We start from the raw sequence: 138162 nt of genomic DNA, 5'->3' as shown, positions 1-138162 counted from the left end.
GTTTCTCATTCCTTGCCTAAATAAAGGCTACTGATATTCGCAGTACCATGATTTGATAATTTCACTAACTCAACTTGTCTTTTATTAATTAACCAGCTGTCAGAGGGTTATTACATTTCCCAACAAGCTCTTAGAAGCCGATTAAAAAAAAAAAGACAATGTGAATTAGTGCATTTATCAAAGCATGGTAGTGCCAATACGATTAGCCTTAATTTAACGGGAAATTAAATCCACCGGAGATCAGTTCCATCTTATGGAGATGATTTACGGGATAAAGCCCATTTACACGGTGGCCCAACAAATGAACGGTTTGGATCATTCTACGAAGTTGGCCCCACACAACTTTTTGAAAAATACTGGACTTGACTTCATGCACACCACAGCATAGAAAATCTCCGATAACGCAAGAGTATATCTTTGTCTTGAAACTCCGGCCAATTCAAAATTGCATTGAGTTCCCTTGAGGAGGAATTCAGAAGCCCACAACTGCATACGCATATATGTTGAAGAAGGATAACTGGATAAGAATCATAAGATGACGAGAACAAAGCAGAAGAAATTTTATTGAAAAATCTTATAAGCAATATGATATCTGCACTCCCTTGTTTCAACAGTGGCACTCGTCTCCTCGGGTAGAAAGGCATTTTTGCGGCTGGCTGCAGTTGCATGAGAGATCATTAACCTTTTACAAATTAAATGAATGAGACAAAATTTCTTGAAAAGTGAGCCTATGTGGCTGCTCTCTCATGCAACTACCAGCCTTGAAATGCCCCTTGCAAATCCCATTTTAATCTATTCTAATAATTGTCACAAGGGCAGTGATAAATTGACCCCAAATATCTTAAATCAACCCCCTATGCGCAGAGAAAAAGACACATAGGGGTCGATTTAAGATATTTGGGGGTCGCGGAGAGAAAGACACATAGGGGTCGATTTATCATTGCCCTTGTCACAATTCACAAAGGTTAATTGTCAACCAATCTGGCAAGTGTAAAATGAAGAGAGGAGTGCCATTATCAGAGCAGGGGAATACAGATAGCATCTCCCAATTCGAAACATCCAAGTTTTCTTATTTATATAGACCTCATAAAGAGAGTTTTTATAGACCGTTAAGTACCGTGATATCGGTACCACCCTTGATGTTTGATCCAACAGCAGAGCACCCTGACAATTTTGATTCATCACCACTCACGACTAGCAATCTTGTGTATATATCACTTCACCTAGCAAGTCTTTGATGATTCTCAGCATGCAGAACACATGAGAAGGCCTATTCTTATCTTGCCTACAAATTAACATATTGAAAGAAAATAGAGGAAAGTTCTCTATTTACAGCTCAAATCGTCAAGAAAGGAAAGGGCAGTGATAAATCAACCCCTTAATCTCTCTCTCTCTCTCTCAGCACTGCCCTATATGGGGTCTATTTATCACTTCCCGAAAGGAAATTACTGGCCCTTATGTAGCTATGAGTCTATGACCACCACTAATCATGGCTTACTTGCCTGGAAATTACCACATTGAAAGATCACATTTACTAAGTGAGAGCCAAATGCAGATATTAATATACTCGTTAGTGGATAGAGCAAAGAATGTGGAAAAAAATCGAGACACGGGATGGGAAGACCAAAGGAACAAGGACACAGACTTTGTCACTTTTAGAGGACAGAGTTCTGAGGGATCGGTGAGATTGTAGCCTTACAAGAGAACGCAGACTTTTTCCAGAGACGCATGGTTCGCAGTGGCATCAGTTGAGTCAGAGCAGGATCATTCCTCAGTCCATACTGGCATGTGGTGTTTGTGGAGGATTTCATAGGACAGAGTTATGTAGGTGGACCATGGGCGCGTGCTTCAGATGTGGCAAGCAGGGCCACAGGATAGCAGAGTGTCCTTAGATGGAGTAAGAATCTCGATCAGTTCAGGGATCTCAGATGACCAGGCCGGTGCAGTGAGCTCCACCAGTTCCGAGTCAAAGGACCCGGCCAGTTCAGCCTCAGAGATACTAATCAGTGCCAACTCAGTCAGCTCATGCATCTATACCGCAGCAACAGACTAGCTGTGGACCTACAGCGGGCCGGCTGTTTACTATGACTAGCAGGAGATGCTAGTATCTGGAGCAGTAAAGCCAGTGTTTGTTGCTCATATGTGCTTAGCCTTGGTTCTCTCTCTCTCACATGTTCCAAGTTAGGGACGGTTTTTGTGCCTATTATTGTACCATCTTTCTCTCTATCAAATAACCCGGTAGGGGTCCCCGCCAAACCCTAGCTTGCCCATTAAAAAAATGATCAAATCCCCAATAAATACCATATGCTAATTATCTAGCACATTATATCTTTTGGTAATCACAAATATGAAAAGGGAACACACTCAATTTTTAGATAATTGTACTACTCTTATGGGAAAATGATAGCTTGGGGGAAGCTTGTTCTCTGTAACTGTTCTTTATTCTTTATTCCAATGGCTTCATTAGCATGTGTTACTTACAGTCCAACCTCTTTCTAACTGGGATCAGTCCATGTGTTCGAACAGGGCAGATGCTCCAATAGGTGGAACGTTCAAACAGTGCACGAATCTTTATGAAGATTTTTAATTAAAAGGGCTTGCGATTTGGGCTTTCTAATAGCACATGTGCCTCAGAATATTTTCCATTCGAACGACTCCTGTTAGACCAAAAATCGGTAACAGGTACAGCAGTGGCGTAAGAGCTGAGAGCGAGTGACGAGGGAGGTTGAGTATGAGTCCTGTGGTGAGTGCTTAGTCCTGCACAAGGCAAACGAGGTCAGAAGACCAGACCGGATTTTACTCCGGACAGGTCCTTCGACACTCAAGTCAGTATGAGCAAGAGTGAAGGGAAATGTCAGAGTTTTTAGGGAGAAGAGGGTTTTTAGCATTACCCATTAGTCTGAGCTTTAGTCCCCTATTTATAAGGAAAATCTGTTGAGGTGTCCTGGACAGGTGTCCAGGACAGGTGGCGGCCTGTGAGAGGCTGGATCTCACCTACTCTGAACAGGTGGCAGCCTGTGAGAGGCTGAGTCTCACCTACTCTGGGACAGGTGGCAGCCTGTGAGAGGCTGGGTCTCACCTACTCTGGGACAGGTGGCAGCCTGTGAGAGGCTGGGTCTCACCTACCCTGGGACAGGTGGCAGCCTGTGAAAGGCTGGTGTTTTCACACCCCATCAGTTGCCCCCCAGTTTTCCAAGTCATTGAAGGACTTGGGAAAGTGTGATCACTCGTTTTTCTGGATGGGGAGACGTTGTTCGGGGGTGAATCGAAGAATTTAGCACGGAGTCCGGAGTTCGCAGTCCGGATTTCGGAGTTCGCAGTCCGGAGTACGGAGTTCGGAGTTCGGAGTTCGCAGTCCGGAGTACGGCTTCAACCGGACTGGCTCCTGGCGCATTACAGAATACATTATATCCAGTCCGGAGTTCGCAGTCCGGAGTACGGCTTCAACCGGACTGGCTCCTGGCGCATTACAGAATACATTATATCCAGTCCGGAGTTCGCAGTCCGGCGTTCGGAGTTCGCAGTCCGGAGTACGGCTTCAACCGGACTGGCTCCTGGCGCTTTACAGAATACATTATATTCAGTCCGGAGTTCGCAGTTCGGAGTCCGGAGTTGGGAGTCCGGAGTACGGCTTCAACCGGACTGGCTCCTGGCGCATTACAGAATACATTATATCCAGTCCGGAGTTCGCAGTCCGGCGTTCGGAGTTCGCAGTCCGGAGTACGGCTTCAACCGGACTGGGTTCTGCTTCATAGAACGCGTTATATCCAGTACGGTTTTTTCCGGACTGAGTTTTGTCTTCTAGCGGCCAGTTCGGTGCGGACCGGACTGATTTTTGTCGTCTTGTGAGAACGCGTTATATCCAGTACGGTTTTTTCCGGACTGAATTTTGTCTTCTAGCGGCCAGTTCGGTGCGGACCGACCTGATTTTTGTCGTCTTGTGAGAACGCGTTATATCCAGTACGGTTTTTTCCGGACTGAGTTTTGTCTTCTAGCGGCCAGTTCGGTGCGGACCGGACTGATTTTTGTCGTCTTGTGAGAACGCGTTATATCCAGTACGGTTTTTTCCGGACTGAATTTTGTCTTCTAGCGGCCAGTTTGGTGCGGACCGAACTGATTTTTGTCGTCTTGTGAGAACGCGTTATATCCAGTACGGTTTTTTCCGGACTGAATGCGGAGTGCGGAGTGCGGAGTGCGGAGATCCATCCTTGGGACGTGAATGTTTACGCGCGTGCTTGATCGTATTGATGGTGGGAGAATGTGTCCGTCAAAAATTGGGGACACGTGGCGCAATCCGGATGGCCTCGAGATGCGTGCATCGCATTTATTGCCCCACCGCCTCTGAAAAACTATATAAGGAGGTTTACCCCCCTTCACTTTTTACTTTTTACTTTTCATCTTTTTCCTCTTCTTGCTCTGGGAGTTTCCACTTCTCAGTTCGCAGCTCGCAGTCCACAGATTGCAGATCACAGTTCGCAGCTCGTAGCTCGCAGTCGCGTTCCAAGATCTGTTAAGAGCTCCACTCACCGGTATTCCTCTCAGCCCTTCCTTTTACTATGTCTGGTAGTACTTCCAATTCCGAGTCCGGTACGGGGTCCTCCACTAGCAGTATTTCGGAGTTTAGGATGCCTCAGGAGCCTGTAGTGGCTAGTCCGTCTGATAGGATAGACCTTGTAGATAGTGACGACGGAGGGGATAGGGATGAAGTGTTCTTAGATCTGAATGCCACTCCACCCTTGACTGGCAGTCTCCCGCAAGCAGGAGGGAGTGTTGAGAGCGACGTTAATGAAGCGTCCACAACATTCCTTCCTGGCCGGGCGGTGGAGGTGATCGCTAGAGCGCGGATGGATGCCGATCCAAAATACAACTTGCGAGCTCTAGTCGAGGAGAACTACCTCACCAGGTCTATGCTGGGAGATATCAGGGATAAATACTGTGTGCCCCCGAGATTTGAACTGAGGGCAGCTATAGAGGGAGACAGAGCCTGCAACGAGAGCCAGGATCTCTGTATTTATGAGGAGTCACTGAGGGCAGGACTCCGATTTCCGTTGCACCCCTTTTTCTCAGCGGTGCTACGTTACTACGGACTAGCCCCGGCCCAGGTAGCTCCGAACTCATGGAGATTATTAGTTGGGTTTTTATACCTCGTCCACGGTCGGTTAGAGAGGAGGGTGACTTTGTCACTGTTCCGTGCTTGTGCACACCTGAAGAAGCATAAAGAAGGGGGCTAGATCTACATTAGCCAGCGCCCTGAACGGAAGATAATCACTGGCATTCCTTCGTCGATTCACTCGTGGAAGAATAGATTCTTCTATGTTGTGGATCAGGAGGCCAGTGAGCCCTGGTCCGTCCCTCTAGTGTGGGACACTCCAGATACCTCAAAACTGAGTCGAAAGCCGCTCCTCGAAGGTGAGGACAGGATAACATTCGCCTTGATGCGGAAGGAGATCGAGCAATCGGGCCTCATCCGTTGTAAGGAGTTTTCTGAAGAGGCGATTCTGGTCGGGCTGGGCGTGAGTGCCGCGACTCCAGAACGTATGTAGCTAGACTTGTCTATGCAATCTGTTTTTTTTTTATATACTTGCTTCTGACCGTTGGCTGCTCATTTGTCTTGCAGAGATGAAGAAACAATCAACCGTCGAGAAAATCAGGCAGGGAGCTCAATCGCGGGCACAAGAAGGTGCTCAACAGGCGCAGCAGGAGCGCCAGAAGAGAAAGGCGACTGTGCTGGGGAGTCCGGCCCCGTCACAGGGCACTCCTCCCCCATCCCAGAGGCCGAAGACTAAGGTGAAGCTAATAGGCCCCTTTGCTCAGGGCGGTGGCTCTTCTAAGTCCGGTGGTGCTTCTACCGGAGCCGGTTCTGGGGCTCGTCCTCCTACGGGGATTAGTGAGCACGTCTTTCGACCCAATTGGGCCGTTCTGAAGGATGACACTGCCCTAGGCGAGAGCCGGGTAGCAGCAGAGCTCATGAGCAAGTGTTTGCTGCAGAAGGACAAGCAACAGGTCCTTTACGAGCCGCCAGCTACAGGAGTCCGGCCCCGTCACAGGGCACTCCTCCCCCATCCCAGAGGCCGAAGACTAAGGTGAAGCTAATAGGCCCCTTTGCTCAGGGCGGTGGCTCTTCTAAGTCCGGTGGTGCTTCTACCGGAGCCGGTTCTGGGGCTCGTCCTCCTACGGGGATTAGTGAGCACGTCTTTCGACCCAATTGGGCCGTTCTGAAGGATGACACTGCCCTAGGCGAGAGCCGGGTAGCAGCAGAGCTCATGAGCAAGTGTTTGCTGCAGAAGGACAAGCAACAGGTCCTTTACGAGCCGCCAGCTACAGGAGAGGAGGCTGTGTTGTCCTCAGCTTACCAGGTAAGGAAGTGGTGCTTCGATTTGCTAACTTTCTGCCCATTTCTTCCTTTCACCATACTGATGCCTGTTTCTTTCTGTTCTTTCTTCAGATCTTGCTCTACTATAATGACCTCAAGGAGAAGAGTAAGAGTTTCTCCCAAGCCATTACTGCATCTGAAGAGGTGAACGGAAAGTTGGCCGCTAAGGTGCAGGAGCTTCAAACGAGCATCGGGCGAATAGAGGAGGAGAGGAGGTTGTTAAAAGAGGATCTGGCCGCAGAGAAGAGGAAACTGGCCAAGGCTGCTGAAGCCATGGAGGCTCAAAGAGGAAGAGCTACTGACAGGCAGGAGAAGGCAGTGAAAGAGGCCACAGAGGCAAAGGAGGCTGAACTTTTCAGCCTGTCGAGCGAGGCTTATAGTCTTGGATACTACGACTGCCTCCAGGAGCTCCAGGCCTGCAATCCAAACCTATTGATGCAGAACATGACTCTCCCTGCCAGGCCGAAGATTACTGATGAGGAGCCAGATACTCCTGCTGATGCTCCTGCTGACATCACCTCTCTTCCAGATGCTTAGATTTTTTTTTTTTTTTTTTTTTTTGTTTTGACCTCTTTTTGTAATGGTCCTTGAGACCCTACAGCTCTTACCAGCATTTTTAAAGTGAATTTTGTAATGGCCCTCGAGGCCCCACATATTCTGATCAATGGAATCACATTTGTCTGTCTCTGATACTTCTCAACTGAGTGATTTGCTTGACTTTGTCTTTTTAATTTTGATAACCTGTGAATGAGGCCGTTGATGGTCGAATTGTGACGAACTGGTCTTTTAACAAGTACCCAAGTTTTGTGAACTGGGTTTCCAGTGAGTACCCAAGTTTTGTGAACTGGGTTTCCAATGAGTACCCAAGTTTTGTGAACTGGGTTTCCAGTGAGTACCCAAGTTTAAGAACTGGGTTTCCAGTGAGTACCCAAGTTTTGTGAACTGGGTTTCCAGTGAGTACCCAAGTTTAAGAACTGGGTTTCCAGTGCGTACCCAAGTTTAAGAACTGGGTTTCCAGTGAGTACCCAAGTTTTGTGAACTGGGTTTCCAGTGAGTACCCAAGTTTAAGAACTGGGTTTCCAGTGAGTACCCAAGTTTAAGAACTGGGTTTCCAGTGAGTACCCAAGTTTAAGAACTGGGTTTCCAGTGCGTACCCAAGTTTAAGAACTGGGTTTCCATTGAGTACCCAAGTTTTGTGAACTGGGTTTCCAGTGAGTACCCAAGTTTAAGAACTGGGTTTCCAGTGAGTACCCAAGTTTTGTGAACTGGGTTTCCAGTGAGTACCCAAGTTTAAGAACTGGGTTTCCAGTGAGTACCCAAGTTTAAGAACTGGGTTTCCAGTGCGTACCCAAGTTTAAGAACTGGGTTTCCAGTGAGTACCCAAGTTTTGTGAACTGGGTTTCCAGATATAAAAGTGACACTGAATTTGCAAGAAGATTATTTATTCATAACAACAAATATACAAATTTACAAGATCACCTTTTCACGCCGGATAATTCGACTACTGATAATATTTCCTGAGGTTTTTGGAGTTCCATGCGTGAGGTAATAGGTGCTCCTCCAGTGTCTCTAGCTTGTAGCTTCCTGGCCGGATAACTTCCTTCACTCGATAGGGTCCCTCCCAAGTTGGGGAAAGTTTCCCTACTTTCGTCGGCTGGGAGACGGCTGCCTTTCTCAGGACCAGATCCCCTGTCCTGAATTCTCTGGGGCGGATTTTGGAGTCGTGATAATTCGACACCTTCTGCTTATAAGCGGCGACCCGAATTCGAGATTCCTCCCGGATTTCTTCTAGTAAGTCGAGATTGGCGCGGAGTCCGTCGCTGTTCAGTTGCTCATGGAAACTGATGACTCTGGGAGATGGGGTGCCTATATCAACAGGTATCACGGCTTCGGTTCCAAAAGAGAGGTTGAATGGTGATTCACCAGTCGTCGTGCGAGGAGTGGTGCGGTAAGCCCACAGAACATGGTAGAGCTCATCTGCCCATCGGCCAGCTTTTTCATCCAGCCTCTTCTTTATCCCTTGAAGCAAGATCCTATTAGTTACTTCCGTTTGCCCATTGGTCTGGGGGTGAGCAACCGAAGTGAATCTCTGTTCAATCTTTAGGTCAGAGCAGAACTTCCGAAAGTTCCGGCAGTCGAACTGTTTGCCGTTATCTGTGATTAAGGCACGGGGAATCCCAAATCTGCAGACCACTGCCTTCCAGAAGAAATTCTGTATATTCTGCTCAGTGATCTGGGCTAGAGGTTCTGCCTCCACCCACTTGGTGAAGTAGTCGATTGCCACTACTACGAATATGCGCTTTCCGGAAGCCGGTGGAAAAGGACCCAGAATGTCCATCCCCCATACTGCAAAAGGGAGTGGACTGATAATTGGGGCCATCGCCACAGCAGGCTGGTGGATGGTGGGGGAGAATTTCTGGCACCTCTCGCACTTTTTAACCAGATTCAGCGCGTCTTGTCGTATGGTGGGCCAATACAATCCTCTGAGGAGTACCTTGATCGCCAGGGCTTTGCCCCCCAGATGTTCTCCACAGATTCCTTCATGAGTCTCTTGCAATGCGTACGCGGCGTTACTTGGTCCCAGACACTTCAGGTACGGGAGAGTGTAGGACCTTTTATACAAAATGTCACTGCTGAGGGAGAATCGGGCGGCTCTCTGTATCACCTTACGGGCTTCCTTCTTATCTTCGGGAAGTTTCGCGTCCCGTAAGTAATGAATGATCTCATCCATCCAGCACGGCTCGTTCTCCACCTGCATTATATCTGCGGCTTCTCTTTCGATGCTAGATCTTTGTAGGAATTCCATACGTATGCTTCCAAGAGTGGTGTATCCAGAAGCAGCCAGCTTCGACAGTACATCTGCTTTGGCATTTTCTGTTCGTGGTATTTTGATGACCTCGAAACTGGCAAACCGGCTGGAGAGTTGATGAACCTTGGCAAGATACTTAACCATACGCTCATCTCGTGCTTCGTAGACCCCTTGGATCTGATTTGCTACCAGCTGTGAGTCGCAGTATGCTTTTAATTTCCGGGCGCCGGTCTGAATTGCTAGGTTCATTCCGGCAAGGAGGGCTTCATATTCTGCCTCATTGTTGGACGCACGGAATCCGAATCTCAGAGCATAATCCGCAGTGAACCCCTCAGGCCCAGTGAGGATGAGGCCTGCTCCACAGCCGTTTTTATTTGAAGAACCGTCGACATATACTTCCCAAGTTGGTGTGCTGGTCATGGAGTCCTGCTCTGCCGGCGGTTGCAAGATTTCTGTCTGAGTTTCTGCTATGCATTCGTCAGGAACCGCTTTCTCTGCAATTGGGAGTAGTGCCGTTTCAGGGTCGGCGACTTGCTGGGGGATGGTGCACTCTGCTACGAAATCTGCCAGTACTTGGGCCTTGATGGCTGGCCTTGGAGCGTACTGGATGTCGAACTCGCTCAGCTCTACGGCCCATTTCACAAGTCGTCCGGAGATATCTGGTCGATGGAGTACTTGCCGAAGCGGCTGGTCAGTCAAGACCTTTACAGTGTGAGCTTGAAAGTACGGTCTTAATTTTCTTGCAGCCATTACCAGCGCGTAAGCCAATTTCTCGACCCGCTGGTACCTTGTTTCTGCGTCGTGAAGAACCTTGCTGACATAATAGATTGGTTTTTGCTGGCGGTGCTCTTCGCGAACGAGGACAGCTGCCAGTGCCGTGGAGCTAACGGAGAGATATAGAAATAACTCCTCACCTGGCTCCGGCTTTGTTAATAATGGCGGGGAGGACAGATACCTTTTCAGCTCGTCGAAGGCAATCTGGCATTCTTCCGTCCAGGGCGCAGTTTTGAGGCCCTTAACCGCACTGAAAAAAGGCAGGCATCTCTCCGCCGATTTGGAGATGAAGCGACCCAACGCCGCTATCATTCCCGTGAGCCGCTGAACTTCTCTGATGGTTCTTGGGGCGGTAAGCTCTATCACAGCTCTGATCTTCTCGGGATTTGCTTCTATCCCTCGCTGACTCACCATGAATCCCAAGAACTTCCCCGAACTGACACCAAAAGTGCACTTGGTGGGGTTGAGTTTCATGTTGTGCTTCTTGAGGACCTGAAATGTTTCTCTGAGATCAGACACGTGGTCCTGTGCGCTTCGACTTTTGACCAGCATATCATCCACATACACTTCCATATTTCGGCCGATCTGGTTCTGAAAAAGTCTGTTCACCAGCCTTTGGTAAGTAGCTCCGGCGTTTTTGAGGCCGAAGGGCATGACTCGGTAGCAATAAGTCCCTTGATCTGTGACGAATGAGGTCTTTGGTATATCCGATTCGTACATCCTGATCTGGTTATATCCGGAGAAGGCGTCCATGAAGCTCAACAGTTCATGACCCGCTGTGGCGTCGATGAGCTGATCGATCTTCGGGAGCGGATAACTGTCCTTGGGACAAGCCTTATTCAGATCAGTAAAATCGACGCAGGTTCTCCACTTTCCATTAGTCTTCTTGACTAGGACTACGTTTGCTAGCCAGTCCGGATATCGAATCTCGCGAATGAAGTCAGCCTTCAGAAGCCTCTCCACTTCTTCTTTTATTGCCTGTCGCCTTTCAAAAGCAAAGTGTCTCCTTTTCTGTTTCACCGGTTGTGGACCCCGATCCTGAGGACGATGCCGAGGGACGCGAGATCCCTCCTGCAATCCTCTAAGATCTCCACAAAGTGAAGGAGAGCTCTGCCAAGGAACTCTCGAAACTGATGCCACCCTCATAGCATAGCTCGAGTGGCGATATAAAAAGAAAGAGATATGTCTTGATCCGGAGCCAGGGCTCGAAACCGAGACATACCTAAAATAAACTCAGAGTCGCCATCCATGGACATGCCATGGAACCAAAACAAATGCTCTGTTTGCAATGGATAACCAGAGATACAAAAGGTCCGTGCCTGATGACGAATGGGGAAGGGGTTAGGCGCCCCCAATTCGCCCAAGTGCAAGCACCTGGTCTCTTATGCCATTTATTATTAACTCCAAAGAAGTTTGGGTAAAAATCATGTGAAATGGGAACAATCCTCAGGATTCGTCTACCTAAGCATGCATTTCCTGAGGATAAAATAATAAGCACACATAAAATAAAATGAAAGATGTGGCACCTAAGCATAGCTAGGTTATGAGTGACATGCCTAATGGGTGTCTAAGTTCTGATGTGCAAACACATGCAAGCTATAGCTAAAAGGTATAGGATCAGTACTAGAAAATAAGAAAAACACATCAAAACACACAATAACAATACAACAAATCCTAAGACTCTAAATTATTAGCCCGAGTCCTCGGATGGTCTGGTATTCATCCAAAGAAGCCTACGTATCCCCGCCTCCACGAGAATCAAGGCAACGTAGTTCTTCGTACCCATTCTAAGCTAGGATGCCTAAGACACCTAGACCTCTATCCTAGACTCGATCTAAAAGACCGGACTAATTATTAAAGCTTCTTGAACGATTATTTAAATTCCAGTGAATTGTAGATTTTAGGACACCCTATATGTCCTAGCTAAATGCAGGTTAGCCCTAAGCTAATGCAGGTGGTTCCTACAACCTATGTGTAGCTAGGCTGTGTGTCCTAAGGAAAACCAAGGGATCGCTAACGTATCCAAGACCTAGTCATCAGTCGGCGATGTGAATCGCCAACTGACCGGACGGAGGCGCTCCTATAACTCTAGGACAGACCCCTAACTCTAAAACAAGCACACAGCAAACAAACAATCAAACAACCTATCAAAAGAAAAACCCTAACTCTAAAACTCTCTATCTAGGAGAAACTCCTAACTCTAGAGGAAGATCTTTTGAAAACAAGATTTTAAAGGTTTTTGAAGAAGGTTTAAAACATTTATTTACAAAAAAGTTTGGCTGGACTTGGGATGTAAATCCCAAGCTGCACTACGTACCTCGGAAGAGGATCAAGCCAACGTAGTTCGAAAATCGAACTCGTCTAATACGCTTCAAAAAGAAACACTCATCACTTTAGATTTTTAAAGGTTTTTTATGTTTTCAATTGTTTTTGATATTTTAAATTTCAAATGTTTTTGAGTTTTAAATTTCTAATGTTTTTGGATTTTAAAGCTTTTCCAATGTTTTTGGATTTTAAAGCTTTTCCAATGCTCTGAATCTTTAAATGTTTTCAATCTTAAAGGGAACACGCAAGAACAACCATAAACTAGGGCAAAGCCCGAAATCCAAAAGGGGAAACCCCGAGTAAGCAACTAACGCCTCAAAGAGACGAACCACAACAAGAAAGATAGCGTCCCAAGAAGAGAGAAAACGATCCAAGATCCCAAGCAAGCAAAGCTCTAATAAGACTGAGTTAGTCTCTAATCAAAATGAAATAACGACAACTCTAAAGGAGAAACTCCTAACTAAAAACACTAAAGATGGGAGAATAAATGAGTCAGAGACTCTCTAATAACACTACCGAGTCAAAGACTCACTCTAAGAGAGGAGGCCACTCTAACATGAGGCTAGGTAAGCCTCCTAAAGGGGAAACTCTCTATATGAGACGAGGCTTGTCTCTGAGACACAAATGACGTAAACATCTGATGAGACTGGGCAAGTCTTCTATATACAAAGGAGGGCTTAAAGTATCCCTATCATCGCCCTGGCGAGACTGGGCAAGTCTTCTATATACAAAGGAGGGCTCAAAGTATCCCTATCATTGCCCTTGCAAGAGGTAAGCAAGGCTAAGACAACTAAACTGACCAAATTGGTCTCAAATGGTTCTTACGACGGAAACCATAATCCAATGGTTCCGAGAGACACGAGATGAATCGATTTCAGTTCTTGAAGTTAGCAAATTTAAGATTTCAGGGATTTTCAGTTTTTGGACATTTAAGGATTACCAATGGTTCTAGGGTTCACCAATTTCGGCCCAGGATAGCATCCAAGGAAGGGAATCGTGCACTCTTTCCTTGCGCAATTTAATACTTAGGTTATAGCGCCTTATTGCCTGGCATATCTCAGGATTTCCGTGGACAGTGAACCTCGGAGCCAACAACATGCTATAGCTTAGGTATTGAAATTGTCAAAGATCGGTTGCAATTGGGATACGATTATGGATGTACTGGCCATTTTTCCAGGAAAATCTAAAGATCCTAAAAATTTCTGTTTCGATGGATTAAGGAATTAATATGAGACAGAATTTTAAGGTTCCTTAGGAGCTTTGTGAAGATTTTTAATTAATTTCGAATTTTCAATGAATTTTATCAATTTTAAGCATATGAGTGATTTTACAAGTGAAATTGTTGCAAACGAATTCGAAATGAGTTGAAACTTTTACAGCAGCAAGATATGATGAAATGTAGCTTACTGAAAGACTTTTACAGATTTTTACATTAAGCTCATTTTTAATTTTGATTTAACAATTAATTGATCAGATTGCAAAAATAACACAGAAACTAGTAGAGATAGAAATCTAAATTCTATGAAATTTCTACAGTAGTAAGATATACGTAAATGTAGCATGCTGTGAGATTTCCATGAATTTAGAAAACTATTTACTATCAGTTTTGGATTTTTCAATTTTCAGACCCGATTATGAATTAACACTACATCCCATATGAAACAAGATCCAAATCACTTGAAAGTTTTACAGAAGCAAGAAGTATGGAATGTAAGACTACTGTAAAAAATTTGAGAATTTTATCTGTGATTTGATTTCAGTAACAATTCTCCCAAAATTTGATAATTTTCAAAGAAAGCATAAAATAATATACCAAACAGAATCCAAAAATTCTCAAAAATTCATGATAGAACGTATCAGTATCATATTATTTTCCAACAAAAATTCATTATTTTTGGAATCTGTTTAATATATATTTTAGTTTTCTTCGTCATAAAGATATTTTTGAAGAGTTTTCTATTTTTTAAAACACGATTTTCGAGAAAATTACGACTCGGGAAAACATCCTCCAACCTTGTTCTGATATGATAAACACAAGAAAATTTTCAAATTCCAAAAAATAGATCATCCTGAGATGGCTATTTTTTTGAATTTCGTAATTACTCGACCCACATTTTAAATAAAATTCTACTCTTCACTCAAATTCTAAAAAACCTTTGATCTACTGTCCGATCCGATCCGATAGTCATTTTACTCTATTCAAGTAGAACATCGTATTAAATTTTGGGACGAAACGGAATTGAAACACTCATGCAGATCATGATTTTAAGCACACACATTTAATATTCAATTAAATTCAATTAATTGCTAAAAAACCATGCAAAATTCATAAAAAATACCGAATGATCTTGGAAAAATCCGAGAACAGTATACCAATCAGTGGTGGAATTCCTCACCGCATCCAAATGCCGAAAATTCTGAAAATCGCGCCGACGGGCAATCCGCTCGCCCTCTTTCTTCCTTTTCTTTCTCTCTTTTTGTTTTTTCTGTTTTTTTCACTGTGGGGAAACGGAATGCGAGAGATATGGAGAGGGTAACTGAGAGAGTGAGGGAGTGAGAGATGAGAGACAGAGAGGTTGACAGAGGGCGTGAGAGTGAAGCCGCCGAAACAGCGAGAGAGAGGGCTGTTTGGAGAGCTGTTGAGAGAGATAAGAACGAGGATGGGTTGTTTGGAGAGAGATATGAGAGATGAGAGTGAGAGTGGACTGTTAAGGTGGGTATGTGAGAGATGAGAGTGAGATGAACAGAGTAATGGGTGAGAGAGGAAAGACACAGAGGAAGAGATGGAGATGGAAAACAGAGATAGGGAGAGGAGAGTGATGGAGGGCTGGGAGAATGAAGGAGTGAGACCGAGCGGTTGATGGAGGTTGATGGAGGAGCAAAGAGTGATGGGAATGGGACAGAAAACAGAGGTAGAGTGGAGGAGAGGAAGAGAAGAGTTGCTGTTGAGGAGGGGAGATGAAAACGTGAGGGGAGATGGGAAGAACAGCGTCCGAGCAAGAGAGACATCCTCCCCCTTTAAAGCAATTGCCATCCTCCAAAAGTAATAGAAGAAAATTCCACCCTCTTGCCAAACATCTGTTCTCTTTTATTTTAGGCATTACCCATAACATCAACGTGGCCTCCTTTCCTTTTTAGCAATAAGGTATTACACCACTCACCTTTTCAAGAATAAGAAATAACAATAACTTTCATGAAAGCCATTGAAATATTCCTTCAGAATTAACTTCCCTATTTGCCATACCATGCCCAAACATTCCATGGGCTTTCGTCCATTTTGAAATAGCCTAAGTGGGTCCCATATTGCATGGTTGGATTCTACATCCCACCTTCTAAATTTAAAAGAGAACAACCCTTTTTTTTTTTGAAAATAACATGTGAGTGCACATATATGTGGAGTGCATTCACCATGGCCGAACAATTTAGAATTGGCACACACATCTTGGGAGCATGGCGGGCCTCACCATACACATAAAATACACAAGATTTTTAAATTGATTTAACCCATCCATGTAACGACCCCAACATAATTTTGTTATGCCAATGCCATGGCTGCCACTCGCTTCATAGGATGGTCTAAACCGCTCATCTTGAAGGCTTCAATTTGTAAATCAAACATGTTCCCTGAATTGTGTCCATCGTTCATTTAATGAGCCATTCACCGGTCATGCCCTCACAAGTTATTTCTTCATGCTGATCCAAGCTATCCAATTGCCGGGCCACGATGTAAATTGACGGCGCTCGCCAAATCATTTACATAGGTTGAATCGAAGCACTCAATTAATGGGCCGCCACCTTAATCTTGAATTCCAACAATAATGGGTCCATGCAAGATTGGCCGAAATACACTACGCCCGCCATGAAAAATGACTTTAAAATTTACGTTCCCATGAAAGAAAATGTGGGGCACACCTGCTTGATCCCATTCCAATCAACATGTTCAATGTGGGCCTACCCAACGGATCCAAATTCTCTTTTGCTCGGATTCTTATGAATAATCTCTCTCAACACTTAACGGAAAAATGCGAAACATGGCGGAAATGATTGAACGGGGTTTCGCCCAAGTATAGCGAACTTGGGTCCGGTCAAAATGGGGTGTCTACAGATGCCCCTCTTTGGCAGAGTGTGCTTGTCACACGAATGGCAAAGCTGACAAGACAACACATTTTGGCCGGCCCGAAAAATAAAGCAAAACAAATTTTTGGGTTTTCTGGTTTTAAAACAGTACTTACAAGGGTAAAATGGATTTTGGTTTTGAAGTTCAACACTCAACATGACTTATGAGTAATTTGGTAAAAGGCGGGACACATAACTCGGCAATCAAAACATAAGAGAAACTCTCACCAGACATAACATAGTAACATACCAAAGAAACAAACGCAGGCATACCTAAATCCACACGTGGGTGGCGGCGGTATACTGCAGAACAACGAATCATGTAAAACATGACCCAGGCTTTCATTACGAACAACAAAAATAACAAGATAGAGTTGCGGTCCAACTTTTTACCAAACTAGACAAGAAAGAACAACAGTTGAATGAAAATTTTGATTAAGGGTCCATGGTGATAAGCCACGAAGAGCCTTGAAAGCGGGAATCAAGGGTCCACGGTGATAAACCGTGAAGAGCCAAGAAAGAAGGAATCAAGGGTCCACGGTAATAAGCCGTGAAGAGCCAAGAAAGAAGGAATCAAGGGTCCATGGTAATAAGCCATGAAGAGCCAAGGAAGCAAGGATCAAGGGTCCACGGTGATGAGCCGTGAAGAGCCAAGAAAGAAAGAATCAAGGGTCCATGGTAATAAGCCATGAAGAGCCAAGGAAGCAAGGATCAAGGGTCCACGGTGATAAGCCGTGAAGAGCCAAGAAAGAAGGAATCAAGGGTCCATGGTAATAAGCCATGAAGAGCCAAGGAAGCAATGATTAAGGAAAGGATCAATGACATGTAAAAGATATGAATGGAATGACTATGAATAGTGGGTCCATGATATATCTGAGAGGACACATCACGAAGAGCCACTCAGGGAGCAAGGGTTCATGGTGTACCTGACTGGTAGACCATGAAGAGCCAAGGATGAACAAGGATAATGACAAGCAATGGAGATGAATAGAATGAGTATGGATAGTGGGTCCGTGATATAACTCGAAAGTCAGATCACGAAGAGCCACTCGGGAAGCAAGGGTCCATGGTATTCCTAAATGGTAGGCCACGAAGAGCCTTGAATGAATATAGAGGACTAATTTATTGAATGGAGAATTGATTTTTGGATTTTTTAGATTTTTCTGGAATTAGCTTTCTCTTGCCAAGAAAATTGGGAGTATGAGTTCCTTGCTGAGGATCAGACTTAAGTACTTGACGGGGCTTTCAGGTGTTTACCCTTCTTTAACAAGTGAAAAGCATTCTGCTAAGGTTTGACGGTTGTGGGAGCAAATTCTAGATTCCGCTGGGGAAATTGATTTTCTTTGGGAATTGACTCTTTTAAGAAAGAGGGCTCATTTAAAGAGCTCGGAGATTTGGCTCAAAACGTGCTCGCATCTCTCTTACTTCAACTTGTTGTAAACATTGGCACTGATTGCCTGTATGCTTGATATCTTTTATGACGCAAGTCATAAAAGATGCCCCTAGTGTATTGTACTTCCATGACAAGAGTCTCAAGAAAAGTAGAACAAGGATAGATAAGGAAATTTTTGGATTTGCATAGGTTCTTTCTTGGGAGTAAAGATGGGAAAATGGCTAAGCTCAAAGACTTCTCCTCTCATTGACCACTATTTGAGGTTCGCTCTTTCCGACACCAACTGCTTGAAACTTGACATATTCAGCCTGTCCGAACAGGATACCTAAACCAGGGTCCTTCATTTTGAAAGGTATACACTCCTTCCTTTCAGTGCCATACAACTTTTTAACCTTGAAAGAAAACAAATATGAATGAGGAATAGACTCCCAAGGACTCTATCAAAGAAGGTATAGATTATTCAAGGGACTCGACTACATTTTGATTCACCTTTAGATAAAATATGTTATTTTTTTTATGGTAAGGCTAGCCACTCCTACAGTAATCTCGAAAACTATGCCAAGAGGCACTTCCTTCCGTCATCGGGATTTTCGTCATGGTTATTACCCCCTTCGGATTGCTCAGTCTTAATGCCCCTAGTTTAGAAAAGTATCAAAGCAAGTCTTGCCGACACTACTCGGATCCTGGGATCCTGCCCTGTTTGAGAATGATTCTCTGTCTCCTTGATTTCTCTCTCCAAAAGAAGTCACAACTCAAACTTTGAAAATTCTGCATAACTGAAGAACTCCTTCGATATCTCATCCATTCTCTCTTCATGGGAATTCTTTGCCTCTGACTAGATTACCTCTTCAGATTTTCAATCCAGCAGACCGCTACCCTTACCTTTGCATAAGCTAACTTCTTTGGTTATTGACTTAGCAAGAAAACAACTTTCACCTTTCTCTAGGCCGCCCTTTCGGGTTTTCAACCTAGTGGGTCTTCAGACTTTCATTCTTTTTTCTGTTTTTGCTTTCATTTGCCTTGAATCTTTGCTTGTTTCACCAGAAGGACTTTCTAGGTGGGCTTAGGTTCAAAAGGGTGGGATATTTAAAGTTCAAACGATGGAGGATCAGATCCGCGTAGTTCACCATGGGTTAAACAAATGATGGTTTAGCTTTAAGCTTCAAAATTTTGAAAGGGGAATCATTCAGCTTTTATCCCCAAGGTTGACCGAATCTGAATTAATCAGACGCCTACGTACCCCTGAAGAGGTGGGGATCAGGTCATAACGTAGTTCAAACTTCTTAAAAAAAATGCCCCTGGTTTATATTGTGGCTAGAAAGAAAGGGTTTGATTTGACTTTTGGCCCAAAAGGTTTACAAATGGATTTTCGACGTTGGGATCTTGGCTATAAAGGTTCAAACGCCCAAGGATGGCCTCTTGATATATTTGATGTACAAGCTCTTTTGAGTGAAGAAGGTTCAAAGGCATTGAATCTTTTTGTTGAGGAGTCTGGCGGTTTTTCAGGCAAAACTTCAACCGCTGTGCTCCATTCCTACATCGAAGATCTTGAATTTATGCTTAAGGTTTCACAACCCCTTGTCTTTCTTTTTTTTTTTTTTTTTTTTTTTTTTTTTTTTAGGACTCAAATTTATCATACTTCCTTGCCAGAAACTCTTCTCTCAATATTTCATCAGCTCCAAAGGATGTCTGATGTTTCGCTCTTTAAAATCTTCACTTTTCAACTGGATGTCTAAAGCCAATGAAATCTTGCTTTGAGCAACGACTGGGCATTCCCCTGGTTTATCCTTATAGGATCAAGCAAGACTACCTTAAACCCCCCTAAACAGGTTTATCAATTCTTTGCGCTCCTCGGGAGATAAAGTTTTGTCAATCCATCTTTTCCGAGTTTCGGATTTCGATACCACTATCGATAGCTTCGATTTCTTCTTCAAGTGGCTATGCTAGACGCTCTTCCTCTCGTTTGACCTTTTCAGATCTTGAGGGGAATTTCGTCTGCAATCTCATCCAAGAGGGTGTCTTTAGTTATTTAAACATTAGATCTAAGAGTGAATCATAGAACATCAAAGATTCGAAACCAACAACTTTATTGAATTGAAGACTCTTAAGTACATCAGTAACTCTTTTTTTTTTTCTCTTTTTTTTTTTTTGGACGCACCTCGATGGGCTCTACATTAAACTTGACAAATGACGTAAACGACAGACTCTGAATGAACACGACTGACAAACATGACACACTCTTTTTTTTTCTTTTTTTTTTTTGACATTAACATAGTAAGACTTACCAACTCTGAGAGAAGAAAGTTGGTACAAACTCAATGAAAGACAAACCTTAGCAACACAAGACACATTTTTTTTTTTTTTGATAATGACGAACTAGCACTGAAAATATATGAGTAGTACACCTTCTTCCATGACGTCAATGACTTGGGGTTCAACCCTGGCGCAGATCTTGTCGATCCGGCTTAAGCTGATCTTCAATAACTGGCAGTGGTGATATTCTTTCTGGCATATAACCACCTCCTGACATCTCAAACTCTGACATTCCCAAATTTGTAACTGAAGAACTCCCTAACTCAAAGGTGGGATGAGCGGTGATAATAGGATCCTCAAAAGGCTCAATGATCGAGTTAGCTTTAGTACCAGCTGAAGAAATTATAACATGTCTTGGCAAAGGATGTTGTGTAGCATTAAACCCGGGCCAAATGGGACGATCTCTATCTACGAGGTCTTGGATTGCAAATATGAGAGAGCGACAACGATTAGTGATGTGACCAGGGCCTTGGTGATATTCACAATATTCATCCTTGTTGTAGAACCTTGGGAGAACCTTAGGTGGTGGCTTTGGAGCCATAAGTTTCAACTGCCCATCCTTAACAAGTTTTCGGAGAATGACTGCTGGAGGTCTCGGCAATTGAGTGAATATCTTCTTAGGTTTCTTTACTGATTTCTCTTCTACTTCATCAGACTTATGCATGACAATTTGAGATGCCTGATGAGATGACTCAATACCGCCGATCTTCTTGGAATAAACAACAGGTTTGTTATCGCTCTTTGGGTTCTTCACATTCTGTTGATCAAAGGTTAACTTCTTAAGCTCTTTAACAAGTTCTTTTGCCTTTTCTTCTGAAGTAGGAGTTAGAAGACACTCATTTTCAACATGTTGCTTACCTTTAAAATCATCAAGACACGCTACTGCGGCTGGTATAGGAACAGAGACCATAGGAGGTAATTTCTCAACTTCTTTTGCAAGTTCTTCCTCTTTTCTTACGGCAGTGGGAGGTGGCAAATTCTTCTCGTCAACATGCTCCTTGTCTTTAGAACCACTGATTGGTTCTACAATGGCCTGGACAGGAACAGAGATCAGAGGAGGAGGATTTTGGACTACAGAGTCCTCAACGGTCAAAGACTTCTCATTACCTAGGTTTTTCAGCTGGTTCCAATCCTCCTTCACATTAGAGAACTCCCTAGATAGGTTCATTACCGATTCTTGCATTTTCTTTAGGAAAACTTCAGATATGGCCATTTTGTCTGAGCAGGGAGGGAAAACTGATGCTGTCAACGGGTAAGGTGAATTAGGTCAGACTTATGTCATGGAATTGACAGACACTGACTTTAGTATGAGGCAATCTCATGAAAATGATATACACAAGTTGAAACAAGAGATAATACAAACACATCTCTCCCTAGGATAAAACTAACAGCAGAACTGTAAGCAGGATCATGGTAGGGTAAGCACATGACTTATCAATAATCCCAAAGGATAACAATCATACTGGAAATGAGTTGAGTAAAATCCGGCAGCATGACGGCCCTAAAAGGATCGTGGTAGAGTAAACTCATGGCTTATCGATAACTCTGAAAAGATAGCGATCACGCTCAAGGTGTTTATATAAAATTCGGCAGCATGACGGCTATACAGGGTGATCCTCACAACTCAACATAAGGGTAAATGAATAGAAACTCAGTAATGTAGGACTCTCAGCAAGGATACTTGCACTCAAATAATGATGGCAAGATAAGCACACAATCAGCAAGCAGAATATGGTCACCACGGAGATATAATCACATGAAGGATTGACCATGAACGACGACGCTTGGTCATGGGTTGGATTTGCGACCAAAAGATATATCATGGCTATAGAGACACCGAACAAGCCATCGACCAGATCTAAGACACAACAAAGAATGGATATACAATCAAAAGGGCAGCAAGTAGACTGTGGCCATAAGAGTGACAAGTACGGGCCACCCGTCAGGTGAATCCGAAAGAATGCACATATAATTGATTAAACCAGGAATCCCCACTAGAAATGGGTCCTAATCTAATCAACCGACAGAATCATATACACACAAGAGATATGTACAATCTGAGGACGAGATGACAGATTATGGTTTCAACAATGGCAAGGGAAATGACACCAACCAAATCAAGAGAATATAGATATGATGAATTAGACCAGGAATACCCACCGAAAATGGGTCCTAATCTAGACAATCAACTCAACAAATGGTGTAGGTACAAGAAGGTAACTAGAAATCGACTCAGCAAATAAGTTATGTACAAAGGAACGACACAACTATACACTCGAGAGACAAAAGGCAGACCATGGTCAGAATAATGATAGAGGAAAATTACTGACCATGTCCGAAGGCTGGGGAATGAAACAATGTGGCTAATGGATAAACCAGAAAACTTCATTGATAGACAGGCCCTGGTCTAACAGCTAGCAAGAAGAATGGATAACAAAGAATCAAGAAATGAACACAGGCTATAAAAGGTGGTGAACAAGAATCAACAGCCTGATCCAAGAAAGAAATAGTGAACAAACTCTAATCGGTGATAATAGACCAGAAAACCTCAGTGGAAAGTAGGCCCTGATCAGACAGCCGACAAAACGGATATAAATCCGAGATACAGGAATAATCATATGATAAAGATGACAGGGTAGACCGCGATCTAGATGATGACCAAGCAAGAGCAAGAGTCATTGACCGGGTCTGAAAGAATGGTATGACTGAAATAGATAAAGAAACCTTATTCGAAAGGATAAGCCCTAATCTAAGAATAATACAATATACATACATATATATACATATATATACACCCTAACCAGGGGCACCAGCCCTAATCTATCTAACGGAGTCGAGAAAGTCTCGACTCGCGACAGACCAGTGAGTGTACTAGAACCGCGCTGTAGCCACATAAAGTGAGCTACCCTAGTCTACAAATGGGACAAGGCTCCTAACTCTAAGCTTCACATGTGTGAGCAACACATGTTCAACCCCATATGAATGCAATATACTTATATAAACACGGGTACTTCCTAGTTGGATTTCACTAAGTCAATACGTATATACATAATATATAAAACAAAGTAGGGCTCCGGACTCAATCTAATGGGTACTATGCGTATGAAACATACTTAATATGTATAACAAAAGTACGCCCAATGTTATACATAGTATGCTTCATTGCTCATCGGCTGCTGTAAACACAAGTACGCCCAGTGTTTACGGCTGCAGCACCGGCGCATAGCTTGGAAATAGATTCAACAGTACCATCAGGGTGTAATGACATCCCAGTCGGGCACGCATTCAATCTATCCCGTGGAGCCAATAATAATGAAAAACAATGAAATAAGTAAAGAATAAACAATATGATAACATATGATGTGCAGTGTGTGAATCCCTTGTTTTAATTATGCACCTATCTGGTGCCCCTGGATTCTAACGATAGAATTCCCATTTAAAATGATTTTAGCTCAAATTTCTCCGAAGTTAGTAAAAATAGCATTTTTATAGAGTTAGGCAATGTTTCAAGAACTCCCCAGCAGAGTCGCCAGCCTGTGGACCCCGATCCTGAGGACGATGCCGAGGGACGCGAGATCCCTCCTGCAATCCTCTAAGATCTCCACAAAGTGAAGGAGAGCTCTGCCAAGGAACTCTCGAAACTGATGCCACCCTCATAGCATAGCTCGAGTGGCGATATAAAAAGAAAGAGATATGTCTTGATCCGGAGCCAGGGCTCGAAACCGAGACATACCTAAAATAAACTCAGAGTCGCCATCCATGGACATGCCATGGAACCAAAACAAATGCTCTGTTTGCAATGGATAACCAGAGATACAAAAGGTCCGTGCCTGATGACGAATGGGGAAGGGGTTAGGCGCCCCCAATTCGCCCAAGTGCAAGCACCTGGTCTCTTATGCCATTTATTATTAACTCCAAAGAAGTTTGGGTAAAAATCATGTGAAATGGGAACAATCCTCAGGATTCGTCTACCTAAGCATGCATTTCCTGAGGATAAAATAATAAGCACACATAAAATAAAATGAAAGATGTGGCACCTAAGCATAGCTAGGTTATGAGTGACATGCCTAATGGGTGTCTAAGTTCTGATGTGCAAACACATGCAAGCTATAGCTAAAAGGTATAGGATCAGTACTAGAAAATAAGAAAAACACATCAAAACACACAATAACAATACAACAAATCCTAAGACTCTAAATTATTAGCCCGAGTCCTCGGATGGTCTGGTATTCATCCAAAGAAGCCTACGTATCCCCGCCTCCACGAGAATCAAGGCAACGTAGTTCTTCGTACCCATTCTAAGCTAGGATGCCTAAGACACCTAGACCTCTATCCTAGACTCGATCTAAAAGACCGGACTAATTATTAAAGCTTCTTGAACGATTATTTAAATTCCAGTGAATTGTAGATTTTAGGACACCCTATATGTCCTAGCTAAATGCAGGTTAGCCCTAAGCTAATGCAGGTGGTTCCTACAACCTATGTGTAGCTAGGCTGTGTGTCCTAAGGAAAACCAAGGGATCGCTAACGTATCCAAGACCTAGTCATCAGTCGGCGATGTGAATCGCCAACTGACCGGACGGAGGCGCTCCTATAACTCTAGGACAGACCCCTAACTCTAAAACAAGCACACAGCAAACAAACAATCAAACAACCTATCAAAAGAAAAACCCTAACTCTAAAACTCTCTATCTAGGAGAAACTCCTAACTCTAGAGGAAGATCTTTTGAAAACAAGATTTTAAAGGTTTTTGAAGAAGGTTTAAAACATTTATTTACAAAAAAGTTTGGCTGGACTTGGGATGTAAATCCCAAGCTGCACTACGTACCTCGGAAGAGGATCAAGCCAACGTAGTTCGAAAATCGAACTCGTCTAATACGCTTCAAAAAGAAACACTCATCACTTTAGATTTTTAAAGGTTTTTTATGTTTTCAATTGTTTTTGATATTTTAAATTTCAAATGTTTTTGAGTTTTAAATTTCTAATGTTTTTGGATTTTAAAGCTTTTCCAATGTTTTTGGATTTTAAAGCTTTTCCAATGCTCTGAATCTTTAAATGTTTTCAATCTTAAAGGGAACACGCAAGAACAACCATAAACTAGGGCAAAGCCCGAAATCCAAAAGGGGAAACCCCGAGTAAGCAACTAACGCCTCAAAGAGACGAACCACAACAAGAAAGATAGCGTCCCAAGAAGAGAGAAAACGATCCAAGATCCCAAGCAAGCAAAGCTCTAATAAGACTGAGTTAGTCTCTAATCAAAATGAAATAACGACAACTCTAAAGGAGAAACTCCTAACTAAAAACACTAAAGATGGGAGAATAAATGAGTCAGAGACTCTCTAATAACACTACCGAGTCAAAGACTCACTCTAAGAGAGGAGGCCACTCTAACATGAGGCTAGGTAAGCCTCCTAAAGGGGAAACTCTCTATATGAGACGAGGCTTGTCTCTGAGACACAAATGACGTAAACATCTGATGAGACTGGGCAAGTCTTCTATATACAAAGGAGGGCTTAAAGTATCCCTATCATCGCCCTGGCGAGACTGGGCAAGTCTTCTATATACAAAGGAGGGCTCAAAGTATCCATATCATTGCCCTTGCAAGAGGTAAGCAAGGCTAAGACAACTAAACTGACCAAATTGGTCTCAAATGGTTCTTACGACGGAAACCATAATCCAATGGTTCCGAGAGACACGAGATGAATCGATTTCAGTTCTTGAAGTTAGCAAATTTAAGATTTCAGGGATTTTCAGTTTTTGGACATTTAAGGATTACCAATGGTTCTAGGGTTCACCAATTTCGGCCCAGGATAGCATCCAAGGAAGGGAATCGTGCACTCTTTCCTTGCGCAATTTAATACTTAGGTTATAGCGCCTTATTGCCTGGCATATCTCAGGATTTCCGTGGACAGTGAACCTCGGAGCCAACAACATGCTATAGCTTAGGTATTGAAATTGTCAAAGATCGGTTGCAATTGGGATACGATTATGGATGTACTGGCCATTTTTCCAGGAAAATCTAAAGATCCTAAAAATTTCTGTTTCGATGGATTAAGGAATTAATATGAGACAGAATTTTAAGGTTCCTTAGGAGCTTTGTGAAGATTTTTAATTAATTTCGAATTTTCAATGAATTTTATCAATTTTAAGCATATGAGTGATTTTACAAGTGAAATTGTTGCAAACGAATTCGAAATGAGTTGAAACTTTTACAGCAGCAAGATATGATGAAATGTAGCTTACTGAAAGACTTTTACAGATTTTTACATTAAGCTCATTTTTAATTTTGATTTAACAATTAATTGATCAGATTGCAAAAATAACACAGAAACTAGTAGAGATAGAAATCTAAATTCTATGAAATTTCTACAGTAGTAAGATATACGTAAATGTAGCATGCTGTGAGATTTCCATGAATTTAGAAAACTATTTACTATCAGTTTTGGATTTTTCAATTTTCAGACCCGATTATGAATTAACACTACATCCCATATGAAACAAGATCCAAATCACTTGAAAGTTTTACAGAAGCAAGAAGTATGGAATGTAAGACTACTGTAAAAAATTTGAGAATTTTATCTGTGATTTGATTTCAGTAACAATTCTCCCAAAATTTGATAATTTTCAAAGAAAGCATAAAATAATATACCAAACAGAATCCAAAAATTCTCAAAAATTCATGATAGAACGTATCAGTATCATATTATTTTCCAACAAAAATTCATTATTTTTGGAATCTGTTTAATATATATTTTAGTTTTCTTCGTCATAAAGATATTTTTGAAGAGTTTTCTATTTTTTAAAACACGATTTTCGAGAAAATTACGACTCGGGAAAACATCCTCCAACCTTGTTCTGATATGATAAACACAAGAAAATTTTCAAATTCCAAAAAATAGATCATCCTGAGATGGCTATTTTTTTGAATTTCGTAATTACTCGACCCACATTTTAAATAAAATTCTACTCTTCACTCAAATTCTAAAAAACCTTTGATCTACTGTCCGATCCGATCCGATAGTCATTTTACTCTATTCAAGTAGAACATCGTATTAAATTTTGGGACGAAACGGAATTGAAACACTCATGCAGATCATGATTTTAAGCACACACATTTAATATTCAATTAAATTCAATTAATTGCTAAAAAACCATGCAAAATTCATAAAAAATACCGAATGATCTTGGAAAAATCCGAGAACAGTATACCAATCAGTGGTGGAATTCCTCACCGCATCCAAATGCCGAAAATTCTGAAAATCGCGCCGACGGGCAATCCGCTCGCCCTCTTTCTTCCTTTTCTTTCTCTCTTTTTGTTTTTTCTGTTTTTTTCACTGTGGGGAAACGGAATGCGAGAGATATGGAGAGGGTAACTGAGAGAGTGAGGGAGTGAGAGATGAGAGACAGAGAGGTTGACAGAGGGCGTGAGAGTGAAGCCGCCGAAACAGCGAGAGAGAGGGCTGTTTGGAGAGCTGTTGAGAGAGATAAGAACGAGGATGGGTTGTTTGGAGAGAGATATGAGAGATGAGAGTGAGAGTGGACTGTTAAGGTGGGTATGTGAGAGATGAGAGTGAGATGAACAGAGTAATGGGTGAGAGAGGAAAGACACAGAGGAAGAGATGGAGATGGAAAACAGAGATAGGGAGAGGAGAGTGATGGAGGGCTGGGAGAATGAAGGAGTGAGACCGAGCGGTTGATGGAGGTTGATGGAGGAGCAAAGAGTGATGGGAATGGGACAGAAAACAGAGGTAGAGTGGAGGAGAGGAAGAGAAGAGTTGCTGTTGAGGAGGGGAGATGAAAACGTGAGGGGAGATGGGAAGAACAGCGTCCGAGCAAGAGAGACATCCTCCCCCTTTAAAGCAATTGCCATCCTCCAAAAGTAATAGAAGAAAATTCCACCCTCTTGCCAAACATCTGTTCTCTTTTATTTTAGGCATTACCCATAACATCAACGTGGCCTCCTTTCCTTTTTAGCAATAAGGTATTACACCACTCACCTTTTCAAGAATAAGAAATAACAATAACTTTCATGAAAGCCATTGAAATATTCCTTCAGAATTAACTTCCCTATTTGCCATACCATGCCCAAACATTCCATGGGCTTTCGTCCATTTTGAAATAGCCTAAGTGGGTCCCATATTGCATGGTTGGATTCTACATCCCACCTTCTAAATTTAAAAGAGAACAACCCTTTTTTTTTTTGAAAATAACATGTGAGTGCACATATATGTGGAGTGCATTCACCATGGCCGAACAATTTAGAATTGGCACACACATCTTGGGAGCATGGCGGGCCTCACCATACACATAAAATACACAAGATTTTTAAATTGATTTAACCCATCCATGTAACGACCCCAACATAATTTTGTTATGCCAATGCCATGGCTGCCACTCGCTTCATAGGATGGTCTAAACCGCTCATCTTGAAGGCTTCAATTTGTAAATCAAACATGTTCCCTGAATTGTGTCCATCGTTCATTTAATGAGCCATTCACCGGTCATGCCCTCACAAGTTATTTCTTCATGCTGATCCAAGCTATCCAATTGCCGGGCCACGATGTAAATTGACGGCGCTCGCCAAATCATTTACATAGGTTGAATCGAAGCACTCAATTAATGGGCCGCCACCTTAATCTTGAATTCCAACAATAATGGGTCCATGCAAGATTGGCCGAAATACACTACGCCCGCCATGAAAAATGACTTTAAAATTTACGTTCCCATGAAAGAAAATGTGGGGCACACCTGCTTGATCCCATTCCAATCAACATGTTCAATGTGGGCCTACCCAACGGATCCAAATTCTCTTTTGCTCGGATTCTTATGAATAATCTCTCTCAACACTTAACGGAAAAATGCGAAACATGGCGGAAATGATTGAACGGGGTTTCGCCCAAGTATAGCGAACTTGGGTCCGGTCAAAATGGGGTGTCTACACCGGTCTGCAGGTTGAATCGACACCAAGCCTATGAGTGCTGATCTCTGGATCGATGCCGGGCATATCGGCAGGAACCCATGCAAAGACATCTGCATTGCCCTGGAGAAACTCGGTGAGTTGATGTTGAATGCTACTACTAAGGGAGGAACCGATCAGAGCGACTTTCTCACCGTCCTCCGGGCACAGTGGGATGGAGAGTAGGTCCTCAGCGGGTTGAGTACCCCTGAGTTCGTCCCTTACATCAAGCAGTTCGATTGGCAGTGATTCCACTGCGTTTTTTCCTTTCAGTGCCATTGCATAGCACTCCCTTGATTGAGGCTGATCTCCGCGAACTTCCCCCACGCCATTAGGGGTTATGAATTTCATTTTTTGGTGGTAGGCTGAGGCGACTGCTCGGATCAGATTCTGGCCAGGCCGTCCCAAGATAGCATTATAGACCGAGGTGGCCTTCACTACCAGGAAGTTAACCATGGCAAACGCTTGACATGGTGAATCTCCGACAAGAACAGGGAGCTCGATCTGTCCTACCACTTTTACGACCTCTCCGGAGAAGCCGAACAAATCTGAGTTCGCCGGCCTTAGACGGTCGTCGCCTATCATCATTTTCTCGAAGGCATGGTAGTATAGAATATCCGCTGAGCTCCCGTTGTCCACAAGAATTTTCTTTACCTCCCAGTTAGCAACGAGCATGGTTAACACCAATGCATCGTCGTGGGGCAAAATAAGGCTGTCCAGATCTGCGTCCGAGAAGGAGATCTCATTCTCCGTTCTTGACTTTTTGCTGGTTGTGTGAACGGCGTTAACTTGCCGTGCATATGCTTTTCGAGCAGCAGAGGAGGTGCCCCCAGCGGCTGGTCCGCCCATGATTGTATTGATAACCCCCCTTGGTTGAGATCGGGGTGCCTCAGGCTGCGCGTCGGTGACCTGAGAAGTCTTATCCTGAGGAGGGGGCTGCTGTGATCTTCGAGGGCTACGGCCCTGGGGACTCTTTCCTTTGCGCCCTTGGGTGCGGCCGTCATTCTGGATGTATTTTTTCAAATAACCCCGGCTGATCAGCTGCTCAATTTCTCCCTTGAGCTGCCAGCAATCCTCTGTGTCATGGCCGTGGTCCTTGTGAAACCGACAGTACTTTGAAGGATCTCTTCTGTTTCCCTTGGAGATCATTCTAGGCGGCCACTTCACAAACTCCTCCTCACTGATCGCCGCCAGTATGTGCTTTCTAGAGGTATTGAGAGGTGTGAAGTTCTCTTCTCTTCTCTGAGGGGGTGGAGACTTCTCTTTCCTGGGAGGTTTATCCTCCCTACGCTGTTTAGGCAGATTCTTCTCTTCAGAGGTTATCCTCCGGTTTGAATTAAGAGCTGCCAGTGTTTCTTCCACTGTTATGTACTCTTCTGCCCCGGCCATGAGATCCGCCAGTGAGTGCGGATTTTGCCGAGCCACCGCTCGACGAAAATCATCAGATCTTGCACCGGTGAGGAGTGCGTTCATAGCCGCTGAGGGATCTAAATTGGGCACCTGTAGTGCCTCCCTGTTGAAGCGGCGGACGAACACCTTCAGGGGTTCATTATCATCCTGTCGCAAGGCCATCAGGGATGCAGTCGTTTTCTTCGGCCTACGGCTACTCATGAAATGGCGGACCAGATCCTCTCCAAAATCATCGAAATTGTTGATGGAGTTTGGTTTGATCCTGGAGTACCAGTCTCTTGCCGCGCCAGTGAGCGTCGTTGGGAAGGCTCTGCAGATGAAGCCGTCGGAGGCGCCGTGGAGGAGCATCATTGTTCTAAATGTCTCCAAATGATCCACGGGATCGGTAGTGCCGTCGTACTGAGGGACGGCAGGCATTTTAAATCCTCTGGGTGCTGGAGCACTCAGGACATCACTAGTGAACGGCGTTCTGCTTGAGAACGCTCTGGAGGCGGGCCGGCTCTGATCCTTCGCCAATTCCTCTATTCGGTGGTTCATCTCCTCCATTCTCTGTAGCAGCGGATCCGTTCTGCGGTCTGGGGACCTGATTCTTCCCACAAATGGGCTTGCCGCAAAACCGGACTGACTTTCCGGACTCCTACGACGAGGCCGAGATTTTGCCGGTGGCAAACGATCTTCGTGAGGCCGGCGCCTCTGCGTGGAGCGAGACCGCGATCTTTCGCGGTGATGAGGTTCTGTCTGGGCGTGCCTCACTATGGGGCAATAAACTTGTCTAGCGGAGTGATGAGTTCTGCCCTCCCCATGACGTGATGACTCTCCCCTGTGGACTCCTTGGGCAGATCGCGGGGCCTCTGGAGGAGGTGGAGGGGGTGCTTGAAGTAGTTGTTGGTACTGACCAACAAGGGCCGTCATCTGCTGGAAGAGGGCTTGGACTTGCTCCGAGGTGGGCACGGGATTGTGATGCTCCGAGCGAGAAAGGCTTTGGTCGGCAGATGCTGCCACTACCATCGAGGCGATTCGACCGCTCCGGGTCCTGCGAGGTAGCGCGGCTTGGTCGTTCTGCGCAGAAGCTAACCGCGCACTCTTGCGCCCTGCCATTTTGTAAGTGAGATGTAAGAACAGCTTTTAGTTCTTGGTCCCACGGATGGCGCCAATCTGTTAGACCAAAAATCGGTAACAGGTACAGCAGTGGCGTAAGAGCTGAGAGCGAGTGACGAGGGAGGTTGAGTATGAGTCCTGTGGTGAGTGCTTAGTCCTGCACAAGGCAAACGAGGTCAGAAGACCAGACCGGATTTTACTCCGGACAGGTCCTTCGACACTCAAGTCAGTATGAGCAAGAGTGAAGGGAAATGTCAGAGTTTTTAGGGAGAAGAGGGTTTTTAGCATTACCCATTAGTCTGAGCTTTAGTCCCCTATTTATAAGGAAAATCTGTTGAGGTGTCCTGGACAGGTGTCCAGGACAGGTGGCAGCCTGTGAGAGACTGGATCTCACCTACTCTGAACAGGTGGCAGCCTGTGAGAGGCTGAGTCTCACCTACTCTGGGACAGGTGGCAGCCTGTGAGAGGCTGGGTCTCACCTACTCTGGGACAGGTGGCAGCCTGTGAGAGGCTGGGTCTCACCTACCCTGGGACAGGTGGCAGCCTGTGAAAGGCTGGTGTTTTCACACCCCATCAACTCCTAAGTCGTACCGATGATGAGTTGCATTCACTTAGAACACTGCCTCGTGATTCTACTTCTAATGTGACTAATCGTATATCCTTAGACCTTGATGCATATCCAATATAGCGGCAAGCTTTTAAGTTGCGTTCACTTGCATGTTGCCTTATGTTTACACCATGAATTAATCGTTTAGAAATTAGATTTTATATGGTGTAAGCTCGTATAGTCTAGTATTTTTCCAAACGTACTGTATAGCTTACACCATAGGATGATCCAAACGGTTCATTTGATGGGCCACAACGTAAATAGGTTGTGCCCAAAAAATCATTTCTATAGGATGATCTTAGCCCTATGATCTATCAAGGACATGCATGTTATGGAAACCTTCTATAGATCTAAGGTTACTATCATGGTTTTAAATTTCAGTTTCGGTCCCAATTTCAGTCTTGTCGAAACCCGAAATTTCAGCTGAAAATCAGTAATAGAAAAAAAGAAGTAATATTTTATTATATCTGAAATTTTGCCATAATATTATATTTTAAAAAAAAAATTTAATTTCCCAAAATTTATACCGAAATTTCTGTTTTGGTTTCAGTTTCAACCGAAATCCGGCCGAAATTTAAAACCATGGTTAGTATCATCCTATGGAAATGGAAATTTCTGTTTCGGTTTCAGTTTCAACCGAAATCCGGCCGAAATTTAAAACCATGGTTAGTATCATCCTATGGAAATGATTTTTGGGTCGCAACATATCTACATTGTGGCTCATCAAATGGACGGATTGGATCATCCTATGGTGTAAGCTGTACAGTACTTTTTGAAAAATACTGGACTCTACACACCTAAATACATATACACATCTCATACTCTAATACAAATTGTGAATTGATTTTGATGATAATCACTAGTAAGCTCTGTACTTCTGAAAACCCGGTAGCCGTTGGGCATTCTCTCACTCTCTTTTTTATCTTCTCAAACCCCCAATCCCTCTTTTTTCCTCTCTCATTCCCTTTTTTTTCACTTACAATCTCTCTTATCTCTAACTTTTGTAAGAGACTATGAAAACCCTTTCACCTTTCAAACCACCCTTTTTTCTTCCTCGCTCGCCCCTTAATTCTAATTCCCCTTCAGAAAAGCCTAGAAGCTGTTCCATCATAAAGGGTATTCTCCAATTTCTTCTTTCTCTTACTTTCTCTATTTCACCTTTTGTTTTCTCTTCTTATTCGCCTTTCTTTTGGTTGAATATTGTTTAGGGTTTCAGAGGAACCATGTCGATGAATCTTATAATCGATTCCAGAGTAAATTCGAGCCTTGTAGACTGTATTATACAATTCGTTTGCATAAACAGTGTAGAATTCGAAGAAATACGGTTGTAAGATCTGAGCTTATTGGAGCTGCTTCTCCTGATTCTGCCTACTCTTTAACAGGTTTTCCTTTTATTCGCCTTTTTTAATTTATTTTCCTTTAGGCCATGTTTGGATTGCAAGAAAAGCATTTTTTTTTTCATGGGATTTTTTTCCGTACAATTTAGAGGGGAATGTTATGATAATGTTTAATTTAGAGAAATATTATGATAAATTGAAGGTCCCTTTACAAAAAAATTGAATAGGATTGGTTTAAGTTTGTTTTGATAATGTTTAATTTAGAGCAATATTATGATAAATTGAAGGCCCCTCTGCGTAAAAATTGAATAGAATTGGTTTATGTTATCTTTTTTGGTTCGTAAAAGCAAAATTGAGTATTGAACTTTATTCTTCTGGCAGAATTTCAGTTGGGTTCGAAACTTAGAGGAATTTGCTTTTACGCTTGGAGTGCCTTTCTTGCGATTCCTCTGTTTGTGGTAATGTCGATGGTTCATCCATTTGTTCTTCTATTTGATCGATACCGAAGAAAAGTTCATCACTTGATTGCAAACATTTGGGCGAGCTTAACTATCAACCCTTTCTTTAGGGTAGAGCTTGAAGGATTGGAGAATTTGCCTCCAATGAATATGCCCGCCGTGTATGTTTCAAACCATCAGAGCTTTTTAGACATCTATACACTTCTGACTCTCGGGAGAAGCTTCAAATTCATAAGCAAGACTGGGATTTTTGTCATTCCTATCATCGGTTGGGCCATGTTTTTCATGGGTCTTATTCCTCTTCGACGAATGGATAGTAGAAGTCAATTGGTATTCTTTTATATGTCCTTTCTCTTTGGTGCTAATGCAATTATTTGCTACATTGGGTTGTTTTAAGTGAGGATAACATATAAAGAAAAATTGGATTGCTTTCTTTTTATTTTAGATTTCATTGTTTAATATACAAAATTGTTTAAGATTGTGCCTTTGCTGGTTTTATGGAATGAAGGAGTGTTTAAAGCGCTGCATGGATCTAGTAAGAAAGGGGGCGTCGGTTTTCTTCTTTCCAGAGGGGACCAGGAGTAAGGATGGGAAACTGCATGCTTTTAAGGTGATTATAATCTGAATCTTATTTTATCTCCATTGTTTTTCATTTAGGCAAATGGGAGGCAAAAATGTTGAACATGTATCCTTTTTTTTTTTGGTAGTTCACCATCTTCGATATGTTTCTGATGTTCATTATTTGTTGGCCTTTTTATGTAGAAAGGTGCATTTAGTGTTGCTGCAAAGACTGGGGCACCAGTTGTTCCAATTACCCTTATGGGAACTGGCAACCTTATGCCTTCTGGAATGGAAGGTGTACTGAATTCTGGGTCTGTGAAAGTTGTTATTCACAAACCTATTGAGGGAGATGATCCAGACTTATTATGTGATAAAGCAAGGAATACCATAGCAGACAATCTCCTTCTCCATGGCTATGGAGTGCACCACTGAGTGAATATATTCTGTTATCTATCTTAATTCTAATGCTAGTTACTGCGTTGAGAGGAAAATGTTCACTTTCAAGGTATCATTTCTATTAACCTGGCTTGTTCTACATTCTTGCTGGAACTAATTTATGCCATGTTGTGATAAAAATCTACAGGAAAAAAATAGGTTTTGTTATTGTTATGTGAAAGAGACACTGCTTTAAGATTATCTGAATCTGATGCATATGCAATCCATCTCCGGCCTCTGCATACTTCTTGGCTTTCTTGCAGATTCAGTGCTTAATCTGTCAGCATCTCCATTAGTTCTTAATTATCAAATTGTCTATTGTTTTTTTGAATGGTATCATCAAATTGTCTATGGTTGGGAATAACCTTTCATTTACTATCTGTATGCATGTATGCTTAACTTTTAATAACCCAAAGTATTATCCCTGCATTATCCATTACAACAGTCTCATTATGTAAACAAATAAAGGTTTCATTTCATAGTGGGCTCACTCCGCTGCAAGTTTTTTCTGCCGTGTAAAAAAATGCTGGTTTGAATTCGAATTAGAGTTGCATTTGGTAATGGTTGATCTCTGTCATCATTAACTGTAGAAATATCATCTGATTTTTTTTTGAACCAGTAAAAAAAACTATATTAAAATGAAAGAAACAAAATTACAAAAGGGAAGAGATTGCCCCCACATACATGGATTCCCTGCTCGCACCACCCTTAGCTAGGAGATGAGCCATCTCTTTCACGCTACGGGGATGTGAGATCAGGAGATAGAAAGAGAGAAGCAGAAACTAGAAATCTCATTAAATATTCTAGCAAGAAGCCATGGGCTGGGAGGCAGTTCTTCATCCATGCGATAATGTTAGATGAGATGGCAACACCACTATCCCGCAATAAGCAACTTGATGGTGGCTGAAAAAGCCCACTGACTTCCAAACATAGTGAGAATAATTAACACATTCTCCTTGCACGGTTGTAATAGAAGAAGAGTTTGTTATATGACTCCTTGGTTGTCCGACAAAGAACACAACAGTTTGCCAAGTTGGAGCTTTTTGAGAATGTCAAGATTGTTGACCTTTTGACGCTCCACCATCCAACACAAGCCTTGAACCTTGCGTAGGGTCATGGAGTTCCAAATCAGCATCCACCTAAAAGGGGGAGTGACTCCTTTTTCCAAACGATGATAAAACGATCAGGCCAAAAATACCCCTTTGGGCTCCATATCCCAAATTTTACAATCCTTCACAATCCAGGACACAAACACACTATCAAGAAATCAAAGGAAGAAATCACCTTATTAAAATTCCTTCCCCCCCCACCACCCCCGTGCGCGTGTGCGTGTAGGGCTGTAAACGGATCAAATTCGAAGCGGATATGGCTATATCCGAATCCGAATTCGATTCCATTATACACTACCCGAATTCGAATTCGACGGATATTTAATTTTTTCTTTCAAATTCAATTCCGACGGATATTGTTCGAATTTGGATATTATCCGAATCCGTTTATCCAGTAAATTCGAAATTCGAATTCACATCCGAATGTCCGAATTCATATCCGAATCTGTTTATCGGATAAATTCGAAATTCGAATTCACATCCGAATGTCCGAATTCATACTTGAATCCGTATATCGGGAGAAGAGTCGCCAATGATCCTCAGATTTGTAGGGGTTGTAGAGAATGCCGAATTCCAACAAAGATCAGAAGAAGGAGGTGATTGGAGAGTAGATCTCGGTGCCGAAGAGAACACTGATAAAGGAAATGACCAGCTTCTGGTCCAAGGTGCTTAGATCATCTGGAGGATTGGGGTCGATTTCAAGGGTTCAGAGATTAGATAATAGGGCTTTAGAGGAACGAAAATGGAGGATTGGAGTTTAGATTTAGTGGTGGGGAGAAGGTAGAAGGAGATAAAGGTATAAGCTAAGGTAGCAATGGAGGTTGGGTTTGCAGGGGATCTTGGGTTTTAATGGATAGAAATGGGGTTTAAGAAGAGGGTTTTGGTGATAGTAGTGGTTGTAAAGGAGGCAAGGCCAGAGGCGTGGCCGGATTCCGGCGGAGATTTTGCCGGAGAAGATGATCTTGCCGAAGCTTGGAGGCTCGATCCCTTCTCTCCCTCCCTCTCTCCCTCGCTCTCTTTTGTTTGCAAAAGAAAAATAACCCCTCCCACGAGCTCTGCTTAGAGTTTTATTCCCAGGGCTCTTTACCACAACTAATCTCAGCCCTTCATTTGTTACATTTCCTCTCTTTTTATTTATCTTGATTATCCTCTACCACTGATGGTCATAAAATTAATGAGAAAACCCACTTTCATCCAAATTTCGTACAAGTCACATGGATAGTCATAAAATTAATGCGAAATGATAGGTTGGACGAAATTTGGGCGAACATTTCACCCAAATTTCTTACAAGTCACATGGGTTGTAATTATTTAGTTGGAGAATGTGAAAACCAGCCCATGGTTTTAAAGAAACCATGTGGTTTTAGTCAAAACAAAGTTGTCAAAAGCTGCCAAAAGGAGTGCGTATGTGTACTGCAGGGGGTGCGAATTTATCATTGCCCTTCTTAAATTGACTAAAAAACAATTGAGCATGGAGCATGGGCCATAGGGAATAGATACATACAAACAAAAGAACCTATGGAATCTAGCAAAAGCCCTATATTGAGCATGGGCCCGGCTGTTTACACATGCAAAAGTCAGCTACGAAATGGCTTCCCATGAAATTGGTTAGCAAATCCCTTTAATTAAGGATTTGCTAGGCAATTTCCCCAAACACAATTTCACGGCCAACTTTTGCATGTGAGTACAGCCACAGAGGCTCAATTTTTTATAAATTTTGTCTTATTCATTTAATTCAGCTGACTTGGGTGTTTTCTCATGCAAAAGTCAGACACAAATTTTTTTCTATAGGATGATCCTAGCCCTCCTATCTATAGGATCATCCTAAGGAAATGATTTTTGGGGAACAACCTATTTAGTATTTATGCTGTGTCCCATCACACGGACGGTTTGGATCATCCTATGTTGTGGTCCGTACAGTACTTATAGAAAAGTATGGGACTATAAAGGCTTACACCATATAGCACTAGCTGGAGAAACGCGATCTTCCACTATTTTACGGGAAGGGCTCACTCTATTATGGAAACCTCCATAGATCGAAGGGCTCACTTAGGGGTGGCAAAATTGGCCGAACCGAAACCGAACCGAAAATTCGGTTTCGATTTGGCTAAACCAAACCGATTCAAATTTCGGTTCGGTTCGGTTTGAAATTCAGTTTCGGTTTGGTAAAACCAAACCGATTCAAATTTCGGTTCGGTTCGGTTTGGGGGTCGAACCGAAACCGAACCATTGCCACCCCTAGGCTTACTCTATTACGTGATTCTTAAGGACTATTTACCAATTATTTTGCAAACTAGGGAGTTATATTAAATAAATATTAAAATGTGTGTGTATATATATATATATATATATATATCGATGGCGAAAACGTAAATCTAATTATATTTGAGGTGTTCCTCCCTAAAAAATGTAAATCTTATTTGATGATATTATTAATAAAAAATATTAATAAAAATAAAATGATTCCCGATACGGATTCGGATATACGGATCTAAATCCGGATATTCGGGATAAAAGGATGTACTTCTCGGATTCGGATGTTAAACGGATCGGATGTACCATTTACCAGATTCGTATCCACTAAGAGCCGGATATCTCATAAACGGATTCGGATAATATCCGCTTTAAACGGATTCGGATAATATTCGCTTTAAACGGATTCGGATGCGGACGGTAATCGGATTTTCGAATGTCCATTTACAGGTCTACCCACGCGCACACGCACACAAAAAAATGGTATCATAACAATAACTAATATGAACATTACTCTCATGAACTAGCCTATAGAGACTCAGACAAACATGGCACACACTTTCAACCCATAAGTCTTCCCAAAATCTAATCCCATCCCCCTTCCCAACCTAAACCTAATAAAAGACCCAAATTAAAGTATCATAACCTTAATGAATCTGCATACACCATCTACTATATGGGGATTCCTTCCTAATGCTATCTCAAGCAATCAAATAACATTAGGGGGTTCTTCCATTTCTTTTTGCCATGTAAAAAGGTCGGCTAAAATTGACGCAAATGGGTTAGCATGGCCAAGAGTTGATAGGGCAATTTTGGAGATTTTTTATTTATTTTCTCCTTCCTTGAGGGCTTTGTCTTTTTTTTGTACGTCTTGTTCAGTTTCTTATTTTCTCTCTTGTACTGGCCACCACAGTCTCGAGATCTTCCTTTTATTCATAAGTTCTCCATAAGGGTGGCCCAGTGCACGAGGCTCCCGCCATTGCGGGGTATTAATAAGTTCTCGATCATTCAAAAAAATAAAAAAAACATTAGGGGGTGGCATTTCTTCCTATTTATTTTATTCTTGGTTAGTAAATGTACTTGCTGGTTTGTATACACATCCCAAGATGGAAAGATGAGAAATATTATGGGCATGTTCCTTGGAGGGGTTTGAGTAACTATCGATTTATTAGGTTCAAGGTCAACTTTTCGTATTGTATCATCTAGCTCCTAAAACAGTGTGGTGCTAGCACCTGTACTTAAATAAATGTTAATAAAAACTAGTTGTGATATGATGAATGAGCATATTTTTCTGGCAGAAATACAATGCTTAATTATCCTTAAATGCCAGGCCTCGCTATGCATGGTTTGGGCACTAAAATTCTTCCCCGCTGAACTATTCGAGCACTTTCATCTGTGGTGGCTTTCTTGATGAATGTTGACTTTGTTTTATAATTTTCTAGCAATCCATTTATGGGCATTAAAGTCCCTTTATCATTACTGTTCATGTGTAAGGGTATATTAACCTTTTCTTTTTCTTTGACATTTTTGTAGTAGAGGGGTTATTTGTTCTTTTATGCATGGATGTATCCCGGTTGTTGTTATTCCTCTTTGGTTAGTTCAAAGCAAAGAGGAATCGTGATATGAATTGGTCCTGGTGGGTGATGAGTTCAAAGGGCTGTGGGAGACTTTTCGATGCTTAAGTGTGAAGATAAAGATAAGAATTACGCTTCTTAGCTGTTGTATGTTTTAGATTTAGTGTTATATTATGATTTCTAGCTCTATTCATGTGTGGAATATCATCCAGACATAGCCCTTTTAATGTCTAATATGGGGTAAATTGTTTTGTTGTCACAGTGAGTGACAATTCTATGGGCTAAATTTGTCACGGTGGCCCTTGTTACTAGAAGAAAATTAGAATATTGAACTACGGATGGCCATGATGAATCCAATAGTAATTATGAAGAGTGGCTCCTAGAGAATTATCAAATTCTGAAGTGGTTATAGAATAGTATGGAATCCTGTGTGAGTGTTAATGTAATGATCTTGGATACTAGTAGAGAAGTATGAGAGACTGTGGATGAGACATTCGTCAGACAAAAACATCTCACAAGTAGTCACAAGACTCACAAGTCTATGAGCTGTTTGAAATTATATTATTGTTACAGCAGAGAAACAACAGGAGGGCGAGCCTTGGCGCAACGGTAAGGTTGCTCCATTGTGAGCTGGTGGTCATAGGTTCGAGTCACGGAAACAGCCTCTCTGCGAAGCAGGGGTAAGGCTGGGTACATCTAGCCCTCCCCAGACCCCTCAATGGCGGGAGCCTCGTGCACTGGGCCACCCTTTTTACGACATAGAAACAACAGCTTGAGGGGAGTTATAGCTCTCTGTGGCATATGTGGGAATAGTTAAATGTGTATAAGCTCTCATGGAATGATATGGAGCTTTTGAAGAGACGTCGTGTGGAATTTAGAGTTGTAATAATATTTCTATAGGTGCCATTCAAAAAAATAATAATCTTTCTATTGGTATCAACCCCAGTTATCAATTAGTTTGTGGATGGATTCTTGCCAACAAGGAGCTACTTCTCCAATTTATACTCGCCGGTTGCCTCTTGCACATTGAATATCTATAGATCTACACCTAAATTTGGCTATGGGTCAGCTTTGAATACATTTGTGGGCAAAGATGACAGAGGCACAGCATGTGGTAGTAGTGGTATAGGACGTGGTGCTCGTGACTATGGGAGGTCATCACAGGGTCGCAGAATTAGGAAGTTTGCACATTGTAGTCATGCCATTCAGCTCTTGGAGAAGTGTTGGGATAAGGTTGGTTAACTTACTTGGGCTAATTGATCTTCACACACGGCAAAGTGATGATGTACCATCAAGTAACACCATTGAATATCAATAGCACAATTCAATTGGCATGTTTATACATGACAGAGTGATGATATAGCATCGAGTAACACCATTGAATATCAATAGCACTATTCGATTGGCGATTCAATTTCCTTTCACATGATGAGTATGAGAAGTTGAGAGTATGGTTGCAACTTGGGTCAGGTTTTAAACCCGACCCTCATCAACCCAACCCGAAAATACGCTGGGCCGGGTTCAGAAATCATTGGTCTTGGGTTGTGTCGGTTTTCAGGTTGAAAAAGTCGACCCAATCTCAGGTCGAGTCGGGTTTAAAGGAAAAAAAGAAAAACCCGAAACGCGACCCTACTCTTATAGGTGTACTTTGAATTTCTTAATTATCTCTTGGAATAATATGACAACCCGAAAATACACTGGTCCGGGTTCATAAAACATGGGTCTTGGGTTGGGTCATTTTCAGATTGAAAAAGTTGACCCAATCTCAGGTCGAGTCAGGTTTAAAGGGAAAAAAAACCCAAAACCCAAAACCCGACTCAACTCTTATTGGTGTACTTTGAATTTATTAATTATCTCTTGAATAATATGACAAATTACTTACGAGTTTATTGATATAATTACTTTCATTGAGGTGGTAAGGTTTGTGATGTGAAAAAAGTAGTTACTTCTTAAATTTATTCACTTGATGACGTGGGTGTAGAGATTTTTGGTCTCAAGATTTGTTTATTTCTACAATCTTTGAAATTAGTCACTATTTTCCCTTTCTTTGTTTTTCTCTCTTCTCCTCTTTCCTTCTCTTCTTCTTCGCCCCTTCCTCTCAACTACAGTTTCAACTCTAGTAAGGTGAGTCAGGTTTTGGAATGCTACCCTACTCAAGAAATTATCTCACGTCGGATCGTGATGAGTTCTTTATAGGGGAGTCGGGTTTATGAATCTTGGCTTTTCCCATAAAGAAGGTATAAGATTTGTCTATTTTAATTCATTAAACAAGGAAATCCAAAACCATTTGGCAAGAATTTGTGTTTTGTGTTCTGATAATGCAATGCTAAAGAACCTTTATCACAGGAATTTCAAAATCAGCATTGTCTTCACGGAATTCTTCCTCAAGCTTTTGTGTTCATTTTTATCTAGAATTACTTGGTTATGTCTAATTAAATGAAGGTATACGATTTTGTGTGTTCTTAAATTTTTCAACAATGAAATTCAAAACCATTTGGCAAGAATATGTGTTTTGTGTTCTATAACGCTAGGAAACCTTGGTCACAGGAATTTCAGAATCATCACAGTCATCACAGAATTCTTCATCAAACTTTTGCGTTCATTTTTTTTTTCTTGAATGGCAACTTTTGTGTTCATTCCCCCCCCATCTTTTGTGTTCTTTCCCGTCTACAGTATCTTCTAGAACTAAACCTTTGTGTTTGCACCCAAAAAGGTTATCTTTACTCACTCAAAAAGGTTACCATTGCTATCATCCTAGAGAGGCATGCGGTATTAGATACTTCTGATATCTTCATTTGATTGAGGAGTTAAACGGACACAAAGGTTGGATTGATGGCTTGCACATTGAGGTTGGCATTTTTGGATCAGGGCTGCTAAGCATGCGATTACGTGCATTGGTATTTGGACTTGGTGGGTGTTGGGTTCCTTTTTTACATGAGCTCTAGTGGATTTTTTTTACTCCTAGTGAGATACTATCAATTGTTTGGTCGTCGAAGCAGGAAATGTTTTGCTTGGGTGAGTTCAAAGGTCTAAATCTTGTGGTTGTTTGATATTTCTGCATAAAGAAATGTCTGATCACTTCCCAAAGTCACCAAAACTGCTACAAATAGGTTAAAATCCTTTTCAAAGGAAGGAGTTGCGATGTAGGTACAGACCCAGAGTTAATTATCAAGCCAATTCCACAAACTTTTATTTTCTTCTTTCTTAGGTAAAAAGGGGACTTTTGTAGAGAGGAAGAAGAGACGCAAAGATAAACAAAAAACCAAGGTGACAAAATAAACAAAAACCAAGGTGACAAAGGATAAATTAAGGTAATAGGATAATTTTCCAATTCTTTAAAATGGTAAAGACATTTTCCTTTGGCAGGGAATTTATTAATTCGTTAACCTCCAAGTAGCGGTAGGATGTATTAAAAATTTAACAAAAGGTGTATCTCCTAGATGATTTTCTCTAGTCTCCATTGGATCTTTACCCGTAGTTTCCACATTTGATTACTAGAGTTTCCTTTGCTAGAATTTCTCACTAGCAAAACAGACAACGATATAGCAATTCAAGATGGACATGTTCAACCATCTTGCACTAGAGAACCTTTTCTTTGTTTCAAAGATAACTAATAAATTATGATCCATTAAAACCTACATTGACACCTTCCAATGACACCAAAATTCCATCCAAGAGTGACATCTTTAAACTGATACAACTTCTACCCTTGCAAAGCCTAAAAAGAAGTAATTTTCTTTCACAAGAAACTCACAGCCCATTAATGTTTTTCACTGCTATTCAATCCACCACAACAGGGTTTTTTTTTTTTTTTTTTCAAAGCCATTGAAAGGGTCTTTCTATGAATTTCCCATTCGGAAAAAGTATTTAATCATATCATGCAAAAACAATGCAACCAATAGCATCCTCAGGTCCAAAGTTATCCACTACTTTTCAAGCCCAAAGGTACCTTTGTTATTTTAAATTTATCTAAAAACTGGTAATTCAAAAGAAAGAAAATGGGAAAAGCTACTAGGTGATACTAATCTTTCGAAAAAAAAAAAAAAAAAAACTAGTGATACTATGGACATTTCCTTGCGTTTACAGACTGATCCAAGAGGTGAAAACAAGGATCCTTTCATCAAGGAAGTTGTTCCTCATCAAGCTTGTAACAGATGGGAGAGAATAACTCTTCAAGGAGCATGAACTAAGTTATTTTCTTCTGATTAGGGTGTCGAGAAGATCATAATATGGAGTAAGAAAGGGGCTCTTCATTAAAAAAAAGGTGCAAGGGGTCATGGGTTTTTCTACTACTGTGGAACAGTTTTCTCGACTTAATATCTTGGGATCCATTGATGGGAAATTGTAAGTAGAAATTCTCACAGAATTTTTCTTCACTGGAGACGAGTGGTTATGCATCATCTCTTTCAAGCTTGTTCGTGAAGAAAAGAATGTGTCTTGTAATATCTCTCTCTTTATGTCTCTGATATCTCCTTCCTCAATACTTACACAAGAAAAAGACTTAGGATATTTTTTTGAATTTATTAGTTTTTCAATTGTTTTTCTCATTGGCCATTGTCACAGACCTTGTTTCTTCACACAAATGATGTATGCTAATGATTAAATGGGTTAAGGATGTGATATAAAGTAGAAAAATGTGTTGTTTTAAGCGGTAGCAAGGTGTTTTTCTTCATTTCATAACAACAGATGTGTGCAAGTAGATATAGAGACCCTTTACCTAATTTTTTTTTAGCGATAGCAAGTAATTTTATTTCAGAAATAAGTAAAACATGTGATATTGAGAGTTATGACAACTCACTTATTTAGATCAAGCTTTTTGTATGAGTTTGATTTGTTGTAAAAGATTCATAAATGAAATCACGATTTGATCTCACCATGTTCTTCCTCGTATCTCCATTTCTATTTTCCATATTGCTAGTCGTCTCGCTTAGATTTAACCCCCATTTTCCTTTGATTTATGCATTCATAATTTTTTTTTTGTATGGTCTCATCAAGTGATTAGCGGCTATATGACTGTGAATATTATATAGTATATGCTACAAAAAATGGTACAGTGGTTCCTACTTATACATGACCTCAATGCATGTATGACTCTAAAGTCTCCGTTGAAGTTTACGAATTCCAAGTCTATTAGAGAGAAGCAATATGCAATAGTGTGCAAGACATTCAAAATCCCTCACAATTAGCCCCTATAGATATTGATCATCTTCATCAACCCCTACATATCCTGATGCAAATCCCATATTGCATGCTGGTACCAAACGTGTGAAAATTAATCTTAAGCAATTTGTCTTGTATCTCGACAACAATTTCAGATTGCTGGTGGTTTTGTTGTGTGGGATTTGTAATACACATCAAGGGAGTCGAGAGTTCCTCAATTGCTCGATGTATTCCTAAGAAATGGTTGCACGTGGAAATTTTATAACTCCCCTAAAGTAGGTGGAATTTTGAAATCCCATGTCTGGTGAAAAATAACAAAAATCATTATCCCATATAAATTACAAAATAATTTCTTATAAAAATGACCAAAATACTTTCATCCGAAGGAAATTAACCATAGTACTCATATCTTCAATTATAGAAAATTAAAAAAATACACATCAAGGAAGATTTTATTAAATAAGGTAGTCTCATTAGAAAGAGGGAAATGATATATCCGCCCCTTTTGATCACCAGGAACACCCCTTTCAGTGTATCAATGACAAAAGAGAGGCAGTTGTACTTATGTCGGAAGAATTCAATGCTCCTGATTGCCACAAACACTGACAGGGGGTGTTCCTGGTGATCAAAAGTGGAGGATATATCACTTCCCTAGAAAGATACAAAAAGTGTCCCATTTCATGGAAAATGGAAGATAACAAAATACCTTCATCCTATGGAAAATAACTAAAATGGCCCTACCTCAGGGAAAATGGCCAAATTTTCTTCATCTCTTGGAAATGACAAAAATACTATCTCTAGAAAAATGATCATAATACCCCTATCTCATGGATAATGGCCAAAGTGCCCATACCTCATAGAAATGATAAAATACTCATTGAAAATATAAAAAAAGGGATTTGCTAGGGTCCATCGCAAAAGGCATTTCGCGGCTGGTCTGTCAGACCACCCACCTCCCACCTCGTGAACGGAGACAAAAGCTTATAAAAAATCTACATCTCACGGGTAGGGGTGGCAAAATTGGCTGAACTGAGCCGAAATTGAGCCGAAACCACCAAACCGATTCAAATTTCGGTTCGGTAGAACCAAACCGACGATCAGTTAGGTTTGGTTTCAGTTTCGGTTTGGTTCGGTCTGGACAATAATAAATGTGCCCCTTTTCATCGGTTCGGTTTTGATTTGGAGTGTAAGCATGCTAGGTTCAGTTCGGTTTGGGGGTCAAATCGAACCTAAGCTGAACTGTTGCCACCCCTACTCATGGGAAATGAGCAATAAACATCTATCTCAAAAAAACAATAAACAACCCTGTATAATAATGTCCAAATACCCTCATCTCATAAAATGAAAAAAATACCCCATTGCTGAGAAATGTGCTAAATACCCCTATCTCATTTTCCATGAGATCAATGTATTTTATCACTCTCTCTCTCTCTCTCTCTCTCTCTCTCTCTCTCTCTCTCTCTCTCTCTCTCTGGGCTTGTCCATGCAAATAACAGAAAAATTCCAAGATAAAGAAGAATGGGGAGGAAATTTGTTCTCTCATACACAGAATCCAAGCAGCGAATGGGGATGCGACACAACACAGCCTAGCATTCATCCCCTCTACAACATACCCATCTCTAGTCAAGAAAGGAAGAATATCCCATCACTTGGCACAAGATCTTCAAACCTTTGAAAAGATGTCACCAAATGGACTCTTCCCCAATTCATCTGACAACCCATGTTTCTTGTCCAACCTTAATAAAGCAAAACAGTGTATTCCACCACCTTGATTGATTCAATCATGGGTTGCTATCGAAGGAGAATTAAAACAAGAAAAATCACACTTTAATAAATTCTCTCAACCTCTTTTTAATGAAGCAATGTCCATAGGCATTCCCTTTATAATCTAAGCTTTTGTTTTCCATCTTATCCTTGATCCAGTAAGCAAAAGTCTCCCTCTCTCTCTCTCTCTCTCTCTCTCTCTCTCTCTCTATCCCCACATCAAATGGGAAAAGCTTGTGGTTGGTGAATGGGCGTGTTCTGTCTAGTCTTATGTCCGACTCATTTACACGTGGCCACCCAGGCCTCAGTTTCTTTATCGGTCTGTAAAATCAGAGTAAAAGCAGAAAACCTACCAATCACTTTATATCTGATGAAAATGGCTTTTTGGGTAGACCCCCGTCCCCCATTTCCTCTCTCTTTTTCTATATAGTTTTAGACTAGAACATTCAGGATAACACTTGAAAATTAAATACCTTTCCTAATGAAACCAAGATCCTCCAAATATTGATTAGAAAGAGAAAAAGAACCAATGAAGGAAAAATTAGAATTTTCTTCTTTGGTATCTTATCTTTTAAAAGCAACCACTAATAATTCTTCTGAAATTATGTTAGTGAAACTAAGAGATTTTGTACATTTTTTGCAAGGAAGTTCAATAGTGACAAAGTTACAATATTTTAGGGCAGTGATAAATCGACCCCGCATATCTTAAATCGACCCCATGTTGGGCTGTGCATAGAGAGATAGAGAGGAGACAGAGAGAGATATGGGGGTCGATTTAAATTATTTGGGGGTCGATTTATCACTTCCCTATTTTTATTGGGATATGACTGCAATGGTTCATATTATACAAATACCGCGGGGCACATGGGTTTGATGATCTAGGTCATTGATTTGGTGGGCCACCATGTGAACGGCTGTAATTAAAAAAATGCAGCATTTGAACAATCCTAACTGCTTGATTAGTGTCATGTTTTCCCATTGAATCTTCTTGTTATTGGTATCTCGTATTCTGCCGGGGGAGTGATCATACGAGGGTTTTAATTTTGGATTCAGAGAGTAATGACGTACGGAGAAACTTATAACTAGGGTTGTCAGAGAATCCACTTCGGATCAAATCCACCAATGTCTTGGTCACTATTCATTTGGATCTCTAACTAGTCAAATCCTTTTTGGGTCACCATCCATTTAGGCTTATAAGGGAATGGGCACCCTCCCCTTAATGGCTAGCTTTTACGGGTAAGTTCTACCTAGGCCCCAACAAACCCTTCATTCGGATCTAGAATGCTCCATTGGATTTTGTGTCTACGTCTAGGCCATAATTCAAATTCATTTCAAACCTTGGACATAAGCACACTGTCAAATCATGTAAGTCTAGTTTTTTTTTTTTTTTTTGTTTGGCTTTTGTGTTCTTAACTCTTGCTTTAATAACTTTTTTATTGCTTTTGTAAATTGATCTGGATATGTGATCACATGGCATTAAGAATATGGATGTTTGTATATATTTTCAAGAGAAATTATATGGTGGCCGACCATGAAATCACAATGGTAGAGAGAGAGAGAAAACCTGCCACCTTAATTTTAGATCCAAAGAAAAGTAAAAAAAGAGGGCTTTTGATGGATTTAAAATCAAGGAAGGGGGTGTTTTCTCTCTTTGACCTTTACATGTAAAGATCGGCCACCGTATAAAATCTCTATTCTCATAGAGCCAGGTGAAATACTTTATATGTTTGGTACAATCCTACCACATTAAATACTCGCATTAAGTACCTTATGAAGTTTTTGTGTCACGATGTCCAACCTTTTCCCAGTTCAACAGGCTTCAAATGAAACCAAATCTCTAACTTCCATGTTCTTTCTTTAACCCTTGGCAATTAAGAGCATCATGGATGCCACCACTATTGGTCCTTATTTGCAATTTAGATTATTTTAATTTAACCTTGTCTGCAAATGGGATAATAGGGCCTCTTTGAAAACCATTAACTATATCATTTGTAAGAGTACTATAATCATTATTTATAGACATGAGCAATGCTAAACTGAAGGGTGCCGTTGCAAAAACCAGCCGCAAGGGCGCCCCATTGGACCATCTCACCAAAGTGAAAATACTTTTGAGGTTAAATATAATTATTTGTAGAGGAATGCTAAAATGAGGGGCCCCTTTGCAAAAAAAAACAGCTAAAAGGGCACATCCATTGGGCCATCTCACCAAAGTGCAAGGGCGCCCCTCAGTTTAGCATTCCTCCATAAATAATTATATTTAACCTCGAAAAGAATTTGCATTTAATATTAGAGTTTTTATATAGTGTCCGCACGTTATGAACATAGATTTATAGATTTTTTTAAAAAATAAATAGTAGGGCCTACATTATTCGATGATCAAAACCATTCATTTATTGGGCCCCTGAAAATAATTTCCATAGGATGATCCTAACTCTCTAGACTGTAGATGTCTCTATTACGTGCCTAGGGTTGGGATCATGCTATGGAGATTTATTATATTTTTTGGGGCACGGACTGTTTACATTGGGGCCCAACAAATGAATTGATTGGATCATCCACTAATGTGAGCCCCACTATATAAAAAAACACGTTTGTGTGCGTGTAGACACCGTATTAAAAACTCTATTAGATTATATGAAAACAAATTAAATAACTTATCAAGGGAATTAGAATTGACACCCATAAGTTTTAGAAATTTCTACAATTTAAGCTTATCTTATTTGATTTCATGTTACTTTCTCACATATAGGACAAAGGGTGCCATGCTATGCACAAGAGAATCCATCTCAGACAAACCAACATGGTTGAAGCAATCAGTAGGCCATCGTTAGCTCCCTGAACCAACTTCACTCACATTTGAATATCATTTCTCTTCAATGAACTTTTTGTTAGATAAGATTCAGTGTTTAGAAACACGGATGTGATGTGGAACTCGGCCAAGATAAATTCTTGTTGACTCAGCGCCGCGACCAAAAATGCGGTTGACACGGTCATAACTCGGAAAAGTGAAAGGATTTTATTGACTCTGTAGGGCAAAATGCGGAATGCGGATGTGGTGCAACGTGGAACGCGGCCAAGGTAAAAATTAAGGAGTTGACTCGGGCAAGTTCTTTGTCGAGTCAAGGAGTTTTTAAACACTGAGATAAATATCAGAGGAATTTAAGGGAATAGTGAATTGATTTAGTCACCATCGATCAGTTTCCTGTATATTTTCATAATCCCAAAAGAAGGAAGACATACCCACAAGACAAGAAATTCCGGATAAAGAAAAGGAGAATGGGAGAAAACATATTTTGGGCATTGAAAATCGAGCTAAGAGCTTTTCACGTTATACCACACCCACCCATGTGATCCCACTCTTTTATTTGATAGATCTTTACACTCTAAAACTGAACACTTTCACATCTCCACGTTTCAGCTAAAAAAAAGACACATTTTCCACTTCCCTTTTCTTTTTTACATTTTCCACCCACCCTCTCTCGTCTATAAATTTGCCTCTTCCTTCTCCCTTGATACTCCCCTCTCTTCTTTCCTCTGAAAAAAAAAAAAACAAAAGAAGAGAAATAAAAGCTTAGTGAGTGTTGGAATTAAGTAAACAAGAGGTTCTCCCTTGAATTAGTGCTGGTGCATGTGAACAAGAATCATTGAAGGAATTTGAGCTATTAACAAAACCTTCCTTGTCTCCATAGTCAAAAACTTGTGTATATAAGATAGGTTATCCTCTTGTGGAGTCTCTCCTCTTCTCTTTCTTCTTCTCTTGTTGAGAGAACCAGGGCCAGTTTTTACTTAAATTGGTGGTTGGGCTAATGGGTGAAGCTAATCAGGTATTTTTTTTGGTTTTGGAGTTGGGTTTTTGGGTTGTTTTTGTTTGGGTTGTTAATTTGGATATGGGTTTGTGCTTTGTTTTTTTAATCTCAGGAAGAAGCTAAGGCAGAAAATAAGGCAGAGGAGAAAAAGGAAGACAAGGCCGAGGAGAAGAAAGAAGACAAGTCAGAAGAGAAGAAAGAGGAGGAAAAACTTCCACCATCTCCTGTTATTTTGTTTGTAGACATGCATTGTGTAGGATGTGCCAAGAGAGTAGAGAGATGTATCATGAAATTCAGAGGTCTCTCTCTCTCTCTCTCTCTCTCTCTCTCTCTCTCTCTCTCTCTCAGGTGCCTATTTCTCTTTCTCATGTGTTTTTTTTGTGTGTGGTCAACAGGGGTTGAATCTGTGGCAATAGATATGACTCAAAACCAAGTTACAGTAAAGGGTATAGTTGACCCACAAGCTCTCTGCATGAGAATACAGAATAAAACGAAAAGGAAAGCTACAGTGCTGTCTCCATTGCCTACAGTCGAGGGAGAGTCTACCAAACCAGAAGTTGTTTTGTCACAGGTGCCAAACAGAATCCATGATCCATCAGACCTACTTCCTTCAATCTATTTACAAAGCTAACAATAACAACAGGGAGGTGATATTTATTTACCCCTCCTTATTTTGATAGATACACCATCTGGTCCATCTCCTTGTATTTCAATTGTAATTTAAATTTTCCACTATACTTATACCAGCCAAAAAAAAAGAGGTCAAAATTAGAGAGGTGTATCTATCATACAAGAGGGGTGTAAATATCACTTCACCTAAAAAAGATTTGTATAAAAAGGTACCAAATATTTAAGCTACTGATATTATTGGCATCACCATGTTTTAATAGTTGAATAAACTCAGCTTATCTGTTCTTTCTTAATGGGCTTATGAGAGTTTTCTGGGAAGTGTAATAACCTTTGATGGGTGTTTAAATAAGAAAAAACAAGCAGAGTTTGTGCAATTATCAAAACATGGTAGTGCCAATATAAGTAGCCAATATTTTTACATTCATCAAACTTCAAGGTTTTTTTGCTTCTGATGATGGCAGGTTAGTGGGTTGACAACAGTAGAGCTGCATGTGAACATGCACTGTGAGGCCTGTGCTCTGCAACTCAAGAAAAAGATTCTCAAGATGCCAGGTAGTTATGATAAAATTAAGAATTTTACTAATCTTGGTTTCTTGGATTACAATCAATCTCAAAGTGTACTCATACAGAGCACTTACATGATAAACATAGTTACAAGTGATAACTGCGGAAAGAGATGAGAATATTCTAACAACTTATTTTTAAAAGTCGTGAAAAAATTAAGAACCGGTGTTCAAAAGCATCCGCTAAAAAAAAAAAGGTGTTCATGAAGAGTGCAATTATCCAAAAAAGGGAGTGGGGATATCATTTCCCATATCTTCTGTCACTCCCGGACCCAACTGTGTGTGAATATTGTCCTGTTCTAGGTTTTCCAACCCTCCCCAGTTTTGTGGGAGAGGGAGAATCCGCGTATATAGCCCATCAATCTTATCTCCCTTTCCGATGTGGGATCTACATCTTTTCTTCATTCTGCTAAAATATATGCCTGCAAGTGTGCTCAATGATGTGGTTTTCAGGGGTCCAAACGGCCGAGACAGACCTGAGCAGTGGCAAGGTGACAGTGACAGGAACCATGGACGAAAACAGGCTGGTTGATTATGTTTATCGGCGAACCAGAAAGCTGGCAAGAATCGTTCCTCAGCCCGAAGAAGAGAAGAAGAAAGACGAAGGTGGAAAGGAAGAAGAGAAGGCCCAAGAAGAAGCGGCTAAGCCCGAAGAGGAGAAGAAAGAAGAAAATGAAGAGAAAGCATCTGAGGAAAGCAAGGCCGAGGGGGACAAGAACAGTAAAGAAGGAGAGAGTGAGAATAGTATGGAAGAGATGGGAAAAAAGATGATGTATTGGGGGCCCATTTATGTGATCGAACAGCTCCCACCTCCTCAGCTCTTCAGTGATGAGAATCCAAACGCATGTCGCATCTCGTAAAAATTGGAAGGAAATTATATGCAAATTAGTTATTAATGATAGTAAGATAGATTTTATCAATGTATCTGTAAATATATTTTTGTATAATTCTATATTTTATATAATTACACAAGTTGTTTTTCCACGATTTAGAAGGAAATGTATGGTGATGACTTATTTAGAGGGAAATTTATCATAAAATGAATAGAACTTGAACCCCCACTTCAAGTGAAGGAAATTTTGGAAAATTTTTTCCTTTCCAAAATTTTCAAAAAATTCCTGTAACACATGCTGGGTCTTAATTAGATCATGTAATTACGTATGGACTAGGAAGTGAAATCCAGAAGCTAAACAAACTGCTCTCATTGGTGTAATCGATTGGGTCCCACGTGTTTGTCGCTCCTATTGGTGCAATTGATGGGTCTGTTAACCAAGTCATAGTTCCCCTGGCTCCCATTGGTGTTAATCTTAGCCCAAGAATTGTGAGAGTTAGGGAAAATATGGCTGCAGTAGACACTCATAATAATGTTAGGCATGACACCTTTGTCATTTTGATTTATATTGAATAATAAAATCAAGTAAAACAAGGGAAACACTGGATAGGAATATTTGCCTAAACGTATGCATGGGTGTCAATCTCAATCCCATTTGGACAGTCCTACTCACGACCAAGGTTTTAAATTTCGATGTTGGATTCAGTTTCAGTCTTTAGCGAAATGAAAACATTTCAGTTTAGGTACGAAATTTAAGCCGAAATCTTATAAAATCACTAGGGGAGTCAACGGATCCACTTCGGGTCGGATCCACCTATGTCACAGTCACGATCCATTCAAATTCCTTATCAGTCGGGTCGGAGTCGGATTGTTCTTCGGATCCTACTTTCCACATCATGATCACGATCAATTTTAATTCGGACCATCCATCGGAGTGTCCTATTATGTCCCACTAAGCTAAGTAAACAATTAATTTTAAAAAAAATAGATAGAATGGCAGTCCACTATTAGTGTGGCTCTATGCATTTTCTTCAAGTAAATTAAAAATTTGTCTATGATTAATCTATGTGTATAATAATGCTTGTAAACAATAAAACTAATCAAAATTACATACACAAATATAATGTATAACTATTATCAAAGAATATGATGCATAAAGAACAAAACCCTCTCTCTTTTCCTTCGTGAAAGCATGAAATGAAACGACTGAAATGAGTGAAATCTCATTCCCATCTGATTCATTAAGTGATAAGAGAGGTTTTGACCAAAACACCCTTCATAGAATGGTTAGCATTAACAAAATTTGGAGGGTATTTTTGTAAACCATTTCGGATCGTGACTATCCAATGGGCATCTGTGGTGTGTCCATACACAATCCAAAATTTTTCGGATCCCAGATTTGATGATCCGAAATATGCCCATGGATCCTATTCATATGTTTAGATCCTGTTCATTAATGTTCGGATTCGGATGATCCATATGACCGTTTGGATCCATTGACACCCCTAAAAATCACGAAAACATTTTGGTATGAAATCATGGCCAAAATCCGAGTAAGATTCTTTAGCATTATTTTTTTTCCTTTTTTTTGTCGTTTATTTTTTAGAAATATCTCAAGGGAATCTCGTTATTCTTCTATTTTCTATGAGTGGAGTTGATTTTTGTCAAGGTTTCTTTTGAATTGTCAAAATTTCGACAAAAACTTTGCTTTTTATATCTGAAATGTTGTATGTTTCGCATATTTCAACCAAAACATTAACAAAATTCTGAATTTCCGGGTGAAATCTACTACTTTTCTGAGTCCAGGTGAATTTCATTTCGGTAGCAACCTGAATAAAAAAATTTCGGTCGAAACAAAATGTTTCGTCCGAAATTTAAAATCATGTCCATAACCATAAGAAATGAGTTCCCAAATAGGCAAATCTAAAAATGAATCATGGTATTGTGACATCTCCATCCTGAAAAGCTATCAGCTATCAAGCACTTTCCTTGTCTTGACAACTCTCCTTAAAAATGATTAAAAATGTCTTGAAGGAAAAAAATCTCATTTTTGGAGAGGTGTCCAAACCACCATTAACCGTTATGGTTTTTTTTTTTTTTTTTTTTGACGTCGCCTAGTCACAATAATAGCAAGTTCTAAAAAATATTGCCCATTTGTCGAGTATATGCTTGTGCCGAAATCACCCCTTAATCAATTAAATTCATGATTTTCTATGGTAATTTGTGATTTTTCGAGCAATTTCGTGCACCCTTTTACCTATTTTCCAAATTGTTGTAACCCATTACACGATAAGTTGAAGGAGCCTCTTGTTGGCCCAAATTGAATGGATCCATTATGAAAGACAGGCAATAAAAACATATGAAAGAGTTAGGAAGACAATCAGTCAAAAGGCCCCTCTAGAGCTCCACTAAACACACACACACACACACATCAAAACACTATTCTTCTCTTTTCTTCTCTAAATTTCTCCCCTTCTTACTTTTTTCACCGTGTTTTTCTACACAAATGACTACATGTTTATAGACAAAAACTAATCCTAAAATAGCTAACCATATTAAACACATAGTTGTAGTTCCCATGAGTTCACAAATGACTACATATTTATAGACAAAAACTTATCCTAAAATAGCTAACCATATTAAACACATAGTTGTAGTTCCCATGAGTTCTTTTATGCAACCCAAACAACTTCATAGAAGACTCTTCATAATCAAGACTAACATAAAGAACCCTAGAAAACAGACAAGGACTCTTCAATTTTTAAATACATCATAAGTACCCCAGAACACCACAACGACTCTTCACTTAACAAGGCCCATTGATTTATCAAATTCTAACTCCTCTTTGGTGGCACCCAAATAAGATTATTATAATTGAATCTTATTCATAAATGGGTCATTAAGTTCTTTGGAAGCTATTAACTATATAATTTTTAAAACTACTATAATCCTTATTTGCAAATAATCATATTTAACATTCAAGACCATTTGCATACAAGATTTCTGTAACTATCCAAAGAGACCCTTTGTCTTTCAGTAAAGATTAAGATTAGGATCTTGCCTTAACTGGTTGATTTAGGCAGGAATTTATTTATAAGTGTTGGATATGATTATATTTAGTAGCAAGGTTTAAAATATAAATTAGTCAAGATATCCTTGCTATGTTGGTTGCTACTCCTAGTGTGATTGTAATCTACCTGGAGACATTGGCTGCTTTCCATCTTTATCCCAAAGCAAGAGGGGTCTCGTGCTATTATGATCCTTAAGACACTCCCTCAACATAAATCAGTAGTGGTTAAAGCCAACATAAATCAGTAGTAATAATACCAAGAGCCCTATATTCTGCTTTAGAACTTGATCTAGAGAAAGTGGGTTGTTTCTGTGAGCCCAAGTGTTTAGGGCCAAAGTCTGTGAAACTAATAGTGGTGGATCGACAATAGTCAAAGAAAAGAGGAGAAATAAATTTGTGGGGAGAGCCCTAAAGCATGATTAGGCCTTCCTCCTATTAATGTGAAATATGGATTCAGTTAAAAATAATCACACTAATACAAATATGCGACATATATTATTCTATATTCCTACCCACGCCTATGCCGTTGAATGTGTGCTTATTGTTGTCCATAACATTCATATGTTCATCTTTCCAAAAATAACATACATATGTCCATAATGAAAAGCCTTAGAGAAATATACTTCTAGAAAGCACAAGTTATAACCAAAGGAAAAAACTTGGGATGTGAGGACTGAATTTGGTTTGTACTTCATATTTTTTGTGAAGAATATGGCAACAAGGAATCATACCTCAAGATCATGTTATAGTCACTCAATTCTAAAGCAAAAGCTCTGTAAACAAAGAAACTCTGCCAAAAGTTTGCAAGAAATAATTACTCGACTCAGTGTAAAAAAAAAACAAATACTATTGAGGGGAACTAAAACTATAGCTAGAGTAACAATAGGAAACTGCATTCATGTGCTATCATATAGAGAAATGCATCCTCCATTTATAATTTATTCCAAAGAAAGAAGATGCCATTAATTCTATAGTAAAGTAAAGAGTGAGAGGGCTACCCCCTGTTTGTGGTTTGAATTCCCTTAATGGTTCTTTCTCTTAGTTACCCTGTAGTTCTTTAAGTCTCCATTTTTCATCTTCTCTCTACCTGCACTGGTTTTGATGGTCCGACAGACGGGTTGAGACCATAAAGACTGACCTCACTGTACCCAGCTGCATCATTGGGTGGACGGCCAACCCTATCCAACACTCAAGCTTCCGCCGTTCCCTCAACTTCATTAGGCTATAATGTTGTTTAACCACAAATATCTAATTTAAATGTTATTTATTTAGTTTCTAAAATTGATTTTTCAAATTGTTTGTACTTTGTAGTTTATAAATCTTTCTTGTCTGTACAATCAATTTATAATATTTCCAAACAGAACTTCTCAACTGATCTGTGTGCATAATTATAGCATTCTTAAATGATCGATAAAGTAATATAAGAAACTTATTTACTCCACCTTTTCAGCGCCAAGAATGTCACCGATCAAGTAGTCAGATCCATACCATCCACCGAGCTGTGGTGCTCATTCAGATATATCTCTGAAAGTGCAGTGTGTAACGCCGCTCCAATGGGAAGGACATCCTCGTCAAGAAAAAAATGAGGGGAATGCGGGGAGTGCACCGAACCCACTTCCTCATTTCTAATTCCAATACTTAGCATCACGCCCGGAATCACTTGTTGATAGAATGCAAAGTCCTCACCTGCCATTACCTTCTTCCCGGGTTTCACATTACTGGGACCAAGCAGGAATCCACCAACCTTCTGGACATGCCGATGCAAGCTTTCATCATTCACGACAGCTGGATAAGATGGGTACGCATCATCTTTCATGTCAACAAAGGCTTTGCATCTGTGTACATTTGCCTGGCCTTCTATAACCTACAAACATGAATGCCATTGTAAACATACAAAAATCCATTTTTTAATAAGTGAAGGGAGTGTTCTGACTAGATAAAAAGGATATGTTGTTAACAAATTCTAAAAGTTAAAGGGTTTGGTCATTTCAGAACCAAGTGTACTATTATCTCTTTTCAGAAACCAACACCCGCTGTTGTACATAGTTGGTAGAAAAGGCCATAGATTGTGTGTGCCAGAGTTAACAAATTCCAAAAGTTCAAGGGTTTGGTCATTTCAGAACCAAGTGTACTATTATCTTTTTTCAGAAACCAACGCCCTCTGTTGTACTTAGTTGGTAGAAAAGGCCATAGATTGTGTGTACCAGAAACTGATAAGAAATACAAAGAAGCAAAATGGGAACTATGTCATAAAATATTGTTATATACCTCTTTCACCCTGCGCCGGAGTTGGTCTAGCCCCTCGGTGGTAAGACTTCTCAAAGTGCCGCCAAATTCAACCGAAGGAGGAATGACATTTAGTGCACTGCCACCTCGGATATAAGTAACAGAGACCACCTTCAATAGATAACTAAGCATCAGCAAAAGTCAAGTTGGGTAACTCTTGATCATTGTCGCTTATCAAAGAAAATGTATGAGAAATAGAATAGAAGTATATTCAAACATATAGGATTATGCTACTTATTAATATGCCATACTGTACTACCCTAGCCAACTTAAGTGAGAGAGAGAGAGAGAGAGAGGAGGCAAAAGTACGAGAATTACCCTCATCTTGGGGTCGATGTCTGTCCATTCACTCTTTTCTATTTTATCAAGTTATAGCCGTAGATAAATAAAACAATTCAGGTAGTTCATTATGTTTCATATGCATTCAGAAAGTTGACATAATGATGTCTGCATTCAAGATATGTAGATCAGTTCCGAAAATTCAGACTACTATAACAAAATTAACAATTGATTTAGTCATTTGCAGCAAGATATGTGAAGTAATTCTATTTTCTAAAGGATTTAGCTTCAACTAATTTAATTAAAAAGGGAGCAAGTAAAAGTGGGTGTTGTGCCAAACTGCCAATTGCTATTTTCATATAAATCGATTTAATATAAATACTTTGTCAAAGATATACTTGGCTATGGAGGGGATCGGCTTCTCTTGAGATAAGTTGTTGCAACGCCAAAATTGCAAATGATGCTGTAACTATTGGATCTATATTACAGTGAGGTTCTGCCGCATGACCACCTTGTCCTTCTATTTTTGCTTGAAAGAAACATACAGCAGCCAATGTGGGCCCCGGATGGGATGATATGGTTCCTGTTGGTGATTGAGGGTCAATGTGCATTGCAAAAATCGCTTCAGCATCACCAAGCGCTCCTTCCTTTAGCATGTGAAAAGCACCTGCACCTCCCTCCTCTGCTGGTTGGAAAAGAAGTCTGACAGATCCCTTCAACATAAAATAGCACAACTATGTTAGGGAACTCCAGTCATATTTAACACAAGTTTTTATTAGGTCCACTATATTGTCTGAAGAACTATTATGGTTCGAAATTCGATATGAGAATAAATTTGTTGCTTAATGTAGGCATCAGAACCATTTGAAATTTGTAGATCAAGCATATAAGATTAAAATTAGAAGACACAATCAACACCAGTTATTAGAAGAAAAAATGATAAATGGTAAATAGGTCATGAAACACTTTATTCCGTAAAAGTAAAAAAATTATTGGAACGCAGCTATCCAAAGAATTCTTTAATATTTTAGATCGTTAAAGCTGTAAAAAAGAAGGACAGAAGAGCGGGGGGGGGGGGGGGGGGGGGGGCTAGATGTACGTGGCCTTAGCCCTACTTTGCAGAGAGGCTGTTTCCGTGACTCGAACCCGTGACCGCCAGGTCACAATTGGTAACATACCCTTTAATGGTGAAGAATGAAGATTAATGCGATATAACAATATAGAAGAAGTTGTGTTTCCTATTTCAGTGTCGGTAGGAAAATTCATGCAGTGCATTTTTGAATTATTATTTGATATCTTTCATAAAACACATCGAAATATCTCTTGATTTTTTTTCTTCTGATGCTCAGAGTTGACAGTGCTTTCTTTTAGTTTTTATTTAAAGTACAGCTTTAACGATCTAATGGGACAGGAACTTGAGCAAGTCATTAAGGGCAATGGCTATAACAAATCAAAGATTGAAAGAACTGAACATGCATAATTGAAAGGAAATAATTAATATAAAATAATCAATAAAGGGTTAATGTTAGAAGGTGTTTATGTGCCTAAGGGAATAAAGGGTTACTGTTAGAAGGTGTATATGAGCCTAAGGGCACTTTGGTCCTTGTACTCTTCTCTATTATATAAATACATTAGTGAGTTGGAGCACACCCTAACTCACTCTTTTTCCTCTAGTCTCTTCTCCTCTTTCTTCCTTTCAACGGTTACAATAGAAGAAATCCAGATGTGAGTACTCTTTCAGAAGAGTCTTAAGATTTAAAAGCTTGAATACCAAAATATGGAAATTAATGAAGGCTCTGAATTAGACATAATTCGTGATACAAAGGAAAATGAGGTTCTGGAATTGTGAACATTACTCTCAAACACCGCATGGAACATCTACAATCATTAAGGCTTTCCCAGACTTCAAAGTTCAAACAAAATACATGCCAAAATCCAATAAATAAGAGTAAAATTCTCGAAGGCATAGAAGCCATTTATCTAGTTCCCGCTAACAAACAGACCAAACAGTGACATGCGCAAAGAAATCCAACAAAATGACAAACTGATGTCACTCTCTCTATTTATAACTTCCAAAAATCCAACAAAAAATTAAAAGGAAGAAAACTTGAAAACAGATGGTGGAAGCTGTGGTAAAACTAACTCAATACCACGAAGAAATCCAGATGTGAGTACTCTTTCAGAAGAGTCTTAAGATTTAAAAGCTTGAATACCAAAATATGGAAATTAATGAAGGCTCTGAATTAGACATAATTCGTGATACAAAGGAAAATGAGGATCTGGAATTGTGAACATTACTCTCAAACACAGCATGGAACATCTACAATCATTAAGGCTTTCCCAGACTTCAAAGTTCAAACAAAATACATGCCAAAATCCAATAAATAAGAGTAAAATTCTCGAAGGCATAGAAGCCATTTATCTAGTTCCCGCTAACAAACAGACCAAACAGTGACATGCGCAAAGAAATCCAACAAAATGACAAACTGATGTCACTCTCTCTATTTATAACTTCCAAAAATCCAACAAAAAATTAAAAGGAAGAAAACTTGAAAACAGATGGTGGAAGCTGTGGTAAAACTAACTCAATACCATGAAGTAAACATGGAAAAAAAATGAACAGATCGTCATATTAAACTGTCCTTTGCCTTTTGGCTGTGGTTTGATTTTTCTTTAGGTGGAGTTAATTTTGGCTTAACCTAGCTTCACAAGAGAGGCCAACCTCCTGAAAATCCACTCATGAAAGATTTATTTCCAATGAGACAGCAACCGATCTCCAGTGCACATACATATTCTTAACACAGTTACCAGAATACAAGGAAGAATGCGAAGAAGAGAAACAAAATCTTGATAAAACAAGCTCGTCACTACTGCCTTTAGCAATCAATCGACGACTCTACACAATAAAAACATCAATTGAAAAGGGTATAGAACAACTTTGGTCAGGCATATATCCTATATAAAATGAGATACAAAGGCAGAGAGAGGAAATTGTTTTCTTGATTCAATGTTCCTTACCTTAAGAATGTGTAAACGGAGTTTCAACCAAAAAAATACTGAAGAAAACACTTCAAAGAGAAGATCAGGAGAATTTCTGCTGATGTGAATTGAAGTTGCAGAGTCAACGAGCTAAGCAGGCTGAGTTAACTGAAATGGTAGAAGCACGAAGATTCTTGTAAAGGGCCATGATATGTTGAAGTAGATCCTTGGAAAAATATGCTAATTGAATTGGTGGTACTTGTGACCATGGTTTGAGACATTGAAGGCGTGGTTGGAGAAGTAGAATTCATGCACACAATCAACTAGCGCATGTTCAGCCACAATGGAATGCCTGAAAATTCCATATTGCCAGTTACGATAACTGGCAATCATGTGGCCTAGCTTCTTGCAATAGTGAAACATTATTTTTGATCTATTAGATGAAGAGTAAACTCGAGGCATTAAGACTAAGCACAGCAACAAGGACCGTCTCAAATGAGGTGGCGATAGATACACAATGAGATGATTTTCGAGACAAGCGTCTCTCCACCACTATAACAATAGCCATTCCCTAGTCAAAATCAAAAGCTAGAATTCTATATAGCATTGGTGATCCAGCACTTTCGAAGTCTCACCACAATCCCATTATTAACTTACAAAATCAAAGTATAATCTTGTAATTTCAAAACTCTACCAAACAACTTTTGCATCGATATCCATTGTTTTCTACTGATTGGACAATGATCAAAGCCTCAAATAAAAACCAAGCGTCAATGAATTTACCTGAACAAGATTTCTGTTAATATTAAAGTGCGCGCGCTTGCGTGTGTGGAACACCCTTTTGTTGTGGTTCAGAAGGCAATAGATGACTTCATATGTGGTTTTCCCACTTATTAAAGGGAGCACTTCACAATTGGTAGCATCTGAAATCAGTGATCTATCAACAAATCCATGTAAACTTTTCCCTTCAAAAGAGAATCCACACCGGAAAAAGTACAACCTTTCCTTTCAAAAGAGAATCCTTGCCGAAAAAAGTGCAAGCCTAGTAATTTGTAGCTGCAACCTGGAACAAGGAGAGAGAAGAGGAATCTCCCAATCCAAGTCCATCTCAGATTTAACAAAATTCCAACCCAAAAAATTCACATTCTTCTACTAAACAAATTATGATCCCACAGTCCCACAAACGTGAGGCCAAGCATTGAAATTTTGACATGAGAGTTTTCAGCAAAGCTCCCTAGAACTCTGCTCCAAAAGTATGGAAAAATCAGTATACTTTTGAAATGCATATCTATTATTGTTGGAAACTTGGAAGTATGTTGAATTTGCTTGTGCAAAAGTGATGACACAATATTTACCTTCCTCTTTTCTAGTGGTGGGAGTTGCCTTGTTTCCCACACTCCCTATTGCCTAATATAACTATGTCCAAAAAGGGAGCACTTTTAGGGTTTCGAAAAACCTATGACATAAGAGGCTCAAAAACCACCTATGACTAAGAGGAGGCTCAAGAGAAGAGGATTGGCACGGTGGAAGCATTCGGAAAGAAGGCGAAGATCACAGTCTTTAACCCGTTGAAGAAGAACACCATATCCCTTTGATGAAAACTCTTGAATCCACAAGGAAATAAGAGGAAAAATAAAATTGTGCTTATTATTTAATGAATAGGTGAATTTTACATACACCCAAACGTCTAATATTTATAGCATTTTCCTCCTCCTCCCTTAAACTCTTATCCTAATCAAACCAAAAGGCATCTACTCAAATTAAAAGACTAAACTACTACTACCTAATCCCAATTCATGTAGGATTCTAACTTAGGTAACTTAAGGAAGTTAAAACTAATAAGGAAACCTAAAAACTTGAAACCATCCTCCATCAAGGATGCTAAAGAATATGGGTCTTGTTCTCTTTAGGAAGAGAGTAAAAGAAGAAAAAGATATTTTATTTCTTGGTTTATCATCTTAAGGTGAGATTCAGGGGTTTCTCTCTTGGTGAATTCTCTTATAAAGAGAAGTGTACAGTCTTGGTTGCAGGAGAAGAGAAAGAGTTATGGTTTGTGGGTTATAGGTCAATCCTCTTGTAATCCTGTAATTGTGTTTTCTCAAAATGGAAGTTCGTGATCTCACCCGTGGACGTAGGCCTTTGTGCCAAACCAAATAAATCGTGTGTTCTTTGTGTGTTTTCATTATATGATTGTTTTATCTTGCCTTTGATCACAGGGTTTTTTATCGGATTTTTGTCCATCGACTTTCTACATCTAGGTTTGTATCACTTGTAGTATCTTGTTCACCATTTCAACAAGAGATTAACATCGAATATTTGAGACACGGTATAAGAAACAGAAAATGTAGGCATGCTAAACTTCATCTGAACCACTGTATCTTCTGAAGTAATCCACACAAAATTTTTATATGTACATACTTAAAAGACTTGAAATAAGCATTAACATTGCTAATAATTCAACACAAACCCTCTTCTTTCCTTCTTTTTTTTATTGATCAATATAGAAATAACTCCATATCAGAAAGAAATCGAATACGGACCTTGAGATTATCTCTTCGTTGGTGGAGCAACTTAGCAGCTCCAAGGAGCATCGTCACATGGGCGTCGTGGCCGCAACCATGCATTTTCCCATCAATCTTGCTCTTATGTTCCCATTCCACAAGTTCCTAAATTGCCAAACTCATTAAAACCAACACTGCTAAGAAAAACCACATATGACCCATCAAAAGAAAATATAAGAACAGCCAAAAATTTAAAAGAAAAAAACACGGTGTTCCATTCCACAAGTTTCTAAATTGCCAAACTCATTAAAACCACCACTACTAAGAAAAACCACATATGACCCATCAAAGAAAAATAACAGAACAGACAAAAGTTTTAAAGGAAAAAAAAAATAGGGTGTTCCCATTCCACAAGTTCCTAAATTGCCAAACTCATTAAAACCACCACTACTAAGAAACACATATGACCCATCAAAGAAAAATAACAGAACAGACAAAAATTTTAAAGGAAAAAAAAAAAAAAAAGGGTGTTCCCATTCCACAAGTTCCTAAATTGCGAACTCATTAAAACCACCACTATTAAGAAAAATCACATATGACCCATCAAAGAAAATAACAGAACAACCAAAAATTTTAAAGAAAAAATAGGGTGTTCCAATTCCACAAGTTCCTAAATTGCCAAACTCATTAAAACCAACACTACTAAGAAAAACCACATATAAACCATCAAATAAAATAACACAACAGCCAAAAATTTAAAGAAAAACAAAATGGAGATAAATGGGTATTTTACCTGCAAAGGGAGAGCATCCATATCAGCTCGGAGAGCAACAATTGGGCCAGAACCCGAACCGATTTGAGCGACCACACCGGTTTTGGCAAAGGGAAAGGAATATGAGATTCCAATTCTGTCAAGTTCTCTTCTGATAAGAGCACTGGTATTGTATTCTTCAAAGCATAGTTCTGGGTTTTCATGGATTTGTCTCCTTACAGAGACCAACCAATCTTTGTCTTTGTTAGCTAAGCTTAGAAGCTCTGAAGAGTAGCTCTTGTAATCGATAGAGAAAGAAGCAGTAAAGAGAGGGAAAAGGGAGAGAAATAGAATATATGGAGAATAAGCCATCATCTTCTTCATTCAGAGGAGAAATTATATGAGAGAGAGAGAGAGACCTGTGTTATACAAACCGTTCTCATGATCTCATCGGTTGACTAGAAATGTATTTTTTAAAGGAGTTAATTTACGAAAACAGTTTTCACATGAATCACATGATAAAATGGATGAGTGAACTGTTGACAACTTAACATGCGAAAATAACCTTTGGGAATTAATATTCACGAACTTTTGTTTGGAGGGATTTTTTGGTAGGGACCAAGACATTTTCCCGGGCCACAAAAGGCTCACTTTTCAACAGATTTTGTCTTATTTATGAGGTGGCTGTCTCTCATGCAGCAGCCAACTCGTGAAATGCTTTCTATGATGGTCCCTAGTAAATCCCTTGTTTGTCCTTATCCTTACTATTCTAAAAGCGTAAACGAAGGAAAATTCGTCAACCAACTTTCGTCAAAATTCCCTATGCATCCTGCCCTTTCTTTTTGTTGAACTTCCAGATAGGTCCCAATTTTTCAGCCCACTATCGGCATATCAGCCTCCTTATTTGCCCTTCCATATATGTCCAAAAAACTCACATGAGGCAAATTCGTCGATTGTTTGCCCTTCATATTCCCATTTGTATCCCTTAATGTTATACCCCTTAATCTCCTTTCATAAACTATACTGCACCACAGGAATTCTGCCAATTTCACAAGGGCATCTAAGTCATTTGATTCATAGGTATATCCGCCCTAATCGAAGAAGAAGAAACGACCAGAAGTCTTCATCTACCTCTCCTCCATTTTTTCCTAAAATACGCTCTCCCTCGACACTTGCTTCTTCCAAATGTACACTTGCTTCAATCAATCCTCCTTTTGGGCAAAAAAAAAATGCCGCGTGGACTTCTCTGCATAGTCTTCATTTACCTCTCCTCCATTTTTTCCTAAAATACGCTATCTCTCTCGACACTTGCTTCTTCCAAATGTACACTTGCTTCAATCGATCCTCCTTTTGAGCAAAAAAAATGCCGCGTGGGCTTTCTCTACATATGGGGCTTCATGCAGGACGTTTCCCCTCTGAGTGAATCTCCTTTCAAGCAAGAAACCCTGTTCAAGCAAGAAACCCTGGTATGTAATTCCTATTTATATTAAATCCTCCAAAACCATTCTCTTCTACCTGCACTTCTCATCTCCTTCATTTCTTCTGCAGATTTAGGTAAAGTCTGGTTTTATTTTTTTTATTTGCTTATTTTGAAAGCAGAAACTAAGGTTTTAAATTTCGGTAATTTGGGATTTTTATTGGCCGTTAGGTTGTTGTAATTTCTGGAAGAAATGCCCATTGGGTTGGATTGTTTTGGTAAACTTGTTTTTAATGGTTGCTTCTTACCGGCTTCCAAAGATTCTGGAGTTAGTTGGGCTTAGATACACTGGTTGGTTTGTCTTTCGGTACCTTCTCTTCAAGGTAACAGAAAAGTCTACCAATGCTTTAACTCTTTCAATCTAAAGAAAAAGAAAAGAAAAATCATTGATTGACTCCCAAGCATGCCAAAATTGAAACCCACCTGAACTAATTTTACTTAATCACAAACCATTTATTTCTACCATAGAACATCTGTTTTATCATTTGAGCCGGAAGAACTATCGACAGATATTGAATCATTGAAGAAATGACCAATTTTAGGGCATGCAAATGTAGTTATACTTGCTTTTAGTATGTATTTCATGTTGCCTCTCACAATTGTTTAACTTTTTAATTTTTTGAACATACTTTCTTAATAAAAATAATAAATATTGTTAATCCACTGAATAAATTTATTTCCTTTTATTTTCGTTGTAGTTACAAAAAGCTTTAGTTTAAATGATACATTTAAAATTTAAAATAATAATACATTGTTAATCCACTCAAAATATTGTTAATCCACATGTGTTTATAATTTCTGTAGTTCTGTTTCATTGTTCATTTGCTTTAAAAAAATTTGTGCTGATTGAATAATTAGTTACAATTTCTTGCTCTAAATTTTTTCATATATTTTTAAGGAAATTTTATTTGCACATAAACTCCTCACATAGATAATTTTCTATTCCAAAGAAATATCTTGCAAAGGAGATGTACTGGAGTTCACTCGAATCCCAACTACGACAGAAGAACTCTCCCTCAATTCAAATCCAACCCCACCCAAATGGCTACACCCATCTTCCAAAACCCGATCACCTTTTCGAGAATAAAGAAAAGGTGATTAAAACCATAGTGGATTGGATGAGATGAAAAAAAATTATGTGCCACAGTTAGCTTCATATAAGAAACTACCTTATTATGGTTATCCCCTTTTTCTTCTTTGTAGTGGTTCTACATTGTCTTTTTTTAAGGTGCGAGTATTAGTTCAATTCAGCTTTTGTGTGTTGGTTCATTTTCAGTCCAGCACTCATTGAAAATGTACATATGAATTGAGTATGTGTCTTCACGGCAATACATGTGTGTTGACATTGAAGAAATAGATGATGAAGAGTGGAAAAAGCCTCCAGCAGAAATAGTTGCACTTCTGCCAGATAACTAGATTGTATTAGTTTGTAGCTCATCCATTTCTTTTTGCAAATCATTAAAACTTCAACTCTTTCATATTATTTTTTGGCAATATTCACTCCTACAATTGATTTATCATTTTCAAATGATGGATTCCATGGTATTAAAGTTGAAATGAACTCAATGGCACATGAAGATTACGAATCTTTTTTGATGGAAAGTAACTTTTTGTCCCTAATTCTTATTATTTGTCTTTAAGTTCTTATTTGTACAAATCATTTATTATTTTCAACTAATTTATTTCAGGATATGCAAAATTAGGTGGAGGCAAAGGAGGATGACGAACTTACCAGTGTTTTTTGATATAATCAAACTTTTTCTCCGGAACAAACGATGACTTAAATTTGCATATTTTTAAAATTGAACTCTGTTTGTATGTAAATATGGTTGCTTTAAATACGGTCTATATGTAAATATGGTTGCTTTGAATATGGTTTATATGTAAATATGGTTGCTTTGAATATAATATCCTCAAAAAAATGGTTGCTTTGAATACAGTATAGGAACTGTGTTTACAAAATTACATGTGTCTTTACTATAATGATATGTGGCTGCATGACCCCTACTATGGGCCTATGGCTAAACAAGAACTGAACTTCGTTGAATGGATCCCCAACAATGTGAAGTCAAGTGTATGCGACATCCAAATTCTTCAGACTAAAGAACCCCTTCCATCTTCTAATTCCTTGTTGTCTTCTTCTTCCATCCTTTTGCTTCCAGATGGCATCCAGAGCTCAAGAGCATGAACCTACAGGTGGAGAGAGTAGTTTTTCTTTTCTTTTTTTGGGAAAGCTACAGGTGGAGAGAGTATTTGCAAGACGATCTTATGGTTGGAATCACCGTAGGCACTTGTTCCGTAGGTAGTATTTGCAGGACGATCTTATGGTTGGAATCACCGTAGGCGCCTGTTCCGTAGGTATCTCTCTCTCTCTCTCTCTCTCTCTCTCTCTCTCTCTGTATTTATTCTTCACCGTCTTCTTTGATCAATTTTTGTCTTTGTTGATGGATATTCAAGAGAATTTCTGCATGGAGATAGATGATTATTTCATTTGTGAACTATAATTCCTGGAAATGCTAAGAGATTTTTGCTTTCATTTGAGTATATTGCACTTTTATTCCTTTCAGTGTATTTGGTTTCCCTTATATGCTACACTTTTCTTTTCTTGATTGAATTATATCGTTTTTAATACACAGATTCTGGTTTCATTCCTATCTTTATTTATTCTATATTTGAGTCATTGAGTCAAGTCGCAGTTGGTCCGGTGGCATTGGTGTCTCTCTTAGTCATTGTCTATTCTTCATATGAACTATACACAGAGCTTGCAATATTGCTAGGCTGCTAGCGCAGATGGTCAGCGTTTTTTTAATGTATAATGGGTCTGTTGAGGTATGAAGCCAATTTTTTTATTTTCTTGTATTTTAATTGCTATAGGTGATCAACAATTTTGTAGATTAATTCTGAGAATGTGAGACCAAAAAGTTGATGATTTATGCACTACTACGCAATAATTTGTCTATAAAAGGACTTGTTTATATTCTGCTTTAATTTTTTACAATAGCCAAAGTTAGTGGAAGCACTTTAAGCATTTCTCATAGCTCCTTAATTTTGCATGAGTATAACTAGACTATTTTATTTTTTTTAAATACTGGGTACTTGTTTATTGAACGAAATAGAACCTGAATCCTAAGCACCCTATATAATTAGACTATTCTAGAAAAAAATAAAATAAAAAAGGTGAATTAGTGACTTAAGAACTCTGACATGTATGCTAATGAAGTGTTGATTTTGTACTGCTAATTAATTGATGATTATTGACAAAGTGAAATCTAGAGCAGTGATTTTAGGATATCGCCATCTGATTGATGACGTCGATAGGCCTAATGACAATACACGTGAGTGACCAATTTCATGTTCAGGTTGGTCTCATTGCTGCAACCAATCAAATGGGCGGAGAACGAACCACATCTCCCTTTACTATGATAAATGTTGATGAGAAATTGACAATGATAAAAGGAGAGAATTCCCTTAGCTCTGTTACCAATTTGTTGTTGTGTTAGGGGAAATGATATAGATTGTTGTCTCTCCTAAACCAATTTGTTGTTTTGTTGGGGGAGATGATATAGATTGTTGTCTCTCCTAAAAGCCAATGTAGGACATTCATAAGATATGATGATAGAAAAGTTGGATTTCAGTCAGTGGCGGAGCCAGGATTTATACATAAGGGGGGCAGGTTATACATAAGGGGGGCTGCTTATACATAAGGCTGGGCCCATTTGAGTTGGGCCTATTAAGGAGTTTGGCCCAACTCAACAGGGGCAGCTGCCCACCTTATGCTACATGTAGCTCCACCCCTGATTTCAGTGATGGTTTGATTTATGCATGTGAGAAGCAAAACATTGGTAAATACTTGTGTTTTATCTCTTCACAATGTCTCTTTGAAATTTTGAGCAGTTTTGGTCGTTGCCGGCATTTGACGTTTCTTGCTTAAAATCATTGTCAATTTCTCCTCTATGTAAAATGTAAGATCAAATCAAATAAGGGTAGTTGATATGGTGGAAAAATGCCCTAACATATCTTTTTGGTGAGTAACACACCAACATACCAATTTTTATGGTTGGAATTAAATAACTTTCATTTTTTTTGACATTTAATAAGTGATCTATTAGGACCTACTTTGCATCAATGTATGATCTAGATGGGTGCTATGTAGAAACTTCTACACTGAAATTTTAGTTTTGGGGATTTTGTTTATAAATCTATGATTCACACAGTTTTTTCCAATGTGTACTTTTTATCGTTCATTAGTGAAAGAAAATTACATCTTGTTTTGTAAGTGATGTGGCTTCTTGCATAATGATATGTTTAGGTGTGATTTCAGCATAGGCTACCATGCATGACAGTGCTTAGGACACATGAGTGGCCAATAGAGCACATTTATTCCAGACATAACCATGCTTGGATTAATTTATTTTGGATTTGCAGTAATGAATTTCTTATATTTCTAGATCACCCAAGGCTATTTAACAAATCTGCTCACTTCCCCCAGGCCCCAGTAAACAACAGTTGTTGCATAACAACCCATATTCTGCTCTTGTTGTGGATGATTCTGAAGATGATAGTTATGAATTGCTTATCATTAATTGATGATTTAAAAAGGTTATCAAGAGTTTTTTTTTCCTTAGAGATTTATAAAGATTATCAATGGAAGTTTTTTATTCTTATGATTAACTTCATATAAATGGTTTTATTTGTGAGGAAAGTGTTCCTGCGCAGCTGCGTAGGGAGCTCCCTGCGCTTAAGTGGCTTATAAAGCCACCGATTGGTCGCTTTTTGTGGACCCCGCAAAGGTGGACCCGCCATACGAACCAATCGTTTGTTCTTTTAAAGCCATTCCATCAACTGATTAGGTTTAGATTTTCTAATTAGATTTTTTATTCAGCTGTATGTCTTTTGAATAAATATCAATGCAAGATCCATCCATTTTTTTGACACTTGGATCATCTATCTTTTGTTAATATTGGGTGGTAAATAGCAGTATAGCAGTCGATGTATGAGTAAATGCTCCCTAGAATAGGTTATATCGTATGGAAATTGTTTTTCCCTGTCTCCCTCTCTCTATGTGTGGGTTTTTTTTTTTTATGTACATCATAAACTCTTGGGCATGAACCACGAGGCACTACTCCTATCGATTTTTAAATTTTAATTTCTCAACTGAGCTATGAATTTTATACTATTTTACTTCATTTGTCCCGAATTGAAATGCTTCTCTCTTTCTCGCTCATATGTCTCTAAAAGCTGGTGTCGGTCGGTTGACTTGAATTGGCTGATTCTTGATTCAACTTTGTAACTTATCTATCATTTAGTTACATGGTTTGTTTTTTTTTTGTGGCAGAGGAACAATTTTGGTAGAATTCTTTTCAATCTTTTCCTTTACCGCACTTGATAGTGAAGGTGGAGTTCTCTCTGCTTAATAATAAAACAATGGGGCGAAAAGTGAGGAAAAACTTCAAAAAAAGTTATTTTTTCACAGGGAAAACTTTACAATAATTTTCTATTTTTTTCATTGTTTCGCTATATATGGAAAAATAACTTCAATTGGCGTGGTTCAATTTGTATTCTGAGAAACCCTTGATATCCCTTCAAATAAGCCATAACCAATTAACCATATCATTTCCCTCTAAATCATTGAAAGGAAAAAAAATTTACACAAAATCCGGCAAATAGAATTGAGAAGAGAGTTCTTATACGTTTTATGAGTACTGACTTTACCTTATCTAAATGGGAAACAAAATTTCGAACCCTTTGTTTTGGTATGTCTTTATTTGTCTTGGAGACTGCATTTTCTAACGGATTATCTACTAATACACACACAGGCATGCTCAGATAGTAGTTGAATGTGACGAGGTGTGCAACTGCTTGAATGTTTAAAACAGTTCCTTGTATGAACTCCATGCAATAGAAGTTTCTTTTAGATTGCAATTACAATCACATTGACTACTGAACTTTGGTTACACAAACATCTTTGTTTATGTGCAAATTGTTCAATTATTATTGGATTAGCTAACAAACATCCACATAGTGGTCTGTTTGAAATTTTTATGTTGTTGCTATAATTTTAATATATTTTCTGCTATGAAAAAATAAAATAATGTTACATAAATATGCTATTGCTCTATTCCCTATGCCAATTTTCCTGTTCATTTGATTCATTTCCTTCTCACGGAAAAAACCCACCATTCTCTGTTTTCTTATTTCTTTCAAATATTTTAATAGTAAATTTATGATTTAGATTTGTTCACTTTACTAATTTATTTGTCGAAATATTGACTTTTCTATTTTATTGTAGGTGTTCTTCTTTTTTAAATTGACTTGATGCGACTTGACGGAGATAGGTGTCTGCTTTTTTTCCTGGTAATATATGCTCTTAATGGATTTTATTAGCAGTTCTGATCAATATTTGTTCGGTTTAAATTAAATGTATAATTCATTTTTCTTAACCGGATAATTAGGTTTAGTGTAGGCTTGACTGATCATGTTGATTATCAAAGGACACACTTGCCTCTCTGAAATCGGTCTACTGACATTTATATTCCTTTAGAATGTCATGAATAATAATACCAACATCTTATTTTAATCATTCAAGTAAAATTTTGATCTATTATAATTTTGCCTCTAAATATTAAGATAAAGTGTATTTTTTAGATTTCTTTATCTAAACCAAGAGAATGTGTTTTAAACAACCAAGCATGATCTTATGTTTGTTTCCTTTTTGTTAATTAAAGAGAGTACTCTATTTAGATTGTTTAGATTTTCTTCTTGGTTATTATTGTGGTGTCAACAACAACAATAGATCAAAAAGAAGATATCATCAGACTTGGTTATTATTTTCGTATCATCAGAACCTTCTTGGTTATTGGAAACTCAATCCAGGAGATGAAACTTACTGTCACAGAGAGTGTCGAAGTGATTTACAGCTATGTTTATACAGAAATCTTTCTTCTATTGGAACACTGGAGGAGGGATGGACGAGATGGAATTTTTGGAGGCTAAATGCAACATAAATGATCTGGTCTCAGAATGTCAACGATATCAGGATGCAACTTCAACAGCATTCAGCCTCAGTCTTTATGTGAATGGCTTTCTTCTATTTTGGTGCTTTAGTGGTTGGGTCGGATTGCATTGCTGTGGTTTGGATTTCTCTTTGCTATTAATTTTCTTTGGTGAGTTGTTGCTTTATGGATCTTCGGATGAATATCAGTTTTGATCATGGGATGATTAGTAAGGCCCTGTTTGTTTTGAAGACAGCAACCAACATTTTGCAGGATAGCTGCCGATTGCAAGGTGAGAATACCTTGGTCTTGAAATTACTTTTTTTCCTCCAGAAATGCACATATCTCTGTTGAGCTCTCCTCCCATTGATTTTTTTTTTAGTGATTTAATAACTTGCTTATTTTGTCAGTTGGAGTGTACAATGGCAATGAGGTCCCTTCAATCCTTCCCATGTGATGTACAGCTGTCTCTTTGCAGTCATAGATAAAGCGGGTGGAGGAACTTACTTGGATTCTGCAGTTGGAGACACGAAGGGTAATGACTTCAATTTTTTGTTTGTAAATATTAAGGGTTTGTGGTTGTAAATATTAAGAGCGATGCTATAAACCATTTCATATACTTTATCTTCTTCGTCTAATTTTTGGAAAAATGTCCAGTTTTTAAATATAACATTTCAGAGTAGTATGATGATATTGTCCATCATTCAGAGTATTTGTAATTGGAAACAAAATATCTTTTTGCACTTGACAAACCGGCAATTTTGTTTACAGGTGGATATTGGAGGCCTCCCTAGCATTTTCACCTATTTGACATTGGAAAAGGAGGACTCAGATTGTAATGGAGAAGGTTGTACAAGCTGTTGAGAATGTGATAAAAGAGTGGTGGGATCAGACATCAGGAAGTGGAACAGAGGAAGCGACTTCGCTTCCCACATTGAATTACTGAAAAGTAGTCCCCACGAAATCTGTGGTCAAAACAACAAGGGCTGCATGGCTATTTCCATACTCAAACCACATCAAATGAAGAGTAGTACTGAATATTGTCATTGGTCTCATCAACCCTTATCTCTGGCAGTTGATGTTGTTTGTTGTATGTTGCTAGCTTAAAGTAAAGTTGTGGACTCAACCTTGCTGATTATGTGACTCAAGACGATTGATCTGCTAGAACTGTAGGTTTAGTGATCCATATTTTGTCTATTTTGAGTTTTGGATCTCCCTCTCTCATGGGTTCCAAGTTAGCTTCAAGGAAATAGACTTATTGGGAAGATCCACCATGTTGCTTGTCTAATCTTAGCTGAATTTCCATTTCCCCTTTCCAAACTTTCCTAATGACATTGGTCTTAAATGTGTTATTTTCACTTCGTAATCTCCTCCTACGTAATTTTGTAAGTTGTTTCCTACCTAACATAATGATTGTAATTTAGCAACATCTTATGAATGTATCTATCTATCATAATGATTGTAATGTAGCAATATCTTATGAATGTATCTATCTATCATAATGATTGTAATGCTTGAACTCAGTTGTTTTTTAACCATGATATTGCATCCTCAACATTTCTATACAGAGAGAAATATGGTAAGAAGCACATTGCAATGAAGAGGTACATTGTGGGTCCAATGAAATCAGAAGAATAATATACTTGTGGTGAAGTTATATGGGCTTTTGCCGGCCCTCTTGGAGTTTGTGATGCCTCGGAGGCCGAGGTGAGGGCGGTTTATCATGGCATAAAAAGGCTTGAGAGAGATAGCATGGATATCACTATTGTGGAGGGAGATTCTTTGAATGTGATTAAATGGTTGAAGGGGTTGGTGTCGCCTCCTTGGAGATTTTCTTCTATTTTTGATGAAATAGATGATTTAATTGCGGGCTCATTTATTGTTTTCAATCATGTTCGGCGATCTGCTAATGGGGAGGCGGACTCCTTGGCTAGAAGTGGGGTTAGGAGGTTGGAGTTGGAGTGGTTTGACTTCCTTCCTCCCTGAGATTTGTCTCTCTTGTTATTGTTGTTTTATTTTCTTGTAATTTTGGTTGAGGCCCACCTCGGTCCCCTTCCTTTTTAATGAATTCATCTTGCCATTTCAAAAAAAAAGAATAATATACTTGTACTCTCATGTTTTTTTAAAATGGTATTATACTTAAGGTCTTGGGTCACACGTGCAACGCACGTGCACTTCTCCTAGTTTGTTGTAAAAGGGGGAGGAAGTACCTTTCCCGTATGACAAAAATGATAACGGGCCGAACTCACCTTGTTTTACAGTTTTTATAAGAGTTAGGGGTAGGGAGGTGGGTGTGGACTGGTTTGCATATAAAATTTCAGGCTTTATTAGTTGAAATTGAACTACCAAAGTTTTAGGATAATGTTTATTACTTCTAGTCTAAGTTTGTTAGGAACTTTGGCAACCATGATTTTTTTTTCACGGAATATAAAAGCTTATCAAGGGTCGAGAAAGACGAAGGGAGAGTAGGCAGAAAAAATGGAAAAAGAAAAAAGCGACCTCTCAATTTTCTTCGTCTCCCACCTTCCTTGCTCCCTTCCCATCAGGCCACCATTTGATGAACCAATATTCCGTGGAAAAAACTTTCTCAGCTGCCAAACATAGCCTTGACAGCCTCTTGGCATTTTATTTGATAAAATCATATTACAAATTTTCTAATAAATCATACAATCATTTCGGCAATTGTATTCAAGGTTTTAAATTTCGGTTTCGGCCGAAATTCAGTAAAGGAGCATTAAATGTCTTTTTTTGGGCCAAAATTTCAGCTGAAATTCATTAAATCAATAAAAAATAATTTCGGACGAAATTTGGTAAGTTTCAGTACGTTTAGGTGTCGGTCTCGACCCCGAAATTTCGGTACGTTTCAGTCGAAATTTAAAACCATGATTGTATTAGTATAAAAAAAAACCCTAGGAGGCATGTCTATTACGAATTACTAAATTTCTAAGAGCCTGTATTCCTACTACTTGATCGATAGATTAGTAACTTAAAACTTGGGCTTGTGACCCAAGTTAACACTCGAGATTTTACACAGTTAATGGGCCTGCATGAACTGGCAGGGGCAACCGCCCTTGATATTTGATCCAAGGAGACTTTTATCAACTTGGTCCTTGGATCAAATATCAAGGGTGACTGAAGGGCGGTTGCCCTAACACTTGCACGCACGCCCAATCCCATAAAATTTGTTTCATGCCATACGGGAGTTGGCAAATGCATTACCGGGCACCTCTTTATGGAATAAATTTGAGGGAAATGATATATTCTTCCCTTTTACTCGGCCACCCGCTTGGAGTGCGAAAGGGTAGTCACAAATACACAAGAGGGGGGCGGCTCGGGGAAGAAAATGGGGCAAATATATCACTTCCCTAAACTTACTAAAGAGCCAAACAAAACTCACTGAAACCAGCAATCACTTTCCACGAAAGCTTAATGATTGTTCTTTAATGGATACCTCTAAAATTATCTACATGCAATCTTACGTGCAAATAGAGTTTTAAAGTTAAATAAGAATATTGCAAACAACCGTTACTTGCAAATAATTACTCATTTTGGGGGCGTCCAAAGAGGGTCGATTGCCATGTTTGATCCTTTCAGATTAGTGGGCAGAACAAAACACACAGGAAGAGAAAAAACCTAAGGTTCTGTTTGGTAAATTTCCTAGAAAGGTTAAGTGAAGTGGAAGTGAAGTAAAACCATGGAAAGTGAACTTTTCATAGGAGTGTTCGGTTGTTAGAAGAAGTAAGCAATTAAGATAAAAGAAAACAAATGTAAGATAACATGAGTCATTTGAAGGGTTTCCTCAAATGATACAAACATGACTACCAAATTACCTCAACCATGCCTGCAACTGGTAATGGCTTCCCACATGGATTAAAGTTTGAGTGCTCCTAAGGAGACCAGCTGCCGAAGCAAGAGTGGAACCGAACAGATCCCTACATGCCACACGGCAGAGGGTGGGGCGTGGGGTAGTTGTCCCATTTTGAGGGGAAAAAAAAAACAGGTGCGAAATTTTAATATAGAAACATTTGAAATTGAAAATATTATAATACCCACAACAATCTTCCAAAAATCACAATGATGGACCTAAAGCATAAGGCAAAATCAATTACCAGCATGAGAAAACAATCTATTTCTTCTACATATGATCGTTAACATTAAACATTTTTCAAATGGAATTTGACAAGATTCTGGGTGCTAAAAAAAAGAAACCCACAGCCTATGAAAGTGAACATGAAATTGAAATGATTTATATACTATAATTAGCACCAAAAACAATACAACTTCATAGAAAAGTATAGACGACAGTACTAATCCCTAAAATAAAATGATAAAAAACTGCCATGTGGCAATGAATCCAGTGAAAAGTGGATAGAAAATCAAAGGAAAAGAGGACAAAAGGAAGATCTCCATAGAAACTCGAAATAAATGCAGAGAGAAAAGGAAAAAAACTATAGAGAAATGGGAGACAAGTGTCAATGATTTTTGGAAATGAATAGTGGATACTTTATTTTTCTTTGAATTCTCGGACTGATCTCATGTTCTCACTTGATGTACAAGCATCCGCGGGTTAATAGAGAAAGGGAGTGAAAGAGAAGAAGATGGCAACCGGCGAAGAGAAAGGGCGAGTGAGAGAGGCAGTCTAGAGTTTCCTTGAATTCTATTCATTTTAGACAGGATGGGCAGCTCTTATTTTAGACGGAAAGTCACTCCCCACTTCCACGCTTCCCTCCATCTGATTAAGGAAACTAATCGATCCCAAATGGAAAGCACGTACCTCGACCTCTGATTAGTCAGTGTGTCCAATTGATCCCGTAAAGTAGAAGGTGATTTTGCCTAAAGAATCCCTAAAGATCCCTCCAATACCTGACATGCCTCTAATGGTTCATTGATAAGTAGTCCACACCAAATAGCACCTTGCTTAGTCAATAATATGTCTGCTAGCAACTTGGTCGACCTCCATTGATAAGCTAACTGGGGGTTAATTATGGTGCATAAGTCTGAATTCCATGGCCCCTCCATGATCAAATGACAGTAGGCCTTTGATTTATTAAACCTTGCCTGGCGATCTGCCAAGAAAAGTAAAACAATTGATGTTTGCAGTCCTGTCTTATGCAAAGGACATCAGTTCAGCATCGAGCCAAGACCATGTATAGCTAACCTTATGATATTCAACAAGATCAATGGTCTTGATTTCACATACATCCTCCTATGCCCCCTTGGAGAACCCAAATTTTGCTTTATATCTATGATTTAGCCGACACTTTGAATTTACAGCTGACACGCGTGTCCACACATGTCCACACTCCTTTGGACACTTAAAATGTGTTGCCAGGAGTCTCAGAGTTAATGTGAGCACGTAGACACATATTTGTGTAATAATCAATAATTTTATATGTATGTATGTGTCACCATTTCTAGATTTTTAGATGTTGCCATGTCAGACAACGTATATCCGTGTGGAAACTCGACACAGAAATCTATATCGGCAAACTATGATTATATATGGTTTCTATTTTAGCCGTGTCCCCCCGTTTCTAAATTTTGGGGGTTTGCTGTGTCCGACACTCATTGTCAGTGTCGACACGCGACAACCGTGTCCGTGTCCACAGATCATAGCTTTATATCATCGATTGTAAAATAGGCTTTCTGGGTAATCGTCTCTTCATAATTACATTAATCGACTGTAACAGCCTACCCGAATGTTGTAATGCTCTACCCAAATATCAAAACCATAGAATGATCTTAACTATTTTATCAATGAACCATTACACTGTTGATTTTGGGATCTGCTATCCATTTTAGGCTCAAAGGACGAATGCTTCTAGAGCATGTTAGCAATCCCCACAAGCTTCAAAGTGAAACTCGGAGTATTCAAGCACTCTTAACATCCTGGAGAGCCAGTAAAGAGATTTTGAACCCTCAGAAATTAATCATTTGAGAGAGGAAACAATATTCCTGTTATGTGAGACGCATGCACCTGCTAGGGAGCCAATGCCAACCAACACAGAGAACAAACGATTAGACTACAGAACTTTCCACCCGCCCCGGGGAGGGTGGGGGGGGGGGGCACCCACAAAAAAAAAGAAATTATTAGGAGAATAACTTTGATACATCCAAAACAACTCGAGTCATTAGCTAAAAATTCCCATCCACTATGGATCTGCATAGCCCTAAACAAAAACCCAATTTTTTTTCGAAAATGTAATGTCAGTTACGCGTTGAAATTTGAATGCAAAGTTCGAGTAAGGAGAGCTTCGATCTGAACATAGTAGTAACTAAAAACAACATCCTACATATGGATAAGAGGCATCATTTTATCCACGTTACCCATTTTAAACAATTCCCTCCTCCATCACCCAGATGGATATGTTATTCAAGCAGCTGCCTTGTGCAAGATCAAGCTTTAGAATCTACCCTTAAAATCCTTCCAGCAGCACCTGTGCAAGCTAGAGCTTTAAAATCAATCCGTTAAGTTGCATCTGACAAGCAAGATTTGCCTCCACACACTAGGCTACTCTGACAAGAAACACCCACCCTTAGGGATCTTTTGCCAGTGTTCGGAATTACTATAAATAAGAAGTCTACACTTACTAAAAATAATAATTCCATCTTTGCTAAAAATAGCATGTCCATCTTTACTAAAAATAGTAAGTTCGTACAAACTAAAAATTGTAGGTCCGTATTTTCTTTCTTCATGTGACAATAGTCCAGATTTTCCTCAACGCACCCATGATCAGCCCCTGCTGATCTGATGTTTCCCACTCCCTTCTAGCAACAACCAGTCATCATGACTATTGTCGCTTTTATTTGTTTTAGCTAGTTACAGTTGAACCAGTCCCGGTCCCTATTTTCTCACCTCTTTTCATTCTCCTTACTGTCCTACTTAATTCCTCTTATTGATAACTGCAGTTACAGCGGTTACTTGCTTCTCTCATCACCTTGTGGTTGCTGCCTTGCTGGCCTTGTTGATTTCCTTGCACCTCAACCCATTTCCCTACTTAATTCCTCTTATTGATAACTGCAGTTACAACGGTTACTTGCTTCTCTCATCACCTTGTGGTTGCTGCCTTGCTGGCCTCTTTTTTTCTTCTTTTTTTGAAAATGAGCTGCCTTGCTGGCCTTGTTGATTTCCTTGCACCTCAACTCATTTCCCCACATATCTCTTCATTAAAGGTGGCTGGTACAGCACTTGGGATGGAACGTGGCAGCTGATCTTGCTCCCGTTCTGCTTGGGACTTCCTACACAACGGGATTTGAGGCTGAGGCATACTCGATCTGGTGAGATCACTCCACTTTCTTTTTAGCAGCTTATTGAGGCATATCTTGCTGCCTTTTAACCCTTGATCAGCCCTCCTACTGCTATACTTCTTACCTTGATCTCCATACCTTGACATTATTATCTCATCTTATTTATATATATATAAATTCCTTGGCATGGCTAAGTGTTCGCAAATTTAACCTGTTAGTGAAATAACTCAAGAGCTGTTAATCTTTGCGAACCTTTGTTGCTAATTGATTATCTATATTTGTTAAGATGGTGTTGTTTAAATAGAAAGTACAGTTATACTCCTCAAGTTATCAAGAAAGAACTTGTGAACCCTAGGTTTGCACAGTTTTGGTGGGTATAGAAACATTTCGTGTCAATTTCGACAAAAATTTAAAACTATGCAAAAAAGAAAAAAAGAAACATCTTCAGAGGGAGGTGACAAAACGTCAAGATTGCATCTTTGTCAACTCCTGAGCGAGATAGCAAATATATATCACTATTGGCCGATCACCAAACATGTCGAATATCGGTATCATGTCCTTCAGTCAAATCGAGGATCTCCTCAATAGCATTCGTGAATCTCCAAGGATAACCGTTCTAATCTCTCACTCACTGGACAACAATAAGAGAGATGAGAGACCCTCAGTGACTGTATGATCTAATTGAGAACGATCCACAAGGTGCCAAAAGGGATCACCTGAACCTTTGAACCTTTGCCTCGTTAGAGTCCTTCGTCCCAATAGGCCTCGAAAATTCCTGAATCACCTCACTATCAGTGCTTCTAAGAACGCTAATATCAGCAGTGTCCGAGTTATCAAGACTCAAGCCGTCAAATCTCAGCTTTGAAAAAATGGGAGGATCATCCTGCCTAGGGCAACGATGTGGCAAGGCCTTCCTTGCCACTTCTACTCATCCAAGTCACCTCCTAGGACTTGCGGATAGCAGTGACCGAGAAACCCCTGAAAATAGGAAGCTTCATCGCCCACAGGACCAGCAAAGGAAAGATTTGCTTCTGGATACTATGGACACCTCTAGATAGCCTTTTTTTAAAAATCGGTTTTTATTTTCCTTCCAAATAAGCCAAAGAGATGCAGCAAAAATTAGGCTTTACAAAACCCTATCTTTAGAAACCTGCAATTTATCTTCATTTTACTAGGAGATCGACTCCAAACATAGATTTTGGCATACCTTTTCCAATTAATAGTTGAAAATTGGTACAATATTGAGGCGCCTTGAGGCCCTCGACTAGTGCTTAGTAAGCTTGTCCACCTTCAAGATCTAATGTATAAAAATATCTTCCAGAATGGAGTCTCAGAGAGTTCACATGTTTAGCAATCATTTCACTTAGAACATCCTAATGAATACCCAATAAAATTCCTTGATATACTCCAGTCTTCTCCTAATCTCCTTCTATCACTAGTTGTATGGGAATAAATTTTTCATGCAAACTGGTCCACATTTTGGAATTCAATGGGTTGAGCCTTGGGCCGAACTTTTTTCAGAAGATTAACAAAGTATCAAACCCATTTAAAAAAAAAAACAAAGTATCAAAACCTAATTCCAGCCAGGCCCAATCACAAGTTAAATTTCAGTTTAAAAACTGTATTAGGCTCTGTTTAACACATCTATCCACATATCTTATCACACATGCAGATCAGCTCCTCCCCTTTCCTCTAGATACAGACCACATGATACTACCACAACTCGACATGTACCTTCAATTTCGTGAAAACAAATTGTGCAGTTACTTGTCCCAACCAAATTTATCCAGTCAGAATTTTCCACATTAGCCAATCCAAAATCTCCTCAAGACGCACACAACAGTGAGGAGGTAAGCTGACTAAAATCCCATTATCAATTCCTCTTTATGGGCAACAGATACCCAAGCTTCAGACAGGATTGTCTCTAGATTTCCCATTATCAATTCCAATTTCTAGGCATATGAGGATCTTCAGAATGCATAGTCTCTAGATTTCCCTGATGCTTAAAGAGATAAATCTCATGTGCGCTCATGTCAGATTCGTCATAACTTCCATTGGCAAACTCCAATGCTTCTCATCGTATAATATTAAGCATTATTTAATATTTATCCAATTGGTCAACGTAGACCTAAATCTCTTCGCACATATGGGATGGTCCTCCCTTGAACATCACCGCCATCCCATAGAAAACAACCATCTCATGCTACCATTGTGAACCATAGTTCACCATCACCGTCACATAATACATGTGCCGATGCCAAATGATGCAGAGAGAGAGAGAGAGAGAGAGAGAGAGAGAGAGAGGGGACGGTTTATGCAACAGATAATAGAGCTCACATCCAAGTTCTAAAAGCATTGAATAAAATAAAAGAATGATCCTATCTAACGTATCTCAGGTCCCCCATTTAAATAAAATCCGGAAAAAAAAATTCAAGACGTAGCTTAAACAGTAACTTTGCAAAACTCTTCCAAAAAAAAATAAAAACAGTAACTTTGGAAAACCTCGCATAGAACCCTTTTCAAGATTCCCATCCTTTTCTTTTTCATACTTCTAGACAATTAACATCAGAAATAAAACTAGATAATGAATAAAATGATTAAAATCCAATTAAAATACCTAAAATCTGGAATTATATTTACAATCAAATTAAAAATATGAAAATTGCAGGCAAATAACTGCCTATGCAACCTCTACCGGGCGTATTACCTACCATTGCATACACAAATCGACAACTATGATCTGTATAGAAATTAATATGAAATACATAACATTAAAACAAAGTAAAACAAAGATGGATGAAAGTATGAGATTTAATAATGATAAGAAATTATCATACTCTGCTGTAAAGAAAGCTTTCAGCCACAAAACATCATGAATAAAACAATGGTAAACAACTCAACTCAACTCAATCAAGCCTTTGTCCCAAAAGTAGCTGGGGTCGGCTAGTGAATCCTTTAGAAAATTTTCATGAAAGAAGGTGAAATGAATAAAACAATGGTACGATAAAGAAAAATCTAGAAGCATACGATGGAATTAATTTTAGCCTCACAATTCTATAATCACGAGAAAAAAACTACTTTAAGAGAGTTGATGAAATTTTTCTAAAGGATTCATTTAGCCAACCCCAACTAGTTTGGTACAAAGGCTTTGTTGAGCTGAGTTGAGTTGAAGAGAATAGAAAGAAGACTAGTCAGCAATAACTACTCAAATGCCAATCCAAATGCCCTAATCACAAGGCATCTGCTCATAAGTACACACTAGTTCAAACTATTTCATCGAAAAGACAAAGTAATAACATATTCCAACATATCCTAACTGGAAGAAGGATAAAGAACAAATATCATAAAATCAAACACACTCCATTAGTCCATTTCTCAAGTCTCAAATTATAGAAAAACAAAACTACCATAAACTAAATATCATTACCATGTCCACCAAAACTCCAAATTGGAATTGAGAAACACGCTCCACTCACCTACATCCTCCTGCCAGGGAATCCACCAAGGGGCTTAGAGAAGGAAGGAACGGACGCGACTGGATCAGCCTGTTTGACAACGCCAGGTAGATCAGACATTCCGAGAGCGGCGAGCATATCAATCGTCTCCTTATCAACTTCAATTACATCGGTTTTGATTTCGGATTCTTCAGGGACGAAATCCATTCGGCGTTCTCTCTCCTCTTCCTGGAGCTTGAGAGAGATGCCTCGGACTGGGCCTCGTTGGATCCGTTTCATGAGGTGGGTTGAGAATCCTGCGATCTTGTTTCGGAGGCGTTTGGATGGGATGATCGCAACCTCCTCGAGGATTTTCTTGTTCGTGTGGAAATCTAGGGTCATACGAGAGTAGTACCTCTCGATCACGACTCGAGAGGATTTTTTGACTGTTTTTGTACGTACGCGGCCCATCTCAGAGGTTGATTGGAGGAAGAGAGGTGAGGAAACCCTAGAAGATTTGGATGAGAAAACCCTATCGAGAGAGGGGAGAAAACCCTAGAAGATGGGTTTATATAGAGGATGCGTTGAGAGGAAAAACGTATCAAAATGTGGGGAGGAGTTCGAGGGCATTTTTTATAAAGTTAAGGGTATAACGAGGAAGTACAAGAAAAAATGGAAAAATGTTAGTCATTTCAAGTAGGGGTGCAACTCGGGTCGGGTGCAACTCGGGTCGGGTTCAACCCCAGAATATTAAAAAAAAAGGGGTCTGGTAGGGTCGTGTTTTCCCAACCCGGGATGGAAATCATGTCAGGTCGGGTTGAGGTTTTGGGCAGCCGACCCAAATGAAACCAAACATTTTTAATCAATTTTTTTTAAGCTTAAAAACTAGGGTCGGGTCGGGTCGGGTTCCGGTCGGAAAAAAGGCTCCCTCAAGTTAGGTTGAAGCTCGTCGGATTGGAAATCGGATTAGGTCGGGTTTGATTGGGAAAAAGGGTTCCTCAGGCTGACCCGACCCGGCCCAACTGCACCCCTAGTCATTTGCTCTTACTAACACCACTTTCTTGCTGTGACAATACTCTTCGTTGTTTAAAGTGGTCCCGTATGGCCAATCGGGTAGATAAAGATATCACTACTGAATTGTTTAAATTGGTCGCTTGAGATCGATGAACGTTATTGAAAGGTGGTTAATCTTTGATCGAATCTTTTAGATTGTTAATCTTCGCCACTAACTGTGTTTAGAGTCAGACGAAACTAATTTGTATATCCAAAATCGTTGGAGCTGATCAGAAAGAACCTCAGACCTCAAGGTTCACAACACCACAACTCATGCAATTTTATTAGGCTCTGTTCCAGTGAGAAAAGAAGAGGTAAAAAGGATGGAAATTCGTGAGAAACTACGTCTGGACAGAAAATTCATTGTTTTATACTTAGGGGTGAGCACGACTATGCGAATGATCACTGTACGTATTGATATTAATGATCGACCTTCCGTGTGATTAGAGGTAGAGCCAGGAATTTACTCGAGGGGCCGAAAATGGTTGTTATAGCATGTCGGGACCCACCATTTTACACTTCATGTTTCTACAGATGATCATCATCTACCCATCTACCCATAACCCATGCATAAAGTGGAGCCCAGACTTTACACTCTGTATTTTGATGTAGTGGGCCCACTGTTTACACCTAATGTTCTAATGGGTGGAGCGCGCTATTTTACACCCTTGCATTGATACCATGGCCTAAGAATGTCAGAGATTTAACCGAGATGAAGTTCAGTATTTTTCAAAAAACTATAGAACCCACTTCATATATAGGATGATCCAAACCATTCATTTGTTGGGCACAACGTAAATAGATTGCACTGCTTAAATCATCTCTATAGGATAATCCTAATCCTCCAATCTATAACGGACAATCACTTTGTAGATTGTAGGGTTGGGATCATACTATGGAGATGATTTCTACAAGGAAGCCTATTTACATTGTGGCCCAACAATGAACATTTTGGATCATCCTATGAAGTGGGCCTACAATACCTTTTGAAAAATATTGGATTTTTGGACATTAGGTGCACTCTCAGCTAAGGAGAGAGAGAGACTTATCAAAAAGGGAAATGATAAATGTACCCCTTTTAATCACTTGGGACACCCAACATCAGTTTATCAATGACTGCAGAGGGGCTAATGTACTTCACGTCAGAAGGATTCAACGGATTTGATTGCCACGTAAACTGCAGTTGGGTGTCCCATGTGATGAAAAGGGGCGCATTAATCATTTCCCTTTTTAGGGAAAATTGCAACCCTCTTGAGCCCTAGAATTTTTTTCATGGAATATTAGAGTGTGTTCTATAGCCAAATTTTAAACATTTTTTATTTATTTTTATATCCATGGATATATAAAAAGTTACTCTCCATGTGGTTTTTTAGATTTTTTTTCCTTGATCTCAGAACTATGTTTAGATGGGCATCATAGGCTTGGAGAGTAGTAGAATAAGAAGTGAACAAGGAGGAGACAAATTTTGAATTTGTCTACAATTACCTCGGAGAATAGTGGTAAGTAGTGTTTGGTTGCAAGGCATAGACTTCATAGTCATAGAGTAGTGGAACAAGTAGGGATGTCATTAGAATAAGTAGGGGTGTCATTATCAATATAGTGTGAGCAGAGAGAGAGAGAGAGAGAGAGAGAGAGAGAGAGAGAGAGAGAGAGAGAGAGAGAGAGAGAGAGAGAGAGAGAGAGAGAGAGAGAGAGAGAGAGAGAGAGAGAGAGAGAGAGCACATAAAAGTTCATCTTTCCATTCAAGGGAATTTGTATCCAGATCCATAAATCTTAGTACAGGTTGGACAACGTTAAATTCAAATTTGTTGTTTAAGGAGTTTTTAGGTTCCCCCACCCTCTCAAGTCTCTCCCCAACAAGCATCTCCCAATGCGGGCCCCACTAATATTTCATGGAATATTGTTTTTGTGGTTCCCAAACATGTCCTTAGTTTGTTGCCAACAAAAAAAATTTAAAGAAAATAGATATATCAAGTATAGGAGGCATGTGGACAGCTGACCAAAAAAAAAAAAATTTTTATTGAAGCTTCTCTTTGGGATGACAAGAGCATCGAATGGATGGTGGAGGTTGGAGAGTTTCGCTCTCTGGCATGCCTCTATCCTGTCTCACTTTCTCTTTGGTTCTGGTTTGGATGAGAACGAAAGAGGTAATGTTCAGAGGTGTTGCGAAACAACCAGTTACTCCAAAAGCTTAAGATGTTAGAGTTGGTGTTATTTAATCATCAATACTTCAATACTCCCCCTCACCCCATCCTTTTTTGAGGGTTGGCCATATACATGGCACATGTGGCTCCTCTTTTGGGTTGTTCACACACTTGGATTTTTAATATCAAGTAGTTAATTGGGCTTAGAAGCCGGGCCTACCGCGAGGCAATATCTCTGATACCTTGCGAAACAACCAATTGCTCCAAAAGCTTAAAGGAGTTGTTGGAGGGTTAGGAACAACTCCTAACCATCCGATCTATAGAGGATTAGGATCAACCCTCGAACATTCAGATCGGAGGGTTAGGATCAACCTATGGAAATGATTTTTGGGGCACAACCAATTTAGGCTGTGGCCCTTCTAATGGACGGTTTGGATCATCCTATGGTGCGGGCCATACCATACTTTGAATAAAGTGAGGAGTGCCCTCATCAAAATACAGCACTAACATTTCCCTTTGACTAATGTAACCATAGAAAGATTTTGCATTCCGTTGTGGACCCAAAAATTCATTTCGGACGATTGAACCTTCTCTGTTTTTTTTTTCTTTTCTAAGAACCAGAAAGATTTGTACCTGAATAAATAGATGCCAAAAAGAAAAACAAACCTTGAAAAAAGCAGCTTATAACATGATTAACATCGTTAGTCGAAAGGGTACTCATTGAGGCTTCTTACAAAGGGTGCATTGAGGATATTTCTACCTCTCATGCCCAAAAAGATATTACTCTGTCTCTCGTGCCCCAAAAAGTTCGAAAACACGAGGTAAAAATTAAAAGAAGAGGTAACAATTAAAAGTTATGCCTGCTATTTTAAAGCGCCACACAAAGAAGCCAAGAAAGGGGTGGTGCCTCTAAAAGAAGGGGTGGAAATATCATTTCCCTCAAGGATATTTTATTATAAATGGGAATTAACTCCTAAATACATAACATATTAACATTTGTCAACTCTTTATAAATAGCATTCTTAAAGTTTTTTAGTAGTTTATTACTTTTAAATACGTTTTTATCATATTTTGTAGCCCTTCATGAAGTTGCACACTAAATTTTATGGTTTTCTTAGTCAAATATTTGTAACATGTACCTTGAATTAACTTATATTATCCTAAGCTTTTGACATTTGATTGAATTTTAAAGATCATGGAAATATTTAATTCATTATAAAAATAAAGAATGAGCATGAGAACATGACATTAGCACTTGCGGAACACTAATAATTGAATTTATTGTGTCCAAGTGTGTGGTTACGAACTAATGGCGACGAAGATAAAATAGTAGTTGCAACAACTTCTCCCATTTTTATTTTATTTTTAACGTTGGACTAACATTTCTTTGCGTCATATGCTTTCAAAATTTAGTTAATCATGCTCTAAAAAGTCTAAACCCTCTTCTATCACACTTGTTAAAACCCATTAATGGCTAACATTATGAAGGATAGACTTTGTATTCTGACCCCAACTCCCTATTTTATTGATAGGGATTTGCTAGCCAATTTCGCGGAAAGCCATTTCACAGCTGACTTTTGCAGTTTGGTTGCCTAATGAATTAAATGAATAAGACAAAATCTGCTAAAAAGCGAGTCTACGTGAGTCACGTGACTGTTCTCTCCTGCAAAAGTTACCCGTGAAATGGCTTTCCGAGAAATTGCCTAGCAAATCCAATGTTAATATAACAACCCATTTCTAACAAAGTTATGGCTCACTAAAATGAATTAAGGACAGCAAAATAAAAAGAATGAAAATCGTGCAGTACAAGCAAAGTCCAAGATGTTTAATATTTTTGGAAATAACTTGCCAAGAACCCACAGTCACTTTCTGTCTCTATCATTTGAGAAGGAAAGCTTAGTCTAAGTATCCTAAGGAATCGTTATGAGATAAATGTAAACAGGGGAACGACATCCACTCTCCCTTGTTTTGATAATGGCACTCTACTCTCTTTTACATGAAAAATTATCTATAAAATTGGAACCATATTGTAACAAAAAAGAAAAGCAAATAAAAGGGTAAAAAAACATAAGTATTTTTCTCTGGATCTTCCATATAAAATAATTTTGAAAAGGAAAAATTGCCAATGGGGGGACATCAAAATATGAGAATTGCCGATGGGGGACACACTTTTGAAAAATTGTTAGAGAGGGACGAAATGGGGGTTGTCAAGTCTCTAAAAGGGGGTTATCAACACTCTAAATGAGGTTATCAAACTCTCAGAAAGGGGGTTATCAACCCTCTTTAACAATTTTTCAAAAGTGTGTCCTCCGTTGGCAATTCTTATATTTTGAGGTCCCCTGTTGGCAATTTTTCCTTTTGAAAATGTTTATACCTATCCATAAAAATGAAACAAAGGCAACCTATATGAGAGTGTAATGGAAAACAACCTTTACAAGTATAAATGTATCTTAGAAACTTATGAAATAATGCCTTTGCCTTTTAAGTCAGGCAAAGAGGAGACAGTAGCAATCATGGTGGTTGCAAGTCTTTTTAGCATTTTCTACACAACACTATCGAATAAGATTTTATATGGTGGCCGTGCGTGATGTCCAGTATTTTCTGAAAAGTACAGTGGGGCCCACTTCAAAATGATCCAAACCATTCATTTTTTGGGCCACACCGTAAATAGGTTGTATATTGTAGTTCATTTCGGGATGATCATAACCCTCTATTGCCTCTATCTGTAGAGTTTTCTATAATGTGCACTACTTTATGGGAGGGATAGGATCATCCGAAGGAGATGATCTCTTGTGTACAGCCTATTTATGTTCTGGCCCAACATATGAATGGTTTGGATCATCCTATGAAGTGGGGCGGGCCCACTGCACTTTTCGAAAAATTCTAGATTTCACCCGCACACAATCTATAAATCTATAATTTGTAAAATATGTTCTTATCAGCTGCGGAGAAAAAAAAATATTCTCACTAACGCCCTGTTTGGAAAAATATTCTCAATAAGGCTCTGTTTGGATTGCAGAAATTTTAAGGAAATGGTAGGAAAGAAAAACTTTTCCAAAATTGCTTGATTTTCAAAGGTCTGGCTGCACATGAAAAAATACGACTTAAACCATGTAGTTTAAATTTTCTATAGAGGCTCCTTAATTTATGCTGATACGCCTCTAAATGAGCAATGATCATATCATTTTCCTCTAAATCGTGAATAAAGTTAAATTTCTCAGGAAAAATTTCCCGCTAGGGATATTTTTCCTACAATCCAAACAGGGCTCAAGTCTTAGAAAGATTATTTTAACATAAACTTGACCCTTGATCCATCAAGCCTTGTTTAAGGTTCCACTAAGAAAAGCTAGACCATTGATTTTTGTAGTCCTTTTATCTTACCCATTTGATGTTTATTTGAGATAGGACCAAAAACATGTGGGTTGCCTCCTGTGTTAGAATATGTGGCATCCAAACGGTTGGATTGGGTTAGGATCTCACCATTGGAGATAGATTGGGCAAGTTAGTTAAAAGGGGTAACTTAGCTAGATTAGGCAATTGGATTGGATTAGTAATTAGGTTAGATTAGAATATACTACACTTATCTCTTTCCATAGTTGCCTTGATTTATTTCTATGTTTAGCATATAAGCGCTCTGTGTAAGCACATTCTCTTGTTAATGAAAATCATCGAAGTTCAGTGAAAATCCCAATTTTAATCATCCTGATGCTCTTCAAGATCCCGATTTCCCATGGCGCTTGTAAGTCTTAAAAACTGCCTTTTACCTTATAAAAAAATGACTTTTGGCAGTGGTCGTTCCCAACTGCCTGGTCTCTCACATGAGAAATGTGTGCAGGAATTGCAGTAATTTTTGGAGATTTTGGAGTGAAATGATATATTCACCCCGTATTTCCTGCGCCAGCCCCCTCTGGTGTACTTAGGAGTTTGGAGTTAGGAGTTAGGACTACTATTTTACACTAAGGCTCTGTTCACTTCTTTTCCCTGGTGCAGCCTTTTTTTTCCCTGACAAGACCTTGACAAGACAGAATTTCTGTGTTCACTTCTTTTCCAGGAAAAAATATTATCAGATGTGGAATTTCTTATTTAAAAGCTGAAAATGACATGAAAAATTGACTTTTTCCTTGTTACTTGAGATTTGGTTTCCGATTAAATATATCGGAAAGAGGCTTTCCAAGGAAAACGAAGCCTTTTCTTTGCCAGTTTCCCTGGATTCCTTTTCCTTCTGCCATGTCACCTGGAAAGGAAAAGAAAACAAAATCCTTCTCTTTCCTTTCCTTTACGGGGAAAAGAAGTGAACAGAGTAAAGAGGGGGCATGTTCCATGGAGAAGAAAAAGGAGTGCATATATATATATATATATATATATATATATATATATATATATATATTCCCTTTTGGGGTCATCCCTTCTGGTGTACTTAGGACTACTCTTTTACACTACAGGGGGTGGCATGTAGAAGAAAAAGGGTTGCATATATATTTTCCCTTTTGGGATCATGAAAATTGAAAAGACATCTTGATTTTGAAACCCACAAAAAATTTCCCATCAACGGCGCAGGACCGACCTATGATACTCTACTAGATCAACGGTCTGGATTACACATACATTATATGTGGGACTGAAAAATTGATTGTTATCACCAATCCAGACTTTCCGGTAGTTCTTATTTGACATACATGGAAATAGACCATGTGAGAAGATCTCATGCTGATGAACAAAACTGACCACTATCCAGTGTACACTTGGCATGTGTTTGGTGATTATCAGCCCCCCCTACTGTATTTGTAATTATTATTTTACATACAAGGGGCTGGCTGTCCAAGGGAAGAAAAGGGGCGAATAAATATATCATTTGCCCTCCTTCTGAGTCTTGAGTCTCTTGACTAGAAAGAGAGGATGGTAAAAAAGTTTCGGTTTCGGATTCTCTCATTAGCTTGGGAGCGACTCATTTATCACCGAAATCCTACATGTGAAAGATATCCCCTCATTATTAATACCTAATACTCAATTTCTCTTCTTCTACATTTCACTTACTACTTCCCTCTTACGCCTCTCCATCTCTTTATCCACTTTTCCTTCCTTTTTCCTCAGAAAATGCCACATTTACTTTCAACCTCTTCAACCTCAGGTAAGAGATTTTTTTCTTATCTATTTCTCTCTGTGTAATCTTCTATTTTCATTTTGTTAGGTCGATTAGATAGGAGATATTATCCAATTGTTTGAATTTAGGGCACAGGTTTTATCTTTCCCTTTTTAATTTTTAATCATATCGATATTCTATTTTTAGGCTGCTAAAAGATATGGATTTACCAAAATCTATGATGATACTTTTGTTATTTTAATCTATTTAATTACCTTTGTTTTCTGTTTTTTCTTCGCATCTGTTCGATTGATTTAGGGTTTTCTTTTGGTTCTTCATTCGTTTTAATTAGAGATAGGGTTTGATGTTTCATCTCTCTGTCTTATTCTTATTCTTAGGCTTAGAAGAGTTCCTGATTTGAAGTTGTAAAGTGTGAAGAGAAGGACAAAACTGTAAATATAATCGATGCAGAATGATGGATCAGACGAGAATAGGATTGCAATCAGAGATTCTGTTGATGGATCAGATGAGAATCGAGTTGATGACCCTGACCCTGAGAAACAGGGGAATTCGGACAATTTACGCCAGGAGAGTGGAGGAACGAGTTCAGGGGGGGAGTTTGTAGATAGAGATGATGAATCGGCGGTGATTAGCATCGTGATTGCTCTTGATGATGTGTATAATCAGGTTTCTGCGGTTTCTGAATTCAAAGGAGGGAATGTTTCTAAGATTATGGGGTCGGAGAAGGATGATACTAAGAAAAGTTGTTTGTCCAGAACTGAAAGTTATCATGAACAGTGCAGGTATATATTCAAACTAGTACTCTACTCTTTTATTTTAACCTTTCCTGTTGATTATCAATATTTGACAAACATTCATTTTGAATTATTCGCTATGTTCATTTGCTAATTCAATCATTAGGACTGAGTTGCTATGTTTTTTGTTTTTTTGTTTTTGAAATATTAATGTATCGAAGGAAGGAACCGAGAAGGTTCACAAAATACAAAGAAAAGGAAAAAGAAAATACAATTTACGGAGGGAGATAATCAAACCACTCTAAAGTTTAAACTAGCCCTGCTAACCCCAGATTTGGCAAGGGAATCAGATTCGTCATTTGCCGATCTCCGAATATGTGAGAAACTGTAGCCGAATCAGAAACATAATCAGAGATCTTATCCATAAGACTGAGGAATCTCCACAGCGGCGGAGCAAAACCCGAAAGCCACTTTACCACATTTGCTGAGTCCCCTTCTATCACCTTGTCCAGGATATCTAAATGTAATATTCCGGAATAAGCCTCTTTTACTTCCGCTTCAGAAGAATCGCTTATACCGATTGGATCGGAAAAAGCCCAAACCACTTCACCTTTATCATTCCTAAGAAGACCACCAATTCCAGCTGCACCCGGATTCCCAAAAGAAGCACCATCAAAATTAAGCTTGAAAAAACCCACGGGAGGAAGAGCCCACTTTTGAATCACCTTTGATTTGGAAGACCCCTCATTGCATATGATCTGCCAACCCTCCCACAAATCATAGCAGAAACCGTACAGCAGAGAGGAGAACTTTTCGCCCACAAATCATTTTGGACTGAGTTGCTATGCTTTTGTTTAAGTGGAATGCTATGCCTTTGTTTTGTTTGCCACTTTTAAATTGTTTTGGGATTTCAAGATTGTCTGATGCGAAATATAGTCATGCAGGGGAGGTCGAGAGGGGAGAGATCATGAGGAAGGTTTTAGTTTTAATCAGTGAAATGTGCTTTATAAGGGAGGAAAAAAACATCAAAAATCATGATTTTATGTTGAAAAATTGTGATACATCTGTGATATTTTTGTTTTTCCATTTTTTTTATTTTAGCACGTTTGAATGTATTTTTTTATCTTTTAATCAAATATCACAATTTTTTGCGTTTTTTAAAATCTGAGCTATTTTTGTGACATAGCTTCTTACAAGCCTCATACAAATAGTGCAATGGAAGCCACCAATAAAATCTCGTGGGAGTTATGGAGAAGATGGTTGAACCCACCAAGGATCGGTATGAGAAGCTACTGTTCCCTCTAAGCTAATGTTGCATCATTACGAGTACGAGTGTCGAAGTCCGACACTGGTATCGAATGCTGGATTTGGCAAACATCAAAAAGAAAGATCTGTGGATTCATCGCAATATTTTAATACTCAACTCAACAAAGCCTTTGTCCCAAACTAGTTGGGGTCGGCTAAAATGAATCCTTTAGAAAAATTTCATGAAGAAGGTGAAAGGAATCTACCCGGCTCTAATGCCAGCTCTAGTTGGGTTCTATCGCAATATTTTAATCAATTCTCAAATTTTGTAACCATAGTAATATGGTTACGAGTAATTTATTGAAAATTTCAACAGGTTAAGTAAATACAATGTTTTATTTTCATTTTAAAAAGCTTACTTTTGGGATGGATAAAACTCAAAACATACGATAATTGTAAAGTTGTGGTAGAAGTATTCAGATAAAAGAGATAAAAGAGATCTAGAATGGTCGCATCAAATCCTGAAGTGTTGGAGTCCGACACGTGTCTGACATGGGTACTTAGTCCATTTAGAAGAATCCATGTAACATGGCCTCCAAGCTTATCGGATGTCTATCAAGTCATCTAGAGATCTAGAAGGGTCGCATCAAATCATGTTAAGTGTTGGTGTCTGACACATGTCTTACATATGGGTACTTCGCCCATTCAGAAGAATCCATGTAAAATGGCCTCCAAGTTTATCGGAAGTCTATCAAAACATCTAGAACGATGCCTGGACTTCGCCCATTTAGAAGAAACCGTGTAATGGCCTCCAAGCTTATCAGATATCTATCAAGACATCTAGAACCTTGCCTCATGAGCTAACATAGAGAATGGAAGCAATTCTTCTCATTTGAAATAGTAATGCTTTGATAAGGGTGCTCATCAATAGCGAAGTTGACAAAGAAGAATGGCAAAAACCTAGGTTCAAGCACCCTTGATAGATGAAAAAAGGTTGGCCACATCATATCATATGCAAGCTTATCAAAGCAAGATTGCGTTGTCCTACGATAAGAAGGCGAGCCTTGGCGCAACGGTAAGGTTGCTCCATTGTGACCTGGTGGTCACGGGTTCGAGTCATGGAAACAGTCTCTCTGCAAAACAGGGGTAAGGCTGCGTACATCTAGCCCTCCGCAGACCCGCAATGGCGGGAACCTCGTGCATTGGGCCGCCCTTTCCTGTTGTGTTAAATTCTCTTTATTTATTGTCAAACAACCAGTTACTCCAAAAGCTTAAGCCGCTGGAGAAGGCTTTATTCTTTTAACACTCCCCCTCACGTGTGGCCCCTCTTTCTTTGGGTTGGCCTACACGTGGCACATGTGACCCACTTTTGGGTTGACCATTGCATGTGGATTTTTGACATCAAGGAGGTTTGAACTCAAGACCTTTTGCTTTGATACCATGTGAAACAACCAGTTACTCCAAACGCTTAAGCTGTTGGAGAAGGCGTTATTTGTTCTTTTATACTTTTATACTTTAACATTTATATATTTTAATTTCCATGAGTTTACCTGATGAAATCCTAAGGAAAATCTCCAGATTGACAGGGAAAATTCCTCAGAAATGGAACTAACACCATGCTTTTGTTGGCTTTTATTTTCCATGCCTTCATTTAAAGCATAAAACTGTAACTCTTTCTCAAGGATAAGCTACCCTATAGTGCCTTACTGAAGGATAAACTGGGACTCTCTCACTATTTCTGGTTCTGAACTTAAGACCTCACTGTTAATTTCTGACTTCTTTGTGATAATTGACCATTCCTTTGTATGTTAAATTGTCAGAGTTTGTCAGCAGCAAACTGAAGAGCCTCTGATGGTTCTTGGATGCGGATGTCGAGGTGAACTAGCAAAAGCGCACCGGTCCTGCATAGACATTTGGTTTCGTACTAAAGGTTCAAATAAATGTGAGATATGCCAGTAAGTCATCTATCACTTAGGCTCAAAACATTCAATTACCTGATTGCAAATTATAATAATTTTCTAAACCTTTTTTGTACAGGCAGGTAGCTGCAAATGTCCCCTCTCCAGACTCCCAGCAAAGTGTGAGTGTTTTTGAGTGAAGATAGTCGTAATAAAATTCTTAGTTGTGCAGGTGCCAAATGGGGGTGTACATGAATTTTGATGTTTTGACAATGCTCTTAACCGTTTCACATGCATACACATATACACACTGATTGTTTTGTTTACTGTAGATAACTTCGTGTAATTCAATTCTATAATGTAGGCATCTTATTCTTTTTTTCTTATTCCTAGAAGTGCCAATGATTTTGCTGATCACATAGCCAAATTAGGAGCTTCTAGGGAATCATTTTATATGAGGCAATCCCTACCCCCCGAAGTGCACAAGCAATCCATTATTTTTTAATAAAGTTGTGATCATCATAAAAAAAATGTAGGCATCTTATGCATATTCTGTACTTGTGAAGAGAAAAAGATTTATCCTCTTTTCAAGGACAACTTTCACCTTGTATAGTAAATTGAGTTTTTCTTGCGAAGGACTGGTGTGGTGCTTATTTAAGAGAATTTTATATCGTGAATTCACGTACACGAAAGTGTTGGAAAAAACTCCTGTGCCCCACATCATTGGGTGATCTAAACCTGTCAAAAGTTGGGCCCTGATGGAGATAGATTGTGCCCCAAAATTCTTCCCCATAGGATGTTCCTAACCCTTTGGTCCGTGGAGGTTTAAAATGGACACCATGGTATAGAAACCTCTACAGATTGGAGGATTACAATCATCCTATGGAGGAGATTTTTGGGGCAAGGCCTCTCTACATTGAGGCCTTGTTCCTTTTAAGCACCTTGCCTTGCTTGAGTAAGAAATAGATATGTCTTCCTTGCTTTAGGTAAGTCAGTCCAGTCCAGGAATCCTTCCGTCAAGCGGTCTGCAGCCGTTCTTGTTGGTGTTTTTAAGTGATGACTCCAGCCTGCTGGTCCTTGATTGCAAGTGTTATGACATAAAACACCCGATTGTTTTTTTTTAACATCCCATGTAATTTTCTGTGTTCTAAAATGTCGGCATCATATCCATATTTTTTGTACTTTCGGGTGGGAGTTTGTCCTGTGGAGGACTGATTCATTTAAGAAAACTGTCTGTAAATACTACTTGGTATTTGTGCAGTTTTTTTCACTCGTCAGCCCGAGAACTGCATACATCTATTTGTTTATTTCTTCTTCTTGTTGGTGTTTTTTTAAGTAGATGGGTGCTGTCTGCCGATATTTGATTGGAATAGTGTTATGACATACTACTGTTTTGTTTATTGTAGATAACGTAGTGTGTAATTTGCCGCTTTCTCTAATGTAGGCGTCTTATGCATATTTTGTACTTAAGAAGAGATCAAGATTTGTCCTCTGTCTGAGGACAAATTCTCACTTTGTATTAGTGGGGATGATGGGGTCTCATGACATGAAATTGGATACCTCGAGTCCCTTTTATCGTAATAGGTTAAATTAATCCTACGAAGGCACAGGTGGGAGTCTGTCCCGTGAATGACTAAAGTGATATTTGATTGGAATAGTAGATATGACTGTTGTCTGGTGGTATTTGATTGCAATAGGGTTATGATCTTATGTAGTTTTTTGAGTGATCTTATGTAGTTTTTTGAGTTAAACATCCAGCAAGGCACAGACTCATGAATTAGACCTAAAACTTACGCACACATGAATTAGAACTAAAGTAAGTAACATTGTGTGAATCATGTCATCTCTTTGAATATGGCTGGTTATTAATTTTGGAAACAAGATTAATCATATGTATTTGCAATTTTTCCTGGAACAGAACAATTATTGGGTTTGGAGGGTCAATCCAGCCTTTAGAGGATCTAGTATTGTAAATGGAGAACGGGAAAGGGTAAGGTTATTGTGATTATCATCATCATTTTTGTCGTCATTTTCTATTTGACTTTTCATGTCTTTTATATTTCCTTTGATAGGGGTGCATTAGTCCACTTTGGGTTGCGTTCTCAATACTTATTGGAGGACTCCTATTGGACGTGCTGATATCTATCTCCCTTGGTGTTTCTGCACTGCCTGTGAACATTATAATCGGTATTGTCTCTCCCTCCTATTATATATTTGGACTGCCATCTGAAAATTAGCTTTCTCCTGAATCAAAAGTCCCCAAATGGAAGTATCAAAACTGAATCAAGGATAACTGCAGGTGTTCTCGTCGTTCTGGGACTGGGAACTGCACTTCGGCTTGCACTGGAATGCTGCCATGAATGGACTTCGAGGAGAGTAGTTCAAAGGGTGGATACGAGTATAAATCCCGGGTATCATCCTGCAATGTAAATATCAAATGAAAATAAAATTAAATACAATAATTATTTTATTTGTTTCACCTGATATATATGTTCAAAATACACTGCATTAGATATCACTGAGAAGGTTTCATGTTAATGTTTACTTTGTTGATCTATAATAATCGTGTATTTCATTTGTCTCATTGAGTTTCTGTTACTTTGTTAGTTTGGCAAGCTGGAGTTAAGAACATTAGACCAAATATTTGAATTCAAAACCCTTGTTTGCAGTTAAGAACATGGGACCAAAATTTTGAATTGATAAATGAAATACTGAAGCCTTGTTTATTTTGGATTTTTAGTCCAAAACTAAAGAACCCATAAAGACACGCAGCCATGCAAAGGTGATACTTTTTTATTCATGCTCGAAGCTTTGCATCTTAAATGTGAACTAGAACAGGAAACCATAGAGATTCTACTTCACGCAAAACCAAACCGAAAACAAAACAAAGCTGGCCATGGTTCTCTCTTCTACACTAATCCATCTTCCTTTGAGACCTGGAAGGCCCCACCACTGCCTTCGCCCCCGCCGATGACTCCTTCGAAACATTTATCCATCATGATTTCTTTGCCAAGTTTCTTCCCAGTTTTGATCAATGACTTTATTTAAGATTAATACAACCAAAAAATGATGTGTATTTTCTTATGTTGTATGTGGGGTTAGTTAGTGCATGGTAGTGGGTATGTGTTTTAGTGTAATGGTCGTTACTTGTGGCTAATGTGTTTAAGGTAGTGGGAGTTAGTTACTTATGATGTGTCTTGTTAGTGGCTAAGTGTGCTTGTGATGTGGCACGCCCTCTTGCTTGTATTTATGTAAGAAGAGAAATTCTACAACAAAGGAAACTTTGTAGGAGAGTCATTGTTCCTCTTGAATCGAGCCATTAGGAAGTCCGGTTGCCTCAAATCAACCTCTCCCCTTCTTTTTCTATTTTCCGTTTGTTTATTTGTGTTACGGCCAATTAGGCACGTAACAAGTGGTAACTCCACATACAACATAAGAAAATACAAGCAAGAGGGAGTGCCACATCACAAGCGCACTTACCCACTAACAAGACACATCATAAGTAACTAACTCCCACTACTCTAAACACATTAGCCACAACTAATGTCCATTACACTAAAACACATACCCACTACTAAGCACTAACTAACCCCACATAGATACCTTTTTGCAAATAAAGATCAATATTGGTGGCATCCAAAGACGGGATTAACTCTTATGGTTCTTAGCATCAAGAGAGGGACCATGCACATGTGATTCATGCCAAAATAAAAAAACAAAAACAAAATGCTTTTATAACTATAATGTTTCTGTCAGACCTGATACTCCGACCTAGGGTCCCATATACCACATGTGTTTGGTCCCATGCCACACCGACACCCATCTATGATTGCTAAAACATTCAAAAATCAAGGTTTTGGCATTTCTTTGTAGGCCCCTGAAGACAACTTCTTGATTAAGGTTCCGGTGGGACAAAGCTGCCTACCATTTCAAGGATCCGATTAGGTACACATGAATGCATGTGGAGTACATTTGCCTTCTACTTTTATTTCCATGTATTTAAACTATATAGTAGTATTGTTTAGCATAAGTTGAATACTTTCAAAACTCGGTTTCATTTTTGTAAACAAAACATAAAGAATGACAAGAATGCACTTATAGAAGGATCAAATTTATACAAGTTCAGAATAGAGTCCGGCCTGCAAAAGGTGGTCCACTGAAAAACTAAGGGGCTGTTTAGATAAGTGGATTTTAGAATACGGGTTTTAGTTTGAAATCAGTGTCAAATTTTGGATTTTACAATAGAAGTAAAGTAAGAAATCCAGATTTTAGAAATCTCTCTCCCATCCTGAGATTTCTAAATCCCGGAAACATGAGACGAGAAAAGAAGGGCGAGAAATCAGAAAACGACTGACAGACTCCTTCTCTCGTCTCCCACCCAAGATTTTGAGAAAATCCAAGATTCTAAAATCTATGTATCCAAACGGCCCTCAGGGAATGCAAGATCAAACATTTTGATTATATTTTCTGGCGGAAAATTATTCCTTAATTATGATTATTTATTTATGTTTTTAATAACTGTATTTGGCCCTCACATAGAGAGTGCTCTTTCATGTCTTCTTGCAGTGAAGCCTTGTACGTTTAATGAAAAATTCAAAATGGGTTCCTGTACTCTTCACCTACTTTAATTGTTTATTATGTAATGTACTTAATAGCTATAGAGAAACTTTTACATTGAATGTGGACCCGCAAGTATTTTCTGACTCAAATGGTGGGGTCCACCTAAAAAGGCTGTAATGGAGCCATGGAGGTGCACTCAAATCACCCACGAATGGAAAAAGCTAAAACAAACTTCATCACGGGCTAAAAGAATATGAGCCATGACAGCTTTTCCTCTGTCAATAATCCAAATCAACTGTAAATCTTAGAAAGGAAAGCGGGCCCCACATTTTATCATCTACACTAGGTTGATAAAAAATGCACCCCTATCATTTACACTAGCTTCTTTTAGTCATGACAGAACGACAAGAGTGTGGCCATGGGTGGAGGCCGATTAATCATTTCCATTACTCTAAGCAGATTCATATTTTATATCATTTGCACGAAAATGATTGCTTTGTTTTGGGAATAAAAAGATTTAGAGAGATGGTACTCCCTTTGCCATGTCTAGGAGTGTCAACGGATCCACCTATGTCTTAGTCACAATCCATTCGAATCTCTTATCGGTCGGGTTAGATTAGGTGTGTTCTTTGGATCCTACTCCTGGTTCCATTTCAAATCAAACCGTCCATCGGAGTGTCCTAATAGGTCCTACTTTATATTTTACTAGCGCGAGCATGATTGGTAGCTGTGAGGGTGAGCCAATGTAGTGGTTGGGACTTTCTGTCAATAGTAGAGAGTGACAGAATTTAGAGAGATGAATGAAAAATACTACGAATGTGAGTCGTCTCATGATTCTACAAGATCAAATGTCATGATTGCACATACATTGTGCCGTTATGTATATGAGTAAGGGAAACGAGACGAACATAAGGGTCCTCTATTAGATGATGTTAGAGTCTGGAGTATTCTAACCCAGAAGGGTGCCAAGGGTGTGGCTCTTTGGGGTAAAGTCATGGGTTTGATCCCTGCGCGTGGTTTCAGGATGATTGCTCGCATTCAGGGAAATAGTCCTAACCCGCGGTCCCGGGGGGGTGGGGACCCTTCTTACCCAAAAATAAAATAAAGAAAAAAAGAATTGCCGTCATGAAAAGCTAATGGAAAAGAAGAGCAATGATAGACTGAATGCCCTTGCAGAAAAGCAGGTACAAGGTCACTTCCATTGGCCTTTCCAACAAGGTGCATTTAATGTATGCAAATTGCGTATCTGTCAGCGCCATTTTCAGAGGGGCGAATGTATACTGCAGAGGGGGGTGAAAATATCATCTGTTTTTTAGTCCCTTGTAAAATGCGTTTTCTTGAGATGGACCAACGGCGACACCCGTGTAAATCCTCGGAAAACAATCTCAGACTCACATTACAATGAGTGAATATGAGAAAAGGAAATGATTTGAGCACAAACCAACCAAGTTTTGATGCATGGGCTCACCTTACTTGTCGCTTACTTAGTATTTTAATGGCTTGAAAGTGCTTTTAACGAGCAAATCTTATTAATTTCTTTTGGCCACTAAAATTAATGAAATTAAATTCATAAGGCTATTGATATTCCCACTATTATGTTTTGTTAATGAGACAAACTCACCTTTTCTTTTATCATTTAACAGCCTCCAAAATCCGTTACAATTCTCCCAAAGCTCTAAGCAGCTAACTAGAAAGAAAAAGACAAGGTGTGTTTGTCACATTATCATAACATGCTACCTTGCTCTCTAGACTCTAGAGTCTAGATCCAGGCAAATAGAGATGTAATGAGGGTAAAGGTGGACCTGTGCCTTTATTAGAATTTGGGAGTGCGAAAGTCAAAATTCCCCTTCCTTTCTAAAATTGAAATGCCTACTAAAGTAGTGGCATTATGATGGTTATTGTATTAAAGTAATGGATTTAGTATTGTGAATTCGAGACTATCTAGGTAAAGAATATTCGGAAGAGATACGGCCAAATTGGTGTGGGTCCATTTTAGACAACATCCATGACATCAATCAATCCAAACCGTCCATCTAGTGGATCAACAACTCATCTCTATTAAATGTGTACCAATTTAAGTTTTCTGACAGATTAGAGTGGGGCCCAGTTAAGAAGACGAGGCCAAACGAAAAAAGATAATCCTGCCCCTGCCACCCCAAAACTCCATCACGTGCTCGGTGGATAAGACCAATGACAGCGGTGCAAGCCTCCCAATAATTCATCTCTTGACAGTGATGTGATATTTTTATAGTAAAAGTGGGTGGCCCAGGGAAAATAAAGGGGTATGTATATCATTTTTTCCATCTTGAAAAGTGAAAACACAGAGAAAAATAAAGGGGTATGTGGACCCACATACCTATCCACTCTTCATTTAACACTCTCCTAAAAACCCCCCACCACAAATTTTTTCTCACTCACCAACACTCTATTTAACACTCTCCAAAACTCTCCTCACACAATCTCAAACAAACCATGGAGTCCCTTATCCGCCTCATTCTCTTCCTCTTACTAATCTCCTCCACTTCCTCCCTCAACCCATTCTCCCCAAAAGCATCTCTCCTCCGCCACTGGTCCCGCCTCTTCCCCACCAATCAAATCCCATCAATCCTCCTCTCAAAATCCTCACCCTTGAACACAACCCAACTCGCACTCTTCTCCAATTACATAGACTCCCACACCCTCTCTTCCCATATCCTTTCTTTCTGTTTCTCTGCAAACCTTTTCTGTGACCTCAAAGACCCTGCTAACATCACTCGCGACATCACTACCGACGCAGACTTCTCAGTCTACTCCAACAAACAATTCGTCAACTACCAAAAAAACACCATCGACGGCAATGACGTCTTCACTAACTACTCCGTAGGCCAAAACGTAGCCCGTGACACCTTCACCCGTTACGGAGAAGACGGAAACTCGGTTACCGGAAATTTCCGAACTTATTCCGACAATACTAACGTAGCCGCGTCACGCTTCACTAACTACCAAAAAGACGGATTCGCTGGATCCGATGGTTTTTCATCCTACGGCTCCAACAGCAACGTACAGCGCCATGATTTTTCATCCTACAGTCAAGATAGCAGTGGTGAAATTACGTCATTCTCGTCTTATTCAGACAACTCTAATGTGGTTAGGAACGGATTTAAAAAATATAATTCTGATGCGAATGCTGGAGATGGATTTTTCACGTCCTACGCGGAGAATTCTAATGTGATTGATAATGATTTTGAGATCTATAACAAAGGAGGGAACGGACCGTTGGATCAGTTCACTGGTTACGGAGTTTCTGGTAACGCCGTTAGGAATGACTTTGGATCTTATGACGGAGAAGGTAACGGAGGGTTGGAGCAGTTTAATAATTATGGGGAAGGATCTTCTTCGGCTTTGAACGGATTCCGTTCGTACGGGAAGGGATCTAATCCGTTAGTGCAGTTTACTAACTATGGAAATACAACGTTCGCGTCCAAGAGTGATTTTGTGGAGTATGGGAAAGATGCCGATGAAAATCTGTCGGCGAGTTTTTCACAGTACGTCGGGAATGAAACGAATTTTAAAGAGTATTTTAAAACTCAGCCGACTTTTTCTAACTACTTGAATGCTACCGGACTCCGGCAGAGTCAGTTTAAGGTGGAGGCGGGGAAGTTTTTCCGGCAGGATAATCTTGTGGAGGGGAAAAAGATTCCGATGCCGGATATAAGGGACAAGTTGCCGGAGAGATCTTTCCTTCCGAAGATTCTTGCTGATAAGCTCCCGTTCAGCTCGGCAAAGTTGCCGGAGCTGGTGAAAATGTTGGGTGCCGACGGGATAGAGCCGGTGATGAAGAAGACGGTTTCGGAGTGCGAGCGGCCGGCTGTGAAGGATGAGACGAAGCGGTGCGTGACGTCGATCGAGGCGATGTCGGAGTTTGCATCTTCGGTTCTGGGAAAGACGGCAACGGTTTCCACCACTGAAAATACGAATGGGTGGGGTGAAAGTTTGGTGGTGGGGAAAGTGGTGGGGAGGAATGGGGGGAAGGTGACGAGGTCGGTGTCGTGCCATCAGAGCTTGTTTCCTTATTTGGTTTATTACTGTCATGAGGTGCCACGTGTGATGGTGTATGACGTGGAATTGATGGATGAGAAGAGCAGGAAGAAGGTGAACGAAGGGGTGGGGATTTGTCATATGGATACTACACAGTGGGGTGCCACGCATGCTGCTTTCGTGGCGTTGGGATCGAGGCCTGGGAAGATAGAGGTGTGCCATTGGATATTTGAAAATGATTTAATTTGGGTAGCATATTAGTAGGTTGTGAGTAGTGAGGAGGAGGTTATTTTAAATAAATGCAATTGGGTAAGATCTCTGGGTCATAATTCTTAGACTTTTTTAATATTATGGAATTTGGTAGAGAATTTCAGAGTCCCCAAAAGTCTCCTGTTCTCACATGCAAATGTAGGCCCCAAAATGCATTTCACCAATATTTCTTACCAATCTTAATATTAGCATTACCATGTTTGGATAATAGGACAAACTTACCTTATCTTTTATTAATCATCTACCTGTCACAAACGCTGTTACAATTCTAGAAAAGCTCTCGGCAGCCAATTAAAATGAAGGGTCAGGTTGAGGATGGCAACCCTAACTCAACCAGCCTCTAAATCTCACAACCCTAGCCCAACCCATCTTAACTGAAATCAGTTAGGGTTGAGTCAGGTTGGGTTCCTGTTCACCGGCAAAACATAAAATTACACGAGAAAAACATAACTTAGAGAAAATCATGATAAAATTAGAGGACGTGGTCGGATTCGGGTTTCCAAGGCCTCGGACCTAACCCAACCTAAAATTAAATTCCCAACCCTAACCCAAACCAAGGAAATGCCAACTCAACTATGGATCAGACACAATCAGATTTTTTACGATTTCTCCGCGGTTGTTGGGGGCCGTGGCCATATCACTTTGGAATTTACACTAATTTTTTTGCACATATCAGGGATTTTACAAATCATTTTTTTTGTTGAGCGGGAGGGGGGGAATTGTCTTGAAAGCTGTATTTGGCCATCACATCGACAGGCTACCCCTCGTGTGATGTCGATCGAGGCGACGGCGGAGTTTGCATTTTCTGTTCTAGGGAAGATGGCAAGGGTTTCTACAACGGAAAATTAAAAAAAAAAAAAAATTAATTTTTATTCCTTTGCAAAATTTCAGCCGAAATTTCAGCCCCAATAAATGACATTTCGAGCGTCATTATCTAATTTCAGCCGAAATTTCGGTTTCGTGGTTCTGGGCACCTTATTTTAAATAAATAAATGCAATCGGGTTTTTTTTTTTTATGGGGGTAGATCCTGCCACTATCTTAATTCTTGGGTTTTTTTATACTACGGAATTTGCTAGGGAATTTCGTAGTAAGGCATTTCGCGTTGCACCAGAGAATAGCCCCAAAGTCGCACTTGCAGACATGGTTTAAAGTTTCGGTTTGGGTACTGGTTTCAGACCCTTGGAATTTTGAAATTTGCAACGAAAATTTGAAATTTCAGTCAAAATCCGGTACCACAAAGAAAAGGGTATTTTATTTAATATTAAATTTCGGCCAAATTACCGAAATTTTGGCCCAAATTCCAAAATTTTGGCCTGAATTCCGAAATTTCGGCTGAAATAAATGACCGTTTCGGGGAAAGGCCATTTCGGTGTTGGTCTCCACCGAAATCCGAAATTTCGGTCAAAAATTTAAAACCATGCTTGCAGACACTAATTTATCATGAAGAAAAATTCGTAACAGCCAGACATGACCTAAGGGAATGCAAAATATAACATTTTGATCATTTTTTATGACGGTCATCGGACAACCTTTTGCTGGCTGAACTCGCCTCCGACATTGTATTGGTCAGGTAGAGAGACTGCGATAAGGAGGTGGTTCCATATCATGTCCTCAATAGCTATTAAATATTTCTCTGAAAAATTATTTCTTAATTATGATTATTTTGGTCATTGTCTAGAAAGCTGTATTTGGCCATCACATCGACAGGCTACCCCTCGTGTGATGTCGATCGAGGCGACGACGGAGTTTGCATTTTCTGTTCTAGGGAAGACGGCAAGGGTTTCTACAACGGAAAATTAAAATTAAAAAAAAATTAATTTTTATTCCTTTGCAAAATTTCAGCCGAAATTTCAGCCCCAATAAATGACATTTCGAGCGTCATTATCTAATTTCAGCCGAAATTTCGGTTTCGTGGTTCTGGGCACCTTATTTTAAATAAATAAATGCAATCAGGTTTTTTTTTATGGGGGTAGATCATGCCACTATCTTAATTCTTGGGTTTTTTTATACTACGGAATTTGCTAGGGAATTTCGTAGTAAGGCATTTCACGTTGCACCAGAGAACAGCCCCAAAGTCGCACTTGCAGACATGGTTTAAAATTTCGGTTTGGGTACTGGTTTCAGACCCTTGGAATTTTGAAATTTGCGCTGAAAATTTGAAATTTCAGTCAAAATCCGGTACCACAAAGAAAATGGTATTTTATTTAATATTAAATTTTGGCCAAATTACTGAAATTTTGGCCCAAAATTTCGATAAAATATTAAAATAATAAAAAAAAGTTTTTTTGGTTTAAATTTCGGGCAAAAACAAAATTTCAGCCGAAATTCCGAAATTTTGGCATGAATTCCGAAATTTCGGCCAAAATAAATGACCGTTTCGGGGAAAGTCCATTTCGGTGTCGGTCATTTCGGTCCAAAATTTAAAACCATGCTTGTAGACCCTAATTTATCATGAAGAAAAATTCGTAACAGCCAGACATGGCCTAAGGGAATGCAAAATATAACATTTTGATCAATTTTTATGACGGTCATCGGACAACCTTTTGCTGGCTGAACTCGCCTCCGATATTGTATTGGTCAGGTAGAGAGACCGCGATAAGGAGGTGGTTGCATATCATGTCCTCGATAGTTATTAAATATTTCTCTGAAAAAGTATTTCTTAATTATGATTATTTTGGTCATTGTCTAGAAAGCTATATTTGGCCATCACATTGACAGGCTACCCCTCGTGTGATGTTGATTGAGGCGACGACGGAGTTTGCATTTTCTGTTCTAGGGAAGACGGCAAGGGTTTCTACAACGGAAAATTAAAATTAAAAAAATTTTAATTTTTATTCCTTTGCAAAATTTCAGCCGAAATTTTGGCCCCAATAAATGACATTTCGAGCGTCATTATCTAATTTCAACCGAAATTTCGGTTTCATGGTTCTGGGCACCTTAATTTAAATAAATCAATGCAATCGGGTTTTTTTTATGGGGGTAGATCCTGGCACTATATTAATTCTTGGGTTTTTTTATACTACGGAATTTGCTAGGAAATTTCGTAGAAAGGCATTTCGCGTTGCACCAGAGAACAGCCCCAAAGTCGCACTTGCAGACATGGTTTAAAATTTCGGTTTCGGTACTGGTTTCAGACCCTTGGAATTTTGAAGTTTGCGCCGAAAATTTGAAATTTCAGTCAAATCCGGTACCACAAAGAAAAGGGTATTTTATTTAATATTAAATTTCGGCCAAATTACCGAAATTTTGGCCCAAAATTTCTGTAAAATATTAAAATAATAATTTTGGTTTAAATTTTGGGCAAAAATGAAATTTCGGCCGAAATTCCGAAATTTTGGCCTGAATTCCGAAATTTCGGCTGAAATAAATGACCGTTTCGGGGAAAGGCCATTTTGGTGTCGGTCTCCACCGAAATCCGAAATTTCGGTCCAAAATTTAAAACCATGCTTGCAGACACTAATTTATCATGAAGAAAAATTCGTAACAGCCAGACATGGCCTAAGGGAATGCAAAATATAACATTTTGATCATTTTTTATGACGGTCATCGGACAACCTTTTGCTGGCTGAACTCGCCACCGATATTGTATTGGTCAGGTAGAGAGACCGCGATAAGGAGGTGGTTGCATATCATGTCCTCGATAGTTATTAAATATTTCTCTGAAAAAGTATTTCTTAATTATGATTATTTTGGTCATTGTCTAGAAAGCTATATTTGGCCATCACATTGACAGGCTACCCCTCGTGTGATGTTGATTGAGGCGACGACGGAGTTTGCATTTTCTGTTCTAGGGAAGACGGCAAGGGTTTCTACAACGGAAAATTAAAATTAAAAAAATTTTAATTTTTATTCCTTTGCAAAATTTCAGCCGAAATTTTGGCCCCAATAAATGACATTTCGAGCGTCATTATCTAATTTCAACCGAAATTTCGGTTTCATGGTTCTGGGCACCTTAATTTAAATAAATCAATGCAATCGGGTTTTTTTTATGGGGGTAGATCCTGGCACTATATTAATTCTTGGGTTTTTTTATACTACGGAATTTGCTAGGAAATTTCGTAGAAAGGCATTTCGCGTTGCACCAGAGAACAGCCCCAAAGTCGCACTTGCAGACATGGTTTAAAATTTCGGTTTCGGTACTGGTTTCAGACCCTTGGAATTTTGAAGTTTGCGCCGAAAATTTGAAATTTCAGTCAAATCCGGTACCACAAAGAAAAGGGTATTTTATTTAATATTAAATTTCGGCCAAATTACCGAAATTTTGGCCCAAATTTCGGCCCAAAATTTCGATAAAATATTAAAATAATAAAAAAAAAGTTTTTTTGGTTTAAATTTCGGGCAAAAACGAAATTTCGGCCCAAATTCCAAAATTTTGGCCTGAATTCCGAAGTTTCGCCCGAAATAAATGACTGTTTCGGGGAAAGGCCATTTTGGTGTCCACCGAAATCCGAAATTTCGGTCCAAAATTTAAAACCATGCTTGCAGACACTAATTTATCATGAAGAAAAATTCGTAACAGCCAGACATGGCCTAAGGGAATGCAAAATATAACATTTTGATCATTTTTTATGACGGTCATCGGACAACCTTTTGCTGGCTGAACTCGCCTCCGATATTGTATTGGTCAGGTAGAGAGACCGCGATAAGGAGGTGGTTCCATATCATGTCCTCGATAGTTATTAAATATTTCTCAGAAAAATTATTTCTTAATTATGATTATTTTGGTCATTGTCTTGAAAGCTGTATTTGGCCATTACATCGACAGGCTACCCCTCGTGTGATGTCGATTGAGGCGACGACGGAGTTTGCATTTTCTGTTCTAGGGAAGACGGCAAGGGTTTCTACAACGGAAAATTAAAATTAAAAAAATTTTAATTTTTATTCCTTTGCAAAATTTCAGCCGAAATTTCGGCCCCAATAAATGACATTTCGAGCGTCATTATCTAATTTCAACCGAAATTTCGGTTTCGTGGCTCTGGGCACCTTAATTTAAATAAATAAATGCAATCGGGTATTTTTTTTATGGGGGTAGATCCTGCCACTATCTTAATTCTTGGGTTTTTTTATACTACGAAATTTGCTAGGGAATTTCGTAGTAAGGCATTTCGCGTTGCACCAGAGAACAGCCCCAAAGTCGCACTTGCAGACATGGTTTAAAATTTCGGTTTGGGTATTGGTTTCAGACCCTTGGAATTTTGAAATTTGCGCCGAAAATTTGAAATTTCAGTCAAAATCCGGTACCACAAAGAAAAGGGTATTTCATTTAATATTAAATTTCGGCCAAATTACCGAAATTTTGGCCTGAATTCCGAAATTTCGGCCGAAATAAATGACTGTTTCGGGGAAAGGCCATTTCGGTGTCGGTCTCCACCGAAATCCGAAATTTCGGTCCAAAATTTAAAACCATGCTTGCAGACACTAATGTATCATGAAGAAAAATTCGTAACAGCCATACATGGCCTAAGGGAATGCAAAATATAACATTTTGATCATTTTTTATCACGGTCATCGGACAACCTTTTGCTGGCTGAAATCGCCTGCGATATTGTATTTTTCAGGTAGAGAGACCGCGACAAGGAGGTGGTTGCATATCATATCCTCGGTAGTTATTAAATATTTCTCTAAAAAATTATTTCTTAATTATGATTATTTTGGTCATTGTCTTGAAAGCTGTATTTGGCCATCACATCGACAGTGCTCTTTCTTGTCTTCTTGCACCTGTCACTCTTGTAAAGCCATGCTCTTTTAATCCATAGAAGGTTTCAAATAACCAAGGGGCCTATGATCATGCAACCCAAGTTTTCTTATTTACATTTGTTTTTTATTTTTGGCTAAGCTGGAGAAATGTGCAAACCTCTTCTTATTGCCAAAGGTTTTTACTTACAGGGAGGTAGTTAGAGTCTTTACGAGTGTGTGGTGTAGTGTTGTTTGTTAATAAAAGAGTGTTGCTGTAATGGGAATGGGGGGAATTATCTTATCAATGCTATAAGCAATTGGAGGTTGGTTCTCCTTTCTTGATTTCAAAATAGGTAAGACCATGCAAAGAGAGCTTAGGTATGTATCTGCAGAGAATATCCAAGGCCATTTGGACTCTACTGTCCGCAATACTCGATCCAGTGACCAAGTACGTAACAAAAAACTAATCCTGAGCACGACAAACTTGGTCACGTGCTAAAAGAATATGAGCCACGAGAGCTTTTCCTGACCTAATAATCCAAATCTACAGCAAATCTTAGAGAAGGAGGCGGGCCCCACATATTTATCATTTACTATTTTACTCTAGGCGCATACCTATTTTTCACGTCCACCCCTCTTTAGATTTTTTTTTTTTTTAATCACAAAACGTCAAGCATGTGGCCCACAAGATTTATGAACGGATTTTCCTAACAAAAGGAAGGGTTTTCTTCTGTGGATCCCCTCTTGTTCCTGTGAAGCCCTTAATTACTCTAAGCTCGTTCATAGTTTTGATCATTTACACGAAGTGGACGGTTGCTAACAAAATCTACACAATCTACACGATTGTACATCAATCAGTCTAAATTACATCTTATGACTTTATGAGTCCATACCCCAACTGTATGAAATTTGGACCGGCCTAAGTTGGGGCCCACCTAAGAATAGGGGTGCTACTCGGGTCAGGTTGGATCGGGTTGAGGCCAACCCGGTTTAGCTACCCTTCAACCCCTAACCCAACCCAACCCAACCCAACCTAACCATCAGGTTGATGATGGCAACCCTAACCCAACCACCCTCTAAATCTCTCAATCCTAGCCAAACCCATCTTAACTGAAATCGGTTTGGGTTGAGTCAGGTTGGGTTCCTGTTCACCTAAGAGATACACATAACTTAGAGAAAATCATTATAAAATTAGAGGACGTGGTCTCGGGTTCGGGTCAGGTTCGGTTGCCAAAGCCTCAGCCCTAACCCAACTTGAAATTAAATTCCCATCCCTAACTCAACCAAAGGAAATGCCAATAAACCCTAGTCAAAATGGGGTTGAACCATCTAAAAAGACCAATAATGCAATAAAAAAAAGCCAATCATGTTCCTGCCAACACGACATAATCCATCACAAGGCCATGAGAGGTAGGCAATAATTCAAATCTTGAACAGGTGATAAAAAAAAAATGCCAAGTCCGGGGAGGGTCCCATATTTTTATCCTAATAGCCATTAATGGAACTTTGGAGATTTTTGGAAGAAGTCGAGAGACTTCACTAAGAGTCATGGTTTTAAGTTTCAACCGAAATTTCGGATTTCGGTGGAGACCGACACCGAAACCACTAAAAACCGAAACAGTCATTTATTTCGGCCGAAATTTTGGTTTTTCTAAAATTTGACCCAAAATATCTGTTTTTTTTAATATTTAATTTAATAATTCACCGAAATTTCGACCGAAATTGCCGAAATTTAATATTGAAGAAAATATTAATTTCGATTTTTGTACCAGATTTCGAGGTCCAAAACCGGTACCGAAACCGAAATTTTAAACCTTGCTCAGAGCAATGGGGTTAATCTGGTCATTTGGGCCGAAATCCTCCATTTTATTCTCGTTCTTGCTTTCTTTGCTACCAATTAAGCAGCTTCATTCTGGAAGAGATCGAGAAACATTTCTAACAGGAGATGGTCTCTATAGTTCACGCGCGTAGGGAGAGGCCTGAGAACAAAAGCTAATATTTTTTAATTGCATATAACCCACGTGGACCAATGGTTGTTCGTTTGTCCCTGGCAAACCTCAGCTATTTATTTAATGTTCTTTAAAATTCCCTTCTCATACACACTTTGTTGGGCATAGTATGAAGTTCCTTCAACGCCTATTCCTCTTCATAATCTCCTCAGTCTCCTCCCTCAACCCTTTCTCCCCAAAAGCATCTCTCCTCCGCCACTGGGCCCGCCTCTTTCCCTCTAATCAAATCCCATCCATCCTCCTCTCCCATCCATCCTCCTCTCCAAATCCTCACCCTTAAACACAACCCAACTCGCCCTCTTCTCCAATTACATAGACTCTCACACCCTCTCTTCCCACATCCTCTCTTTCTGTTCCTCTGCAAACCTTTTCTGCGACCTCAAAGACCCCGCTAACATCACTCTCAACGATGCCGGAGATGACATCTTCTTCGGCTACAATAATAATAAACAGTTCGCCAGCTACCAGAAGGACAACAATGCCGGATCTGCCATTTTCACTTCGTACAAATCCATCAGCAACCTCCAACCCAACGACTTCTCTACATATGGTGCAGATGGCAATGGTGACCAGGTCACATTCACATTCTACTCAGAAAACTCCACTGTCGTCAAAACCGGCTTCAAGGATTACGGATCCGGCGCAAATAGCGCACTTGGACTGTATACGTCCTACGCGAAGCAGTCCAATGATGTCACAAATGACTTCAAGATCTACAACAAGAGCGGGAATGGAGCGCTCGACGCCTTTAGAGGATATGGACTTTCCGGCAACGTCGTTCGGAATGACTTCGGTTCGTATGACGGCGAAGGAAGCAGTGGGTTGGAGCTGTTTGAAAACTATGGCGACGGATCGTAGGAGTCTGTCAACAGATTCCGTTCGTACGGGAAGGGATCCAATGCCAACGAGTTTTTCATGAACTACGGCAATACGTCGTTCCCTTCGAAGAGCGATTTTGGGGAGTACGGGAAAGATGCCGGTGGAAATCCGTCGGCGAGGTTTTCACAGTACGTCGGGAATGACACTAATTTTAAAACTCATACGACTTTTTCTGACTACTTGAATGCTACCGGACTCCGGCAGAGTCAGTTTAAGGTGGAGGCCGGGAAGTTTTTCCGGCAAGAGAATCTTGTGGAGGGGAAAAGGATTCCGATGCCGGATATAAGGGACAAAATGCCGAAGAGATCTTTCCTTCCAAGGATTCTTGCGGATAAGTTCCCTTTCAGCTCGTCGAGGTTGCCAGAGCTGGTGAAAATGTTAGCCGCCGACGGAATAGAGCCGGTGGTGGTGAAAACAATTTGAACGGCCGGCAGTGAAAGACGAGACAAAGCGGTGTGTGACATCCATCGAGGCGATGTCGGAGTTCGCATTTTCCGTTCTTGGGAAGACGGCAATGATTTCTACTACGGAAAATACGAAGGGATGGGGTAAAACTTTGGTGGTGGGGAGGAATGGGGGGAAGGTGACGAGGTCGGTGTCGTGCCACCAGAGCTTGTTTCCGTATTTGGTTTATTACTGTCATGAGGTGCCACGTGTGATGGTGTATGACGTGGAATTGTTGGATGAGAAGAGCGGGAAGGAGGTGAAAAGGGGTGGGGATTTGTCATTTGGATACTACGCAGTGGAGTGCCACGCACGCTGCTTTTGTGGTGTTGGGATCGAAGCCTGGGGAGATCGAGGTGTGCCATTGGATATTCGAGAATGATATAATTTGGGTTGCACGTTAGTTGGCCGTAGGCTGTGGGCCGGTTATTTTATGGGTCACACATTATCTGGGTGATCTAAACCATTCATTTGTTTGTCCCTGATGTAGGTAGGGTGTGCCCAGAAAATCCTGTCCATGGGATGATCGTAACCCTTTGATCGTGCTTTTCATTTTATGCCTCACAGATCGGAGGGTTACTATCATCAAATGGAGAAGATTTTCTGGACACTACATCAAAGCGTTTGGTAGTGTTTGGATTCGGGCATGGGCCCACATTATTTTGATGATCCAAAGCGTTCATTTGATGGGTCCTGATATAGATAGGGTGTGCCCAAAAAATCAGCTCCATCGGATCATCCTAACCCTTCAATCTATGGATGAGGGGGCAAACCTTAAACAAATTGAAACTACAGGAGTGTATTTGTCACATTTTAAACTATAGGGGTGGAAGTGGATATGTCAGAAACTAGAGGGGGTGTAAATGTAATTTTCCCAAAAAAAAATTAATTATTTACCCTACATCAATGTGTTTTGAATAGCATTTGGTTGGAGTGATGGTTAATGTTTGTAACACAATAAGCATGTTCTTTGTGGCAGAGTGGGTCACATATTACCGTATTTCTTTTTTGGGTAGGTAGGACTGGTTTTGGCGGACCCCAATTAACCAGTGTATTAATAATGAAAGCAAGGGATTTGCTAGCGTCCATCGCAAGAGGCATTTAACGGATGGGCTGTTGCATTAGCAGCTACCTACACAGGCTCACTTTTCAGCAGATTTTATCTTCATTCACTAGGTGGCTGCTCTCACATGCAACAGCCGCATCCGCGAAATGCCTTCTGCTATAGACGCTAGCAGAAAATGGAGGAGGGAGAGAAGAGATGATGATATGGTCTCACTTACATAAACAATCCTATTTGGATAGAAAATCTGCTGCACCATTGGCCTCATGCCAAGTGTGAGTTATGGACCATTGAGAAAGATTGGAGAGGATTTTATTGATCTTGGTGAGGACTGGAATTTTTTTCTACAGGCATTTGTAGTTTCCTTGAAAAACATTAACTGCGAGCTTTGAATCTGACTCAATCAAGACTTTATCAATATTGTTTCCGACTCCCATGAGAAAATCAGCAAGGATTGATTCTATTTCCAAGTTTTGAACAGGCTCCGGCGAGGTGTCGATAGAAAAACAGTCTAGAATTTGCCCTTCATGATCTCTGAGGATGCCTCCAGGAGGAGCATTTCCACACCAGGGCAGACTAACTGAAGGGTCCGAATTATGTTTTCCCATGGGATTCTGAGTGCATCCAAAACTTAAATCATTCGTGGTGCCAAAACTAAGGCTCCAAAATATTAGACTTAAAATTAAGGGTCCACATATCAGTCCAAACACCCACACCCACTTGGTGGACCTAACCTTGATATCCCAGAGTGTTGAAGCATCAATGATCAACTAACACCAACTCCAACAAGCTTAAGCTTTTGGAGTAATTGGTTGCCACATGTAAGCCCGTGCTGTACAACCCTTAAAAGAGGGGCCACGCGTGAGGGGGAGTGTTGAGTATAAAAGACTAAATAACGCCTTCTCCAACAGCTTAAGCTTTTGGAGCAATTGGTTTTTTTCACACACCTAAAGTTTTACTTTGTTTAAATGATCTTAACCGTTCGATTTAAGAGCTACATTTATCCACATTCAATGGCAAAAAATTGTTGATCTCAACATCTAGTTAACACATTTTCGTTATTGACATGAGAGAATATCCGAGGTGAGCCCACTAAGTAGATGGAATGGATCTTTTGAAGTTTGGACCCACCATGCATCCATCATCAATATATTACAATAGGTGTCACATTTGATCGATCATTGATATCATGGCCAATAATGTGAGATTATTTTGATGAAAATTAGAAATGGGATAAGCAGGTAAGTCTGGTTGGCTTAAGTGACGTGAATCCAATGGGACACTCATACTATTGGTAGTATTCCTCTTAAAATGTGATAATGTGAGATTATTTTATCAAACCCAAGCAACTCATGGATGTGATCAAAATAAAACCAAATACAAGAGGAAAAAGGAAGAAGCAAAACACAAGATAACAGGAACCACTTCAATAGAATTTCATATATGGAGACTTCCGCATGGTTTTATGAGGTACTATCCAAAACAATTTTGATAGACTTCGTCACAATGAGACACCCACATGGCCATGGAACCTATTGGGAAAACTGTCCTTAATTTGAGATCCTCCCTCAAACAGAAGGAAGCAATAGTGATGTTGAGTTTGGTTCCCAATAATATAAATCTTGAGGAAGGCAAACATCTAGTAAACGCAATTGATCGGATCTAGAGATAAAATCGACTTGAAGGGCATCACAAGCAAACTTTTCTCGAACAAAATGATTGTCAACTTTAATATGTTTTATCCAAGCCTATAGAATCGGGTTGCCTGTGAGATAGGTGGCTCCTATATTATCACAAAAGTGTAACTAAGGGTGTCACTCCCTGGCCCCACACTGTGCAGGATTCTGGGTCGCAACCCGCCTCGGTTTCGTTTCCCACAGGAAAATGCATCTATCCAGGGAGATGAGAAATCCACATATATAGCCCAATAACTTTTCCTCCCTTTCGGATGTGGGATCTCACAATCCACCCCCCTTAGGGCCCAGCGTCCTCACTGGCACACCGTACTGGATGGGAGGTCTCGCTCCGACGGGGAGGGTAGATGACTCAGAACCAGACAATATCTACACAGTGAGGTTGGGGCGTGACAGAGGGTGAATAAGAAAAATGTCGAGATCACCCACAAGATGTTAAATCCAACAAAGGTCGGTCATGGAGATCACCTAGACAGTATTATGCTTCACTGCTCATACAGGACACAGTTGGTTGCTTTATGGAACACCATGATATCAAATTGAGACCAAAAAATTCGCAAGTACCTATAGTATAATAACGATTAATCGAAAACATAACCCATGAGAGATAGTGCTCACAAGTACCTATAGTATAATAATGATTAGTCGAAAACATAACCCATGAGAGATAGTGCCTTTAGAATACATTTAACGGCAAGAGGAATCCAAAACAAGATTCATGGAAGATAGCATCTATATCACGATGAGTACTTTATATAACACCTCCGATGGAAAGATGGCACTCCACCCTCAAAATATGAAACCATTGATCAAGGAGATTGGATTTAGAGTGATAATCATGGGTTATGAGGACATTAACTTATGCAGCCTCGTCTTTCTCTCCTCTCTCTCAAAAAAGTATGGGAAGGACTATTTCATCTGCACTAGGCCTGCCTTGTTTGAAGATTTCAACAGTTCAATTGAGACCCAATATGAAGAACTCGTAAACCCTTCCACAGCCGCTCAACACCTCTTGCGCATAAAATAATCTGTATGAGATGATCCTTGCCCTCTTATCTATAGACGGACGACACCATATATAAATCTCTATAGATCGAAGAGTTAAGATCATCCTATGGAGATAAATTTTGGGAAAAAGCATATTTACATTAGATCCCAACAAATGAATGGTTTGGCCCCAATAATTTTTTAATAAATACATGTTATGTTATGTGATGTTTGTATATATGTAGGTATGCATATATTTTTTTAAAATAGAGCGGGGCCCACCTTGTTCAAATATCTAACCATTTGGTTATTGGGCACCAACTTTAATAGGCCATATCCGAAAATCATCTCTATGGGATGATCCTAACTGTCTGATCTTTAGAGATTTTTATATAGTGAAGTTTATCTACAGATTAGAGGATTAGGATCATCCTACGGTGATGATTTTTGGGGTACAATCTATTTACATTGGGGCCCAACATATGAATGGTTTGGATCTTCAAACAAGGTGGTAGTAGGTACCACCATTGTTGCAAAAGGAAGTATTACATTAAAAATGACATTTTGAGATACAAAAATTCTATTCCGTAGCTGGATCAAGACATTTTACCCATTTTAATTTATACCATACCCAAGAAACACACAATATTGATGAGCACGAAACTCAAACTTGCGGCGATTGCAAGGGGCCAAATAAGGGTAGCATTACATCCAAGTACACGAAGAAAAGCATAGTCTAGGGTATTCTTGAATAGAAGCTCACAGGGGCCAAGATGGTAGCCAATTGATGATGTATGTACTAGTGTGTAAGGCCGCATCCCTGTATTATTTTGGAAGATTGGCGTAGTTCATAACAACTGTTAGAGTAATTAGGTCAAGCAAGAGGTTGCTTGAAGCATTACACCCAAGGTATCTAATTTGGAATACCAAGTTTGTTGCCTCCAGCCCCTATATATATATATATATATATATACACTAGGGTTTTAATAGGTTAGTGGGCTCTAGCCCAAATAGGCCCACTACACCGGTCCATTATCTTATTGGGCTTATATTAGAACATACATGGGTTATATTATATACCCAACAATCTCCTCCTATGTTCTACATATAGCACAATCCAATAGATAGATAGTGTAATGTTCAAAACAAAATATTGAAACATCCACATCACCATATGGTCTATATCATAAAAGATCTGTAATCCAACTGAAAACACGAATCCTTTTATGACAAACTAAGAGTTTTAGATATACAACAAGCTAAACTCAACCAAAAGGTAGTTTCACATATAAGTGAACCCCACTGATCTTAGAGGAATTCATTCATGGGGTATGATTCTCATCGAGATCCAAAATAAAGTTCCACAAAAAAGTGAACTCTATACATACTGAAATAAAAGCATAGTCTTTATGACTTTAGAAGATTTAAGTAAGTCATCTTCATCAAAGTCCAAATCAAGACAAGCTCCTCCTTTTTCGCCAATCCCTGTGAATTACCAAATATGGATTTCATAAAAATGAATCCAATCATTTGTGTAAAACACTAAAGTATCTAGTTCTACCTGAAGAAGAACTTAGTACAATTCCATAATTCACGAAAGTATCTAGTTTTACCTGAAGAAGAACTTAGTACAATTCCAAAATGACTGAAAAAGTATCAGTATCACTCTCATCATAAGCATCATTGTCAAGTTCAATAAAGAACAAGACCTAAACAGCTTCATTTGCAAATAACCATTCCTAATTGTCAAGTTTCAATAAAGAACAAAACCAAATAGTTTCTTTTGCAAAGAACCATTTCATGTTTTTTTTTTGTTGGAATGTTACAGTAATATTATCCATATTTGAGTTAAGCTGTATCATCAAGTTTGGAATGCACAACCTTTCCCAAAAAAGGACATGTCATCAAATGTGGAATAACATACAACAACTGTAAACATCATCGAAACATATCAAGTGCCTATCTTAGCCAAAACAGAGGAAGATTCGAAAAATTCAAAATAACATGGATGTAGGTTAAGACATGTTTACACGGTCTTTAACCCCATCTCCTCCACAATTTTGAATATTCGATCTTGTGGTCAGTCCCTGTTGTGAGAGCTTCAGCCTATTATCCTTCGATTTCGAATCAATCAAAGTGATAATCCCGTGTTCTTGAGATAATTCAGCATATGGCCTGTTGCAGCCTAAGATGTCTCCTCTTACCATTAAAGAGTGAGTTCTTCACAACCATTGTTGTAGCTTGATTATCACATAACACACATAAGGAACTAATCCTTAACCCACTAAAGAACTAATCTTCAATCGGGTCAGTGAAATGCCATAACCATAATCAGATTCTTTATCCCTTAGCTTTCATCTATAGCTGAAGTTAGGGCATAAAGTTCCAATTCGACTTCCACACAACAACAATAAATTTGCTGTCATTTGATTCTGAGCCCCATGATACATCAGAATAAACTTCCACAATAAGTGGATGGCCACCATAGTTCAGAGCATACTCTTGAGTACACGAAAGGTATCTCATCAGCCTCATAAGGGCATTTCTATCCTCATGGCCAGGAGTGCTAGGAAAACGACTCAGCATGCCAACTATAAAGGCTATGTCTGGCCTAGTGCAACACAAAACAGACATGAGATTACCTATCAGTTTAGAATAATCTAACTGGCTTACACTGTCTCTTCCTTAAAGATCAGCTTCGTGGTATAATTAAAATGGTGTCTCAATCGGTTTGCACTCACCGCATCCTCAAAAGGAAAGTAGTTTTTCATATAATGGGCTAGGCCAAGGGTGATTCCTTGCCTTTCAAAACTTACTTTCATACCAAGAATGGTGTTAACAACACCCAGATCTTTTCATGTCGAATTCTTTACCCAAGGTTAGATTCACATTACTCATTACAGAGAGAGATTAGAAACAAGAATCAACATCTACATACAAGCAAATAATCATGACCGTATTCGACACAAAACGATAGTAAAGGCATTTATCCGAGTAATTTGTCAGAAACCCAAAGCTCTTTACTACTTTGTCAAAAAAAAATTTATGCCACAATTTAGGTGCTTGTTTAAGACTATAACAAACATTATATAATTACATACAAATATCTACTTACAGCCCATAGTCTTAGCCTCTTTTGACAAATCGACTAGCTGTCAAGCTATATTTTCTAACAGAGAGCTCATTTCATCATGAATGGCTTCTGCCCACAACATAGAGTCGCTAGATCTCATCACCTCCTGATAGGATGATGGATCATTCTCCAATTGGTAGGTCACAAACTCCTCACCAAATTCTTGGGTACTCTATCACATGGAGGAGCATATAGAGATTTAGGATGTGATTTGCAGTCAAAGCTGCCTCTCCCCAAATGCAACTAGGCATGCTAGCTGACATTAACATTGAGTTTAACACTTAAGTTAACGTCCTGTTCTTACACTCAGCTGTGCCATTTGATTGAGGCGAGAGAGGAGTAATAGTTTCAAGGATTACGCCCTGAGAGGCACAGAATTCCTTGAACCCTGTCAATGTGTATCTTCTCCTTCTCTATCACTCCTAACACTCACACTTGTCAAATGTAATTGACATATATAATGGTATCTTATGAGTATTAGTAAATTAGACCATTTTCTGATAGTGCACATGTCCCAATCGGTTGTGTAACAACTTAGGAGCAATTAGCGATGAACTATCCTAACTAACAGTCTCATTATCTAAACTCAAATCAAACATACCATCTATCAAATATGCACAATCAAAATAGTATGAGTTAACAATTAAAGTTACTCTACCACACATAAATGAAGTACATATGCCAGCATAGTCTAAAAGACTAATAAAAATTAAATTCTTTTGAAGAGCTAGAACTACTTTAACAATTTTTAAAGTTAGTATTTGTCCTGAAGAAATGACCAAGTTCGCAGTACCAGTATGAGTAATCTCTGCCTCTGCTCCGCTAGCCACTGTAACAGTCTCTTTCGCGGCAACAAGTGGCTCATGTTTCTAACCACCAATCTGAAGAAGGACTGGCCTTACCGTTGCCCAACATAGCAACAAAACTCTTAGGCTCAGTCTTTCCCACCATCATATGAGCTTCCTTCTGTTGTGTGTCAAATTTATACTGGTTAGGTAGCCTACAATCTTCCGCAAAGTGATCACATTTTTCACAGTTGTGGCGCTTGCCCTTCTTTTCTGGAAGATAGGCTTTTTGGCCTCCAACTTGGGATTGTCACTTTTAGGTGACTTGGATTTTCAAGGAAATTTCTTGGGATTTGTTACCGCGTTAGCAGCAGACTGTTGCTGTCTAACCATCTCCAAGTTATTCCTGGCTCGAGTCTCATTTTCGATTCGAATGAATCGTTTGAGATCATCCAGTCTCATTTGCACCTTTTTCATACATTTTATTTTTAAAAGAATGCCATTGAGATTCATCAACTTCTTCATTCGTGTCAGCAAAGGTACTCAAAACGGTGTAAAAACAATTCATATATTTTAGACCGAATTGAGTCTTTCACTTCCATGAATTAAACTCAGATTCACCAAAGGATTGAAGTTTGACCATCTCAAAGGGAATAGTAGTCTTTTCCATTTTAGGCTAACTACAAAAGTAAATATGAAAAGAGTGCACCTCATTTGTGTATCGCGAAAGCCGAAGCCAAATGGGTGAACCAAATTGCGTACCAAATCCAACAGCCAAGGTGAAAGCCTTCATCAACAGATAACCACCAAGGTAATAACCCAAACCCAACTGACAAATATTGGGATTTACAGGGGTGAACCAGAGAATAAAGAAACAGCCAAGGCCAAACCCGAGGCATTTAGGCTCATGCAAGAACTGGTGGCGAACCAAACAGATTCAAAAGAACCCAAACTGTCAACAAAACTGGTTGTAGAGAACTGGTCTAAAACCAGTTTCACAAACTGAACCAGTTGTAAAGTCTGAGAAAACTAGTTCCAAAAAACCAGCCACAAATGCCGCGAAGGTAACCAGTTAGAAACCGGCGGCTTGCATCAGTTGACAGTAATTTCTGAAAAGCAGATTTCTCGTCCTACTGTCTCATACCAATTATGTCTGAGAAGATCCACAAGAACCAGCTTACAAGACTACTTGGAACTGGCTGTAATTACTTTTGCGAGATGAGTGAATCAATCAATGGTTACAAGTTTCTCGCAGAAACCAGTTTCCAAATCGCAAAAACAATTACACAAACTGATTTCTCGCTCTTGTGCGCCAAATATCGCATAAAACCCTCCTAGGCACAAAATTTCCCAAAAGGTGATATTGCACACATCTGATATAGCGCATAGGTATCCTGTCCAAACAAGTGACAAATATCTCTGGTTCGAACCAAATAGCTCCAATAGATCAATCCACCAAGGGGATTTGGCTCCAACAATTGGATTCTGAAATTTCGCCGTCCATCACTAAAAAAAAAAAATTTCGACCACAAAGAACTTCCACAAGTTCAGCCCTTAGGAGCAGAGAGGTTACGGGCAACAAGATAGAGCCCATGATGAGTAAAAAAACCCCCCAAATCTCAGCCCTTGTTTCCACAACCGGTGGAACTGGCTTGCCAAAACACCAATCTCTTGTAGAGAAAGAGAGATAATTGCGCTCCACAAGAGTTTAGGGTTGCAAATAAGTTGGAGCTAGCAACTGGCCAAGGAATCTGAAGCTCTCGCCGATTAAGAATCCGAGAGAAACCCCCAACGATCCATTTTCATGCAATAAGCAACAGAATCCACCGTTTCCTTCAACGCCCAAACAAGAGAGTATTTGCAGAAAACCCACACAGGAACCCACGTCTCAAGATTAGAGAAAAACCCTCGTCTCAAGTCCAAAAAAAAAAAAAGATAGAAAATAAGGGCTTTTAGTGCTTCAAGATTGTTAGAGTAATTAGGTCAAGCAAGAGGTTGCTTGAAGCATTACACCCAAGGTATCTAATTTGGAATACCAAGTTTGTTGCCTCCAGCCCCTATATATATTAGATACACTAGGGTTTTAATAGGTTAGTGGGCTCTAGCCCAAATAGGCCCACTACACCGGTCCATTATCTTATTGGGCTTATATTAGAACATACCTGGGTTATATTATATACCCAACAACAACGAGGCCTATTTTAAAGATATGCCGATGTTTATCCTCAGCAATATTGTTTTGTTGTCTCGTTTTAAGGCATGAGATGTAGTGGGTAATGCCATAAGAATCTAGAAGGATTCGAAAGGCTGGCTAGAGAATTTACCACCACCATCACTTTGAAAAGTATGAATTTCCGGCATCAAGACATTTTCAACCATACCCTTACGGTGCATAAAATAAGAAAGAGTGTCACTTTTATTATGTAATGGATAGAGCCAACAAAACCTAGAAAAATCATCAGCTAACAAGATTTTGCTAATAACAAAAACCATGAAAAGGAGGGTATTATAGATGGCCACCATAAATTCAAATGAAGTAATTATTGTAACAAGGAACTAGAGATGTGAAATGACAACTCAAATGGAAAATGCATCATTTTTCATCCATACAACCAGCATAAATAGACTTATTGTGAACATAACTAGAAATTGGCAAATTGTAATGCGAGCAAAGACACCTTAAGAAGGTACGTGAAGACAGATGATCGAGCACATGAGTGGCATGTGCCAAATGAGATCTCCAACTTAGATTCCAACAAGAGATTGACGAGGAGAAGAATTGAAGGAAGAGTGGAACTTTCCACGATGAAGAAGCTTTCTTGTTGAATGATCCTTGACGAAAAAACCATTGGAGGAAAAAAAATAAAAAAACCCAAGTCATGTGTTAGTTGTGCAACGGAAAGAAGGTTACGAGAAATATTTGAAACTTGAAGAATTTGGCATAAGAGAGTGATAGAAGATGAAGATGAAAGATTGAAGTTTTCCAAGAGTGGTTGTGACTCTACGAAGGGCGTCCACAATACCGTTGATGTGTTGAAGGCTTTCGTCCACAGATAGATACTGTTTCTAGAGGGTTTGCAACTTAAAATGGAGATTGAAGACCCAAGACATGAGCTAAGATATCTCCTAAAAGGGTTACATTAAGCCAACAAAATAACATTTGATCAAGATGGACGAATGTGACAAAGTCAAAGATTGGATGCCTCCTTGACAACAACCTTGTCATTAGGCTAGGGGTGGATGGAGGATGGAAGTACAAGACTGAAGCCATCAAAGAATTTTGACTATAAAGAACCAGAAGTAATTGGTCATGCCAAAGGGGATAATTGATTCGGAAAAGCTTAATAGAGACAAGTTGAGTGATATTGTGAACTGAGGCTTGAGGGAGGATAGAGGAAGAGGAGGAGAATGCCAATGGGATGGATTGTTGGTGCTCAATAGGAATAACCTCTAATACCATGTAACATGATAGTTTTGCTTTGGCGATTTCTCCTTGTTTGATACTATACTGTATTCTATTTATTGAAAAGTAGTACAACTTTAAAGCAATGTGATAGTATTCCACTTATTGAAAAGTATAACAACTGTAAAACAATGTGATATTGTGAGATGCTTTTATCAAACCTACATAACCGATGGAATATGTAAAGATAAAAACAAAATACAAGATATCTGGAACCAATTCAATAGTATTGCAGGGGGAGAGATCCACATGGTTCATGGCTGCATGAGGTAGTATGCAGAAAGACTATGATTGTCTTCATCATAATGCGTGTAGGGAAATTATTCCTTTATAAGTTCAGTCCTCCATCACAGGTTGAGATTCTACGGGACAACATGGAGCAATCCTAGACCAGAAGGTGTATAGTTAGGAAAAGAAAATGACATGTACCTGAAAACTACTAAATTTGAAATTTCAGGATTTGTGATTTAAGTTCAATCTTATCTTAAGAGTTTGGTATAATTTTGAGGCTTGAGGCTTCAGTCACTTTCTACGAGTTTTAAGGTTCAGAGTACTAACATGTTGTGGTGAGCTTTGCTTGATCAATTAATTACAAGGCTGATGTACAATAATGAACTGATTTTTTTTCCCTTTTTGGGCCGTCTTAGTGCACTTTAAAATTAGAGGCGAAACTGAAGTCTAAGATCTGTTCGCCGGAGCGTATGCGGCACGAAAGGACCTGTTGGCTGTTTTGATGAGCTTTAGCGTGCGCGAATGGAGACCGAGCAAGAGTATGTGAATGTCCTATGCTGAAATGCTCTAAAACAAAGGGAGATGTATTAAGTGTAGCAGTATGGTAAGAAAGACTGGTTTCTATATAAAATTTGAACTTGAATGAATGACAAAGTCAGACAAAGCAAATGTCTACTTGTAGACACCCCATTTTGACCGGACCCGGGTTTGCATTGTTTGTGCGAAGCCCTACCTGATAAATGAGTGAGGATCCCAAATTACATCATAAGATAAATTGGGGTCTCACTAAGACCCTTGCCAAACTTCATCAAATTCCGAGCCAATTTGGCAAATAGGACGAGCCGGGAAAAGGGTGTAGTATGAACGTATGAGAGGGGTGAATTATCTGCAGAATGGGATATCCAGTTGAGAAGAGGGGTGAGTTATCCTGTGATGGGCGCGCCCAAGCCGAATAGGACAAGATTGGCAGGCGCGCCTCATCAAGTGGAAGTGCCATTATCAGTACTGTTATTTTTAATATATAAAAGAAAAATCAAAGAAAAAAGAGGGCACTGTTCATTCTCGTTTGAAAACGCAGAGAAGAGAGCGAGAGCAGATAGGCCGAGATTTTCCTTTCTCCGATCGTTTTTTTTCTCCGATTATTCACCGGAAATCCAACTTCCGATCCGGAGAGAAAGAGAGAGAGAGAAAGAGAGAGAGAGAGAGAGAGAAAGAAGGAGAAAGAGGGAGAGGGAGAGATCCAGATTTGAGAGCTTGTTTTCATTTTTTATTTTTTTTCGATCGAGATCTGAGCATTTCCGGCCAGATCCCGATTTTATTCCAGTCTGATTTCTCTTCTCAAGTTTATATAGATCTCAATTTTCTTTTTCTTAGAGACAAGGGAGTGGATTTCAGAGAAAGCTTCTACCATCCGATCATCTTCTCAGATCTTGTTCTCAAATCACCGGAGGAGAGATCGGGAGAATCGGAGAAAGCGAGAGATGGATCTGGAGGTGAGAAAGAGAGATTTGGTATGAGGTTGGATTAGATCTAAGAAAGGAATCTCCGATCTGAGATCTGAGATCTGAGAAGAGGAGGAGAAAAGCAGAGGGAGAGAAAAAGAAAGAGATAAGGGGATTTGGACGGAGGCCGACTCTTCATTTTCTCCAGCTGATTCAAGCCAAAATCCAGAGATTGGGGAAAAGCAGAGGAGGAGGAGATTTTCAGTTACTTAGGCAAATTGTTATCCGGCGAACTTCCGGTGCGTTTTCCATTGTCAGATCATCACTTTCAAGTTGAAGGAAAGGTACAATTTCTGCAATAAGGAATATGTAATTTCTTCTCATTTTTTTTTAGTTTCCTCTTATATGTTGGTGTGTTGAATTCCGATTTTCTCATTGCTATGGTCAATAGATGATTCTAGTGGTGGCATGTTCTTAAGTTTGGATCATATATCCTTCTTGATCATTGTCTTATTTTTCTTTGATCCGGATTTTGCCTCTACCGTATCTCCTTCACTAGCCTTGATGTTTGAACTGTTGATCTTTGAATTGAAATTCCAAAGGCTTGAGTCATTGCTATGGGGAGAATCCACTTGATTTTCCTCATATCACAATCTTTGGTTATAGTAGCAGTGCATCCAAGAAATCTTTTTGGATATAGCTTGTCCATACTTATTAAAGTGCCTTGTGAGATTAGTCATGGCTTGGTCTTTATTTTGCTGTGTATGACAGAGAAGTTATATTGTTTTAGTTCTTTTGCCATTCAAATTTAAGGCATTCATCATCTGTTTCAGGGTTATGTGTTGATCGTGGGTTCAAGTTATGTTACCGCAAGATGCCCGCACATTATTATTTTGATTAGTCATGTCCTGGTGATAGTTTAAATTCAATCAATTTCTTTTTATGTTGAATGGCATGCTTGAGCCCTAGTCGCATTCTGTATCATTGGGCGTGTCATTTGAATACTAAAGGATAGTTTGAGTTAAGATGATTGTATGGATAGAACAAAGTCTGACAGAGGGATTTATGTGATCATTTTGTTTTAAGCGTTGTACTAAACTGATTTAGTTGTTTGTGGAGAATGATATCCCCCCTGTTGGAGCTATCTCCATTTTGTTAGAGCTTTGAGAATCCTAGCAGGGAGGAGGAGAAAGAAGCCCTTCTCGCTCGGCAAATTGTGCCTAAATCTGACACCTGCTCCTGCCATTACTATCTTCAGCCCCTTGTCTTCCCCTTTAATTTCAGCCGCTAGAAATTCCACCCCCCCTCTTTCTTCTTCTTCCCCTTTCTTTAGATAGAGAGTGAATAGTCATTAGAGTTTTCAGTCCTTCTCATTGCAAGGGCGATGAAGGCGCTAGCCCAAGCCCATCCTTAGGGGACTCGCTCAATCCAAGTAGCGCTCCCCTCTTTTGTTTAGTAGGCCTACCAAACCTTTTGGATTTCTTTTAACCATTTTTTTTAAAAGAACCCTTCTCTGGGCAATGATAAGGTTACTTGGAGCCCGTCTTTGTGTTTTGTGGCTCACCGTTTTTTGCGCTTGAATCTGCACAAGTTGATTCCCCCTGTTATGCACCAAAATTTATAAAAATCAGAAATATCATTGCATGCATTTGTATAATTTGTTGAAAATTTAAGATTCTTCTTTTATGTTAAGTTTTGAGTTAGGTTCTGAAGATGAATGGACTGTTCAGGTGAGACCATCTTGAAAGCTTATCATACTTATTTTTTATTTAAATAAATTGTTTAATTGAAGAAGGAAATCAGATGACTGTGGACCCCGATCCGAGGACAGTGCCGAGGGACGCGAGATCCCTCCTGCAATCCTCTAAGATCTCCACAACGTGAAGGAGAGCTCTACCAGGGAACTCTCGAAACGGATGCCACCCTCACATCATAGCATGAGTGGCGATATAAAAAGAAAGAGATACATCCTGATCCGGAGCCAGGGCTCGAAACCGAGATATATCTGAAAATAACTCAGAGTCGTCATCCATGGACACGCCATGGAACCAAAACAAATGCTCTGTTTGCAATGGATAACCAGAGATACGAAAGGTCCGTGCCTGATGACGAATGGAGAAGGTCCGAAGAGCGCCCCCAATTCGCCCGAGTGCGAACACTTGGTCTCTTATGCCATTTATTATTAACCTTGAAGAGTTTTAGGCGAAAATCATGTGAAATGGGAACAATCCTCAGGAGTCGTCTACCTAAGCATGCATTTCCTGAGAATACAAATGATAAGCACACAAAATAAAATAAAAGATGTGTCGCCTAATGATTGCTAGGTTATGAGTGACATACCTAACTGGTGTCTAAGTTCTGGTGGACGAACACATGCATGCTACAACTACAGGTATAAGGTCTGCACAAGAAAGTAAGAAAACACAACAAAATATACAATATAACAACATAACAAATCCTAAGACTCTAAACGATTTAGCCCGAGTCCTCGGATGGTCTGATATTCATCCAAAGAAGCCTACGTATCCCCGCCTCCACGAGAATCAAGGCAACATAGTTCTTCGCACCTATTCGAAGCTATGATGCCTAAGACACCTAGACCTCTATCTTAGACTCGATCTAAAAGACCGGACTAGTTCTTAAAGCTTCTTGTACGATTATTTAAATTTCAGTGAATTGTAGATTTTAGGACACCCTATATGCCCTAACTAAATGCAGGTTAGTCCTAAGCTCTTGTTTCTGTGAGATATGTTTATGTTTAGGGTTTATCTTGTGATACCCTAATTCTGAATATGGACTGAGTTATGATATGATGACAGGTGGACGCGTTATAGTCCTCCATGTGCACGTGGGTAAAGACGACTCTAGAGAGTGTAAATCTAGAGGATTATGAGCCGAGGTATGGCTATGAATGGGCCGAGATATGGCTATGAATGAAAGCATCTATGCTTAATGAAGTCTATATATATAATTCTTGATATCAAGTTCTGTAAGTTTTCTCTATACGTTTGGAAAGTATGTTGTGCTTATTCTTTCTTTCCATGTTTATAATGTGAGATGTCCTATCTGTAAAATATCATGTTCTTATGAGCTTGACAATTCTACATCACTTGTTGTTTATACCCTACTGGGCTATTTGAGCTCACCCATTTTTCCTTGTTTTATTGTTCCAACCCTCAGGTGAAGTATAGATGAAAGATGAGGAATGCTAGAGTTGAATCCAGAACTGCTCTAAAGGACAAATATATTTTAAATATGTATCAACTATGTCTTGAATTAAGATGTAATAAGTTAGACCTAATTTCTGTAAACCCTCTAAACGTAGTTGTTGTATTTGAGATCTTGGGAATAATGAAAGTTTTTGAAAAAGATGATGTAATATTCTTCTACGCACCGAGTTGGTATTTCCAAAAATCCGGGGCGTTACAATTTTATTTGATATTTCAGCTTGACCATTGCCTTGAGGGTAGTATATAGTAGAATAGTGGTGACAAATGTGATAGTCTTGGCAGAACTCATCCATGCGTTGATTTTTAAATGGGGTTCCATTGTCACTGATGATAGATTCAGGAATGCCATAGCGGCAAAGAATGTTATGGTAGATGAAGTTAATGATTGTGGGACCATCAATTTTCTTTAAAGGGGCGGCTTCAACCCATTTTGTGAAATAATCAGTGGCAGTAATGATAAATTTGAAGCCGTTGGAAGAAGCGGAAATTGGACCGATGAGGTCAAATGCCCAACGGCATAAGGGCCAAGGAGTGGTGAGAGTATGTAAGTTATCTGCAGGAGCATGGATTAGGTGGGAGTGATATTGGCAAGCATGACAGTGTTTGACAAATTCATGACAATCTTTGATTATGGTAGGCCAGTAGTATCCGGCTCGAAGGAGTTTATGGGCTAAGGCACGGCCATTGACATGTCCACCACATGCCTCAGCATGAGCTTCTTGGACAACAGTGCGGGATTCGTCTTTTGTGAGGCATCGGAGTAGGTTTCCATCAAAAGAACGGCGATATAGAGTGTCGCCCAAGATGACATATCTTTGTACCTGACGGCGGACTAGGAGCTTATCATTTGGTGAATCTGGCAAAGTGTCATGTTTGAGAAATTGATAGATGTCATGAAACCATGGAATAATTGGGGTTTCTTGAGAATAGGAAGTTTGAGTGTTAGTAAGAAAGAGGACCTCTATAGACATATGAGTGTGGACCCCGATCCGAGAGAGGCGGGGGACGAGCCCCCACGAGACAGAAGTCTCTCTCTACAGATCATCCACGTGAATGGAGAGCTATACCAAGGAACTCTTGAAAGAATTGCCTCTCACAGCATGAGTGGCGATACAAAGGGAGATACCTCTCGATTCGGGGACTAGCCCAGATTCGAGGCGTACCTTAAACAAAGAAGAGTCGCCATCCAAGGAAGTGGGCCCTGGATCCCATACTATGCTCTGTTGCAATGGATAACCAGAGATATAAAAGAAGGTTCGTGCCTGGTTACGAATTTGGAAGGTCCGAAGAGCACCTCATCCGCCCAAGTGCAAACACTTGGTCTCTTATGCCATTTACTTATTGATTTTGAAGAGTTTTGGGCTAAAGTCATATGAAATGAGAATGAATATCTCCGAGAAGACGTCTATCTAATCATGCATGTCTCGGAGATGATTAATAAGCACACATAAAAGAAATGAAATAAGTGTTACTTAAGAATAGCTAGGTTATGAGTGTCATACCTAATTGGTGTCTGAGTTTTTGTGTGTAAACACATGCATGCTACAGCTAAAGGTATAGGGTCTGTACTTGAAAGTAAGAAAACATAACAAAACACACAACACAAATCAATTCTATATACGATTGGACAAGACAAATCATAAAACTCTAATGCAAGACTTGACTCGGACCAAGATGGCCGTCCATCCCAGCTGCTCTACGTATCCCAGCCTCGGGGAGAATCGGAGTCAACGTAGTTCGATGACCTATTCTAACTACGATGCCTAACCATCTAGAACCGCTATCCTAGACTCGATCCACTAGACTCGACTGATTTTTAAAGCTTTTTGCACGATTACTTAAGTTCGGGTGAATTGTAATTTTTGGGACTCTCTATATGCCCTAACTAATATAGGTTGATTAGCCTTAAGCTAATGCAGGTGGGCTCTACATCCTATGTGTAACTAGGTTGTGCATCCTAAAAAAAACCATGGGCTGACTATATGCTTCATAGTCTAGCCATCAGTTCGACTAAATGTCTAACCGATCAACTTGAGGCCTCCTAACTCTAGGGACACTCACACGACATGACACACCATATCAATACAAATCAGGACAGCCTCCTAACTCTAAAACACCCCAAACAACTAGGACAGACTCCTAACTCTAGGGGAAGATCTTTTTGAAAATGTTTTGAAGATCTTTATAATTTTTGAAAAAAAGTTTGAAATATTTATTTTTTAAGGTTTGGCTGGACTTGGGATATGAATCCCAAGCTGCACTACGTACCCTACAGAAAGGGATCAAGCCAACGTAGTTCGGAATAGATTTTCCTAACTACTCCTAATGACTCAAGACTTTTGAGATTTTTGATTTTTCAGATGTTTTTGTTATTTTTGACACAAGAGGACAAAATCCTATCATCATAAGGGGAGGACAGACTCCTGATATCCCGCAAAGGTTGAACAGCATCCTATGCTTTGCGGGGGAAAAGAACAGAATAACAGCTCTGCAAGGGTTGGACAGTATCCTATACCTTGCAAGGAACTGGATAAAATCATATGACTTGACGAGAGGTTGGAACCTAACCCTTATGATGATAGGACAGACTCCTAAAAGACTGACTCTCTGACTAAGAACAAATTCCAATGTAATGGAAAGACAATCTTGCTAAGGATAGACTCCTATGTTAGTGACTCTGAGAAGGGCTCTAATGAGACATGACATGTCTCCTAAAACCAAAGGATAATTAGGGCTAATGAGACAAAGCCTGTCTCCAAAGGGTTTGAATTTTCCGACATGAGACATAGCCTGTCTCCTCAAAGGGGTGGGCTCAAGATGACTCTTTCATTGCCCACGCAATGAATAGGCTTCTAATGCTCAAGGAATATACTTCTAAAAAACTAGGCAAGTCTTTTAAATAGAAGAGGGGAGTGCTACTTGGACTGAGCAAGTCCCCTAAGGATGGGCTTGGGCTATCGCCTTCATTGCCCTCGGCAATGAATGGGTTTTTACAATCTAAGATACCTGAAAGGAGGAGAGGTCTCTACCTAAAGAAAAAGGGAATAAGAGGGAAGAGGGTACTACCACGACCGGGTAAGTCCCTCCAAAGATGGGCTTGGTAAACTTATCCAAACAAGGGTAGCATGAGAGGAATTTGGAGCTCTCATCAAAACAGGGTCCACCCAACACATCATATGATAACAGCTTCCTATACCCTGAGAAAATGGATCTGGACATAACCATGCTTCTTTAGTTACAACTCTCAATCTCTTCTCACTATTTGACATTTTCAGAGAATATCTATCTGTTTGGTAATCATATACAGGTTTCTTAACATTATCCCCATTCCAGTGATTTCCTCCAATGAAATTTGTATGAACAAACTCAGCTTTAATTCAATTGATAAATTTCAACTTGAGGTGACCTATCATTCTGCCCTTACATTTTAAAAGCTTGATACTAACCAAAATTTTCGGACATGCTAAAACATAATTGTTGAATCAGGCATAGATCATTGGAATACAAATTATGCAAAAATGAAGTTTTGGAGTACTTATTATTTTTCCATCTAACTCTGTTTTAGAACTGAAATAATTGTAAAAATTAATCTTTCAAGAACAAATCACACATAACATCATGATCAAGAGCAGAATTATGATCAGATCCAATCGAAGCACCAAGTATCATCAAATAAACATGAATAGAACCATCGAATTAAGGAGATTATCATGAATTAGAAAATCTGAAAGATGATTCAATCAAATTACTTACCTGACGAGAAATTCTTGAATTACCTTCCTTCAATCGCTACTTCAATTTATCTTCTATAGCAGATGAACTCCTTTCTTCTTCTCTTTTTTCTTTAGCATCAATAAGCAGTTCACATCTCCATGGCACGTGAAACATAGTATTGTAAACTCTTTGTCGTTTCTTCTCATTTCCAACAGATGTTGTGCTAGTCAATGTTCCATTAGATCCAGGCTTCTCTTGCCCTAACGAACTCGGCAAACTCGTTCCAATCTCCTCCTTCATTGACTCATCAGACACGCTCACATCCGCATTCCTCTACCGTAACTCAATAGAAGGAAGAAAACTCGCAATTGAATTACCAAAATCCGGCTCCACATGTTCCAGCACCATTGTAACACTCCCTCCATTTTCCGAAACCAAAGGCTTGAGAATGCTAGTTTCGAAGCTTAAATTGTGGAGATCCGAATCCAATCCGCTCGTACAATAATCATTTTCATGGCGGATCGAATCTTTACCATCGAATTCTGAAATTACGCTCTGTAAAATGACTGGATGTTCTTCAATTGATTCTGAAAGGTCTATTGTCTTATTTTTGGATCGCTTTTTTTTTTCTTCTTCTTCTGCGATTTTGATTGTTTTCTAGTGCCGAAAGATCATTTTCTTGAATCGGATTGTAGATCGATAGGTTGGAGAGGATTTCGTCTTCATCAGAGCTATGGCCGGAGAGAAGATCGAAACCCTAGAGATTTCTCCCACCCGATCTCAATGCCATGGATTGATAAAAGTGCGATAAAACGAGGAGGAGTAATTAGGAAGGGGAAATCCCTAGGGTTTTAGATGGAAGGGTTTTTCTAGGTTTTGAGGGGAGAAAATAAAAAATTTAGGGTTTCTAACCTAGAAAATGGAATTTTTCAGATTTAGAATACGAAACAAAGTAATTGTATACAAGGAAAAGAAATTAACCGGAGCTCCAGTGGATATGCCGGAGAAGAAAGACGCCGGACGGAGCTCCGATGAGCTCACCGGAGAGGATGACCGGAGAAAATGGGTTTGAGAGATGATCTCAAAGATCTGTTGAAAGAGATGGATCTAATGGTGAAGAGGTGAAGGATGACGGTCGGATCTCCGGCGAGATCGCCGATGGAGGAGATCAAAAATCCCTCTCTCTCTCTCTCTCTCTCTCTCTCTCTCTGTGTGTGTGTGTGTGTGTGTTCCTCTGTAAAATGAAAATGAGGCCTCTCTCCCCCTCTCTCTCTCTGTAGCTGGAAAATGATTCACCAGAAGTCGGCTGGAGTATTGCCGGATCCTGGCCGAATTTAACGAGAAAGATGATCGGAAAATGGTAAATCTCGATCGGAAAATCTCTCTCTCTTTTCTCAGATCTGTTCGAGCGAAAATCAGAGGGTTTTTTTTTTTATTTACAGATTTTTTTTTTACTTTTATAGAAAAATATGGGGCTGATATTGGCACTACTCCCTTTGATTGGAGCGCGGTTTTGCGCGATTTTTTGATGAGCGCGCGACACAATCGTGTCCTATTCGGAATCCGCTTGGTACCGTTCCAGGATAATCCACCCCCCTTCCGGTTTACACTACGCACACTATCTCGGCTCGTTTGCTAGGCAAACGTGCTCCGATCTCGACGAAATTTCACAGGAACCTTGGTGGGACCCTAACCTAGCTTAGGGTGTAATTTGGGGTCCTACCTCACTGATTTGATAGGGTTATTAATTTTCACAGAGAGGTTTAGGGCCCGGTCAAAATGGGGTGTCTACAATGAGCTGGGCGGGAGAGTTGTTCAACTACAAAGGAGTAGTGTGTGGTTTCAAGGGGTAGCTGTAGCATTGAGCCAATGGAAGCCATGGCGTCAGCATAATGGTTATTTGAGTGGGAGATTTGGTTAATTTCTATAGAGGTGAAGTGAGAAAGTATTTGGTCAACTAGTGTCTTATATGGCAATAGTTTATCATCTTTGGTTTGAAATTCACCTTTAATTTGTCGAATTATGAGGAGGGAGTCACCAAAGACTCGAAGGTGTTTGATATCTAAATCGAGAGCGGATCGGAGCCCGGCTATAAGGGCCTCATATTCAGCAATGTTATTGGTTGCGGGAAAAGCTAAGCGATAGGCTTTGGGAATTAAGATACCTTCAGGGGTACGAAGGACAACTCCAATCTCGGCGCCATGACTGGTGTAAGAACCATCAAAGAAGAGTGTCCAACAATCGGAAGGAGTTTTATCGAGGGTGATAGTTAAGATAGCTTCGTCAGGGAAAGTAATGTCTAGGGGTGTAATAGAAGGTAGAGGATGTGTAGCAAGATGGTCTGCAATGACTTGACCTTTGATGGCTGTTTGATGGAAATATTGAATGTCAAATTTGGATAATAAGAGAAGCCATTTAGCTGTGCGACCAGTGAGGACAGGTTTGTGAAGTAAGTACTTGAGGGGATCGTAACGGCTTATGAGCCTAGTTTCATGGTTTAACATGTAGTGTCACAACTTTTGAGAAGCAAAGACAACAGCAAGACATGCCTTCTCAATAGGAGTGTAGCCTTGTTCGTAGGAAACGAGTGTGCGACTAAGATAGTAAACTGCACGTTCTTGGTTTAAGTGATCTAATTGGGCTAGAAGGCAGCCGATAGCATTGGCATGAACCGATATGTATAAGAGCAATGGTTTGTTTGGTTGTGGTGGAATGAGAACAGGTGGGTTCAAAAGAAAGGTTTTGATATCATCAAAGGCTTGATGAGCTTGTTATGTCCATTCGAATGGGGTATCTTTGTGAAGTAGTTCAGTGAAAGGTTTACATCGTAGTGCTTGATGAGGAATGAACCGACGGATGGCTGCGAGATGGCCAAGGAAGCTACGTATGCCACTAACATTTTTAGGAGGTTGCATGTCTTGGATAGCTTTTATCTTAAGATGATCAACTTCAATGCCTCGCTGACTAATGACAAAACCTAAGAGTTTTCCGGATGTAACACCAAAAGTGCATTTTTGTGGGTTAAGGCAGAGGTTGTATTTCCGAATGCGACTAAATATTTGGCGGAGGACCGAGAAGTGTTATCTCTAGATTTGGATTTAGCTACTATGTCATCAACATAATCTTCAAGGATATCGTGTATAAGGTCATGAAAAATGGTGGTCATGGCTCGCTGATAGGTGGATCCGGCATTTTTAAGGCCGAAGGGCATAACTTCATAATGATAAGTGCCCCAAGGGGTGATGAAGGCGGTGTGGTCCTTGTCTTCGTCAGCAAGGCGGATTTGGTTATAGCCAGAGAAGCAATCCATGAAGGAAAGAAGCTCATGGCCGGTGGTACTATCTACTAGTAGGTTAATGTTTGGTAGGGGAAAGTTATCTTTAGGACATGCTTTGTTTAGGTCGTGATAGTCTACACAAATACGTATAGAGCCGTTTTTCTTAGTAACAGGAACTATGTTGGCTACCCACCCAGTATATGGCGTGGGGGTAATGAATCCTACATCGATTAGTTTTTGGATTTCTATTTTGACCTTAGTAGCAATGTAAGGGTGCATTTGACATAACTTTTGAGTGACCGGTTGGGTTCCAGATGGGATGCCTAAGTGATGGACGACAAGGGAGGGATCTAAGCCAGGCATGTCGGCATAAGACCATGCAAAGATGTCTTGGAATTCTTGTAGTAAGTTGATCATTTTGGGGCATTCTCCTAATGTGAGGCAAGTGCCAATTTTGATAATGTGTGGATTAGTATCATTATGGAGATTTATGTCAAGGGTGTCTTCAATGATGGCCGTGGATGTATCTTGGAGCTGTGGAGGTGCGATGATGACGGTAGGAAAGTCAAAATCATCATGGTTTTGGTCATGTTCTGTGTGAGCAATGGAATGAGAGGTAGAAGGAGATTCTAATGGAAGAAAATTGGCGTTGTTTTTTTTTTTTTTTGTTGCATTAACTGTTGGAGTGTTGTGAAGTGTTGTAGTGGTGTTGTTGTTCAAGGTTTGGGAGTGAATAGTGTGGAATGGAATAGGTGGAAGGTGTGTTGGTTGATATGGGTGGCATGTTGAGGGACTAATGGTCCATTGAAGTGTAGAAGTCCTCCTAGGTGGAGTTGAAGCTCTAGGAGGTGATGTAGAAAGAGTAGATTTGTTAATGGTGTTAACCTCTGTTTGTGTGTTAGTGAAGAGTTGTTGGAGGGAAGGAAGTTGATCGTCAAGAGTTGAAGAAGTAGGTGCTTCTATAGGAGAGGGTGGAGTGAGGGAGTGTGCGTCGTTAAGGAATGTGGCCCTAGTTGTTTTGATTGTGTGATGAGTTCGGTTTCAATAGGTGGAGTTGTATTTGAAACATTGTTAGAGAGGATGAGTGGGGGTTGAGTAGTGATTGGACGAGGAGTGTGTGTTGAGGCAGGGATTGTGTTTCTGTGTGGAATGATTTGTTGGTGTCGAGTTTGGAGAAGTGAAATGTTTGTCATATAAGGTGGTTCAGCAGGAATGTTGATGATATGATTATTAAGGGGGAATTTTACACATTGATGTAAACTAGAAGGGATAGCTTGTGTTTCATGTATCCAAGGACGACCTAAGAGTAAACTATAGGAAGCGGGTTTATCTAATATATGGAAGAGTGTATGGTGAATCAGTGGACCTACTTGTAGGGGAAGCCATATGGTACCAACTGGGTATCGAAGGGTGTTGTCATAGGCGGTGATGGCAATGGG

The 138162-nt window shown here is 39.6% G+C and overlaps 7 protein-coding genes and 1 long non-coding RNA gene across 18 annotated transcripts; 6 read left to right on the top strand and 2 right to left on the bottom strand.

The window, feature by feature from the left end:
- The first annotated feature begins 33013 nt into the window (after nucleotides 1-33013).
- On the top strand, nucleotides 33014-44516 carry LOC143887953 (1-acyl-sn-glycerol-3-phosphate acyltransferase BAT2, chloroplastic-like). Of its 4 annotated transcripts, none has more exons than XR_013254452.1 (6): nucleotides 33014-33290; nucleotides 33383-33556; nucleotides 33893-34299; nucleotides 34478-34579; nucleotides 34732-35035; nucleotides 43988-44516. XR_013254452.1 is itself a non-coding variant. In XM_077392204.1 (5 exons), the coding sequence occupies exons 1-5, from the start codon at nucleotides 33188-33190 to the stop codon at nucleotides 34960-34962; spliced, it is 1017 nt and encodes a 338-aa protein (XP_077248319.1). In that variant the 5' UTR covers nucleotides 33014-33187; the 3' UTR covers nucleotides 34963-35452. The 4 variants fall into 4 exon arrangements, 1 of the variants encoding a protein (XP_077248319.1); XR_013254451.1 differs by lacking the exon at nucleotides 43988-44516 and adding an exon at nucleotides 39861-40267; XR_013254450.1 differs by lacking the exon at nucleotides 43988-44516 and adding an exon at nucleotides 35114-35452.
- Nucleotides 44517-50340: 5824 nt separating this feature from the next.
- LOC143887952 (heavy metal-associated isoprenylated plant protein 9-like) lies at nucleotides 50341-52808 on the top strand. Its single transcript, XM_077392203.1, has 5 exons — nucleotides 50341-50649; nucleotides 50744-50930; nucleotides 51027-51202; nucleotides 51723-51813; nucleotides 52278-52808. The coding sequence occupies exons 1-5, from the start codon at nucleotides 50632-50634 to the stop codon at nucleotides 52682-52684; spliced, it is 879 nt and encodes a 292-aa protein (XP_077248318.1). The 5' UTR covers nucleotides 50341-50631; the 3' UTR covers nucleotides 52685-52808.
- Nucleotides 52809-56973: 4165 nt separating this feature from the next.
- ILL3 (IAA-leucine-resistant (ILR1)-like 3) lies at nucleotides 56974-65019 on the bottom strand. The gene is made up of 5 exons (XM_077392202.1): nucleotides 64565-65019; nucleotides 63811-63936; nucleotides 58690-59004; nucleotides 57995-58123; nucleotides 56974-57590 (listed from the first exon to the last, which is right to left on the bottom strand). Exons 1-5 carry the CDS (start codon nucleotides 64904-64906, stop codon nucleotides 57195-57197), a joined length of 1308 nt encoding a protein of 435 aa, XP_077248317.1. The 5' UTR covers nucleotides 64907-65019; the 3' UTR covers nucleotides 56974-57194.
- Nucleotides 65020-65658: 639 nt separating this feature from the next.
- Nucleotides 65659-74554, top strand: LOC143887245 (uncharacterized). Of its 7 annotated transcripts, none has more exons than XR_013254104.1 (7): nucleotides 65659-65988; nucleotides 66171-66322; nucleotides 67688-68357; nucleotides 72289-72353; nucleotides 72931-73283; nucleotides 73402-73526; nucleotides 73763-74554. It is a non-coding gene; the product is annotated as an uncharacterized LOC143887245 (long non-coding RNA). The 7 variants fall into 7 exon arrangements; XR_013254103.1 differs by having other exon boundaries at nucleotides 65986-66076; XR_013254107.1 differs by lacking the exon at nucleotides 66171-66322 and having other exon boundaries at nucleotides 72842-73283.
- Nucleotides 74555-83449: 8895 nt separating this feature from the next.
- Nucleotides 83450-84234, bottom strand: LOC143887950 (small ribosomal subunit protein eS17-like). Its single transcript, XM_077392201.1, has one exon. It carries the CDS (start codon nucleotides 84142-84144, stop codon nucleotides 83716-83718), a length of 429 nt encoding a protein of 142 aa, XP_077248316.1. The 5' UTR covers nucleotides 84145-84234; the 3' UTR covers nucleotides 83450-83715.
- A 7513-nt stretch (nucleotides 84235-91747) lies between these two features.
- On the top strand, nucleotides 91748-98432 carry LOC143887949 (uncharacterized). Of its 2 annotated transcripts, none has more exons than XM_077392199.1 (7): nucleotides 91748-91998; nucleotides 92349-92753; nucleotides 95771-95905; nucleotides 95988-96030; nucleotides 97767-97838; nucleotides 97921-98035; nucleotides 98148-98432. In XM_077392199.1, exons 2-7 carry the CDS (start codon nucleotides 92416-92418, stop codon nucleotides 98276-98278), a joined length of 834 nt encoding a protein of 277 aa, XP_077248314.1. In that variant the 5' UTR covers nucleotides 91748-91998; nucleotides 92349-92415; the 3' UTR covers nucleotides 98279-98432. The 2 variants fall into 2 exon arrangements, with proteins under 2 accessions (XP_077248314.1, XP_077248315.1); XM_077392200.1 differs by lacking the exon at nucleotides 91748-91998 and adding an exon at nucleotides 92045-92106.
- A 4387-nt stretch (nucleotides 98433-102819) lies between these two features.
- LOC143887948 (uncharacterized) lies at nucleotides 102820-104932 on the top strand. The gene has a single exon (XM_077392198.1). It carries the CDS (start codon nucleotides 102881-102883, stop codon nucleotides 104684-104686), a length of 1806 nt encoding a protein of 601 aa, XP_077248313.1. The 5' UTR covers nucleotides 102820-102880; the 3' UTR covers nucleotides 104687-104932.
- An 8213-nt stretch (nucleotides 104933-113145) lies between these two features.
- Nucleotides 113146-114652, top strand: LOC143888751 (polygalacturonase-1 non-catalytic subunit beta-like). The gene is made up of 2 exons (XM_077393166.1): nucleotides 113146-113678; nucleotides 113972-114652. Exons 1-2 carry the CDS (start codon nucleotides 113297-113299, stop codon nucleotides 114106-114108), a joined length of 519 nt encoding a protein of 172 aa, XP_077249281.1. The 5' UTR covers nucleotides 113146-113296; the 3' UTR covers nucleotides 114109-114652.
- The last annotated feature ends 23510 nt before the right edge of the window (nucleotides 114653-138162 follow it).

This window comes from Tasmannia lanceolata, unplaced genomic scaffold (genome assembly GCF_043159265.1).
Source record: "Tasmannia lanceolata isolate RefF3 unplaced genomic scaffold, GAP_Taslan_0.1 ptg000012l, whole genome shotgun sequence".
In the NCBI taxonomy this organism is placed as follows: Eukaryota; Viridiplantae; Streptophyta; class Magnoliopsida; order Canellales; family Winteraceae; genus Tasmannia; species Tasmannia lanceolata.
This window is presented reverse-complemented; position numbering and strand designations above follow the sequence as displayed.

What these genes read in the sequence shown, in the direction of transcription:
- LOC143887953 (XM_077392204.1), top strand. Translation starts at nt 33,188, where the DNA reads ATGAAAACCCTTTCACCTTTCAAACCACCCTTTTTTCTTCCTCGCTCG. An exon ending in TGGATAGTAGAAGTCAATTG is followed by an intron (nt 34,300 to 34,477) that starts GTATTCTTTTAT and finishes TATGGAATGAAG; the next exon opens with GAGTGTTTAAAGCGCTGCAT. An exon ending in GGAAACTGCATGCTTTTAAG is followed by an intron (nt 34,580 to 34,731) that starts GTGATTATAATC and finishes CTTTTTATGTAG; the next exon opens with AAAGGTGCATTTAGTGTTGC.
- LOC143887952 (XM_077392203.1), top strand. An exon ending in ATGTATCATGAAATTCAGAG is followed by an intron (nt 50,931 to 51,026) that starts GTCTCTCTCTCT and finishes TGTGGTCAACAG; the next exon opens with GGGTTGAATCTGTGGCAATA. An exon ending in CAGAAGTTGTTTTGTCACAG is followed by an intron (nt 51,203 to 51,722) that starts GTGCCAAACAGA and finishes TGATGATGGCAG; the next exon opens with GTTAGTGGGTTGACAACAGT.
- ILL3 (XM_077392202.1), bottom strand. Translation starts at nt 64,906, where the DNA reads ATGAAGAAGATGATGGCTTATTCTCCATATATTCTATTTCTCTCCCTT. An exon ending in CCGATCCCCTCCATAGCCAA is followed by an intron (nt 58,124 to 58,689) that starts GTATATCTTTGA and finishes TATCTATTGAAG; the next exon opens with GTGGTCTCTGTTACTTATAT. An exon ending in TCCGGCGCAGGGTGAAAGAG is followed by an intron (nt 57,591 to 57,994) that starts GTATATAACAAT and finishes TCATGTTTGTAG; the next exon opens with GTTATAGAAGGCCAGGCAAA.
- LOC143887950 (XM_077392201.1), bottom strand. Translation starts at nt 84,144, where the DNA reads ATGGGCCGCGTACGTACAAAAACAGTCAAAAAATCCTCTCGAGTCGTG.
- LOC143887949 (XM_077392199.1), top strand. Translation starts at nt 92,416, where the DNA reads ATGCAGAATGATGGATCAGACGAGAATAGGATTGCAATCAGAGATTCT. An exon ending in AGTTATCATGAACAGTGCAG is followed by an intron (nt 92,754 to 95,770) that starts GTATATATTCAA and finishes TTAAATTGTCAG; the next exon opens with AGTTTGTCAGCAGCAAACTG. An exon ending in GCCTGTGAACATTATAATCG is followed by an intron (nt 98,036 to 98,147) that starts GTATTGTCTCTC and finishes GGATAACTGCAG; the next exon opens with GTGTTCTCGTCGTTCTGGGA.
- LOC143887948 (XM_077392198.1), top strand. Translation starts at nt 102,881, where the DNA reads ATGGAGTCCCTTATCCGCCTCATTCTCTTCCTCTTACTAATCTCCTCC.
- LOC143888751 (XM_077393166.1), top strand. Translation starts at nt 113,297, where the DNA reads ATGAACTACGGCAATACGTCGTTCCCTTCGAAGAGCGATTTTGGGGAG. An exon ending in GCCGGTGGTGGTGAAAACAA is followed by an intron (nt 113,679 to 113,971) that starts TTTGAACGGCCG and finishes GGAGGTGAAAAG; the next exon opens with GGGTGGGGATTTGTCATTTG.